This window comes from Vitis riparia, chromosome 1 (genome assembly GCF_004353265.1).
Source record: "Vitis riparia cultivar Riparia Gloire de Montpellier isolate 1030 chromosome 1, EGFV_Vit.rip_1.0, whole genome shotgun sequence".
In the NCBI taxonomy this organism is placed as follows: domain Eukaryota; kingdom Viridiplantae; phylum Streptophyta; class Magnoliopsida; order Vitales; family Vitaceae; genus Vitis; species Vitis riparia.
In genome coordinates this window covers 6,173,340-6,315,742 of record NC_048431.1, presented here as the reverse complement: position 1 = coordinate 6,315,742, position 142,403 = coordinate 6,173,340, and the positions used below count along the sequence as shown (strand labels likewise).

Below are 142,403 nucleotides of genomic sequence, written 5' to 3'. Positions count from 1 at the left end.
TCTCGTCAAGCTCCAACAAAATAAGGATTCTACTAACTTCAAGCTTTAACCAAGTTTTCAATCATTTACACTTGAATTCCCGACTTCAATGGACACTACAAGTTTCCTTCAAGTATACTTTAACTTGAAGATTTAAATATTCAAAGCCTCATTTTAATAAGAAGGAAAAACACTCTCATTCTGACTCAGTAAATGTATAAGTACAACAAGAAAAGGCTATATATAATAAATAACATGGGTGGATTAAGGTGATTTACAAATAGCAGTTTAATGCACCAAAAGGGAAATATGAGAGCTTTTAATGAGAAACAAGTAGGTAGGACGATGATTGCAAGTGTTCTATATGCAATAAATGATATCGAGCTCTCAATTTATAAGTTTCTAGCCTCAAACATGAAAAGCAATAAAAACTAACTTCATCTTATTGAGTTTCGATTCGACCAATTGACTAGTCATTGGGCATTAAATGATAGGTAACCGTTTAATTTAATAGATCAAGTTTAAAACATTTTGTCTAAAGTTCAAGTAAAAATATTCAGGTTTTAATAAAATATTGACTTTAATACAAAAAATGAGTATTAAATTATATATGATTTAACATGAAAATCCTAAGTGCACCCATATATTTATCTTACAAATGATTCTTTGGCTTGAAAGGTCTTCAGGCACACTTAGACTTGTACTCTTTTGATCTTTTGATGATTATCCTGAATTTCTATTTAAATTTCTCAAACAAAACCTGAAACTCATATTGATTTTAAGACATTGGTAAACTAATCATAATTTATTATCATCAAAATGTAATTAGGAGAACTTTTGAGTTAACAATATTATTAAAAAATAGTTGTTTAAAAAATAAATACATAAGTATGACATTTTTTATCACTTGTCTTATTTTTCATTGAATTTATCTTTTTAAAAGATGAATTCACTTTTTAAATTAAACTTGTAATTTGAAAAAATGAATTCACTTTTTATTTTTTGATTTTGATTTTTATTTTTATTGAACTTGTCCTTTTAAATGATGAATTTATTTATTTATTTTATTTTGAACTCATCTCATGAAGAGACTAGTTCACTTTTACAATGATATAGTTTTTTAAAGTACAATATTAGTTTTAAAATTATTTTTTATGATATGATTTCTTAAAAAATACTCTACTCTTGTAGAAAGCCCGAAATCTTTTTAAGTGAAATTAACTATCATCATGCCAAACCTTGAAAATGAGGAAAAACAAAGCACCATGAAAAGCAGTAAGTTATAGTGACACAAAGATGAGATGAAAAGGTAAAATAGCTTGAATAATGAAGTTGGTATAAAAAGACATGATTCACGGAAAAACTAAAGAAGTTACAACTTACAACATCTATGATAAAGGGGTTGAAATTAATAATAGTAATTATTAAAAGAAAATTGTATATAATAATGGAAACTTAATTGTTAGGTAGATAAAAGTAAAAGTAAAAGTAAAAATATAAACATGTGCTAGTAATATTAAAAAATTTAAGCCTTCATGTGACACTTACCGAATTTCAAATCTCCATGACGAACTCTCTAGGTGATTTAAACACCCTAGCATTGTAACTCTACCCTTGTCTCCACACTACTGCATTCAAATTCGACGGCGCATTGTAACTCATTATGCTGAACTTAGCTTTGTGAATTTTTAGCTTAAGATTTTATACTAAAAAAAGCTGAAGTCTTCCACAAAAAACCAAAGAAACGTCACATCCCTTCGCATTGGGCTAATTTTTACATTCTACAAGTGAACCGATCATGCCAAAATAACATAAATTAGCCTCATTACCCAAAATAATGATCGAATTCCACTTTACACTAAATTGTGAGACAAATACAATGACTCGTGGATTGCCAGGAAATAGCTAATATAAATTTTTAAGAAGAAATATTACAAGCGATTGAAGGGTTTGCATTACAAAACCCTCATCATATATATAATCACCAAATCCAATAAAAATTACTTCTTGATAAGTAAAGGTTGGGAAAGGGAAATGGGAGTAGGGGGCGCAAAACAAAGATGTCACAGGGGAAGGGTCTCAGACCCAAGTAGCCACAATATATATACTGGGGTGTCCAAGTCCACCTTCAAAATGCACACATACAAGTACGTACCAGAACACCGGCTGGTAGCTGGTGCCACCCTCTCAATAGTTACGATAATTTAGGACTAAAGCTATGCTTTATGAAATTCACGTATTAAAATATGCTTACTAATATACATATATGTCAACATTTATAAAGAATAAGATCCATGATCCATGATCCATCCAATCCAAATGAATCACCTAAAAGTTGAGGTTTTGTGTGTATGTTGGGAGAGTTGTTGGTATGGTATGATGAGCAGGTGCTTCACAAAGCTGGTGGGTTCTGAAGAATGGTTTTTCTTTTTGTTTTGTTCTGCTTTGTTCATGGAGACTGGGCAATTCATAATTGCAAAAGAGGGAGGAATACAGAAAGGAAGAGATGGATACAAAGGTTTTGGATAGTCAAGTGGTCAAGTCAAAAGGAAGAGTGTGGGAGTGCCTCAATAATTTCATAATGTGATAGAAAGAGAGAGGGGGAGTAAGAGGCACTGTTAATGGACTGATACCTGAAGCCCTTGTCTGGTGTAATTTTGTTGGCATTCCGAAGGACTGAAGCCAAAGTTGGGAATCTATACAGTCATTGCAACCAAAAAAATACAACGAGAAACAGTAGAATCCCAGAGGTGAGATATGCTATATATCCATCTCCGCTTCCCACACGACCCCATCGCTTTCCTTTAAACTCCCCCCATCTTATTGAAGGTGGTGGCCTGGTGGGATTTGTTTGTTTTGGATTGTTTTTCTCTTAATTGGAATTTTCGTTTTTTGCTTTCTTGGGAATTTTGAGAGGGACTGACATGTCGTTCTGATGGGTACCATCCGTGTCTCTGTAAACCCAACGTGACTTGCGTAGCTCGTATCCAAAAATAAAATAAAAAATGCAATTCCGCTTCCTCTCAATTCCAAGAAGGATTCAGGATGTCTGAGAGAGCACGTCATTTCCAATCCTAGAATTAAGCATTTCGCTTTATACTGCCTTTCTTTTTATTTATTTATTATTATTATTATTTTCTGCCGAATTGATTTATACATTTAGGTTTTGAAGTTTGCTAGGATTATAGGGAAAATTGGTGGCTGTGGTAGTGCCATATCTCGAAGCTGTCTCAACTCAAGGACAGGCCCCAGACACAGCCCAGGATCTTCGGCTACGAAATCTCAGTTAAGATCAAGTGGGTCACAACATCTCACGTGGTGATATAGTTTTGAGTGTGACCTTTGTCCATGAGAATTATTTTAGCCATTCCATTATTACTAGTCTTTCTTTGGATAAGGATGAATTTTGATTTATCAACGGCTATCAACATAGTTGAAAGCCGATTCCAAATTTTCTTTCTCCCTCTCTTCATATTTTGTCAACACCATGATCCCCATTTTCACAAAATCTGCCTTTCAATTCATTAGTGTCCTGGTTTTGGCTGAACGCTACTACCACCGTAACCAGCTCAGCTCAATACAAAAACCAGCCAGCGGCCGACTACTTTGAGGACCTGGAAATAGGAGACAGTCTTATCAAGTAATTATTAGTGCGTGTTTTCAAATTTAAGTCGGCAAGTTTTGGTTCGTAGATTTATTTGTTTGTTTCCCATTGGCATTGGTTTTTGGTATTATTCCAAGTAATTTTTAAGTGGCGGTCGTATTTTGTAATTTTTCCTAGTACTAATTTTTTTAAGGATTGTCTGTTTCCATTGTGAAATTCCACTTACAGAAAGGGTGTCATGGTACTAATAAACAAATTCTGGCCAAGTTTTTACTTCATCAATAAGAAAATTTCTATTTCCTAGTGAAATTATGGAGCTCCTCCACCAGATTCTAGGATTTGGGACATTGGTTTCAGTGCAAAAAGATGATGGTATATGAAAGTGTTGTGACAAAATTCTCCTCTCATGGCTAAGCTGAGAGTATTACAAAGGATTTGTAACATTTGTAACATTTGTAACATTTGCCCGCTGAGTCTTGCTACCATCGCTCCGGAATTCTAACAATCTTGTAAAGTGACCAAAGACCGACCATATGTGGCGAGGTGATCACACCAAAGATGTCTCATTTCACAAATCAGGCCAGGGTTGCATTGGATGCTGGAACAATATCCTTTGCATTCACCTTCTGTTGTGCTTCACATCAACTTCCACGGGATGTGTTATGCCAACAGGAAGCTTCAATACTAACATATTAGTTTAAGAATACAAAGGTAAATGATTCATACAAAGATATATGAAGTTTTAACGTGGTTCAACCAATCATGTCTATATCCATGAATAAAAGAGAATTATTTCAATATACCATAAAAAATATTACAAATATTAGAACTAGATACAACTATTGTGTTTCTATTCAAGTTCATCCCCATTTCATAACTTTTTCCCCTTATAACCTATAATATTTAGAAAGATATTCTTATCAACTTTCTTTATTCTATAAAGAAATCTAATATTACAATAATATATCAACTTAGAAAATATTTTATATAATAATATTTATAAAAAAGAATTTGTATTAATTAAGAATTTGAAACATTTTCCAACAAGATGAACCCATTGATTAGTTGCATTAATTCTAAAAAGATCTTATAGTTGGATAAGACAATTTCTTTGCCCCATCGCTAATTTGCACTAATTCTTAGATCTCTATATGTATAAGCTGACATAGCAAGGACGATATTAGGTGGATGTCTTTTCTATGATTTCCTTCCCAATAATTGATGAATCACCATAATGTATTGATTAGACTCCTTGTTATAATAACGGCTCAATTCTTTTCAAGGATTGTATACTATTCAAAGGTGATTCATTAATTTCAAGAAAGGAAATAGGAATCCATAGATAAGGATCTCTCCATTGATGACATGTGATTGACCTATCGTCCTACTCCTGAAGATAGAAGAAAGTTTTGCATTTGACAACGAAATGATATAATTTGAGAGGTTGACTAAGGTGTTTTGTGTGTCCTTAATTCTTGTCTTCCTTATTTATAATAACCTAACTATCCTTATCCTATCAACTATTTAGCTCTTAAGTTGATCTTCTAGGTCAAATTATGGCTCTCATTCATTTGTCCATACTGTTCATTGCATTTCATTCCTTTAAATTATGAGTTTCACCGTAACAAATATCAATTTTTGCTACAAAAGTATTCATTATATATAAACTATAATTGGTCACTATTAGTTTGTTGTGATGAAAATTTTTTGCCACAAAATTCGTAGACAAAAGTTTGTTATTAAAAGTCATGATTTGTGAAGTTTTTGTTTTGCTACGAAAAATTAAATATTAGTGAGGAAATTAAAATTGTCATTGAATAATCACTTTTTTATGATGTAAAAATAGTCATTGAAAATAACAAAATTTTGTTACTAGATCTTACCATTTCATCACTAAAAGTGACAAAATTGTATAGTTTAATTCTTTTTTTACTTGGGTGCAATGGCTACATAATTCTAGTTTCATTCCTTGTTAGTTTCACCATGGCAAGTCATGTAATAGTCCTTATTTTTTTTTAATTAAAGTATTAAAATGTGTAGAATTATTAAACACACTATATTAGTATACTAAATTATAAGAGTTGGAAGTAGAGATTTTTGTATACAAGGTTTAGCTAAATTTGAGAATTTATGACTTGATCAATAATCTAATCAATAAAATGATTAGCCAATAATAGGAAAATGATAATTAATGCTTTATCATTAATGGTGATCTATGAGGATAGTTGTGGAGGTTTGAAGTTAGTTGAATTTGATGGAGAATTGTTGAGTTTCTTAGAGAAGAATTAATGTTCTTGGAAATTGAAAAAAAAATTAGTAGTTGAAATTCTTGGATGAATGAGGATATAATTAGTCATGAATTTAGTTCAATAAACCAACTCTAAAGTAGCTAAAAAATGAACCAAGTGTAGTGGAATTTTTTCTACAAAATAATTGCTAACATCAACAGCTAGGTAAACAAATTACAACTTAGTCAATTGGTTCTTAAATTGTGTGGCTAAAAACTTATCAACTTATGGCTATCATGTGTGGTTGGAGAAGTGGCCATGTGTATACGTAAAATTGACTTGAAAATGGACTAAAATATTTGGATGAGATAACACTAAACTTTGGCATTCCAAAGGGCCAGAACCAATTTTGCAAAAGAGTATGGCCAAATTACTAAGAGAATATAAAGATGATTTGACTTGGTCTTATAAAGACATGTTTCGATAAAAAAAAATATCCCAAGCCTTTCTAACATGTTTACTTTTTGTTGTCCTATAAAACTCATCAAGACTAATAATATAAAAGATCCTATGAAAGGCCTTAGCATTGCCTCATTTCCTTTCTTATTGAGTTTATCCTATTCATATTTGGGCTTCAAGTTCTCCAGTAGATTTGCCAATTTCATCCAACTTTAATAGAGGTCCCCAACCATATTCAACAAAATTCTAAACTAGTTCAACTTGCATTTTCAAGAAAAATTTCATATGGACTTTCCAATGGAATAGTTACTTATATAAAAGTATGGTGAATTGTTTATAGATGATTCCACTTGTTGCAATTCCATAAATCAAGATTAAGAAGGATTCGAAAAAAAAATGATATTTAATTTGCTTTATTTCCGATGGAACGTTCTTATCTTAATTCCTAAAACTATCTACAGAGGGGTGAATAGATAGCCTTGATTTTTAAATCATTTTTTTTTTTTTTGCTCAATTAAAATTTTCTTTAATTAACACACAATGAACACATGGTATATGTAGGGAGGCAAAGGTTGCATGCTAGTTTTATGGACAGCTATGAGATTAATTTTCACTTTCATTGTCAGTCACAACAACCTTCTTTATTTCATATAGGAGTAGGACACGTAGGTCAACTACTATTATATCAATAGAGCATTAATATTTCAACACTTTTCCATATCAACTACTATCATATCAATAGAGTATTAATATCCCAACATTTTCCCATATTTTTTGGGTTTAAATCAATGAATTGGGAGAAGGAATAAAATCCAATTTTGATCAATTTTTAGGGAAAAAATATGAACAATATTTAGTCATTTGTTCAATAGCTTCACCCTAGGGAGAAGAGGTCGGTGCAAGTTTGGTGGTTTAGAAGTCCTGAGTCCAGACACAAAAAATAACCTAGTGCTCACAACGGGCCCAACATACATGCATAGTCACCCAAAGAAGGAATATATTGAAAGAATTTTCTTAGGCACACCACACCCTACCTAGAGGAATTACAATATGTCAAGGATGGTGACTAGTGAAATAGGTCTAGGCCAACATTATTGAACATTAAATTGCTTTGACATGCTCATAAATCAAATCAAAATATTTAGTTAGACCCAATGTTTCTCCTTATCGAAAGATAAGATATTTTTCTACAACATAATTTAAAATATTTTATTGATTTTTTTTAATATATAAGTTTAAGTGGATATATAGTTTATGCATTTAGTCTCTTTACTTAATGTTGTCTTATTAAGTATTGTAACTATTAGGATATAACCCTAGAAAGTATAACATAATGTAATAGATTTTAGTTTTATTAATAAATTTATTTATTACAATATTTCTAGTTCCTTTTATCATTCTTGTTTGCATTAATGATGTGTTGAGCATTCACACTCTTATCACTTGCATTTGTATATAAATTTAGATGTATTAGGAGTTGTATATAAGATTTAAGTCATGAGTTTTTTGAAAGATGATAAGTTGTTTACAATTAGTTCATGGATTTGAGAAATTTATCAAATGTTGTAGTATACTAAATCTTAATTAGATGTATAACTTTTTATTAATTGTAACTCTTACCAAGGTTCTTTTTATGTGGTTGAAATTACAATAGTTTTACAAATATTTTCTTCATTACTACATTTTCAAATTATTTTTTTAATTGATCGTACAATGATAAAAAAAAAAACTAGGATAAGATGGGGATTGTATGAGAAATTTTCATATACCTCTCATCCAATCGTATTTTTTTTTCTTTGGAGACTGGAATAAGAATATATTTAAATAATCTAGGTGGGTCGAGATTAGGGTGACTCATCTTGAACTTGCCCTCATTGTCTTTTCTAGTTTAAAATGTATAGTGAAATTTGTCTTTGAATAAAAGTACTAATATACAAAACCAAGGTACAAATATATGAGATTAAGTATGAACAAATAGCACTAGAACATAAAAAGAATAAGACCAGGTACAATGCAATGAGATGAAATGTAAGTAACAATAAAATCAAATTCTACATGTAGTACATTATGATTAGCCTCACTTTTTGATACATATGCATCAAAGTACAAAATAATAATACCAAGTACAAAATAATGGAATGAAAGGTATGTATGGCATTGCTTTTTGATAGGTACCAATTTGGGACAGTTATTTTTTTTCTTATTTTAAAAAAAAAGATCATTTCACATGCCTTTAATTTCTAGAATGATAAAAGTAAAATTAAAAAGCATATTTAAAAAAGGGAAAATTACCTAATAAGGTGAGTTGGGAGTAGTAATGACCTATAAAGGTTACCCATTCTAATAATTCCTAAGAATGACCAATTTTTCCTTTGACTAACATTATAAAATTAAAATATTACTTGTTAGAAAAGAAAGAAGGAAAAAAAAAAAAAATCTTTGTTCTACAATTCCAAAACAACTTCTGTTTCACTATCATTATAGTGCACTCTTTACTTAAGCATTCCCTTTGTCATCATTGTCGTGGTATCCTTAGCGTCGTTGTCGACCTCATCATTCTAATCATATGTCAAAAAATATAAAGGCACCATAATATCTCATAGGATTGAGACAATATGTCCTCCTAGATGATCCTAAGGATGTGTGTTTAAGTAAACTATGATCAAAGTAGTTTCTTAAGTTGAACTTGACATTAGCTTTTGGTGAGTTATGATATGTTAATTTATTACACTGTAAGAAGATTTGAAACTCAAAAATGGTAATATTAAGAGATTGATAGTTTTCACCTTATTAGATTATAAACATTGGTTCATGGGGAGATTATTATTTACATAAGACATTAGAGTGTAGTTGACTCTCTATAGTAGGATATTAAGTCAACTTCAAAATTGGATTATGAGGAAGCTAGTATTGTCTTATGGGTTCTAGTGGTCCCTACTTGAGCTCATATACCTTGATGACACGGTTTATGAGGGTTAAATTAGCTTTTAGATCACTTATATGCATAAGGGTATTTTAGTAATTTTTCAAGGTTGCACAAGGATTAATGAATGATATCTTTGTATTGGGCTAACTGATTAATTAGATAGTCATTTTGGATTAATTAATCAATTAGGACCCTTTTTGGACTATTTTAAGTGATTCAAGCCCAAGGTGGGCTCAAATCCCTTAAGCCTAGTAGGAACCTTATAAATACCTCTTTAGGAGTTAGGGTTTCAAGTTCTTTCACTCAATTTTCTACGTTTCAAAAAGAGCCCTAGCTTTTACCCTCCAAACTTCCACCATTTAAATACCTAGTATATGGAGAGTCATCATGCAAGAGGTCGTGAGCTTACGAGATCTTCAACAACTTCAACATTGTTTTTCATCACAAGGAAATGATTTGGGAACATCCAAATCATTAATAAGCACTCTAATATCGTTTTCTAGATCCTAGATTTATTTTTTTTTGAATACATATTTCCATGGTGCATAGGATCTAAATAAGCTTAGAGAGAATTACCTACACCTATCCTAATTCTAAGATATGGAACAGAGTAATCTAGAGCTCCCTACAATCTCACATATCAATGAACATAGTCATGTCCTTATGATAAGGTCTCAAACCATTATCCTTGACTTTACATGGTAATTTACCTTATTTTCTAAATGAACCGAAATCTCAATTCAAAGATAATGGGAAAAAAATATTATTATTATTATTATTATTATTATGAAACACTTCCTTTTTTGAATAGAGAGGTTGATGTTTTAAAAGTGTTTTGAACCTAAGCTTCCAATCTCAATGCAATAAAAAAGTTTGATTCATTTGTGATGTTAGGTTTTTGTTGGAATCCACTTGTTAGAATTGTGTATCACAATCCAACTCATAGGTTCGTTGATATCAATATGAAGGTCATTAGGAAGGAATAAAGAATAAAGCAACCTTGGCTATGCTATGGTCATTTTCTTACTTTCATGATTTCCCAAGGTATTAGAGAGAATAAAATTTCCTCACACAAGAATTATGAGATTTGGAATCATGAACATTGAACCTCAAAAAAGCTAAATAGGAAAACTTTGTTGCTTAGCCTTCAATAAGAAAAAGGGTTAGAGGATTAAAAATCATGAATACGCCCATTGCAGCTTTGATTTCATCTTCACCAAACTTTAGAATGTTGAAGAAAACTCCATACAAAGTTTTCCTCGGTAAGCAAGTAAAAAAAAGGGTTAGGGATCAAGAAGCAAAATGAATGAAAACAAACACAAAAATTTCAACTTCTTGAGTTGGTATCAGTAACTCCTACAACTAAACCCGTCAAAAGTCAAACCTCAATTCCCTCTTTGTTATTTTCAAAAATGGAAAGGAAAAATAAAATATTTTAGATTGAAAACTTATTTGAAAATTAAAGGAATTGTAGGGAATCTGAGCTTGATTGTGGGGAAAATTGAGATAAGTAGGTTGGGCTAGAAATGGAAGGATAATCGTGACTTAACACTGATTATGTGTTTTTTCCTTATTTATTTCTATATGAATAAAAAATATCCAAACCTCTTGACATTTTCACAAGAACCCCTAAGCATTACATCCTACTAAAGCCCCTGCTAATTTAAAAAAGAAGCTAATTGAATCTCCAAATTTTTTTATTTCCAAACAATTAATGCATATAAATGCATCACACAAAGAACCAATGCCTATATATTTTTTTTCAAGGTGGATTTAATAATTTTAAAATTAAATGACATTAAAACACCTTAAATCTACCCTGAAAAAAAATATTTATTTATTTTAAAAATCAATATAAGAAGGCAAACCCTAGAAATCCTATATTAAAATATGAAAGATCATAAGCATTTTGTTTTTTACCACCACGGAAATAGTGTATGTTTAAATATTTATTTTATTTTCAATATAGTTTATGGTTACTTTGTGTTCAAACAAAATAAGTTTTTGCTAGTCCTAACTTAGTGTTTTGTTTGCAATTGTTTTTTACTAGTACATATTAATTCATAAACTCACTGAAAGTTAACATTAGTGTTGTATAGTAATTTACAAAAACACTAGTTGGGCATGTTTATAAGAATGCCAATGAATATAGATAGACACCACTAAGAGTATCTATTTTCTCATAAATAGTAGGTACAATACAAATGTGTTACACTTGCAACACAATTACACTAATGGTACAACAAAATACAATAACACCTAATGCATTTCTAATTTTAAAAATTTGAGTGAAATTAGATGTCTTTAGTTATCCATCAATGGTTCTAGCATGGTCTTTGTTGTAAATAGAATTCAAAGGTTAAATTTAGTTCCAACTTAATTTAAATTTCATTGTGAGATTTTGTAAAAATAATTTCTTAAATGAAGTATAATCATGAGGTGACCTACTTCCACACATTTATGATGTGGTGATTGCGAATTGGATTTTCATATGCATCTCCAACATTATTATCATTTTCATTAACCTCATTCAAATAGTTCACTATTTTAACCAATTCTTTTATATGCTAATATAGGATAAACACCTTAAACTTGTTCTCTAATAATATATTGGGATACTTATAAGGATCAATAAGAGTATCTATAAAAAATAAATAAAGGATATGACATAAATGCACTACACTTCCAAGACAATTACATTTACAGTATAACATATTATAACACATAATGTATTCCAATTTCGAAATTTTGAATGAAATTAAATGTTCTAAGTTTTCTGTCCAATGTCTTAACATGATTTATGTCATAAATCGACCATAGAGGCCAAATTAAGTTCCAACTTAATTTAAATGTCATTGTGGGTTTTTATAAAAGTAATTTCTTAAATGAAGTACAATCATAAGGTGACTTCCTTCCACACATTTATGATGTGTTGACCGCAAATTAGATTTTCAAATGCATCTTCAACATTATTAATCATTTCAGTTAACCTTATTTAATTAGGTCACCACATTTTTAACAAATTCTTTTGTATGTTAATACAAGATAAACAACCTAAACTCGTTCTCCAATAATACACTTGTTTAGTGTGTTTATAGCAATGTCAATGAGATATTTATAAGGTTCAATAAGGGTAGTTATAAAAAATAAATAAAGGATATGACACAAATGTACTACACTTACAACACAATTATACATATGCGTTACACTTACAAAACAATTATATTGACAACACAATAAATTATAACAATACCTAATGTGTTCTAATTTTGAAATCTTGAATGAAATAAGATATTCTTAACTTTTCATCTTGCGTTCTAACATGGTCTATGTCATAAATTAACCTTAGAGGCTAAATTAAGTTCCATCTTAATTTAAATTCATGCTTAGTTGTTTTTATAAATTATATATGATTTGACAAGAATTCTGATGATAAGAATCAACAATTCTTATTTCATTGTATAATACAATTTGTTTAGTTGCATCAACTATGGATCATAGGAAGAAAACATAGATAAACCATAAGGTTTGAACTTTCTCTCAATTACTATACTTTTGTTCTGATTGTATTAATGTTCCACATTAATGTTTAATCTTATTAATTGATTTTTTTTTTATTAATTTCATCTATATGTTAGTCGGTCAAGGCATATAATTTTGTTTATTTACTAGTATAGGATGTGGAGATTAACGGTAAATGCTAAAGAAAGAAATTCTTATAACTAGTTGAAGAAGCCAATGAACAAAAAAAAGGTTGTGGAAGAAATAGAGTTTGGTGGATTGCTTCAACTATCATGTATCGAGCTAAGGCATAATCTATAAGCTAGACCTATGCTGCGAGTTGTTTCATACCATAAATAAACTCAAACACTCAAGAAACTAGTTGGACAAATAGATTCACATCTCTTACAACCAACATAGTTTTTTGTCCTTGAAGCAAAAACAACTTGATACATTGAAATTACCAGCTAATATATGAGTATTCTATGAATACAACATTATAACCCACAAATGTCACTTTCATTCAAATTTTTGGTGAATTAGGCATATCATAATGTATCATAATATTAATGTATTTATACTGTAACTATAGTACATTTGTATCACTTGTATTTTACAAAAAAAATAATGGTTGTACGAAAATCTTTTTAAAACTAATTGGCATTCAACACATCATACCGATAAAATACGTATATAAAAATGTAACAAATTCATTAATAAAAGAAATTATAATTTAATTGTTAATTGACATCCAACACATCTAGTGCATTAAGAAATTAATTTATAAAACATGAACAAAGCTGAAAAAAAAAAATCATAAATGAAAAAATTATTATATAATTCAATCATTTGTAACCACCAATTGTAACCACACCATTACAATATTACATCTTTTTATTTATAATGCCAAGCATGCAAAATATCATAGCAACAAAAAAAAAAAAAAACATATAAACAAATTGGGGGGTCAATGTGGATTTCACTTTTCAATAAGACTATAAATTGATTTTAAAAAATACACAAATAAAGTGATTTCAAACAAACACAAAATAAATGTTTCTTTTTTTTTTTTTGGGTGTGACATTTCAAGTGGTTTCAACACAAAGCTAAAGCAAAAAACCTTTTTAATGAAATCTTGATCAACTTCCACCATTGCATCCAAAACAACAAAAATCATATCAAACAATCAAACCACAAAAAAAAAAAAAAAAAAAAAAAACCGCCTTGACAACATGCTACATCAAGAATATGAATATTATTCTCAAAACCTCCTTCAATCTATTATATTTAATCCGTCGAATTCATACTATTAAAGTCAATATGTCGAATTCATACTATTAAAGTCATAAGAAATGTAGTCCTAATACAAGTTCTAAACTTTTCTTATTTTGAAAAAAAATTCTTTTACAATAATAAATATCTTCTATCAATGCTTTAAAGAAAAAAATATTTCTCTTCTACAAATTTCTTGTTGGATTTTTTCAAGAATACACACAAGAACAATAAGCTTTTTGGATGTTAATCTTATTCACTTCATGAACTAAACTGTGGTGCTTTTTTCTTTTTCTTTTTTCTTTTTTTTTTTCTCCTTTTTGGGTAGTTGAAGAAAAAGGGAAATTGTTAAGAAGATCCTTGGAGTAATTTTGTCTCCTTTTTTCTAACCCTTTATTGTAATTTTCAAAAAAGAAGAGATCCTTTTAAGTGATTATTAGTCTCAGCCCATGGTAATTTTCCCCTTTTAGGAAATATAACGACTAATGTTAAATCAGAGCGTCCGAAGCGGCGCTTTCCCGCGGAGAAAACTTCAAAAGTTCGCTCTCTCTCTACACTCTTCTCTCCTTCTCCCTTATCAGTCCGAATCAAAGAACTCGATGGCATTTCTCTAAGGGTCAATCCATTTTTCCTTGGAACATCTGCATTTGAAACTTTCTTCAGGTAAAGCATCTCCCTGTTTTAGGGTTCAGTTTTCACTAACTCCAAGAAAAGAAGTGGGATGCGATTTTGCTTCTTGGCTGTGTGTTTTGATTAGGATGTTATTAATACAGAAATGGTTTTAACGGGTTGTTGGGGTTTGGGGATTTTGGATTTGGCTTTTAAGGTTATGAATTGATTTTGTTTAGCGATTTTATGTCTGATTGTTTTGTGTGGGTAAATTGGTTCAGGTTAGTTGTGGGAATAGAAATATGAAGAGAGTGGGGCTGCTTTGTTTGGTGCAGTTTCAACATAAAGAAAATGAATTTCGAATGTTAATTGAGTAGTCTTCCAGAAAAAATAAGATATGCCTTTTTAAACTTCTGTTTCAGTTAGCGACTTTTTGGTGTTGGGGCAGGAGGGATTAATTGTTAATGACGGCTTGAAATTGTGTTCATTTCCAACACTCATCAAATACCTCCTTATTTGTGTAATCAGGATTTTGTTTTTTAGGAGGAATAATCTTATGAAGATATCAATGTAAGGAAGAAGACCGCTTACAGTGATTGACAATTTTTCACGACATTTGGCTTTGACTTCTCACAATACAGGTAAAACTAAAACCAAAAGTGCCTATGCTCTTTGTTTATGCCAGTTTCAAATTACTGATAGCATTTGAGTTGCTTATTGGAGGGGGGGCATAGTCAATTTTATTGGACTGATGAGGAAGCTTGGTCAATATATTTAATTTTCAGAGGGTTTTTTTTTGGGCAATCTCTACTTTGATCAAAAGCACTCTTTCTTGCCTTCCAATTGACCGTCCGGCAGTTTTTCCTATCCCTAGGGGGTAAGGTTGAGGCTGGTTGAAGTCGCTGCACATTACTGAAGAAGACCCAACTTGTGAGGTAGCCATTTGTTTGTTTGGATAAAAGAAAGGGAGGTTTAGTTAATTATCATAAGATTATTTGAGCTTAATTAGGCTTTACTTGGGAGATCAGAGATGATTTTGGAGATTTGCAGAGGAGTGAGGCCTTTTGTGGAGGGGAGTTATTCAAGGCAAATTTGGGAAAGAGGAAGGCAGTTGGATCTCAAAGGAAGGAAGAGAGGGGTTAGGTATGAGCCTTTGGAAGGCATCAGAAGAGGATAGGATGCTTTCAAATCTTGTACGAACATTGCTATTGGTGATGGTGCTAGGACAAAATTCTGGTTTGATACTTGGTGTGGAGTTTACCATTTGAAGGACTCTTTCCCATTTTTTGTTTGGCATTTCCCCTCATAGAGAGGTGGAGGTCACTGATTTTTGGGAAGGAGGATATAGTCATTGTTGGTTAGTTCTTTGCTATTGGAGAAATTTCTTTGACCAGGAAATGAAGTAAGTTCAGGATTTTCTTCAGCTTATCCATTCTGTTGTTTTAAGGAGTGTTTGCTTGGATTAGTTAGGAGGAAGTTAGCAAACAACAAAAAATGCTCAGTTAAATCTTTATATAGTTTATTGACTTTGAGAGAGCAGTCCTGTGAAGGAGATTTGGGTAACACTGTCATCTACCAAATCCAGTTTTTTGGCTAGGGAATTGGCTTGGGAGAAGATTTTCACTTCAGCTTAAGAAATGATGATGGCCTTTAGCTAGTTGCTGTTTTCCATGGAAGCAGGACGAGACATTGGCTAATCATATTTTCGTTCACTATGGTATAATTAGCAATTTATGGTGTCTGGTATTTCTCTGTTCGGCATTTTATGGATGCTTCCTTTGACAGTTAAGGAGTTGTTATTAGGATGGCTTGGGAGATTTGTTGGGAAGCAAAGGAAAAAATTTTGGTGGCTGGCTCCTTTATGCTTGATATTGTTTTTATGGAAAGAGTATAATAGAAAATGTTTTAAGAAAATGGAGAACATAGAGTTGATGCTGAAAACTCTTTGTCAATTATTTGTAGTCTTGGTTACTGTGATCCCTGATCATAACTCAACAACATTATTGATTTTGTTGATTTTATTAGGAGTTAATGTCTTGTTATTTTCTTGCCTTTGGCACTCTTTGTCTACATCCCATAAACTTAGGTTACGCCTGCTTTTGTTAGGTGCCTTTATTTCAACATTTCTTTGCTTTGACAAAAAAGATGATTGGAGCTTCTGTAGTGGTTGAGCTTGAAACTTTGACGCTCCGACTGCACCCTGTTCCTTGATGCTGCTCTGTTCCCCTTACTCAAGGAGCAGATGAAGCAGATATATAAAAAATTTAGTAAAAGGATCTTAGCAGCTTAATTCAAAATGCATCTTGAGGCCACTTATTTTTCTGTGTGTTTTAACCATTGCACTCATCAGTTGTCAATTAAATCCAAGGTAGAGCCTTGTGGAGGTACTGACACTAGAATTTGGATTATCCAACTCCATTATTTTTTGCTCTCTGGTACTTTGAAACAGGCATTATACAAAATATATTACATGTGATCTCTCTTGTCTCTCCACTGTCTCTTTACCTTTGAAAGAGGATCTGGGTAAAACATTAAAAGCCTGCCCCAATTGTGGGAATGGGGTGCTTTTTAGTGAGTCCTAAGATGCAACCTTTTATTCTTATGAGTTTAGAATCAATCCATGGTAGTTGGAGAATCAGACTCCTGTAGCTCAAGCAACACTCAAGACTGGGCATGAACAGGTTTGTGTTGCACAATCCAAACTGGATCCCAATGTTAATTAATATTAACTCTCCCAGCATTGTCAATGATCAAACAATCCTGCATTTTGGAATGGTATTTTGGCAGGAAAAGGAAAATGAGATGAAGAGAACTACCAGTTTTTAAGAGGCTGAATGAAAGAAAGCTTGGATTGGCTCATAGCATTGCTATGAAGAATAAAAATAAAAAGATAAAAGGTAAAAGATCAAGCATGATGCCTAAAAACTAAGAATAACAGCTTTTTCACTACTGTTTTATGGGAGGTTTCCAACACTTGACTTCCTATTGGTTCATTGTTTGAGTTAGTATCAAATATTGCAGGTAAAGCAAGGAATTGGTATATTACTATGGTAGAGAAGGAAATAGTATGATTTCTTGCTCACACTGATTGCAGAGAAATATATGTGGAATTTCTTCATTATTTGGAATCTGAGCACACCGTGTATGCTGCCAAACTTCACAAATATCACATGATATCATTCGTTCACCATCATCATCTTTAGCTCCACAAGGACAATCCACAGTGCAGTTATTATGACCACTCTCATATATCCCCTCATTGTTGATTCCAACCTTGCTGTCATTACCTTCAAAGAGAAGTTCACTGCCTGCTTCAACTAGCCCAAAAACCAAATCTGATCCCTTGGCATTCAAATTCACTATTGACTCCACACAGAAGCTTCTCAATCCCCAATAAATCTCTCTAAAGTTCCTTTCAACTTCTAGCTTGAGCTCATGGACGGTAGAATTATCTTTGAAGATGATACACTCAAATGGAAGTGCCTTTTCTGTTCCATCATCATCCTCATCATTGTTTCGTGATACAACTGTACAATAGAGCTTCAAGCCCACTTTGACTTCTGAAGGTTGCCCCCCACAATATTCTTTGATTAGATATTTGGTGTCAAGAATTACCCGTGCAGCTACAGGTATTGTACTAAATATCCCTGTGGCAACCGTCTGCTTTTGCTCTTTTAGGATGTTTTTGTACAAGTAGAACATGTCTTTCATTAGTTGAATCCTCGTGATCTTGTAGCGAGCCTTCAGTTTCGAATCATTCATGACCAAACCTTCATCACTGGGAAATACAGTGGAGATGTCTTCTAAGCAATACTCCAGAACTTTTGTCACTGGGTTTAAGCTGCGTCGAACCAAGTAATTCCCAACTATGTGGTTTCCCAGGGATTTCAGCACAAAATCCAGCAAGCCAGTGTCACCAATGTAGGCCCGAGCAGCATCACGAACCTCTTGCCTTGAGACCCACCTAAATTCAGCCCTCCTTAATGCTTCAACAATCACCCTTGCTGCCATTTCAACTCGCTTTGGAGACCATCTACAAGTAGTTTCCACTGAGATTCCTGGATTATATGAATCAAGACAAGTTTCCTTTGGAAGGCGGGATTTAAGCTCTAACATGAAATGAAAGAGATTGCCAACTGTCACCAGTGAATGATCCGATAATGTTTGATACCTTGAGAAGATGAGTGGAATGTCATGGTTAGAACTGCCAAGATGATGGATGAGTAAGCACAATGGCATGCCTTGTATAGCATCTATGGCCTTCTGGTACATTGGTTGAGTAACACCAAAGCTTCCACGCCCAAAGCCATATCCCCAGCGACCAAACCAGGGCTTACTGTAAGCTACTCCATGGAGTAGCCTCAAATCCATGCCTTTCTTCTGTGAAATGTCATATATACTCACTTTCCTACCAAATGAAACAAAATTCAATATCAAAGCTTTATTTAAATAGATCGTTTTGTTTAATCATCCTTGCTTTACATTTTCTTTTGGGACTTTTTCTTCTCTTCTCCTGCTATGTCAATGGAATCCTCTGTAAATTTGATCTTACAAGAGCACCTTTTATAGGTTGAAGATGGACTTCGGAACTTGGATGGGGCTTACAGAGAGCCTCTGCATACAAGAGATTGGATCTGAACGCCACAAAAGCCTCAGAAGCCCAATTCTTGAAATTTTTCTTAGGAAAATAGTGTTTCCAAAGAAGTGTAATTCAAAGCCCGCATTTGATTATAATTCCTCCATAGAGTTCCGATCTTTGTATACCACAGAAGCGGATTCTCCGGGCAGAATCCGCAGTTTAATGGATTAAGTTTTTTTTTTTTTTTTTTAAATAATAATAAGTTTCAAAATGGCGGCATGCATGCAAATAAAACAAAGGGACAGAATTGTGATTTCGGGTATACTTTTAAAGGACACAATTAAGGAACCTCCAGTATATAACGCATGGGAATACATGTGTACGAAGTTTAGAAGTAAGGCTGACCTTGCCCTCAGACTGGTGCACAAACGGTCCCAAAAATCCATGATGTGTCGCCCAGCCAAGTCTGAGCCCATTTCTAGCCCATTCACACACAGCAAATGGCCGAAGCCATTGGAGTGAATGACTCCATGCATCGCATGCCCCTCAACTCCCACTATGCTCCTCTCACCCTTCCTCGAATCAGGCCCTTCATAGTTGCTGTCATGGCCAAACACTGCCTCTGTTTCCCTGGAAGGCACCACAAAGTGATACTTCCTATTGCATATCATATGGTGCCCCCAGCCTGAGCTTCAATGACATGGATAAAAATGTTTTAATATTGAAGACTTGAGTTATGGTTATGGTGATGGAAGAAACTAAAACATGGGGCATTAGAAACTTTACCGACATATTTGCAGTGGTTGCAGTGACGGTGGGTGGATGCTTCAATGGGCTCTTCAACCACAAACAGCAAGATATGGGCAGGAGGGTGGCGATGAAGCTCGAGCTGAAACGACCAGCATAGCATTCCACAACTCATGTTACTCTCTAAATGCCCAAATTCAAGGAGGGCCACCACATTTTCACGGAAGGAGCCTTTGAACTCAGCGGGGTAGCCTTTTTCTCCAAAGGTCTTGAATCTAAAAACCCTGTCTCCTCTCTTCCTTTTCTTGCAGCCAGTTAGGTCCAACTGCGACATGTCTGATTCCCAAAATCAAACAACACCCAAGACCGACAAGTGAAAAAGGTGTAGTACATACATATACTTCTTGGATCACACGCTTAGTGCCTATAAAAAAAATTGGAGACGAACCCCTAAAGAGCACATCAGCTTTATCAAAATGGGAATAGAGATGGCTCACTATCTGCATGATTTCTTTCAAAAATAGACTCCCTTGCAAATCTCTCGCTGTGTCATATGCAATGACTGGCATTTTGAAGTAAATTAATGGCCTCATGCTTTGGTCATGCAGCCATTCAACCATTAAAATCCCTTCTGGTTCCGGCAAATTCTGTGGTCTGCTGGTAGAGGTTGAGCTTATCTTAAAGGAAACAGACATAAACGCAACGTTTCTTGGCCAACTACCTTTAAGAGGATCCTTTATACACCAATTCAAACCTTCCCCTCATTGATTTTTTTTTTTCTATTTTTTTTTCCTTGGCTTTTGTTTTTGTTGCAAGTGTAGAGGAAAAGTGAAAAATTACAGTAGACGTTTGAAATATTGATGAAATACTAGGCAATAAGACAAGCACATGCCCCGCAGTTAGTTGTACGGTTTTGTTTCTCTCACCAAGAATATCATAACGTCGGGAAACCAATTGTCGTAGATTGTTTTCCTTTCTTTCTCTTTTTGTCTATTGTAAATACTTTCTGTGTTTTATTGTTTGCTTACCTTCTATACAAAGAAACGTTGTCATGATTGATTCTTTCCCTTCGTCCATTGTGAGCGACCCTCAATCCATTCAGATTATTAGCCCCTTTTACTGTCAGTGACCATTTGACTTGATAATATCAATTTTCCCCTTTGGAGCCATCAAGTTCTTGCAACAATATGAGGCTATGGTTTGGAAGTGTTTCTCTGTGGAACGAACACCATCCATCCAAGGTGCTTTCATAACAGTTGATGAACAAAAAGGTAGGACCAATTCTACTTTCGTGACTCTTAGCCTCTATGAGTGAAGGAATCCTAGTTCAAATGGTCGGGTGTAATTGGACTACTATTAAGAAGATTTTCACATCACAAAGTAAAGCTAAGGTGATGCAAACAAGCTCTAGATCAAAGCCTCAAGAATAGTGGTCTTGCTATAAAAGAGCATCTTATGAAAATGAAGACCTATGTAGACATACCAACATCAGTTCGCTGTTGCATCTTAGAGGAAGGGTAAATCCTATACATTGTAGCAGGATTAAGCATTGAATATGATTGGGTTTTGGTGTCTGTAACATCAAGGGTCTAGCCATAAAAGCTTTAGAATGTCATTGCTCTTTTGCTAGCCTATGAGAGTAGGCTTGAACAACACAATGTAAACGTACATGGCTGCTTACTAGCTGCAAATATTGCTATGCAGTAGCAGCAACAAAGGAAATAGGTTATTCAAAAACAAACCCAAGCCCTGGCAATCAATTTCAAAACTTCCAGAATAATCACGGAAGAGGCCGAGGTCACGATGGAGGTCCCAAAGACTAAGAAAGGCTAGATCCCAATGGCAACTTTATGGTAGTTTTGTCCACATTGTATAGAAGTTCTATTATCGATTTAGTTCAAATTTCGTTGGACTGTCCAATGCTAATGGAGTTCAAAGTTCTAGATGATCAAACAATTCACGTATGACAATCATAATAGCTAACCATAACTTGGCAACTGAGAGTAGCTGGTTCTTAGACTCCGAAGCACCAATGAGGTTACAAATGAACTTGCTAACCTGAATACATTGGAGCAACTAAATAAATTGGGAACAACAAGCTACATGTAGGAAATGGTGCATGTTTGAAAAATTGTCATATTGGAAATTCATCTTTAGCATCGAAGCACTCCTATACATATTATCTTCTTCAAAATTCACTCATTTTCCAAATATTTCTAGTAATCTCATTCATGTCTCACAATTTGCTAAAGATAATAAAGTTTATTTTGAATCTTTGTTTTGTGAGCGATCTTACAATGGGGGAACTATTGCTCCAAAGGACACGAAAGGGAGGACTCTTATCAATTTCCATCACCACTGTCTTAGCCCATTCTCATTCAAATTCCACTATTCCATCTCAACCAAGTTCATCTCAATTAACCTTTGCAGATCCTAGTAGTCATGTTTTCCTTTCAATCAAGTGTCAAGAGTCCTATAAACCTTTGCATGTCCTAGTCGTCGTGTTTTCCTTTCAATTAAGTGTCAGAAGTCAAATAAGCATTAGCAGCCTTCAATATTGATGTCAAGTCTAGTCTTAGGTCTAGGTCTAGGTATGCTTTAATTTTTTGTCTAGTGCCTTCGTTTGAACTTTGGAATAGAAGGTTCAGACATCCACATCAACGATTTTAAATACATATCATATCTAATTATAATACCATAGTTTCATCAAAAGAAGTTGTTAATTTTATATTAAATATCATTTTGGAAAAAAAAAATCATAGCTTACTATTTTTTAATTTCTATTTCATAAATTATTATTCCACCCATTATTATATACATAACTTTTGCCCAAATTTTACGATAAGATTTTATAATAAATTGAACTTCCTTTTTAGCATCTTTTAAAATATTAATTTACAATTGATGGTAAATTAGACCCTTATATTAAGGGCTAATTGCAGTTACAACATCTAACAGTAGTTTAGAGTAGAAGAAATTCATACCATTAGCAAGAATGCATACATTATAAAAGAATCTTCTAGTAGTCACATCTGCTTTTCAAATAGGTTTTTTACTAGTTAATACACTCTTATAGAAAGCTTAACTTCTGAAGCACTTTTTGGTGCAAAATATTTATCCATTGTTGATTTTTTTTTTTCCATTACTTGTTGTCATAAGATTTTGTATTTCTTAAACCTCTTCTTCATATTCTTGCATATCCCCTTTGAAACTCTAATATATTTGGGTCATACAATTGTTCATACTTATAAGCTTCTTAAGTTGTCTTTTTAAATTTCACAAACTCCTATAAAGAATTTTTCATTCAAAATCTAACATAAAAAAGAACCAATTTACATAGTTCAATATCATATTTTACTTTATGTTATTTTATTATATGAATTCTCTTACTTTGCACAACTTTTTGTGATACAAAAAAACAAAAAAAAAAACCTTTCTTCTTTTTGCATATCTTTGTTAAAAAAACGTGTCATGCAAGGTCGTTCTTGATTCTAACTAATTGTAAATTTGTGGTTTAATCTTAAGCAAATGATGGTCAAAATAAGTCATCAACAATTGCATTGATGCTTATTATAAATTAAAAAAACAACAATTTAAATTTTTTAATTTTAATTCAAAAAATATCAAAGCTTACTTCCAACTTTCTGTGTCAAGAAATTATGTAATATCATGAATCAACTAAACAATAAACATCAAGCATTTTAAAGCTCGTCTCCCAACATAGAATTTGTAGCTCCATCAAAGATAATAGGATTCACTTTATGATTAATATTGTTGAGAATCCATCAAATCCATCACATTTAGGGTGAGAAAAAAATAAAAATAGAAAGAAAATTCAACCCATAAAATCATGGAAGATATTGTTTTTGTGCCATAATAAGACATATATCCTTGTTTTAAAAAAGAAAAAAAATAGCAATTACTATGGATGTATATCATCATGCCTACCTAGTAACCCATTTAAAGAGTTTGATTTAAGTAAGCATCATAAATGAAAAAAGATACAATAGAGAAACTTACCTTCCAGTCTTTCTTCACCTTACAATCTATTTAAAAAAATATAAAATATATTAAAATTTAAAATAAATTTGGAAAAGAGGAAGAAGAATTGAAAAAGAATTAAAGGTTACGAGGCTAGAAGTTGGTGTTAGCATCGACATCAACGTTGAAGTGAAGAAGAATCTAACAAGGCATCGTTTTTTAAAGTTTCCAGATTTGAGAAATAGTGGATTGTGGAGCTATAAGAAGCTAAATCAAGGGGATAAAAAAGTGAAATTTTTTATTGGAATGAAACAATATTGTTTTGTTCTAAATAGCATCAAAACAATGTTGTTTTGATTAAAAAAAAACATTGAACCATCCAGTTCTTGAAATATTATTCAATTCAAATGTTTCACTAGTTTAATCGTTGGTTTAAGTGGTTCAAGGTCGATTCAATATAAAAATGGTTCAAATGAGTAGATCGATCAGAAAGGTCATTGGTCAATGTTAAACTTATTACATTAGTCGGTTCTTAAAACATTACTCTAAGGTCCCTCTCCTATTATGTCTATAAATGGTTTCGAATATTATGTAGCTTTTATTGATAACTATACAAGATATACCTAATCTATTTCCTTAAAACTATGTCCAAAGTACTTTGTCAAGCATTTATCCATTTCAAAGACCTTGTTAAACTTCATCTCAATAAGAAGTTAATGTCTTTCCAAGTTGACTTGGGAGGTAAGTATAAATTACTCAGGTATTATGCATAAAGTCTTTGAAGCTAAACAATGTGATACAAAAACAAAGACATATTGTTGAATCTGCTCTTACTTCCCTAGCTTAATCATTTGTGCCCTCAACATATTAAAATGATGCTTTGCAACAATGATTTTATCTGATAAACCAAAATTGCCTAAAATAGTGTTGAATCAAAGGTGTTTCTTAGACTAACTTTTCAATCATATCGATCTAATCTTGTTTAGATCTTCACCATGCACACTCCTAGGATCTAGCAATAAGCATATGTTTAGCATCTAATGGAAGAATCTTTATACATAGGCATATAATGTTTAATGAAAATAACTTTCCTTCTGCTAAATAAAATTCACATAATCCAATGAACTCAAATATTTATGTTCATTTTCCTTCTACTTATTTTAGAAATCATATTCCAATGCTCATTCAAGGCCAAAGTTCAACATCATATCATATATTTGATGTCATTCAAAACTCTAGTAATCATGATGCAACCTTTGGCACTCATGTTACTTTAGATTTCATGTCAACTCTAGCCTTACCATTTGTATCTAAACATGTTTAGGGTGAATTTCTAGTATTGTAAGGTTTATAAGTATAGAATCCTACTGGTAAACGTTTTGTAGAACTTACTAACAAGCAACCAATGATAACTAGATCTAAGGATGGAATTTTTAAGCTTAAAGTTTTGGTTGCATCATCCTTGGACTCTAGACAACCAATCTTAGTTCAAGAAGCATTACAACATGAGAAATGGAAGAAGGCTATGGCAAAAGAATATCAAGCTTTATTGAGAAATAAACTTGGACTTTGGTGTCATTAACACCTGATAAAAAAATTATGAGATGCAAATGGGTATTTAAGATTAAAAGAAACTAGGATGAATCAATTTCATGCTACAAAACCAAATTAATAGAAAAAAGATATCATTAAGTAGCACGTTATGAAACTCTTTAGTCTAGTTGTCAATCCACAACCATTAGAGTTATATTTATAATGTTTCAACTAAAAGTTGAGTGATAAAACAACTTGATGTAAATAATGTATTCTTGAATGGGGTTTTAGAAAAAAGATGTTTATATGAGCCAACCAAACTTTGAGAGACCAATAATAAGAAATTAATTTGTCAACTTCATAAGGCTATATATGGATTGAAGTAGGACCCAAAAACCTAGTTTAACAAACTTAAGACTTCATTATAGCACCTTGGTTTTCAATCCTTCTTAGGCTGATAAGTATTTGTTCATGAAGATTACAACTAATTATTTATTCATCCTAGTTTATGTGGATAGGATCATAGGTGTACGAAGTAATAAAGAAGAGTGGATCCATTCATTGATCATCTTAACAAAGCTTTCTCACTCAAAGATCTTGGTTTATTTCTTTATTTCTTTTTTTTTTGGGGGGGTATTAAAGTGACACCTAATCACAAAGAAGGCTTGTTTTTGTCATGGTGAAAGTATATCTCAAACCTATTAGAATAGTCTTAAATGATAAATACCAAAGAATCTCTACTTCATGGTTAGCAGCTTAACATTTTTAGCATCCAATGGAAATTTGATGGAAAAATCTCATTAATATAAGAGCATTGTTAGTGTTTTACAATATGCAATAATCACAAGATTTTATATAACATTTAGTGTGAATAACATGAGTCAATCCATGCATAACCCTCTTGTAACACATTGGAAAATTATTAAGAGAATCCTAAGATGTTTGAAAGGAATATTACATTATGGATACTCTTGAGAAAACGGAAAGACTTGAATTTAATTGGTTAGTCTAATGTCAATTAGGCTTCAAATGTTGATGATAGAAGATCAATCACATGTTTTTTGCATTTACTTGAGGACTAATATAATCACTTGGTGCTCGAAAAAGCAACAAATAGTGTTTTAATCAAGCACAGAAGTTAAAAATCATAGTTTAGTCACTGCTGCAACAAAGGTGATTTGGCTACAATCATTACTTAAGGAACTTAAAATTTGATATGGCTAAGGTTCCAACCATTTGATGTAACAATTTAAGTATAGTCTCCTTGTTTGCAAATCCATTCCTTTACTCTCACACAAAGCATATAGCCTTAGCCTTCTATCTTGTTCAAGAAAAGTCACTCAAAGGATCCTTACAATTCAACACGTACTAACAATAGATCAAACAACATATATTGTTACAAAGGCAACCTCAATAACTTATATTCATAGTTCCCTAGCAAACTAAATGTTGTCGACTTTACCTACACTCAATTTGCAAGGGCATATTAAGACAACTAATGATTTGATTAACAGATTCATAATGCAAAAGGCAACAAACAAACACATATCTATGTTTAGCTAGATAGTTGTGTTTCTTTCACTTAGAATGTCATAATGTCAAGAAACCAATAATCGTGGACCATTTTCATTTGTTTCTTCATGTTTAAGTTGTAAATATCTTTCATATTTTATCGGTTACTTACTTTTTATATAAGAAACCATTGTAATCCCATCAATGAAGATATATGGAAAAAAAAAAAAAAACAAAAACAAATCCCAATTACCATGGTTTCTCTATATTATCAAATTATTTAATTTTTTTTATATAAAAAAAAGTAAGTAAAATGAATTTTTAAAAGCGTATAAAAAATATTTTATTAACTTTAAATCTATTTTTATTTTGTTCTTTCCTTATTTTATTTTATTTTATTTTGTATATTTTTCCCAAAAAAAAAATCCATAATCAATCATAAAAGTAAGGATTATTGTTATAACTAGAAATATCATCCACTAAAAGAACCAAAATAAAGAAAGAGGTTAAAAAGGAAAGCGTAAAAAGCGTATTAGAGGAGTATAATATCATATCCATATTGAGTGTGATGTTAACATCAAAGTTATGGGCCCAAGGTTTCAAATTTGGGTCGAGGACAAGTGTAGAGTGTGAGAGAAACAGGTTGAGAGAGAGAGAGAGAGAGAGAGAGAGATACAAAAATGGGGAAAAGTTTGTGTTTTGAAAATTTTATTTTATTTTCCTTTTTTTCTTCATTAACCAAAAGAGTGAAGGAGAATTCCCTAGGAATTTAATTTTTCCCTTAATTCTTTTTATGGACAATCAAATAAGAAAAAATAATAATTTTCTTTCCCTAAAATATTATTATAACCAAATATATTTTTAAACTCCAATTTAATCAAATTATGGTATGGGGTATTCATCCATCCTCTCTTTCCAAACTTAGGTTAAAGTGGGTTAATGAAGTTAAATTTGGATTTTTCAAATTAATTAGGTCATGGGCTAAATTTGGGTAAGTATCAAATATTTAATCATATTTCATTATAATAGATTCAATGATCCAAAAACAAAATCATAATTCCTCAACAAAATTAATACCCCATAAAAAAAAATACAAAATGTCTTGGAAATACTAGGTTTACAACTTTAATTAGTTGATGAATCAAATTAAAATCAATACAATTGAACTTCTAGTTCTAGTCCTGGTTACTCAACATGAATGCAATTCAATCCTTTTTTTTTTAAAAAAAAAAAAAAACTTGGATTCATATTAGTTAGATTAATCGGGTTGAGTGATTCAAAATCCATCCATAAATTTTTTTTAAATATATTTATATCAAAATTTAAGAAAAGTATATGATTTAATTATAGTTTAATATTTTTAAAATAAAAATAAAATAAATATTATTATATAAAATAAAATTATAAATATTATAATAATATTAACCATAGTCCAACTTAAATTAAGTTGGATTAAAAAAATTAAGACAAACCTAATCAAATATAAAAAACAATGATCCAAATTGGCCCCAATATCTAGGCCCAAATTCCGGCCCTAGAAAATACCAAGTTGAGTTATGGTATTACTAACGGTTAAGAGATACGAACATATATATAAAAATAAAAATGGAAATGTTGTGAAAGTGGTAACAACCAGGGCCGTCTATTTGCTGATGGGATAGTAAATGTCATTACATGTATAAAGTCAAATTGAAGAATGATGTGACCATGAATATGATCAACTTTCAGTCGATGGAGAACGATCCACCTACAACCCCCTTCCCTGCTTGTGACTCGGCTTTTGGCACTTACGGCCTTTAATTCCATGACCCTCTATTTTATTCTATTTTTTCTCTACCAAACTTTCTTAATTTTTAATTAATTTTTATTAAAAAATTATAATTTTATTATAAAAAAAAAAACATGGATGTCCCCCCTATTGGGGTCAAAATTTGAGGAGAGAAGGGTTAGTTGTAAATTAAGATTGTAAGTATTAAGGTATAAGGAAATGGTGTGATACATTGGAAAGCAAGGAAAAGTGTCGCCTTCGTTATATGATTGACAATGACAATGACAATGGTATGGTGTGGAAATTGGGATGGTTGTGACCAAAGAAAAAGGTGATAACGCCATGAGCACCGAAAAGAAAAAGGGGAAATATGGGGGAAGAAAAAACAAAACAAAAAGAATACAAGAGTCATAATAAATAAAATAAAAAAATAAAAAAAAATGAAAGGGATAAGGGGTAAGGGCTTTGACGTTCATGTCACCTGGCATGTGCGAGACAACATAGATATCGCTTAGATTTTGTCTATTAAAAGTGAAAATGTTGATAAATTCGCAGTTTTAGGTCTCTCTCCTCTCTCTCATCCGTCTTCTCTCTCCTAGGGCTTTCTCTCTCCTCTCTCCAGAAGGGCAAAAACCCTAAAGAGCTGTTTTAGTTGTACAACTCCCCAAGTAAGTAAGTTCTCTCTCTCCTCTCTTCTCTCTCCTCTCTCTTCAAATAAAAAACAGGGGGAGAGAGAAAAAGAAAAATAAAGGGAAAATTTTGAAGTGTCCTACTGTTTGCATGCGATTTGTATTTTTTCTGATGTGTATCTTTTGAAAGTTTGAGTTGTAATGTCGATCTGTTGTTTGATCTCATTGTTTTGGACGTCTGCCTTCATTAATCAAAACCCTAGATCTTGTCAGATTTAGATCCCTAAATTTGCTTTTTATTTTTTATTATTATTTTGAATTGGTGATCTAGGGTTTTCTTTTCGGGTCCCTTGGGTTGCTGAGGAAATGTCGGGATTATCGAAAGCTTGGATCTTGAAACCCTGAATGTTTTATGCCCAACGCAATGAGAAAAAGAAAATGGAAAAGGTTAATCGTCTGCTATTTAGCAATTTAGCTTGGTTATATTGGGATTTTCGTATTCTGGATAGCACGATGATTAAAAATAAAATAAACGCATCATACAATAATTTTGGATTTTTTTTCAATCCTTCATTTGCTCAGTAAGCAAACGCATAAAAATGGAAACGGACGTGTGGTGTTGTTTTTTTTGTTTTTTTTTTGCCCTCAGGCATCTCTGGTTCTTTGTTCAACTTAGTTGTTTTCTTGAACTTTGCTTGAGAAACCTTCGTTTCAGTGTTTTGCCTTCCCTTCTATGCCTTGTGTTTGATTTCTGTAACTTTGAAGCTTAGGCCTTGTTCACCTGTTTTTACCTTTATGCTCTATTTGATAGAGGACTAAAAAGGGGAAAAGGTTTTGGAATTTTTGTTTCATGATTTTCATTAATAAAACGGAAATTGATATTATGTTTTGATTCCCAAAAAAAAAAAAAAAAAAGGAAAAACTAAAACTTGTATTAGGCTATGCTGGGTGGTGAGAGGTTTTTTCTTTTTATCATTTTTTGGCCTTAGTTGCCAAATAATGAAAAGAGTTTCTGGAATCAAAACTTTTATTTGATTTCCCTTTCTTTCCCTTCCCAGTTGTTTTAATCACGTCTTGAGGGTTTTGTGCATGATGGTTATTACCGGACTACAATGCCACTAATTGTTACTTGGAATAATTGTTACCTGCAAACCTGATAAAGATTGCATCTTTTTATTGTTACTTCCTCAACCTGTAGTTCTCTAATGGATGATGATGGGGGATTGAACATGCGCAATTGGGGATATTACGAACCGGCCTTTAAAGGGCATCTCAATCTGCAGCTCATGTCATCCGTGGCAGAGCGCGACACTAAACCCTTTTTACCTGGCCGGGATTCTCCCTTGATGGTTAGTGCCAATGGAGCCTTTCACCCAAGGGATTGCATGGTTTCTGAAGCACCAGTACACATGGACTATGTGAGAGACAGTTGGATAAACCAAAGGGATAAGTTCCTAAATATATTACCTGGAAACTCAAATTTTCAGGTTCTTCCAGAAGCTCCCCTTGGAAAAGAGAAGTTTTACCATTCGACTGAAGCTCATCCCATGCAGATTATACAGCAGCCTGAACCATCAAAAGATGAGAGGGCTGGCAGGATGGAAGATTCAGACCTTAAAAAGGAAGGCGGCCCTTTGAAGAAAAGGACAGGTGGTGGAGCCCCTAAAACCCCAAAAATTAGGAAGACTAAGAAGGGGCCTTCTGTGCCAAAGGATGGTACTAACTCTTCTGTTCAACGTGTGAAACCAGCGAAGAAAAATATGGATGTTGTCATAAATGGGATTGATATGGACATTTCTGGAATTCCTATACCTGTTTGCTCATGCACAGGAAACCCACAGCAATGTTATCGTTGGGGATGTGGTGGTTGGCAATCAGCTTGTTGTACCACAAGTATATCAATGTATCCGTTGCCTATGAGCACCAAACGGCGTGGCGCAAGGATAGCTGGACGGAAAATGAGTCAAGGTGCGTTCAAGAAGGTGTTGGAGAAGCTTGCAGCTGAAGGTTACAATTTTGCCAACCCAATAGATTTGAGGCGTCACTGGGCAAAACATGGTACCAACAAGTTCGTAACAATCAGGTAGATTTGCATGGTGGGTAAAGTTACCGGGAGGCAGGTTGCATTTGGTCTGTTTCACCTGTATATATCTATGGCCTTTTGCAGTGGTTTATCAGATACTTTTCCAGTCCATGAATTTTCACAGTCATGATACATGTTTTTGAAATTCAGACATCTGTGGTTCTTGAGAACTGTTGTTAGTTTTCCTTTTCTGCTTGTGTTTCAAGGGCTACCAATATTTTCTGCCCTCCAGGATTTAGGATTATGGACAAATTATTATTTACTGGATCCTTTTGGAGTAATCTCCTTTAATCGTTAAATCTAACATTTGGGAGAAGCAATTGAATGCTCATTTCTCCTATTTTGTTTCACTGACATGCCGTGATACTTTGCTGTATTTAGTTTAATAGCAGAAGTGTTTTAACTGCTGTGGAGAATGTGGTAACTTGATTTAACATTCTGTTTTTGTTGTTGGGATGTAAAAGCATGAAGATCTGATTAGTGCTGTTGTTACCAATTTGATTGCCTCCTGTATGGATTGTGTTTATTTCTAGTAGGACAGCTATTAGATTCTAAATTTGACTATTGTGCTCACCTACGATTAGGAAGGTGCATTCTTTTGTCTTATTTAGCTAAACACACTTTTGTAAACGTGATATCATAATACGTGATTACTAGTGTGTTATACAAATTTTGCTTCTAATGTCTAAGGTGTTTCAAGAAGCCCAAAGCGGCAACAGATCCTGAGATCCATCCCCCCACCCCACCTCTGTTCGTCTCCTTCTCTCTGTCTGCCTCACTTCAATACAGTGAATAATTTCTTAATTACTTACCAAAATTCAGGCTTTTTTGAATTACTGTTATATGCTTTTTATCGATACTGTTTTTAACTTTGGATGGTATAGTTTACTGTTTCAGTTAATTTTCCATGTTTCGGTGATTGGTTCAATGAGTGATTTATATCTCACTCAATAACCGTGTTTCCTGGACCCCTAATGTCATTTAATGTTGATACTTAAGAAATGGTGAAGGTGTTTTGGGGGTGGGGGTTGTTCTTTTATGGAGCATTATTCAAACATAACTAGGATTTAGAATGAGCGTAGTAAAATGATAATCAGGATATTTTCAAGAGTTGATGCTTTTTTTTTTATCTTTAACTCGAGATCGAAATTGGAGAGGACAACCCTTAGACTATACTGGGATGGCTGAAGTGAAGATACCTGGTTTGTTGTGTGATCTTCAAATATTGATTGAAGGGAAAACCTTGTAGCCAGGATATGATGCTGATGGTACTTTACAGTCCAGAATGTTGGGTAGAAATAATGTGTAGATAAATGAACATAGCTAAAGTAAGAACTATAATTGGAAGTCCAGAAGGTGTTAAAACAGGGGAAAATAGACTGAAAATCAATGCATTCATGAAAAGGAAGTTGCAGTAATTGAGTGCAAAATGAGATAAAAGTTGTATAAGATGGTGTTGTCTTGTGTAATGAAAAGGCCAGTGTGCACTAGTAAGGCCCAATTTGGTTCAAGTGATAAGTTACCAATGGACAATAAGATCAAAAAGGCATTTGCATTGAGGAGCTGAGCAAGGATGACCTTTTACTTGATAGAAGAAAGGGCCCTCCTTATAAAATATTTATGAGGTAAATGATTTAAAAACCTTCCTCAAAGGATAGTTTGCAATGTTAATACACAACATAGCAGAATTTCTAAATGTTATATGAACTTCTGAAGGTTGATACAAAGTTTCTCATGGAATTTGAATTACTAAATCATGCCTCTTTTTCTGAATTTTACTACTGCCAAGCTTTTGGTTAGATTAATTGCTATTGGGATTCGTAGGGTGCTAGCTAGTCAAGGAAGGTGTGCATCTGGTAATTTGCTTTCAAGTCCTGATGTAGACGCACCTCTTTGATGTAAATTTTGACATTGTTCTGGTGTTGGAATTATGGGACAATTTATGAATTTTGACGTTATGTTTGATCAATGCATGCATTGCATAGTTTTTAAGGCATAATGTTCATCCTTGATAGCAACTAGAAGAAAATATGAAATATTTCCTTCCGAAGAAAATATGAATCGAGAAGGACCATTGTGAAATATGTTCTAGCATGGTTTGTGTTTCCCTGATGGATATAGGTGTTGAGATGAGAGCAAGAGAAAAGGGTGGACTAGGGAGAGCGAAACCGAAAAACATTCCAAGAGGAAGAGATGTCAGATACTTGCTTGAGGAACCTCTTTTTTCAGTCTCTTCTTGAGTGGTTTCAACAGTTTTGGGACTTGGACTCTCTTTTTTCTGAATTTTTTGGGTGATTGGCTTGTTGGTTAGCTTTTTCTTTTTTAGGTTTTTTCTTTCTTTTGTTGCCTTGTTTTGACTTTCTTTGTATACTGCCTGTGTACGTAGGGAGCGTCCCCTGTTTTGGCGTGTTTTAATTTATCTTTCTCTTTGTCTATAAAAAAAAGAAAAAAGAAGAGATAAGGGTGGACTGAATGAAAAGGATGTTTGTGTTTGTTGGAAGATAGGACTAGCATTATTTGCGGATGGGATGAGAGGAATTGTAAATTGACTTGAGGAGACCGATGTTAACTGCATGAGGAGCATGGTTAATGGTGAAGGCATCAGGTTAAAAATGTCTATTTCTAAGATAGTCTTGGCAATAATTAATCTACAGCATTATTACAGTCACAGGGATCTGTTTTTGTGCAAGGAGTGGCTCTTTTACAACCACCATTGTAATCTTTTCTGAGGCAATGTTGGTTGAGCTCTCCAACTTTTTCTCGATATTCCCTACAGATCATTGGCATCACATCGGAGAAGGTATCATTTGTTTCTGGTTGATGATACTTTCTGCTGCATTATTACCAAACCATTTTCTGAAGCTCCACCAAGTCATCTGGTTTATGAATGATTCAATATAGCATCAGTGTTTCTGTTCACTTTTTGGCCATTTGATATTCGTTATGCAATGTGCTATGCCCTCTTCCTGTTTTACTGGATCGATTCATGTGCTAGCCTTTTCCCTGAAATTAGGCTGAGGGCCCAGCAATGCTGGATGATTTTCATTACCTCGAAATAGTGGTCTTTTGGACTCTGTTATAGAGCATGTTGGATATGACATTAACATGTTGCTCCATTACAAATTCTATGTAATTATTTAATCGTGTAAGCCTTCCATCCATTTTATTCACGACCTGCTTGTTTAGAATATATCTACAATCTATTAAATAGGCTATATTTGGTCAAGAAAATATAAAAGAAGAAAATAAGAAAGGAAAATAAAAAAATGAATCTAATAACTTAAAGTGACATGTCATGTTATTATGCTTTATATGTAATGTTCTATACCCAAATATATGTATGCCCATCCATTAATACTAGAAAATATGTAGTGTGGGTTGGGTTCTTGGAGCTCAGCCTGGAATTTTCATTGGTTGTCCCCCCATATGAGCTGAACCAAACTTCTAACTCTATTCCTAGTCCAAAGACACACTGTATTTTGAAGTTTACCCGATAACACAAAAGGAAAACACTAAAACCGTAAAAGGTTAACGCCCTTTCTGCATTTAGGGAAAGAGGGAAGAAAGATTCCGAAGATTTTTAAAGAAGGGAGATGGAACTTATAATCAATTTGCTGCTCTTCCTCGCCGTCAAAATGCATGGCAATCTCAAGATACAAATCTAAAAGGGCAAAAAAGGGAAAGGGTGAAAATCATTGTACATTCTCTAAAATTTGAGCAGGTGGAAAAAGCCCAGTAATCAAATCAGGAAGAGGTTGATCATGAGGCCTAGAATTACATGTGGCTGTGGAAGGGTTTTGTGCAACAATCATTTTCCCTCCATCGGGAGCCCCAATTCCTTCTTTATTGCCTCTTAGTTGTTCATCAAACCGCTCCCACTTTTTACTGATGACCGTCTTCGGAGACCCCTCGGTGCCCTTACCCTCTTCAATGCTTCCCTTTTGTCTCACCACTATGGCTTTATCTTCCAACACTCCATTAATGATTTGCTCTAGTTCCCGTATATCTTCTTGTGGGATCTTCTCCACTTTTGAAAATTTTGATGCATTACGAACACCGAGATTCTGGCAAAGTTCAAAATATAGGGAAAGCCGGTCGCCTTGGGCGGTGGCTTTTCTGAGAACCTTAAGTGCCATGTTTGCTTCTACCTTCCCAGCTGCATGTATCTTTACGAGGATTCTTGCTACCCCATTGCAGATTCTGCTGTAAATGTCGAAAATCTCAATGATGATACAATCCATTGCTTCAAGAATCAGACCCACATTCATTTGGGCAGCCTCTGGTTTGATCTGTAGTAGCATGTCGAGCAAAGTCTGCCATTGTTGGAGCTTTATGAGTTCCTGCAGCATGGACTCGTTGGTTTTTTGGGTTTGTTCTTCGTCTTCCTTTGTATCCATGTCTAACCAGAAGGCTCTTTGGTCTAGGAACGCAAAGTAAGAACGAATGAAGCTGTTGAAACCCCATGTTTTGCATAAGTGGGAGTGGCCATCGCTGAAGTTTGAAAGATCAAAAGGCAAGCGGCCGATCTTTTCCATGATGGGAATTTTGCAGCAGAAAACTCCATGCATGAGCATCAGACCTTTGAGGGCCACCACCCAGCTGCGGGTCTTCTCCATCCGCTTTGAGAGTGCCCATATAAGAGGCTTCAAGTAGGCGGGCGAGGTTTTCACCCATGCAAACACTCTCTGGGCGTTCCTGTAATCCACGTATGTCTCATCGTGGCTGGTGGCTCTAATGATGGCCGCCTCCAGATCAGGGTTCCGATTGGGGCTCCTCCTTGACATACTTGCCATCCATATGCTGTTCCTGTCTTTCAGATTTCCAGAAGCCCTATTCCACAGCTTCATCTCTTTCTCTTCTTCTTAACAATTTGTGCTTGAGAAGCAGCGTCTCCTTTTTCAGATTGCTCTTGCCCTTTATTTTCTTTTCCAATTTCTTTTGTTCATTACCAATAACAGTAATTGGACATTGAAGGCTAGAAATAGAAATACTTGCATCTACCACTATTTTGATACGTTGCGCAGCAAATGCCTACCGCAAGTTTGACATTTGGTTTCAAAGAGGCTGATTCTGTCAAAGTCCTTACTTGGTTGAGCTTGTCTTTTGTGGGCCTGGACGGTGTTGGGTCAAAGCCCCCTACTTGACGGACGTGTTTGGCGGTGCTTATATTTGATCTCCGAAGGTGAAGTCTCTGCTTTCGACACAAAATTCAGGGCCGTCGCTTCTTTGCTTAGCCAAAGTAGAGAGTATATGACCTCTAGATCCTCAATTCCCTTGAGGAAATTGAATTGATCTTCCTCTTTGGGTATGGAGTACTGCTAATTTGCTACTGCGGATGCAGACAATTACCGTAAGATTAAGGTTAATCTGTCATTACAATTTTACATGGTGCAATTGCTTAAAATGATAAGCCTATGTCATGTTTAAATTTACTTAATATAGATGCAGGGCAGGTGAAGAGGAAATCAAAGAGCCAGGTTTTAAAAAATATCAATATTTTATTACATCTAAAGCATTGCGAGAGGGGCATCATGGTCATTTTCACAATGTGATGCTGCCCGCTTGTTGCAGTTACATTCATTTAGCGACTGCAACATTGCCACGTTTGCAAACTGGCAAGCTGGTAGCCGTTTCGGTAGTCAAGGCCCTCCGAGCGTAGAAAAGTCAATGCATCCGAGTGCAGAAGAGTGAAACTCTATTACTCTTGTTTCCACGCTCTTTTTGGGCGCGTGAAGACCGTCACTGGACATCTCTATGTAATTGATCTCTCAGTGCAATGACGCTCAAAACAAGACAGAGAAGGCTAGAAGGGAGAGAGATGGAGAGAGTGGTTTACGGTGAGTGCCGGAGAAACCATGCAGCGCAATTGGGATCTCACTCCACTGATGGCTGTGGTGAGTTCTACCCCAGTAATCCTCCGGAGGCTCCCACACGCTGCGCTGCCTGCGGCTGCCACCGCAACTTCCACCGCCGTCACACCATCATTCACCTAGATGATGAACCCGGAAAGGGCGCCCACAGCGCCGGAAATGGAGGTTGCTGTGTGAAAAAAAGTCATGGAGTAAAGAGCCATAGAAGGCGGATGAAGGAATTCATAGATTTGGAAGAGAGTAAGGAGGAGGCGCAGGTGAAACCCAGGGGCAGAGGTAAGAAGCCTCGGACAATGTTCACGGCCAAACAGAAGGAGATGATGAGAGCATTTGCGGAGAGTTTGGGGTGGACCATGACCAACAAAGAAACCGAGGCGGAGGTGAAAAAGTTCTGCGAAGAAGTGGGAGTGACTAGGTATATCTTCAGGACTTGGCTGAACAACAACAAGAAAATATATGGCGCTGCTGGATCGACATCTAGTCGCCATTAGTTTGCTGTACTGAAAAATAAAGCTGATGTTTGTGCAGGGTGTACATGTCAATGTTGTATATATTTCTTGGTGTGAGATTCTATCTATATATGTTTATCATTGGTGCATGCTAGTGTTGATCCTCATGGGTGTTTCTTTTTGCTATGGTTAGTGTGGGTACTGATGAATAAGATAATCTGGATACCTTGTGACAAACAAAGATGGTAGCCTAATGCTTCAGGTGGTTTCCATGCCATTTGAAAGGCCTGCCCCAAAACTGCCCAGATGTCTTTTCTCTCTTCTTCCATTTTACTCATTGTCTTTCTCAAATGGGGAAAGAAAGCCTATACTGAATTGCAGAGTTGTCGCTTCATCAGTAGAGCTCTTCGAGAAATTTTCTCTGATGCCGTCAGAAGATTCGTCTACTTGTCTTGAAAGCATAAAAGCGGCTTTGATGGTGATCATAAGTTTCCAACCTCTCAAATAAAATGCATAAAATGACAGAAAGTTTGAAGTTTTGCCTCAGAGTACATGTGAAGAGGTTCTAAAGGAAAGAGAAGGAACAACGTCCAAATGTATGACACTTAAAGAATGGCAGCTACGTGTAAGATGGACGCTTTCTCTCTGCCTCTATTCTAATGTGGTTTTTTGAAAATTTGACGTGGTTTAGATCTGGGTCCTCCCAAAGCCCATGTGAAGAGGTTTTAAAGGAAGGAGAAAACAACGTCCAAATGTATAACACTCTTACAGAATGGCAGCTACGTGTAAGATGCATGGTTTCTCTCTGCCTCCACTTTAGATCTGAGTCTTCCGAGACACAGATGACATAAGAGGGAACATCGTTGATCAAAGAAAGTTAAAACCATTGTCAGCACAGTTGAAGGAGGGGGTGGGGGGCCAAAGAGAGAGAGAGAGAGAGAGTGAAAGTTCAAAAAAAAAAAAAAAGTAAAAAACCACTGCTGGCAAACGGGGGCCGAGAAAGACCGGGAAATAGCTCAAATAGGGAAGAATAAGTTAAAAGATGAATTGAATAAAGAAAATAATGAAATCTTAGATAGTTTTTAAAAATTCATAACATTATTTGATTATTGTTTTTAATTTCTAATTTTTAAAAATAAAGTAAAATAGATAACAATTTTATAGAATAGATAAAAGTTGTTTTCACTTATTTTTTGAAACAATAGAAAAACACACTTTATTATTTCTCTTTTGCATATAATCATTTTTTTTTTTTTGCTAGGCAAATTAAATAAAACTTAATGCATTAGATTTGTTAATAAGTCCATTAATTTTTAAAAATAATTTTAAACTTAAATAATAAATTCATTAATACAAAAAATTTATGAATAAAAATTGGTTTAAAACAACTCTATTATTTCTCTTCTATATAAAATTATTATTTCCTATTTTTTTTTTCATTAAGCAAATAAATTCCAAATTAAATAAGACTTGAATTCTTTAACAAGTCTAATAATCTTAAAAAATAATTTAAAATATAATAAACTTATTAATACCATAAATTTATGGATAAAAATTAATTTATAATAACTTTATTATTTCTTTTTTGCACATAATTATGCTTTTATAAATTTTTTTCACTAGAAAGATGAACTTCAAATAAAGTGACATTTTTTATTGAATTTATTAATGAATTTAATAATTTTTAAAAATAATTTGAAACTAAAAAATAAATCTAATCATTGAAAAAAAATAATAGAGGAAAACGAATATATCATGAATAATGACTTTACTATTTATCCTATACACACAACTTTTTTCACTACTTAAATAAATTATAAATTAAGTAAAATATAATTAATAATTTAAATTCTTTAATAAATCCTTTAATTTTTAAAAATAATTTTCAATAAAAAAAACAATCCAATTAATAGTAGATCAAATAAAAACATTTTAGAATATTATTAAGTACTAAATGTATACATATGTAATAAAAAACTTACTCATTTATATATTAAAAAAGTAAAATTCTATTTATTATTTATTTTAAATAAAATACTATTGATAATTAGTATTATTCATTTTTAACAAAAAAAAATGCAAAGATATTAATATCCTTATATTTCAAACATATAATAAAATAATATATTTTCTACAAAAAAAATATATATATAATTTATGTTTTATTATAATGTTACTATTTATGTTTTACTAAAAACTATTTATTTTTTAATTTCTTTGTAATTAAAAATTTATTTTTATTTTCAATAGGAGTTCAATTAAATTTAATTAAATAATATTATATAAATTAAATTTAAAATATTTTATACAATAAAAAAATAAAAAATAAAAACAACTTATCCAAACAACTCTTTTTGCTTTGTTTTGTTTTTAAAATCCTTTTATAAAAATAACTTGTCAAATATCTTTATTTTTATAAAATATTTAAAAACAATTTTTTGGTTCTTTTAACTTAAAAACAATTTCTAAAAACAAGTATAAGAAATCAAGAAATTAAAATAAAATTAATTAAAGTACTCATTTGACTTGTATTAAAAATGAATCCTAAAATTATTTTTATCTTATTGTAATTTTTGTTTCAGTAGAATAAAAAAATTATTTCATAATTAAAAATAAATTATTTACCTTCAACTCATATATAATTGTAGATTTAAGTTTTATTTTTAATAAGACTTAACTTGAATATATTATTATAAATTAAATTTACAAATTTTTTATAAAATAAAAATAAGACATTATTTTTAAAAATAATAAAAATTCTTTTCATCCAAACATGTTTTTTGTTTTTTGTTTGAAAAAAAATATTTTTTAAAACATCTTACCAAACACTCTTATTTAAAAAAAAAAAATTAACTGTTTTTTATTCTTTGTTTTGAAAATAGTTTTTAAAAATAAATTTTAAAAAACACCACCAAACGGGCCCTTGATATTCATCAAATGCTTAATATTATATTTTTGTAATATCATATAGTTTCATTATAGTAGATGTTGGAAAGTAGTTAAAGATAAATTGAGTTTAATTTAAAATTATTTATTAGGATTCATAATTTGAAATTTTAATATATCTAGATTTAAAGCTAAATAAAATATCAATTTAAGTGGGATTTTAAAATCATCGATCTTACTTGATGAAAAGTAAATCTTGATGACCTTTTTACCTTATAAATTGATTTTTAGTGAATTTGGAATTGAGAATTTTTTCATTAATAGAATCTTTTATAATTTTGGTCAATTTGATCCTTTTACTTGTAATCAATTTTTCTCAAGTTTTCATTTATAATTCTTCACTATCTCATTTTTTATTTTTAACATCATCATCTTATTTCTCATCGTTACTACCAAACATATTTATCATCATAGTGAATGACACTTAAACTATTATACTATTATAACTTTTGTTAAAAACTCATTTTTGGTGAAACAAAAATTATCTTAACATAATCCAAGTAGGTTATAAATTTTACTTTGATACTATAAACGATAAAAATCCATCTATCAACTTGTTCAAGTTAAAACCAAAACTTATTGTTGAATAAATGATATTATTAATTTATCGAGCGTTCATTTACGAAAGCTTTACTACAACCTAGTTTTTATAGGAGTCGTTGTTTTCCTAGCCAGACTGAAAAAGTAGTTTTATTATATTTTTTTTCGTATTCCATAATGTATGGGAGATTTCACACACACTTCCTATTCTACTACCTTGTGGCTCAAGTCTTCCTTAAGGAATAAAAAAAAAAATCTTATTATTTTTACCCTTTCTTGGATTTGGTCAATAAACATAGTTTGAAGTTCTTCAATAAAACCAAATTTTACATTATGCCGTTGGACTGTTGATTGAATTCCAATCTTATCCAGCTTCTCTATTGGAGGTAACATATTAAAAAATGGCATGATAAGAATTACAAAGTAAGGTGTTCTACTATTATGAATCATAATTAGAAGCATAGACCTTGATTACATACTTTCCTGTCTAACAATTTGTAATTTATCGTCATTTTCTCTTCATTTGTTGCATTGAGAACTTTGTTGTGAGAAAAGCTAGAGAAAAATGTATTTCTTAATAATTTAATTCTCTTCTCTCAAATCACCACATCCGTTAACAATTGAAGAACATTGTAATCTCCATAGATTATGAAATTAAAAATAGCTTCTACACTTTGACTTCCAACTTCCAACTTCCAACTTCCAACTTCCAAGGCCTCTTGTCAAGGAACCTTCCAGGTTGCTGGAGAGAGGGCAGGGCCCAGGCCAGGAATCAAACCAAAATGGAGCCCAATGTATCTGAAATTTTGTGGCCCATTAATCAATTAGCTTAAACTTTTTAAAATGGCATGTGGGTTGGGCACATCTATGAGCTGCTGATTTTTATAAGACTGATCATTAACAAAATCATCACCTGTAACACTTTTAAAACATGGGCAATTCATAATAATTATGAATTTCTTAACTATAAATTATAATATTTATGTCAATACTGAGAGAGGTTAAATTTATTTAATTTCATTATCATAATTGCCTTTAATATGATGTGGAAATGGTTATTTTCTGAATAGCTTCTATTTTTGAGTTACTAATTTGCAATGGTTGGATCATGCAAACATATAAAGTTTAAAGCTAGAGATTTCATCATGAATGGTAGGCATTAATATGGAATATAGATGGGCAAAGATTCGGCTACTGAGTAGAGCATTGGGCAGTTAAAAAATGGACGCCTGTGGGAGCGCCATACAATTAAACAAAGGATTTGTAATTAGAAAATTGCTATTGAAAGGGGATATGGCTGTTGAAGTCAAAAGCATGAATAACAATGGCCTGCAAATACTTGTCATATTAAGAAGATAATTATTTTATGAATAGTAATGAGGAAAGCAGCCGGACAAAGGTGTGGGCAGCTGCAGTGCGCAGCTTCTACAGCACTGGTGTTGGAATTATATATAAGAAGGAAATGCTTTATTGATGGGTCATGGGTCTACCACTTTAAATTGGTTCAGAAATTGAAGTGTGCGTGACGCAAACATTGAGCCAGACCCTGTTGAAAAGAGGAGGCCTCAGATGTCCTGCAGCTATGCACACGTTGGAAACCAAATAACTGAAGATGATATGATAGTATTCTGGATTGGCTTTGAAAGGAAAACAAGCTAGAATTAAAGAGAGTAATAATGGGGAAGATGGCAGAGCGCTGAATGCTCATGCATGCATTGCCTCCTTTATTTCAGTATCATTGAAAGTGACAGTGCAACTTAAAATGTTCATCGACTATTCTAGGGCCAAACAGATACTGTGTCTCACAAATCTAGGGAGCAGGGGAGATTTATAACCCGGATCCTATCATCCTCGTCCTGCAAAGGAAAAGGGAGGGGGGTGATGGGGGTCCATGAAGCCCAACAACTCTGCAGCCTTGGGTACCATATATTATCTGGAATTCAGCTACTATAGTCCTGGATGTGCCTCGAAAGCCAGGCATGGGCGTAGATGGGGTATGAGGGGCAATGAAAAAGGGTGGAAATTTGGAGGAGGAATGGGGATTGTAAATTTGGAAATGTGGGGGAGGTGGAGAATGGAGAATGGAGAGGGAAGAAAGTGGTGGGTTGGTTATGTTTGTAAAGTGAAAATGGAATTGTAACTTTACATGCTACATCGAGATGAACAACGGCTAGTGAAAGGGTCTAAAGGAGCAGGCCGCTGTCTCGTGCTTTCCGCGCTCTTTCTTTCACATACATGCACACAACCATGGGAATAATGGCACAGCAGCAAGCAACAGCTCATATATAACTCATCATCTTCTACAAAACCAAGAAAAGCATAAAAGTGGGTGATTGTTAGATTTTCAAACAAACCAGTACTGTTGTTAAAGCATGAAAGTGAAAAAGCTCAGTATTCACACACACACATAGAGATAGGGACCCAATAAAGAAAGAAAAAGGTTTAGCAAAATCAAAAAAAGACGAAAATGGTGGGAATCTTTACTCCTCCTCCACTGTATAAACGATCCCACAGCGCCACCTCTGCTTCCCTGGTAATCCTCCTTTTCATGCTCTTTCTCTTTTCCTCTTCTTTTATCCCCACTCTCTCTTTTTCTCCCTGTTTGTTTGGCTCCGTTTCTGGCATAATCTTGTGAACGTTTCTCTTATGGGGTTTTCATGTGGGGATGGGGATGATTTTGTAACTCTCTTACCTTCTCTCTCTTCTTCCTTTTTTTTGTTTGTTTTTGTTCTTCATGTGTTTAGGGTATCTTGATTTTGATTCTATTTTCTTATTCTTATTCCTAATCATTGCATTCGGTTCATTTTTATTTTATTTTTTGCTTCCTTGCTAGGATAAGAAGGAAAGACAGTTTCTACTGATAGATGAGACTCTAGATACGCCAGACAGGGATGGTATGGATGTGAGAAGCCATGGAGTCGAAGGTGAGGTGGAGTTCTGGCCAATTGAACACCCAATGGAGCCTTCTGATGAAGACCGCCCTGTGAAATGTCCAATGCCAGACTCTTCTGTCATTAATGTAAGGATGCTTCCCCTTCCATATATGCTGTCTGAATTTGCATGTTTCATTTTCTTTTGTTTATGGTATAATTAGTTTGCCATGTCCTACATGGCCTAACCCACATGTTTCTTTGGCTCAACCTTTAAAATTTGTCCTACCACCACTGAAACTACTTCTCATCTACTAATTTTACATTCCTCAAGATTCAAGTTTGACCGTCTGGGACTAAGATGTTTTCGACTGGTTTTGGATTGAGTGCATTTCTTGAGGCTTTGGATTACAGCCCCCTGTAGATGAATAAGGAAAAAGAAAATCATGGTTGTCTCTCCAGATTACTGTAGTTTTATCAAGAACAAAATTGCAAAAAGGAAGGGTGGGTGGAATATTAATGCATCTATAGACAGCATGGGAGTTGTTGGAGACCTTTGGGTAATGTAGACTTGTATGAGCTTTTGGGCAATTGATAGCTAAATTATAGCAAGGAAACTTCTGATGACCACTGGAATGATTTCAGAGGGCCTACTTAGGGATTGTCCTCTGTTTAGTGACTAGTGAAAAACTAGTTGCGGCACACAACTTAACTTAGAAATTGTTTGTTGTCACCCATATGACACTAGACGATTTTTTACAGAGTACATTGTTCTACTGAATTTGCATGTGCAATATAAAGTATTTTATAAACTAGTTTCAGTATTCATGGGATCTAAACAAAAACCGCTAAGTTGAAAGTATAGTGCTGGAGGAAGTAACTCCCAGGAAATGCTTATTTTGCACGTCACTTGCCCTTTATTATTTTGTTTGCGACTGATTGATGCTTAGAATAAGTAACTGATTTTGCATTTCATCAATATGAAGAAAAGTCATGGCATCTGTAAATTTCCAAGTGACCTCTTTATGCGTAGTCCAGAGTTGAGCCCCCCATGTTCAGCACAAACTATTTCTACTTAAGTAGATCAGTTCCTTGGCAACATTCTACTTGGATAGTTGGGAAGCCATATCCTATATATTGATCTCTAGTTTGGCTAATGATAATTGGTATCATTTCTGCATCTGAATATCTCAAAATTTTGTGTACTTTTGAGGAAACACTACCTCCTGCAAGCCAGCAATCAGAAGCAGCAAACTTGATATTGCTTTATAACTGGCTCTCAGCCTGACAGCAGTGCTGTATGAATAGATACCAAGTTCCTCAGAGGCTTGTTTGTAGCCGAAGAGGGGCCTGCCATGAACTTTGACCAAGGCCAGTTAGCAGGGAGGGAAACCCACCCTTATTGGTCAAGCAGTTTAAAATTTTAAATTCATGCGTCTGATAAGTAATCGCCCATGGTTCCCTAAGTGGAGAGGGGAAAACACCCATTTCATCATAGGGAATTGCTTTCACTAACATCACAAACAGGAAGCAAGAAAACTAAACAGAGATTGAGGAAATCCTAGCCCAGATACAAACACCACTTGTTAACATAGCCCAAACACAACACCAAACAACTAAACATCTATTCTCACGTGAGATGACATTTAATTTACCATCACTGCCCTTGCTCAGCTCAATGCCAGGCAATGCCTGTACAAAGTTTACCTGGTTCAAGCAATGGATGAAATTTGGCTAGTCTATCTTCACTTATTTGCTCTGTGAAATTAGTCTTTGACAGCATGTCTCCTTTTTGGAATAGTTTGTTCCTCTTAACCCCATTCTGGGTAATTCATATAATTGATTCATTTGACCTGAAATGCCTGAAACCCCATTCTGCTATAGCTGTTGATCTTTATACGTGGATTTATAGGTGTAGTGATCATTTAATAATGAACATGACCACCTTCTATAGACACACTTTTTCAATTCTGATATTTGTAGAAATGCTTCTCTATTCCATGCAAAATTATTAGAAGGATGGAGGAGTGCACGAGGACCGATATTCTGAGAGCTTGCGGAAGAGAGTAGAAGTAGCAGCAATGGTGAATAAAGAAGGAAAGGAGGAAGAGGCTGCAGAGGAGCCTCCTATTCGGGCAGTGCGGAAGAGGCATCACACTCTTACTCAAGGGGACCAGACAACAACCCCTTTATTGAGAATGCCCCCACTCCCTCGTTTCCCAACCCAGAATGTTTCAATGTTTCAAATGCTTGGGCAATTTGACAAGTTTGAATCTTGACAAGATACATCAAATAAAATGTTTCCATTTTCTCATGTACGCCTGGTCTACTCCTAACCACTGTGGAGGGACTAGAAATCATCTTTGAGTGTATAATGATGTAGCTGCTATAGAGTCAATCCATCCTAAAAAAGTAGGAAAAGGACTTATCTATAAATGTATTTGCAATTTCATTTTCATATTCTGTATATTATCATCAAACTTTGTTGTAGACTTGTAGCTCGCTCACTTTACTTACAGCAAATTTGCCCGACAGTTGAATGCCCTTATTTCAGTGGTATGAATAATGTGTCACTTCACTTGTAATCAAAGCTCAAATCACTGTCACAGAAGTGACAATGCTATTAAGCTCAGACTTCACTGATTATATTTGGCAGTTGATCATTAAGCTTTGAAGGATAGCTTGTTGGATCTTATCTTAATTATAATTGCTTAAAGAATAAGTATAATCTATCCTATCCCTAATGTCTTGTTAGATTTGTTCCAATGAATAACGGAACCTGTTTAAAAATAGCAGGGAAACTTCTTTGCAATGTTGTGATCTGCATTTTTTTTTTATTTTTTGGAAAAAGGGTTTCTAATGCTCATACAACATTTGGGTAATGATCATTTTTCAGGTTTTCCATTCATGCGGACCGTCTTCATATTTATTGTCATTAGGTTTCTGGTTCATCCTCACATGGTTTCATCTTATCAGACATCTCTGCCCTTGCTCTGCACACTCCCTGCCTCTATTTCCCACAATATTTTCTGCTCCGGCCTCGTCCTAGCGGTTGAGGCAAACCCTCCCACGTCTCAACAAGGAGTGCCGCCACGTCTAAAGCCAACCTGTTGGTGTACTAATCACCGTCCCCAAATATTTCAATTCTTCTAGGCAAAGAGTGTTGTGTCTGGGATAATGCTTCCCGCATCTTTCTTCCTCGGGTGATTGTGTGTGCATGTTGGCCCTTTGCGTGAATTAGGTTTTTTTCCTTGTCTAAGTCAGGACTTCTAACCCATTGAATCTATATCAGTACCAAAATTAACTAGGAATAACCGTCCATAAGAAAAACAATTGGTTAGGAGAATAAACCATTCACCAAGGATTCTCTTGGGTCTAGTTTATTGTATATTAGACATATAAAGACTACAATTTAGCAACAAGCTTTCTTTATTAAACTAATTCAAAACAAATACATTAAAATCATTACATGATGTCAAGCCACACCATTATCTGTTGGCACCACCCAACAAAGGCAACTTGCTACATTGAGTGTCCCTATCATACAATTTCATGGCAGTAGAATCAACTTTTATGGCATGTGTGGCATTAAAGCGGTGAAAAAACCTATCTCCAGTAGGTTAGTATCCAAAGGGTTTAATGGATGATCTTTCAAATATTTTAATATAAGGATTGAGATTTTTTTTACCCAAATTAAAACTGTGAGAGGGAATTAAACTTTTTTTTTTAAATATATATATATATATATATATATATATATATATATATATATATATATATATATATATATATAATAGATAATATTTTTTATATGGAAAACCTCCGCACAAAGTGCGAAAATAAAAAAAAAAAACCACGAGCTCAAAAACTTTGAATCAATCCACTATATGAGAGAAATAGTACATATAATTACTTGTCAAATACAACCCTTAGACTCACTCTTCATAAATACTAAACTTCACGTTTGCAATGCAGCACTTCACCTCACAACAAAAGTATAAGAATCTTCTCGGAGAGTGTTTGAAATGGGAAGGCAAACTAGGTAATGTTTGCATTCAATCAGAAAATGAATTTAAAAAGTATATATAGGATACAAATTCCTAGTAGACTCAAATTAAGATTTTTCAAAATATATCCATTACAATTGTAAAATACTAAAATTAATCCAATTAAAATATTTTACAATTATAAAAATAATCTACCCTTTTTTAAAAACATTTTAAAAATATTTTTACTCAATTTAAAAATCCTTGAATCCAAAAGCCTTACATAAATTATATTAACCTTTCCTCAACTTTTCAATACTTACCTAAGTCATTTCAATTCATCACAGCAACTTTAATAGAGATTAAAAGCCGAATACAAAAAGAAGAAAAATTGTCAGCAAACAATAACTATGCATAATGCCTAACAAGTCACTCTTCACTGGTGTATACACATTGGATGTTATCTTGGTATTACTCTTAAATCTCTGTGCTCTACTTAACCATCTGTCTCTCATATCTTCTTGGCAGTCTATATAATATACCCACAATAATTTTTACAAGGGTGTGACCTAAAATATTTATAAAAGTAAAACAACTTAATTTTTTAATGGAAAAAGTAACAAATTGGGATTTCTGTTCTTACCGTACTTCTGTGGCGGCATAGCCTGTTTGCGGTACCTTGCTTCAGACCGGGGAAGTTGCATCAAAATTCAAAGTTGGATGAGGGATAAGAGCGTGAAAACTGAAGAGTAGATGATTTGATTTTTTATGAAGATTGATCGCCATTTCCAAACTACTGTTGAAATCATGGGGTACAAGTTGGAAGCTTTTTGACCATCCAACATCTAGCTATCAAGAGCATAGGACATGAAAGGTATAGCCACTACAATAAGGGGAGGAAGAAAATGTAGACAGCGACTGGTTCTCTTGTGACAAACTGCTCAACCAATAATTCAAAATCAAGGAGTACATATTTTAACAATTTCTATCTTTGCAAAAACACAAAAGGAGGATTCCGCCAGACGTGAGCATTACATACCATTTATTTTTTAAAATTTATAGGTGCAAATGAGAGGTAAGGAGCTCGCAAATTCTCAATGGGCGTAGATGGTCCCAAAAACCTCAAATCCTAGCCCTCCTTTATAGGATCAATCCAATGTTCACCCAAAAACCCTATGCTGAAGGGAAGATGATGGCTAGGGTCCGCTCTACTTCGCATGGCTACACAAAAGCCAACTACGGAATGGAAATGCACATAACTGGAAAGTTTATGAGACAGAAAGTTAACATAGTCACATCACATTTAACATCAACATAGTTACAGAATCGAAATGCACTTTCATTCTACAAGGGAAATACAAAGGGCAACAGCCATGCCCAATATCAGCGAGGTTAATTGGATAAATGTGCCCTTCAATGTTGAGTTTCCATTGTTCATTTCTGGTAGCACTCCAGCAACTGCAATGTAGATAAATCCACCAGCTGTAAATCCCTGCATGGAAAGGGGAAGAAAAAAATTCAAAATAAAACACATGCTCATATCAAGACTGCCCAAAATGCACTCTAGCAGCCCATTCTTTGAACATTATCAAATTTTCACCTCAATCAATGATGACTGTCCCGGATCTTGTCCAAGGAGCAAAGCCTATGAGATCAGCAGCAAAATATATTTAATTTTTTTTCCATCATTTAAGATAAAAATATAATAGGGTTAAAACTGCCATGTGGAAGAAATGCTAACCAAAGCAGTTCCAACAAGTGCAACTAGAGCTGAGAGGAAGTTGAAGAAGAGGGCCTTTGAGACACTGAAGCCAGATCTTACCAGAATTCCAAAGTCACCAACCTGCACGGAAATGCATCCACAAGAATATCTCAAGTCATCTATTATGCATATTTCAAGTCACAAGAATATCTCTGATATAACACTAGGAATCCCAGGTAAAAACACTTCAGCTAAATCCATTTTTGAATTATCACCATGTTGCAGAAATATGGAATGAGTAAATTTAAGTTCCAATTCAAAGAGAAGCCATGAGAAACCATTTTGCTTTAATGGCCTTTGTTGAGATTGTTGATTCCATGGTGCTACCCAAAAAATCTAGAAAATGAGGCACAATGCTTATAGCAACATGCTAAGAATGATGAATAAGAAATCCCTAATCATGAAGAGAGATCCAAATCCAAGATTTTTTAATTGGCCAAAATTTTAGTACTAATTATTTAGTATCAACATGGATCAGAATCTCGATTAACTGAGCCCATTTATTCTTAAAATTTTCAAATACAATCTCTTACTCTTTTTTGTTATTTTTAATCTTAAGTCACTATCTCAACTACATATTAAGTATATTACTTCTGTATTGATAATATTTAAATTTTTATAAATGCAGTCCATGGAGAAGCAGGTTACTTCTAGATTAGGCTCTCAGCAATTATTATGAAATTTTACATTTTTTTTTTATTAGTTTTAATGTTTTTCAATTTTCAAAAGAGGAGGTAGCTAAAGAAGAAACTTAGGGCCTGTTCAGAAAGAAAACAATACTTCATTGTTTTCAGAAACAAAATTTTGTTTGGGAATATAATTCTAAAAAATTGTTTCCTTTTCATGAAGGCACTCTGCATTCATGCACAATACAATGTTCCCGATCAATTTTTCCTACTTCCAATTGTTACTCATGACAGTCAATAAAAAACACCTGAAAAATACATCAAATTTGTTCTCAAAAATTACTTTGTTTTCAACAAATTCTCAAAAATTCCAGTCCAAAATTTACCAAACATGCTTTTGACATTGGAAAACTGTTTTTTGTTTTAAAGAGAAAAATGTTTATAGAAACAATTGTCAAACAAGCTCTTGATATTCCTGTCACCTGACAGAAAAAGGACAAAGAGATCTACTTGCCATTGCAACACAATTTTATTTATTTATTTTTTTTTTTTTGGTTGCAAGCAACAATATTGGCAATGCTAATAAAGAAGCTCAACAAAGTATATAGGACATATACAAAGGGCACCAAAAGGTAAAGGGAAGAGTGGGGCAACAGAAAACAATATTCCTCTTCTTCGCACAGAAAGCACCCATGCACCAAGAATCATCGTCTCCTTTGTAGCAGATCAAAGTCAATATTTTTCCACAAGTTGCTTTCCAAGATAAAGACCCCATTTACTCCCACAGGGAACGGACTCAGTCCTTTTCGGCATGAAAAAGAATAAAAGGATTTAATTGAAAATTTATCATTCCTCAAATTCATCCACACCATCCTGACCTCTTCAACATTATTCACTGACTTTTCTTGCAAACTTAAGAGAAATGTCTCAATTCTTTCCATCTCCCAATCATACAACTACCTTTAAAAAGCAGAGATTTCAATGGCCTCCGTTGCCAAACTGCTCTCAAACATCTGCCACCCAAGAATCCTTAGACAAAGCCATGACATACAATGAGGGTAAAAAGATGCTCAAAGAAGAATCAATGCACTATTTTTTTCCCCCCGAAACTACACCCTCTTTCCATCTCCCATAACAGACAGCGGGTTCTACTTTTGATAATATCTCTCTCCTAATGGTCGTCCACAACCCTGCCCCAAAGCCAACCTTCAATTCCCTAGAACACCAACCCCCTCTTTTTCCTTGAATTCCCAACAATAACCCGCTTCTAAGCATATCTCCAACAACACTTGCTAGGAAGTGCCTTATTGAGGATAAAAAGATCTTTGATCCCAAGCATCCTTTTCGCCTTTCCATGCAAGCAATCAACCATTTAATCACATATGGTTTTTTCTCTAGGGAGAAGCCTCCCCAAAGGAATTCTCTTTGAATCTTCTCGAGCCTCAAACTCATCTTCCTTGATATGACAAATAGGAACATAAAATAAACGGCCAAGCTAGAAAAATTACTTTTGATCAGAGTAATGCAGAGGCCAATTTGCATAATCAGATGTTTATTCCATGGGTGACCCTAGAATTTCCCAAATATCATGCCAAAGAAGATGATCAACAGTAATTTTCTTTTCCCTTTTTTTTTTTACCTTTTCTTTTTATTTAATATTATTGGAAACTTCTTTATCTCAACCAAACCTAAGCCTCCTCCTCAATCCCCACCCAACCCCTTGCCACCTAAGCCAAGCCCCAAAGGGTGCCTATAGAAATTCTTTAAAACCATGTTCCCCCAAACAAATGTGGGGAAAAACCATGATCTCCAATTCATCATGCAACCAGACATTTTATAAAGATTCTTTTGGGTAAAACCTTTAAAATCCAATGTTAAACTTGATAAGCCTACAGAGTTGTTAGGTTTGACTAAAGTTCCACACATCCTATCAAGTGCATCAGAAACATTTTGGGCGCTGCCATCTGATAGATCATACCAAAATTTCGTTTTCTCCCCTAACCTTTTGTGGATGTTTTTTACTGTACAGGGTTTACCAAGCAGTAGAGGTAAATAACCACCTAGAATAGAGGGGGTATCATTACATTTGGTTGAAAAACAAAGAACTTTTTTCCTCAAGACTTCCCAAAGCAAAATCTCAAGAGAAAAAACTTCAACATTGAAAAAGGAATTCACAAAGTAAAGGCACACATGGAATGTGGACACATACTGCTACAAAATAAAGACATCATACCAGCCCACTAAATTTACAATACTAAAGGTTTGTAAACGTACAATCATAAAAATTATTCTTAGTAAGTCAAAATTTGAAGTTAATATTATGATTCTGAAATGTAGATGATTGATTCTTGCACATGCAGCCAAAAAAAATCATGGCCAATCAAGGTACAAGAGATAGAATTGGGACCTCTTGAGGGAGCTCATGAGCAAGCAAAAATACAGTTCGAGACCACCCACCAACAGAACCATATAGCAAGAAAGCACTTCCCAAAGCCATCCCATCAGTAAAATTGTGCTGCAATATTCAGACAATTAAGTTTGACTACATTAAGAATTTCATTTTAGTAAAATATATCAAGTAAAATATTAAAGCTTGAGGAATAAATTATCAAATAGCTTTACTACAAATATAAGGAACAAATACTTACAACACCATCAGAAAAGAGATTAAGATAGCCAAACACAAGATTTGATGGTGATTGAGCAGGTTCTTTTTCCTTTAAGGACTTAATATCATTGGTGGAGCCATTTCCAGCATCTGAATCTGATTTATCTTCTCTCAAACCAGAAATACTATTTCTCTGCAGAAGGCAAGCATGTTACAAGAAGTTCAATATGCAATTCCAAGGATACTATTCAAATTGGGTGTCATTTCTTGAATTAGCTATCCTCCAACTTCTGCATGCAACTTGCTGGAAATTTACTTTCTAACATTGGTATTATACAACAAGCATGTCTCTCCAACTTTAATATTGCTGTTTAACAGAAAAGTAATATACTTTTTATACATGACATGTACACATGGGACTTTTTCAAGGCCATAATTCAGAGCAGATCTAAGCTCCCACATAGTTGCAAAATTTACCCTATCCCTTCAGCTTACCTTCCGAAGAAGAGATTCATGTTCAGTTTGTTTTTCTCCAGTTAAACAGTCAACAGATTCTGGAGTCAATGTACTCTGATTCTTTTCACTGAGAGACTCAGACTGCTGATTGTCACAAGCATCATTATCATCCTTCATCTTTTTACCATTCTTACGATGATGGTGGTGATGACCATGACTCCATGCACTATTAGCTCCACCAGATATACCTTCAACATACCTCACAAGCTTCTCCACAAGAAGAAAAAGTACAATTCCACCTGCAATAACCAACATATAATTAACAAGAATTCAAGGTTTTTTTTTTTCTTCTTTTATTTTTCCAGTAGGAAGATTTAATCCATTGTAATACAATTGAGAAGGCACCTGATAAAATATGATTAAGAAACAAAACAAATAAACCCTTAAGCAACAGAAAAGTGGATGATAAGTTTATACAGCATAGAATTATTTAATATAAAATGACAAACATTTATATATTAGATTCTTAAGAACAGTTATATTACAAAATATGGCACTTGAACAGAACTCCTTTTCTTCCCTTTTTTGGGAATTATTACTATGCAAAATTATACACAAAAATTTAAAGTATCTAACACTGTGTAGGATAGAACAGACAGTACATTTTTTTTTTTTACCTCTTTTTTTTGGATAAGTAGAAGTTATCCATTCCAGCTCAATAAAAAGAAGAAGCATTCATTCTGACTGATTCAGGGAAACCTAGAATTGGTTATTATTAGGCATAGATAAGGTTAAACTTAAGCAACACCTGGTCATCATCATGAGGCAAATTGGTTCACCACCACTTTTAAGGAGAGAGTAATCTATAGGGTTCTTTCAGATAATATGCAAGATCAGTACTTCAATTTCATGCATCATGATGGAATTCTCAAATTTTTAATTTCACATGATAGCCAAAGAAGATCAAACCCTTAGAGATTGAGATCCTGTGAAGGATAATCGTGGGAAAAGGCTCCTATTGTCCTTTATGGAATGCATTCCTTACAACCTCATTGATTCTTGCAGGAAGAGAAAATGAAAAGTCTAGCTCATATTTGAGTAATTACAAGTCTCAAAAGTGCCAGGCAGTATTAAATTGAGTACCAACAGATAACTCCATTCATCACCCAACAAAGCAATAGATAATCTTGTCAATATGGCTAAATCTTATTTAGCGACAAGGCTTACGCTACCACAAACCTCTCTTCAAACACAAACTTCCCTAGGGGATTTCTCTGCACTCAACCCTATCTCAGCAATGCTTTTTAGTTTTAGTAATAAAGAAAGCCTCATAATATTTTCATCAACTGTTAGCAACATATTTGTTGTATTTGTTTGTAGAGTTGTAAAAAATTTTAACCAGTCATTAATCACCACCGTGTCATAAAAAATATACAATATAAAATGAGTATAACAAAATAAAATTGTCACTTGAAAATAATTTTATCAAATCAAATTATGACATGTGGGCCTCATGCAAAAGGAAGACAAGTGGTCTTCAAATTAAACAAAAAAAATAAGAATTTTGGTAATTAAAATATAACTATCAAAATAAATAAATAAATAAATGAACTTTATAAGTGAGAAAGTATCGAGTCTCATTAAAAAATAAATTAGAAAGTATCCTAATATGCCTTGTCAAGTTTCACAAATATTAATTTTTAATTAAAGAATAATACTTCAAGGATTAAGACTATCCAAATGTCTCAAAATCTACCTAAATATTAACTTTAATTAACGAATAATATTTGCAAGGAATAAGAAAAACTATCCAAATATCTCTCTCTTTACCCTTGTGAATAAAGGGATCTCCTTAGTTTTCAAAATCACATTGAAAGATGTAGGAAGACTTTTGCACTTGAGAAGAGTTGGAGAAATTCCACCTTAAGGATTCAAGAAGTTCTTCAAAGCCTTAAAGATTCGAAGATCAAGCTTTCGAAGATTTAAAGATCAAGTCTTCCAAAATTTGAAGACCAAGTTCAAATATTTGAAAGCCAAGTTCGAATATTCGAAGTTCAAGCTCGAGGCATTCGTGCCCTCGGTGAGCATTAGTCACACCAAAGTCCAAGCTCGACCCAAGATAAGCCAAGGTCCAAGCCCAAGTTGAAGACACACTAAAGTCCAAGCCCAAGCTAAGGCACACTAAGGTTCAAACAGAATCAAGGCCCAAGTCAAGGTTACTGTGAAGAGAGAGAGAGAGAAAAGGGAGAATCCCTAATTATTGTTATTGAAAAACTGTTAAGAATACACATTGGACTTGGGCATATGTATACATGTTAGTGGGACCCACAATACAATAAGGAAAGAAAAGGAAAAGGAAAAGTAAATAACCTAAATAACTATACACTATCTAACACTCCCCCTCAAGCTGGAGCATATATGTTATATGCACCAAGCTTGTTACAAATGTATTTAATTCTAGGACCTTTGAGAGATTTAGTAAAAATATCTGCTAGTTGATCATTTGAATTGACAAAACTAGTCGCCACACATCCTGATGCGATCTTCTCTCTAATGAAGTGACAGTCAACTTCAATGTGTTTGGTCCTTTCATGGAAGACTGGATTGGATGCAATATGCAAAGCGGCTTGGTTGTCACAGATGAACTTCATCTGTTCATCCTTTCCAAATCTCAACTCCCGAAGAAGATGTTTCAGCCATATCAATTCACATGTTGCCAGAGCCATAGCTCGATACTCGGCTTCAGCACTAGATCTGGCCACTACATCTTGTTTCTTACTCTTCCAAGATATTAGGTTACCTCCAATAAAAACACAATACCCGGAAGTGGAACGTCTATTTGTGGGTAAGCCAGCCCAATCTGCATCTGTGTAACCAACAACTTGGGTATGACCTCTGTTCTCGTACAACACACCTTGGCCTGGTGTGCTTTTGATATATCGAAGAATGCGGATTACAGCATCCCAATGGCTATCACATGGTAACTGTAGGAATTGACTAACCACACTTACAAGAAAATAAATATCTGGACGAGTAATGGTGAGGTAGTTCAGTTTACCTACAAGTCGCCGATATCTCCCAGGATCTCCTAAAGGCTCCCCCTGTCCTGGTATAACTTTGACATTTGGATCCATAGGAGTGTCTACTGGTTTACAGTCTAACATACCGGTTTCTTCCAAGATGTCTAAAGCATACTTCCTTTGGGAAAGAACCACACCGGAACTAGATTGAGCTATCTCAATCCCTAAGAAATACTTGAGTTTCCCCAAGTCTTTAGTCTGAAAGTGGGTGAAAAGGTGTTGCTTTAGTTTCTGAATACCATTCTGATCACTGCCTGTAATGACGATGTCGTCCAAATAAACTACCAGATAAATACACTGCCCCGATGAGTTATGATGATAGAAAACGGAATGGTCTGTTGTACTGCGGAACATGCCAAACTCCTGAACAACAGAACTACAACGGTTAAACCATGCTCAAGGAGATTGTTTCAAGTCATATAGAGAACGGCGTAACCTGCACACTAAACCAGACTCCCCCTGAGCAACAAAACCAGGTGGTTGCTCCATATAAACTTCCTCAGCAAGATCCCCATGAAGGAAAGCATTTTTAATATCTAACTGATAAAGAGGCCAAGAACGCATAGCATCCATGGAGAGCAATAGACGAAAGAAGCTATCTTGGCAACAGGAGAGAAAATGTCACCATAATCAGAACCATAAACCTGAGTATAGCCTTTAGCAACCAAGCGGGCCTTAATCAACCTGACCATCAGGGCCAACCTTAACTGTGTAGACCCAATGACAACCAACTGTAGATTTACCAGAGGGTAAAACAACAAGATCCCAAGTGTCATTGGAGTGTAAAGCAACCATTTCATCTACCATTGTCTGTCGCCAGCCTGGATGGGAAAGAGCCTCAGGGGTGCTCTTGGGAAGAAAAACAGAAGATATAGCAGAAATAAATGCAGAATAAGGTGAAGATAATCAATGGTAACTCAAAAAATTGTAAATGGGATGAGGATTACGAGTAGATCGATTACCTTTCTGAAGAGCAATGGGTAAGTCAGCAGAAGGAGGCAGAGTCGGGGCAGGAGAAGCCGAAGGCATAGGAAGTGAGTTAGCAGGTACCTCGGCCAAAGAAGGAGGAACAGCCACACGATGACGGCGATGATAAACCTGAAGTGGGCGAGAAGGCACTACATCAGGTGGGGAGATAATGGGAAGGGGTAAGACTTTAAAAACAGGAAGAGACTCAGAGGTGGAGAAGAATGGTGAGTCCTCAAAGAAAGTGACATCAGCGGAGAGAAAGTAGCGATGAGTCTCAGAGGAATAACAACGATAACCCTTTTGAAGTCTGGAATATCCCAAGAAGATGCATTTTGTGGCTCTGACAGAAAGTTTGTCCTGTCCAGGAGTGAGAATATGAACAAAGCAAGTACAACCAAAAACATGAGGAGGAAGGAAATAAAGTGGTTGGTCAGGGAAAAGAAGGGAATGAGGAATCTGATCGTGTAATACAGATGATGGCATACGATTAATCAAATAACATGCTGTAAGAACAGTGTTTTCCCAAAAACGAAAAGGAACATGACTATGGAGAAGGAGAGTATGAGCTATCTCAACAAGATGTCGATTTTTACGTTCAGCTACCCCATTTTGTTGAGGAGTATGAGCACAGGAAGACTGATGAATGATCCCATGCTGGGACATAATTGAAGTAAATGGTGTAGAAAAATATTCCCTAGCATTGTCACTGCGCAACACACGAATAGAAATATTGAACTGGGTTTGGATTTCAGCATAAAATTTCTGAAAAATAGAGAATAACTCAGCTCGATTTTTCATTAAAAATAACCAAGTACATCGAGAATAGTCATCAATGAAAGTGACAAAATACTGAAATCTTAAAGTAGACGCGGTCCGACAAGGACCCCAAACATCAGTGTGGACAAGTTCAAAAGGAGACTTTGCCCAATTATTCAAACGCTTTGGGAACGAGACACGAGTATGTTCCCCAAGCTGACATGACTCACATGCAAGCGACAACAAAGATGAAAAACTAGGGACCATTTTCTGGAACTTGGATAGACTAGGGTGGCCCAGGCGACTGTGGATGAGAAGGGAAGCATCAGTGGAAATGCAAACTGCAGGAGTTGAAGGCGCGGTGAGATGATAGAGGCCTTGAGACTCACGTCCTATGCCAATCGTCTTCCCCATACTCCAGTCCTGTAAGGTCACAAATTTATCAGAGAAAGTGATAGAATAGTTAAGAGTACGAGTTATTTTGCTAATGGAAATAAGATTAAAAGGACACTCAGGGGCATAAAGGATAGAATGGAGGTAAGGAAGGGAGAGGATGAGCGAAACCAAAACCTTTAGCCATAGTTTGGGAACCATTAGCTAAAGTAACAGTAGGTAAGGTAGAGGTAGTAACCTTTAGCCATAGTTAGAGAAAATATCCTTATTACCAGATATGTGATCAGAAGCGCCAGAATCCAGAATCCAAGGTCTAAGAGAAGATGTGTAGGTAAGACAAGCAGAAACATTACCAGTCTGGGCAACAGAAGCAATAGAAGCTGACTTGGTGGCCTGATAGCGGAGACAGTCATCATACTCACTGTCAGTGAGGGAAATACCCTGAGATGTGGAGGAACTGGGAGGCTGAGGCGACCGAGGATCAGATGACTGGGCCACGTGGGCAGTGCGGGGAGGCCGCCCATGTAACTGATAACACCGATCACGAGTGTGGCCAAGCTTATTGCAATAGGTGCAATGAGGACATTGGCCTCTACCTCGGTTACCACTGCATCCTCCTCGAGAGCTAGTTTGAGAAACTAACACAAAAGAATCTGAAGTGTTATCAGATGGCAAAGTCTGAGTGGAGAAGATACGGAGGAGGCGAGCAAATACATCATCCAAGGATGGAACGGAGGAACTGCCAAGAATCTGATTGCGGACGGTCTCGAGATCTGGACGGAGGCTAATAAGCATAAGAACCATGAAGAACTTGTCAATCTGTGTTCGTTGATCCCCAATATCAGTAGTAAGAGGCATCACGGTCAAGAATTCCTCCTTAAGAGAGGCAATCTGGCCAATATAAGTAGATAAATCCATGTCTTGTTGTCTGACATTGACAATAGAAGAAGCTACCTTATAAAGACGTTGGATATCATTCATGTATAGCCCTTTCGCCTGATTCCAAAATTTAAAGCATGTTTTGTAGGCCCGAAGATGAAGCAGAATCTTAGGATCAACTGATTGCCATAACACACTACATAACTGTGCATCTATCTTCCTCCATTGTACTCTATCAACCTCAGGGATATCTGCCTCCTGCATAACAAGGTGATCCTCATAACCTTGACCCATAAACCACAGCTCCACAGAGGCAGATCAGGACAAATAATTTTCACTCCCAATCAATTTCTCCGAAGTAATCATAAGAGATCCAGATATGACAGAGGAAAAAGTGAAACTTTTAGTAGTCATATCTACTTATCTGGTGAACGAAACACGTTTGGATCGAAGAGAGTCCTAATACGGCTTATCGCGGACTTCCTAAGACATGTGCAGGGCTCGGGGTGGAGAGGAAGTCACCGGAGGTCGCCAGAAAGGCGGTTTAGAGGGCCGGCGGAGACAAAAAAAAACCCCAAAAAATGCACTTTTAGGGCTCAGATGACACAAGCGCAGATGGAGGGTGGCTAGACAGCGTCAGGCGAGGCTGGAGGTGGAAGCGCGTGGCCGGAAAGTGCCCCACACGCCCTCACGCGCCGGCGCGTGAGATGCAGGCTGCCGGAGAAGAGACGAGCGTGGCCAGCGCATGGCTGGGATTCTTCCTCCAATGTTTTGAGAAAAGTTGAAGATCTCCTCCTTGCGTACCTGATGGTATGGTCGGTGTCGGAAAAGGACTTCGCCGGAAAGTCGCCTGAAAAGTCGCCGGCGGTGAGGGTTTTCTGATGGCAGTGAGGGTTTTCTGATGGCGATACGGTTGATCGGAAGCTTTAGGAGATGGGAAGGGTGACCGGAATGAAACACGATCACTGAAAGATTTCCCAGAATGGATTCACGGATAAAGCGGAAATAATTAGGGTTTTTTTCTCCCTAGGCTCTGATACCATGTGAAGAGAAAAAGAAAAAAGGGAGAATCCCTAATTATTGTTATTGAAAAACTGTTAAGAATACACATTGGACTTGGGTATATATATACATGTTAGTGGAACCCACAATACAATAAGGAAAGAAAAGGAAAATGAAAAGTAAATAACCTAAATAACTATACACTATCTAACAGTTATTATCAAAAGAATCAGAGGACCAACTAGAAATTGTAACTCATTCTCAAAATTAATTAAATTTCAATTTGGCCACATAGTTTGCTTCAAGGGAAATTTGTGTGTAAATTGTTATTCATTCATGATACATATTTAAGACTACTTTTCAATGTAATTAGCCATCTCTTCTCTACAGTATTAAAGGTATAATAACTAAATACAGAAAATAGAGGCCGCTTTATACACATGCAAGTATGGAAAAACAAGGAAGGATATAGTTGCACTGATCAATGGAACATGCATAACATGTGTCTTTCACTTACCAAGAACAGATAATCCAACAGAAAGATCTTTCAGAGAATGTGAATGTGAATGCTCATGTCCATGATGATGAGCATGCTCATCATGTGAATGGGAATGTTCGCCACCTGCAACAAATAACATTATTTATTTATATCTCAACAGAAAACAACAAATAACCACCGAAAAAATGAAAAGTTATGCTCATTATATATATATATATATCTTCTGAAAGGCTTTTTATACGGGATAACTTTAAAAGGTTCAGATATAAAGTTTTTAGAAGCACCTACCAAATAAAAATCAAACATGACTACACAAAGGACAAGGTAGGAGTATGATGTTCAACAATGAAGTTGGAAATGCATTTTAAAAAGACAGTAAATCCTACAAATTCAATTCAACCATCACAAGTCACTATCAAATTCTTTATTCTCATACTTGCCCCTGCTAGAAGCAATGGCTCTATTAAATTTTTGACCTGTTGTTTGCAGAACCATCAGGGATGTCCAGGCAGCATGATATGCAAATCTACATTTTATCACTTCAGTAAAAATAGAGAACGCATCACCTTTTTAGCTGCAATTGGATGGTGTACATTCCACAATGGTCTACAAAAATCATATGGGCCAGTATAGCTCTATTCTTTGAGAACAGATTTTTGTTCTCTGAGAAAAGATAAAGGTAGGAACACTAATAAAAAGGAAAAGAAACAAAACCACTGTTTGGATAAGCATTTTTAGTGATTATCACTTCAGTAAAAATAGAGAACGCATCACCTTTTTAGCTGCAATTGGATGGTGTACATTCCACAATGGTCTACAAAAATCATATGGGCCAGTATAGCTCTATTCTTTGAGAACAGATTTTTGTTCTCTGAGAAAAGATAAAGGTAGGAACACTAATAAAAAGGAAAAGAAACAAAACCACTGTTTGGATAAGCATTTTTAGTGAATACAAAAACATATTCTCTGAAAATTATTCTGGGTTCGTTTCTTTTTTCCCACTTCTTTTTAAACATGTTCCTTTTTTCCCCTTTCTTTTAACCTGTTCTCAAAAACTGTTTCAGAGATAGGAACCAAACATGTTCAATATTTTTCCCTACTGCCAGTGTGGTTATTTATAAATTCTAGCTTAATTGATTATGTCAACAACTAAAAGTCTAAAATTCAATTAAAATTTGCCAAAATTTTGGAATAAGATACTCTAACTCTCAATTAGTATGATTGCCCTCCCCACTAAAACTAAAATCAAGTGACCACTTTAAGCCCCCACCCAAAAAAATCCCTTCTCCTCCACATCATTGGTGGGAAACACATCCTTAGAGTAATTTGACAAAAATCTTCCACCCAAAGAATAAAAAGAACAGTCTTCAACTAGAAAATATGGTCCCATCCTCAATAGAATTAATTCATTTTCCATACTTTTTAAGTATAGTGTACAACGTGTGTGCTTTTGTTCACCCTTTTATTAGGCGCTATTAATATATTTTATCTTTGCCTATCAAAAAAAAAGTATACTAAGAAATCAAGAGTTTGAGGTTAAAAAACAAAGTAAGAAGTATAAGTACCAAAATAAAATATCAGATCCAAATCATACCAAAAGCATGTGGCAACTGGTGAAGAAAAGCATCCCCTAACATGGCTCCTGCCTGCAAATAGCAAAGACATTGAAGGTCACAAAAAGGAACCCTAGAGAAATGTATGCATTCCATTCAGAAAAAGCACATTCTACTTAAGTTCATAGTCCTTGATCTCCTTATTAAGATTACCAAATTGCATCGATTATGACCTAGCACACACTTTTTCTTTTTGATAGATAAACCTACAGAAGCTTTATTAGAAAAAGGGAGTTTAAAAGGCAACCCGAAGCATACAGGAAATATACACGAGATACCAAAAGACAAAAAAACAAAAAGGCAAACACTCACCAGCCCTCAACAAGAACCCAACCGATCAACAAAGTTAATTAAAGAATGGGGTCCTCCATCTAAACAAGACTTAGCCCAAGAGAAGAGATAACAAACAAAAAAAAATTTCATTCTTTGAATCGACAAAACCTCATTATAAAAAACTATCCTATTTCTTTCCTTCCAAACCGTCCAAAATAAACAGAGAGGAGTTGCCCACCAAGTCTTTCCACGCTTCTTGTCCACAAAGGAAGCGGACCATCCTGAGAGAGTGTCTCTAGCCGTAAACAGGAGGACCCAATTAACACCAAACAAAGAGAACACAAGACCCCACAAAACCCTCGAATTGGGGCAGTGAACAAGGATGCGATTTATCGTCTCCTCTTCAGCATAACACAAGAAGCACATGTTTGCTAAAATCCAGCCCCTCCTCTTGAGTTGATCTTGGGTTAGAACCTTCCCCCAAAAAGCTTCCCAAGCAAAAAAAAAACCCACCTTTGTAAGCACACAAGGGCTCCAAATGATGCTCTAAGGGAACGGGACTACACAACTAGATTCAAGAGTATTGTAAAGGGATTTTACAGAAAAAATCCCATTCTTCGATGCTTTCCACAACACTCTATCCTCCAAAGCAGCAACTAGCCTCTTTCCTTGAAGGGTCGAAAGGAGCCTCTCCACTGCCTCCACCTCCCAATCATTTAAAGATCTAGAGAAACAAGGAATCCAAACCCCCACATCCCCCACAAAATCCCAACAATCCACTACCCACGCATCTTGAGAGACCGCTAAGGCAAACAAAGATGGAAAAGCCTCACAAAGGGGAATATTCCTACACCAAATGTCCTTCCAAAATCTCACCCTTCTATCATCCCCCACAGAGAAGGAAACATTTTTAAGCAACAGAGAACCTTCTTTCTAATTTCCTTCCAAAACCCCACTCCATAGCCCTCCCTAACCTCACGGGAATTCCATCATCCACCTTCTTCCGCAAACTTCCTACTAATAATAAGCTTCCAAAAGGACTTCCTTTCAACCGCAAAGCGCCAACTCCATTTGCACAAAAGGGCCCTATTGAGAATAGAAAGATTTCTAATCCCCAAACCGCCCTTCTTTTTATGAGAACAAACAACAGCCCACTTTACAAGATGGGGCCTCTTCTCCAACGCTCCCCCACCCCAAAGGAAAACCCTTTGGATTTTCTCAAGCCTCAATCTAACAACTCTTGGCATACGCAACAAGGACATGAGATAGATAGGCATGCTAACCAAAGTGCTCCGAATGAGTGATTCTCCCTCCCTTGGAAATGAACTGCCTCTTCCACAAGGCAAATCTCTTCCGCATCCTCTCTTCCACGCCATCCCGCACTACCACCGACTTATGAGGAGCACCCAAAGGGAGCCCCAAATAAGTGGAAGGAAGAGATCCCACTTTGCAGCCCAGTTCAGAAGCCAAAACCTCAATGTTCTCTACTCTTCCCATCGGCACAATTTCACTCTTATTCAAATTGATGCTCAGACCAGAGATGGCTTCAAACCACATTAACAACCAACTTAGAAAAGTCATTTGCTCTTGGGAATCCTCACAAAAGACCAACGTGTCATCAGCAAACAACGGATAAGACACTTGGATCCCACTGCCACCCCTTCCCCTTATCCTGCAACCGGTAAGGAAACCCCCCTAACTGCTCTGTTAATGAGGCAACTTAAGGCCTCCATCCCTAAAACAAATAAGTAAGGGGATAGGGGATCCCCTTGCCTTAACCCCCTAGTGCTCTGGAAAAACCCCGAAGGCGATCCGTTAATCAAAACTAAAAAAGAAGCAGTGGAGATGCACCACCTAATCCAGCCAGCCCATTTATCCCCAAAACCCATTTTTTGCATCACTGTCAGCAGAAAATCCCAATTAATATGATCATAAGCCTTCTCTAAGTCCAATTTACACAACACACCAGATCCATCCCTTTTCAGCAACGAGTCTATGACCTAGCACACACTTGTGGTTTCTATTTGCAGATACTGACAATAAAACACTCTGAACCCTTCTGCCACACTTGGCATCTCCTATTTTTCTTTTCATTTTTACATTTCTATATTTCAACTGTTAGATGAGCATTTTCTGACCTAAATCCACAAGTCTGAAAAATTAAAACAAGATTTTGAGAGTCAATCTAGAATGAAATCTCTTAGGCCTACAACAAAGGATTTTCCTGTAGTAACATACACTTTAGAGATTCTTTTTTCTTACAATGATGTTATTTTGTGCATAAAAGGTAAAAATAGAAAACCCCATATAGTGATTATGGAGACATTTTACACATGTTATGTAGAGTAGGTTTCTAGTTACTAAAATGTTAATTATACATATCTTGTTATGTTTCTTTTTCAAAAGAAAAATAACTAACCTATATATTTAAGACCATGGAGGTTGCACCTCCTGTTTTGCTAGGTGCTCTTAATCCTAGCTTCTATTGCCTGTCAAAAAAAATTATTTATGACCCTGATACATAATGCTGGTAGAAAGCAGGAAGCTAGCTAAATGTTAATGATGCCTCATTACATCAAAATTTCAAAGAGTGATTCAGAACTTTATAAACACTTGAAGCATAATATCAGAATCGAAGAAGCAAAGTTGTAAAATTTTTATCAAGCATGACTCTCTATTCATAAGAAACCTAGATACTTCAATTTTGCATACAAAAGATAGTTTTTCAATCATATCTTTAAGGGATGGATAAAAAGGGAGAAAAAAAAAACCCTATTCATATCCATTGTCGGCATTCTACTCTTGTAGAACAACTCAGAGGATCAAGCCTTCCACATTTTTTTTGATAGGTGGATTTAAAAAGAGAAGAATCAAGCCTTCCACATTACAACCACTTCAAAAAAAATTAAAAAAAGACTATGAATTAATAATATAATAGATTTAGTGTTTTGACTATTAGGGGAACTTCTACATAAACGATAAGTGGATAATTCAGAGAATATGATTTTAGAGGCACATGGGTCGCTTCACCATTTAACCTCTCCCAGGTCTTGAACCCCAGTTTGGCCTCAAGCAGATGAAAACACAATTCCATAAATGAGGAATCATTGAGTGTGTTTCTGCAGCTCACTAAACAAAGCCTCTTCATTAGATAAACAACAACCTGCCAAAGCTTCGTTTTTAATGAAAAAATAACATATACAGTTCAATTGTAACAAGCTTTTTTACTGAGAGACTGATAAATTTCATGAATCATTTCCATTAACATCCTACCCATGTTTAGTTCAATCTATGAGCTGAAATTTTTCAAGATGGTCTCCCAAGTGTAATGCTATGCTTTATCCTTTTTCCTTTTTTTTTCTTTTGCTTTTCTGTTTTTTTTTTTTTTTTTGGTGGTAGCATGTAGAAGACCAACCAATATCCTAATCATTTTAACTCTACATTCTATCCATGTTTGGCTCAATGTAACTGAAATTTTTCAAGATGGTCTCCAAGTGTGAAATCATGCTATACCATTTTTCCCCTTCCTTTTTTGCTGGTAAGCATAGACTTGTTGGGAAATTGGGAGGAGATGGAACCAAACCAGAAACTTCAAGTTTGCAAATTAAAATATTTTACTCAATTAGGCTTCTGCCTATTAATGGTCCTTCTTTCTTATAATAAAATTACAACGGAAGGAAGTATGGAAGTCTTCACTTCCTGTTCTCACTTTTCTCTTTCACCATTCAAAATTCCACCTTTTTGACAAGGATGATTTGGTTTACCACCGGTGTATTCAAAATACACTGTTTGAGCTCCTATATGGTGTAATTCCAGTACACCAAATCTCAGAGTGCTTTCACATTTCACCAACTGCATAAGTTGGGCAAACTGTAACCTGTTTGGTTATGTAGACACTTGGCACCCACATCATAGACAAGGTGACAATTCGGCACAATTTCAACTTTTACATACTATTACATTGCTAAGAATTCCCAATGATGGTAGCTCAATTAAACATCACATTAGAGAAAGGAAAAAGATAAAATAAAGCATTAACTTCAATGAATTTGAAAAGATAGATATCATAACTCCTCTTCATAGAAGAAAAGTATGGAGTAGTACCATAAGTAGTTGCAAAACCAAAATCAATCAATTTCATATATAAAAAAGTAACATAAATAGATTTATTCACATATTTCTAGATTAACATTAAGCAATAGTTATGATGAAAGCAAAGGATAAGTCCAGTTCATGCACTGAATTGACATAAACAGTCCACAACCAAAAACTGGCAGAAGCAATTTCCAAATACACAAACCAAATAAACAAGCTTGAAGAATCTTACCCCAAATACAGCCAATGAATCAACAACTGCCTTGGATGGTTTTCCTTGTACTGCAATAACTCAACAAGTTCAGTCCTTGTTCGTCGGGATAGGCATCTTAAAACAAAAGGCATAACTGAATTCAGCAAAAGTATTGCTAAGGTCATGAACAAGTCCAGTGAGCATATTAAGACATCCAAGCTACTTACTGAATATTACTGGCAAAATAATGAGGCAAATAAGGGAAGCCATGCTCACCAACAGTGAGCAGCCCATTGCATGAACCCACAAACCTATCAGGGAGAAAAAACAAAGGCTGAGTTAGAGGCAATAAGATATAATATTCAAAACTGATATTGGAATCACAATAACAGTAAACACATTTCTGATGATTTCCTTCAGTAATACAAAGATTGTGGAGGACATGTTAAATCCTATTGGTGCAGCAAATTATATGACAATAAAATATGAAATAAATTAACACCTAGAAAACTCAAATAGATCAAAGCAAATAAACAGGTCAACAACACCACATGGAACATACATATCCAGTAGCTCTATTGAGCCCTATGCTATTTGAACTGATGTTACAAGGAACAGAAATATCCAATTGCTCCATCAAAACCTATACTGAAACTCATGACACAAACAAAAATATGCAAACCAAAAAAAACACTTGATAAGAAAATAGAAAATATATTAATAGCACCAAACAAAGGTATACAAAGACGCCAAAAGGCCCAAAGAAAGAGAAACAAAAACAACTCCCTCTTCCTATTTAAAGCTCAACCAGTCCACAAAGTCTACCATGGACATTGAGAAATCTCCTATATATACACTATAACCCACTCCAAATATATGCAAAATCAAACACCTAGATATCACTCACAAAGAAGTTACCTTAATTTATATACATTTCCCTCATAAATTCATAAAATTAAAATATCCAAAATCAAACACCTAAACATCACTCACTAAGGATTTACCTTAAATATATAGTATTTCCTGCCAATGGATCCATAAAGGATTTGACCACAAATTATCATATGAACAAGGATGAAATAATTGACATGTAGTACCACAAGCACTTAGTAACAATTATGGTCCTTGCTTGCCCACAGAAAAGGAACCATGACAAAAACCAATAATATTAAAATAGACCCAAAAAGGAAAACACTGAGAAAATTGTGTATTTCAGTGACTCCAGTAGCCTATAGCCTGTTACCAGTGGCTTGCAAGATTAAATTGAATACTAAAACTCACACGTGTTTGATTCTAGAAACTAATACCATGTTTTTAACTTTCTGTGACCGGCATATATATGTATATATATCATGCTCAAGTTTATGTTTCACAGGTTCAGGCTCAGCATGCTATAGTGAGTAATGTTCACTGACATGGGAATGGAGAGGACATGTTGTAGTAGAATAAAGCCTTTAATGATTTACTAAAACAGTTCTGAGGTTCTGTTTCACAGTCATCATTACGATTAAAAGAGAAAAACTAACTAGATGTTTAATTCCTTGACACCAACTTCAATATTTTGAAGCAGGAAACATTATATCTACATCCATACTTATATATATAGTATATTTGCCACATACTTCAGATGTTGGAGTTAAGGATTCATACTCTAAAAAAGGAAATACTGAATTTTGATGGTAAATTATGAGATTTTGCTATTTTTTAACCTTGTAGGGAAGATTTTGTGCAAAACCAACTACTGTAGAGTATGATTTTGGAATAGGTACAGATCATGTTTCCTGCTTCAAACCACTGAAATTGGTATCAAGGAATATCATAATGATTACAGAGAAAAAAACCTGAAACTGTATTACTAAATCACTAAGGCTTCATTCTACTATAATACATCTGTCTCCCCCATTCCCAGGTGAGCGAACATAATACACTAGAGCACTCCAAGCCTGAACAACCATTAGAACCAAATATGTGGATAACATGATCTTTCTGTGCCCCTTGAACTAAATATCAGCCATAAAGAAACTCAAGCAAGCCCAAAATTGTCAATTCTGGCATGTCTCAATCTTTTTTCGTTTTTCTTTTTCTTTCCTTTTTTTTTTTAATTTCTGGGATGAAGTGGTCAATTTTAACAGACTTCTTGACAGAAAATCTGCTTAGTGAAGTGGACAATACAAAGGAAACATGGTGATGCTTTGAAGGTCAGCGAAGATGATTAAGGATTACATTAATTCATGGTGCAGTCATTTGATGTGAATTAACCACAAACTTCCAATTACTGTACAATAATTCATACACAGTTTACAATAGTAAAGTGTTGAGTTAAATGTAGCATTTCAAAGCAATTAGACAAGGGCTACAATAATGTGGGCTATGAAGAGAAAAATGTTGTACAGCCTATTCACAGAGCAGGAGGATGGGATAAGAACCCAGGTTTTCAATTCTTAGACATGATAGGATAACAATCACATTTCTAGGTTAATATTTAAGCAACAAAATATTATGAGGGCACTTATTGAAAACAGACTGCACACTGAACAGACCCTAAGCAACTGTAGACTACTAAAACGATTCTCTCTTTTTTCCCACTAAAATGATTCTCTAAACAAAAAATAAATAAATGAATAAATTAAGGTGTAGTTTTCTACCATTGAATCACTCAGTTCACCAAGCCAGAACATATATATGCAAGAAATTTGCATGTCAATACCATGAGCAAACCATTTGGTCAAATAAAAATTGTATAGAAGCTTGCCTAACTTTTACCCCCAAAATGGAATGCATTATCCTTAATGGGTTGATACATTAATCCTAGATATATAGGAGCCATTTGTAACTTGGAGGAGAATATATGCAAAATCAAACACCTAGATATCACTCACAGAGAAGTTACCTTAATTTATATACTTTTCCCTCATAAATTCATAAAATTAAAATATCCAAAATCAAACACCTAAACATCACTCACTAAGGATTTACCTTAAATATATAGTATTTCCTGCCAATGGATCCATAAAGGATTTGACCACAAATTATCATATGAACAAGGATGAAATAATTGACATGTAGTACCACAAGCACTTAGTAACAATTATGGTCCTTGCTTGCCCACAGAAAAGGAACCATAACAAAAACCAATAATATTAAAACAGACCCAAAAAGGAAAACACTGAGAAAATTGTGTATTTCAGTGACTCCAGTAGCCTATAGCCTGTTACCAGTGGCTTGCAAGATTAAATTGAATACTAAAACTCACACTGAACAGACCCTAAGCAACTGTAGACTACTAAAACGATTCTCTCTTTTTTCCCACTAAAATGATTCTCTAAACAATAAATAAATAAATAAATAAATTAAGGTGTAGCTTTCTACCATTGAATCACTCAGTTCACCAAGCCAGAACATATATATGCAAGAAATTTGCATGTCAATACCATGAGCAAACCATTTGGTCAAATAAAAATTGTATAGAAGCTTGCCTAACTTTTACCCCCAAAATGGAATGCTTTATCCTTAATGGGTTGATACATTAATCCTAGATATATAGGAGCCATTTGTAACTTGGAGGAGAAGTAAAGTTCAACAGAACAAATCATGTATTTCATTGGCACAGGCTTTCCAAGATTAAAGGGCTTAGCGGAACTTAACAAACACTCCCTAATGGACGACCATTGCAACTTTAAATATCCACAGCATTCCCATATTTAGCTTGTTGTTCCCAACATTCTCATACATCAAACAATTCTAAAGAAAAGACAGCTCCCAAGATAATAGATTCAGTACTTAGGTTGTAAAATCCAATCAAGCAACATCAAAAGTACGAGAGCAAGCATAAAAATTAACAGGAAATGACACTACAGAAAAAATGGGAAACACGAATTAACTAGCATAATTTGAAAAAGTTACCAACACCAGAGAGCCCATGGTCGTGAGCATCACGATCATGATCATGGCTGTCATGGTGGTTGTAGTGGGACCCGAGCCCGTACAACTTCAGATCCTCCTCCTCAGCCAATTCCTCCGGGAGCTTGGACATAGTAAGCTTCTCCTCACTTGGACTATGATGATGATGATGATGATGATGATGGGAATGGCTTCCGTGATCGCAGTGGTGGTGAGCATGAGACTCATGGACCGCAGATGCACAGGATCCAGAATGGTGACCCTCGTGCCCAAAGCACAGATTCAACCCAAATCCGACAACCAACACTACCGAGATCTGCCACTTCAAAAACCCCATTTCCAATTTTTCGTAGCAGAAACCCTAATTTCCTTGCGGAAAAATAAAAAATAGAATAAAAAAGAAAGGACAGAAAAAAGAGTTAAAAGGAGCTTCAGCAAGGGCGTGTTTGGATGTAAAGGTTTAGGAAGGACGGCGCTTGCAGGTGCCCTCGATGGTGATGAAGCAAACGGCGCAAAAAAAAAGCAAGATTATGGCGATTATAACACCAAATGTGATCACATCCATTTCCTTTTGATTAAGCCTTCCAACCTTTTCAAGGCGTGTTTTTTTCTAAACAGCATTGCTTTCCATCACTGCCACCACTCTGCTCACCCATGGCATCAGGATGAGGATATATACTATATATAAATCCCTTTTTTTATAATTAAAAAAACAAAAAGAAATGATTATTTGGTGGAAAAGTCTTTGGTTTGAATCATTGCATATATGAAAGGTTTGGAAGACACAAATAGGATGTTTCAGTATTCACTTCCCCAATAGGTAAATTTTGTAATTACTGATTTCAAGCTTAATACCTGAAGCTTATTTGCACGTATTAATTGAGACTAATACAGTTTTATTACAAAAACCCTGCCATGTTGGGCCTGCACTTAAAACTCATAATCAGCCTTAAGATGCTAAGCACGTTGCCTTTTCACTTATCATTTACCAAATGATTCCTTGGTTGTTACAAAGTATACTGATGCTCATTTGTGTAATTTCTTGAATTCTAGGTCTAATTGGTCATTCTAACCATCAATAAAATGTACATTTTTGTCCTTTTTGAAACATTTTTTAAGTTGGTGTACATCTAAAAGCTATTACATGTTTTTTTCAAATACAGTTTCAAACCAATTTTTTAAAAAAATTAAAAAAAATTAAATATAAATCAATATATACTTACATGACCAGAATATATACACATCCTTTATTAGAATTGTTTTTAAAAATGGCCCAAAATTTATATTTTGTTGGCCCACGTTATCTTACCCCAAATTTATATTTTGTTGGCCCACGGTATCTTACGGGTGTCCATTTCAAGACCCGGCCTAACTTATTAATTATTATTCTATTAGAATATCAGGATCACAGAGTATTGCAGTCCGCATGCAGGCTCACAGCGTACGTTACCCCAATCCATGAATCCGTGTCTGGGATTTTACGGAAACTTCTCTTTTAACAGTTTATTCCAGTCCCTTAATCAAGGTTTCTTGTTTGTTATGACTGATGAGCAATGGGCCTGGGTCGGTTGTATTCGTTGAGGTCACGATTAAACTCCTCCCCTGCAAATACCTGCTTTTAACCCAAGCATTAGAAGTTGTATAAATTAAAAATATAGGTGGGTGGTTGGATATGCCAGGTTCACTCCCATCCATAGAAGAATACGATCAACAAGAAGCGATCCATCCATCTGCAATGGAAGAAACTAAAAGGCAAAAACAGAGACCCCCCAGCACAAAAACAATCCTATGCAATTTCCCAAAGAAAATAAGGTATCCTACAATAAATGGTTGCCATCACACTGGAACTGGAATATATGTACATACACCTACTAAATGCACATGTGAAACCGCAAGCAACATCCACGAAATACATGGTCAGTCGTATCACAGCACTCTCAATATTAGATACCCCTATTTTAAACCAGAAGGGAAAAAAAAAAAAACAAAACAAAAAAGGGCTCTCCAGTTAACAAGTAGTTCCAAACTATATTTCTATATCAGCGCCACTGCTGCTTCTTGCACCTCGATTCTCCAAAGCAGACAACACCCAGATTCACATCCTCATATGTCAGTTACCGTTTTCCAGCTTCTAATAATTCACAATCATACAGTAGTGTACATTCCCTTTCATATTCACAAGGCTTCCACTGCTTTAATACCTGACTGTAAAGGTACCCTGTTCCTGCACAATGATATCACCCCATTGCAAGCTTCAATACAATAAGCAAAAAAATTTATGCTCTCAAACATGCTGATTCAACATACTAGTATGCATGCATGAATTCCAATGTGTTTAGGCTTTAGGCTAGCCTATAGTTAATTATGTTAAAAGAAATAAAAAGAAAGAAAGATGTGTGTACAGTGTGAGCCACACCTGGTATGTGAGTCACTAAAATTAGGTTGCACTTGCACCAAGAAGAATTTTCCTTGATTCTCACATTGAGGCAAATCCTAAAAGAGTGAACCTAAAAAGACTTTCCATATAAACTTCATATTACTTATTATGGATCCTGGTAAACATCCCCCTAACCTCCAAACCTCATTACCCACAACAAAACTGGTAGACAGGCATCCACGGAAATTAGCATGTCCAGCAAATATTATTTTGGATGAGCAGATGTTCAATAACATCCAATTTAGAACATCCTGGGAGTACTAAACACATTTTTAAGCATATATATGATAGGTACCATTTGAAAAGACTCAATTTTGTTGCAAGTAAAGGATCAATATTAAGTTGAGCTATGACATTAATTTTTACAATCAGAGGGGCTGATGAAACTTTTGAATTTCATCTGCTCTTTGGCACTTAATGACCCAAAGTAAAGGATGGAAAGCACAGAAATGGGACTTCAATTTTCATCCTTTTCTTTGGTACTTAATGACCCAATCCAAAAGACAGGATGCACAAAAATAAAACATGAACTATTGAAAAAATTAAAAGAAGGAAAATTCATACCAAATTCCACTTTCAAACTTATCTCCGAGGAGGTGAGCCTAGCTCAGAACCACAAATAGATGCATATGACATTGTATCTTCTTTTGATATGGCCACAAAGTTCAGTGGTGCAGTAGACAACCTTCTCATTTCCTTGAAATATCCATTTTGGCGCCCAGAGTACGAACGGGGTGTGAGGAGCTCAGGAGTTGCACCACCAACAGAGTTCCGACGAGGTGTAGGTGTCATGGATCCATTCCCATTTGCACGATAACCATTTGGCTTCCTAAAGCTATTGGTTCTTTTCGGGCTAGGTTTAGACCCATACATGGCTTCCTTCTCAGTGAGGAGCAGATCTTGGAGCTTCTTCTGGTCCTGCAGGAAGTAAAATTTATCAAAGACATGTGAGATTATACTTAATATGGGACCATTTGTAAACATAAAATGCAAAAGCCATGACATTACAAAGCTCAAAGCATTTGAATCAGATGCCACAGAAATCAAAATTAAAACATTTAATTTCTAGATGGTTCCAGAACGCCACATGCATAACTACATAGTTTTTGTTTACCCGGTATCTTTTCTTCTCTTCTTCTTTCTGTCGTCTGGCTTCTTTGTAATCCTCCAGTATTCTCACCAAACTAACCTGCAAATCATTTAAATAAACAGTTTTAAAAGAACAGAACCACCAGAAAAATAATATCTTGAAAAATCTTATGCCAAAAAAGAACATCTCACCCCATCATAAAGAAATGACATCCTTTTCTCCTTTTCCCAGGCAAGTGTTCTGCTTATCAGATTGTCAACGATTGCTGGAAAGAAAACTTTGTTAGCTCCAACGATTAGTTTGCTTCCCACAAAGCATAGCATCATGAAAGGAAAACATACCTGGAATCTTGCTTATGGTTACTCGAGCTCGCTCTGCGCGTTTAAGGTTTATGTGAGCACCTCTACCAGCGCTGTACCGATTCTCATCCTGAAATTTAACAAAAACTCTTCAGGACATGACAAGATACAGAAGCAATCTCAGTAAACCATGGCAAGGATCAGATCTTCAAAGCTTATTCTGAACCACAAAATCCAGAGACACCAGAACCACCCTGCACTCATGCCCCTCCAGACAGGCACAAAATGGTGATCTTAGTACTTTGCCCTATTTCTACATTTTAATACCACAAAATGCTCAACTTACTCGATTATAATCTTCAAGCCAATTCTCCTCTTCACATGCTGAAAGCCATCGGTCTATCCTGTCCATAATTTCTTTTCGATTCAAAGCTTCTTCTTTTACTTTTGTTATCTGTGCTTCAATGTTTGCTAGAAGTTCAGAAGGATCCACAAGACCTGAACAATAATAGCAAGATTCACCAATGTGTTACTTTTTTCTCTAGGCATACTAATAAAACTACACCTGAACAGCTAGTTTCATTGCATGAAAAGGAACTTCATACCTGAATCAATCAATGCATTAGATTTCTCAGCAGCTGTGTTTGTATCCGGTTCAATATGAGCAATTCTGCATATCTCCTCCAATTCTGCCCTCTTTTTCATGACAAGTTCTTTCATTCTGCTAGCTTTTAGCTTACCGAGCCTCTCCACTTCTGCTGAGGCCTGTCAAAGAGACAAAAAAATTTTGAATTGACTTTTCAACTATTAACTTAAGTCGAATAAGAAGCACAAACAAACCTGCTCAATCATCTCCGTCGAGAGGACATCTGGTTCTGTAACTTCTAATTCTGATGTTCCAAGGAAAGAAGTAATTCTTAGAAAATCACTCTTATCTTCTTTCGGTGTGTCCATCAACTTCCAAAGTTCCAATAGGGATGCTCCAATACTTTTTAGCTGCAGTTTGAAAAGCAACTTTACTTTAATAAGAAAAAATACCAGTGCGTAATTCTTTGATGGGTGGAGGAAAGAATTGTATTACCTTCAAAATTCGAGCTTTTCTTTCTGTTTTCAACTTAAGGATGGCATGTTCTAGACCTTCCAATGTGCTATTGCTGATGTTTGTGGATTGCTCCAGGATTGTTCCATGCAAGCTTGGATGCACATCACTCACAGTCTGGCCAAAATCTAGCCCAAGCACACCACATAGAGTATGCACTTCATTCACATATTCCAGAACTTTATTAAGGCGTTCAGACTGCAAAACCCACGAATTATCCTCATGAAATGAATATATAATAACAAAACACAGAAATTCATCCACATCATTCAGAAGTAGTACACATGTCAATGAATTTCTATGTTCTTAGACACAAACATATGGAAGCATCCTTTTTTTTTTATGTTTTTTTATAGGCAAACCAGGAGTATATATTGACAATCATATGAAACACATTCTTCAGGAATAACAAACCACAAACCACTAGAAGTGAGTGGAAAAAAGGAAATTTAGGGGCATGTTTAAGACAGAAAAATGCAGGAACTACCTCATGAAATGAGTATACAACAATTAAACACAAAATAATACACATCATTCAGTAGTACCCCTATATGTCTACATTCTTGGACACACACACACGACAGCTTCTATTACATGCATTACACATGGGTCAGGAATAACAGGTCACAACCACTACAAGTTAGTGGAACAAGAGTGTAACAACCTTATACTATGTTCCACAGAGATACAAAAATGAAAATGCAATTCAAGGGATCGCATTGCCACACAATGAAAAAGAGTTATGAAATAGGCAACATGAGCTTCGACTTCTGCTCTGTATCTGCTATGCCTTTAAGGCAACAGGAACAAGTGGCCTTTTCCAAGGTATTTGATTTGCAATTATGGAGTCAGCATAACTTCTCAAGTAGCTCATGATCATGCAGAAAACTTTAGTTCACAGTTCTGCCTATAATATAATTTCTCTAATTCAACAAATGGACAAGTCGATTTTGGTCAACCTTGAATTTAAAAAATTATTTTGCATTAACTCAAAAGTTGGTGATTCATATCAGAATGCAAGTGATCACAAGTAAACAATGCGGTGATTAATATCATAATGCACCCATACCTTCTCCTTTTGAAGAGTCCGAAGATGTGTCTGACATTCATTAAGATTTCTTAATGACAAATCTTGTTCCTCCAGAGTCAAGCAACCAATCATGGTATTAGTGTGATGATTGTATCCTGAAATCTCACCGCTGATCTTTTCAATTTGTGCCCTAATATCAGCAAACTGCTTCAACCGTTCCTCTTTCTTCGATCTTAGATCTTCTACCAGTGGTGTGACTGATGCAAGTTGCTCTTTCAATGAAGTTGACCTTTTCTCCATATGAGTCTGCAATTTTGACCATAGTTGTTGCATAAGCAATTTACTATAATATGAATACAAGTGACTGACCCTCAACAACTGAATAGGTACTAATAATCTTATGGATTGCTCCCTTTATTCTTTTTTATGGGCAGCAGTCAATTGCTAGATTTGTAAATAGTTAAAGAGTGAGGATGATAGTAATCCTCACTGGAAGACTTGAACCTAGGTCAGAGGTAAGACCTACAATACTGGAAACAAATAATAACTGCACGAAAACCATATGGATCCAAGATATAAAGCTTGCATTTGACAAAGGAGTTGGCATATATTTCATTCAACAACATCTTTTTAGAAATCTAATTAAAAGATATACAACACATTTAAGATTTATTTTCCTGCAGTCACTGCAACATGTAATAGTACTTTCAACCAACAATCCCACACAACAGGAAATGCATGAAGAGGCAGAACCGATACAACTTACATTGGCAAATGGAAATAGCAATTTATCAACTGACACACCCATTGCCTATGTGTGATGAGTTTAGCTTTCAATTTCATATCATAGTAAAGAGCACACCACTTCCCCCCCCCCCAAAACAACCCAAGGTGTAAAGAAATTTTTTTCTTTTTGCATTTGTGACACTAGAAACATGCCACTTGAATGGTTTATATGGACTTGCATAAACATGATTCATTCATCAACAATCTTCAACATAGGATAGAAAATATTGCAACTGCAACACATCCCTGTCAAGGATGGTGGAACATAATCAACCTAAAGGATTATCAATACACAAGCTAATCACAGCATAGAAACATCATTGCCATAGCAGTGATTTTGACATTTCAACAGTATCGGTAAGGACAAGACACCATAAGCATATTCAGATAGACCAACAGCACATAACATCTTGGCATGGAAAAAGATAGGTAAAGGACAGAATGGAACAGAAAAAAGAAAGAGGTGAACATAAATTTGGTGTTAAGACAAAAAACTGTGAGGACCAAACAAGCCAACAAAGGAGGAAAGGCAATTAATATGATGACTTAGTCCTAAGAGATGAGTTCCACCTGTGAATGAAAACCAAGTTCTCCAAGAGCAGCCATTAGTGCTGCAAGCTCCGCTTCCTTTGCCATAACAGACTGATGAAGTCGTGCCTTGGTATTGCCAGCCTCACTCACCTTTCTCCGATAGACTTCTAAGCACTCCCTCTCTAGCTCCAGCAACATCCGGTCTTTTTCTGCTTCGCTCTCCCCAATGTCATTCCATATTTGCTGCTCTCATATCAATATCACAGTCAATTTAAGTACATAAAAACATATTTACTACTCTCGTACCAATAACAGAAGCAGTTTACATGGTCAAATTAGGAACCTAATTTATTGATTTTTGAGATTGAGAAACAATAAATTTGTCCAAAAACAAGGAACTAAACTAAAAGAACCCACTTGAATGCATCCTCAAATTTCAATGCCCACCGGTCCACCATGCAATATTCCTCAATAAAACCAACAAGAAAAGACGAGAAAACGTAAATAGAACACTGCTTACAGAGAGCCCATCAAAATTTAATAGAGAAACAAAAAAAAAATCACATAACACTGACCAGTTCGCACACGCTTTCTTTGTTCTTTTTATTATTTTTAACCAAGCAAACAGAGATGACAGAGAACGTTATCTTCAGTAGTTCTTAAAAGAAAACAAATTGTAGATATGCGCCAAAATATAACAAGTCACGAAACCAAAACAGAAGAGACGTCTAAAAATAAGGGAAAGAAACATATGACGATACCATGTGAGCTGTAAATTGGACGAACCCACTCAAGTTCAAGTCAATATCGACCATCAAAAATATGAACAAAACACTGTTTGTGGAAAGTCATAAAGATTGAAATGGAAAACCAAAAGAACATAAGAACCCACTTGAATTGAATTCCTGATTAGGCATCCAATTATCCATAGTAGGAGACCATGATAATTTTTCACATATTGACAAAAAAAAAAGGGTAATTGTTCAATCTTCGAAAGGAAAAAATTTAGTTCTATGTGACTCTGTAGCTCAAAAGACAAATATATGCACATATGACAGACAGATTTAAAGAAATAATGAGTGCATTCTTTTCAAAAGAGCACTAGAACATAAAGTTTCTGAAAAAACCCATCATTGAAAAGCATAAGGAGAAGCCAAATAGTTTCTCCCTTCCGAAACACCAGCCTTTTGGAAACAACAAGAAACCCAAGTTGAAAGAGAAAAACAACGAAGAGACCTCAAGTTCTCTGAGCAAAGCACCACATGTAGTGCTCGTACGAACACTGGTAGGACTCCCGAGCGCCAGCATTTATACGGATCTCTGTCCACACAACTATCTCTAAAACTCCAAGAAAATCAAGCCAAAAATCCCCGGCCAAGTTCCAAACTTCCGACCACAGCTTCTCACGAGCAGAGCAAAGAAAAAAAAAAAAAGCCACGAAGCCAAAGGAGAAAAATGAGGGAAATAAGAAGAGGCTACAGGGACAGTGATGTCTCAACCAATGCTTGGTCAGATCTGAAGCACCTGAGCTCAAAAACACCGTAATTGAGGATTACGTAAAGAAAGAAAGCGGAGAAAAACGGAACGAAGCAAAGGTGAAGGAGAGAATTAGGGTAAAGTTTCTCGGGAACCAAACACAATTTTCTTTTTCTAAGGCTCGCTAATAAACAGTGAAGGACGACGAAACCGACAAGTGAGTGGAGAGAAAGAGAGATTCTACTTTTGAGGGTGAAGCTAAAATACGCCAATGTAGCAGGTGAGAGTAACTCAAGTCTAGGATATGCGCACATTAGCGAAATTTTCTAGGGTTTATATTTTGCCTCTCCATCTTTTTTTATCCTTCTCAGCAACTCAAGTCTGAAGTGACGCCCGAACCGCACTGTGTTGGACAAAAAATAAAATCATTATTATAATTATTATTATCAGAATATTAACATCAGACTTTGATATTTCCACTCTTCCCCTTTCTCAGTAAGCATGGACCCATAAGATGTCCATACATAGTGTTAGTTATAGTTACTACTTCTTGCATTTAATTACTAATAAATTAAATATAAAAAAAAAGGTATTAACATGATGAAGTGCATAAATGTAGATATAAAACCCATTCTGTCCTTTTTCAGTTCAGTCCCTGCTCTTTTATCTTTTATTTTTATGCCAATTAATATAAAAAATTTAATTAAGGGGATGTCCTTGATACTTAGGCATTTATGATATTAGTCCTTGCATGTAGTTGCTAAGGTACCACTTTACATCCGTAGGGGTTGTTACAACTTACACCCCAGCTGATACCATCCCTTTGTTTAATTGAAGTTCCTTGAATGCATCTATTTGTACTTTGCAATATATCCAACTGTTATTTTATTTTTTAAATAAAATTAAAATATTTATTTATCAAAATATCCTCTTTTTCTTTCTTGTTCTTACATACATCCATGTCACATACGTGATAATTATTTTTAAATTTTTCCTTTAAGAAAAAGATATAAGAAAATATGTTTGATAATGACAATTTTTTATTTTTCAAAACCATTTTTCAAAACCGTTTTTCAAACAAAACATCATAACCTATTGGATAATTGTTTTTAACAACAATTCTAAAAAATAATTTTTAAAAATTATTCTTTCACATTTATGAATAAAAGTCTATTTAAAACTTAAAATATTTTTACACTATTTTTAATATTTTAAATACTTTTTTAAAATAATTTTTATATTTAATACTTGATTTTTAATTATTTTACATGTTTTTGTGCTTGTTTTTCAAAACAGTTTTCATAAAACAAATTAAAGTAATATCAAATAATTCAAAAATATAATTTAAAACAACTTTATTTTTTATTTCGAAAAACAAAAATTTGTTTTCAAGCATTCTCTTACTCTTTATTTTTCTTTTATTTCTTTTTCTTATGTGTTTTTATTCAATATTTTTATACATTAAGAAATAAAAAAATTGTAGGCATCAAGGCTTTTGAATAAAATAGTATTTTAATAATTTCTCAGAGTTTTATTTTCAATAAATAAAAAGAAAATTAAGTGAACGTAGAAACTCATTAAGATAAAAATTCTCCCTCTAAATTAATATATTTTTATTCATTTTATTACTTCTACCATAAAAAAAACATATCAAATTTATATAAAATAAATAAATAAAAATAGCAGGTGTACTTATTCAACGTTTGAGTTGAAGTTTTGAAGAATAGTGAAATTTCACTCTCAATAGGAAAAATAGTCAACACAAAGAGATTGTTGAACTACCACATAAATTGGGTATTCTCTTTATTTGCAAAATAACCAAAATATCCTCTTTTTCCATCCCTCAACATCTACCCATTCAAGGCCCCAATTCTTTTTCTTTTGTGTAATTTTCTTTTTTGTTCTTATATATATCGATTTATCACCAACGTGATAATTACTTTCAAAAACAATTTTTTTTCCTTTTAAAAAAACATGTTTAGTAACAATTACATGACAATTTTTTATTTTTTAAATTAAAAAAATATTATATTTTAAGATGTTTTGTTCTACCAAATATCATAAAATATTTTTAAAACCCATTTTTCAAACATAACATTGTAACCTATTTGATAATTATTTTTAACAACAATTTTAAAAATTATTCTTTCACAATTATAAAATAAAAGTAAATTTAAAATGCTTTTAAACAGTTTTTAATATTTTAAATACGTTTTTAAAATAATTTTATATTTTATATTTTATTTTTAATTATTTTATATATTTTTGTCTTTTTTTAAAACAATTTTCAAAAATCAAATTAAAATAATATAAAATAATTAAAAAATATTATTTGAAAACACTCTATTTTTTATTTTTAAAAATAAAAAATAAAAAAATAATTTTTAATTATTAAACATTATTTTTGTATGTTTTTATTTAACAAAACAAAAATTTATTTTCAAAAACAGTTTTTAACCAGACTCTTATTTTTTATTTTTCTTTCATTTCTTCCTCCTTTATGTTTTTACTCAACATTTTTATACATTCAAACAAAAAATAAAAAATTATAGGCATCAGGGCTTTAAATACAGGGAGATCGAATAAAATGGTATTTTAATAATTTCTCACACAGTTTTATTTTCAATAAATAAAAAGAAAATTAAGTGAACGTAGAAACTCATTAAGATAAAAATTCTCCCTCTAAATTAAGATATTTTTATTCATTTTATTACTTCTACCATAAAAAACATATCAAATTTATATAATAAAAAAGAAAAAGAAAAATAGCAGGTGTACTTATTCAACGTTTGAGTTGAAGATTTGAAGAATAGTTAAATTGTCACTCTCAGTAGGAAAAAGAGTCAACATAAATTGGGTATTCTCTTTATTTGTTAAATAACCAAAGAAAAATCAACGGTGGTGTCTGTTACAAGTTACAACTTGGACAAAGACAAAATGATTATTTTTGGAAACAAGTTTTGATTTGATGCAGATTGAAAAATGCTTTTAAAAACAATTCACCAAATAATCTTATTTTCGAAAACAGGCCCTACTCCTAGGCTCCTAGCTCCCCTAGAATGACCCAATCGAAAAGTTCAAAGCAAAAAATTCAACCATGAGCTATGCTATTTATTTTAAGTAAGGTTGCTTCACATGCAAGTCAAAAACAGTCACCCCATTGTTCACACGTGACTCGTGAGGTAATTACTGAGTGGAAACAGTGGAATTGCTGGTTTGCTTTTTTTGACCGGATTGACTCAGACGAAATTTTCCAAAAACGATCGAACGACCCAAAAGGCATGGAATGCACGAATGGAGCACCCGATGCTTAAATGTAAAAGCTTTTTCTTTTCTTTTTTTTTAATAAAAAAAGTTAAGGTAAAAGTTTTTCACATGAGCGTATCGAAGAAAAAGAGCTTAGCCCTTTTATGAAGACTCGTAATCAATGCCTTCTATTGCATTAAAAAATGAAAAAAGAAAATAAATAAATAAAAATAAAACACTTTATCCGCACGAAAATTAAGATTTTTCTGAGCTGGACGGGTCCTACCTGGGAAAAGGTCAGGGTGAGGGGGCATGGAGATTGGTGCGCCGTGGTTGTACCAGATCACACTCAGATTGTCCATCTGGAATTGTACTCTGCTGCGAATTTGATATTTGTAGACGACCCTGGCTGCCTGGCATCATAATGCATGCAGTAAAAGAGGGGGAGAGGGGCCCTCTCCATTGCCACGTAGGATAAAATTAAAAGATAACTTTATAAATACAATTTCTTTGCAAAAATTTTATACGATGACCGAGTAACTCAAATAACACGTCCTTTTTTTTTATATCATCCCATGATAAGAAATAGACAAAAACCTATGAGTGGGTAGGATTTCATTCAAGGTGATGCCATGTCATAGCCATTATCATTATAACGAAAAAAAAAGATTGGTTATTATTATCAAGTATATTGAAATTAAATCGGAGACATAGGAAGATTAGTTAGGGGCCATGCTGACTAGATGGGTTTATATATATATATATATATATATATGTAGAAAGAGAGAGAGAGATAAGGAAAATGAGGATGATAGGATTTTGTTGTAAGGGACCTACAGTATTTGTTATTTGTTGGTACTTGTTACCGCGATGTGACATTCCATCCGTCCATTTGTCATATAATTCTATCGTTCAGAGTATGGGCTTGGCTGGCTTCTCTCTTTTAATTTTTAAATGTGGGATATTTCGTTCTTGCATTAGGTCAGGGCATGGGACAGCTAGAGGCCATTCACCCAGATGGGCCATATCTTCAAATTTGCATACTAGGAAAATTAGCCATTTTTTATGAATTTTTTTTTTTTTTTGGAATAAAATTAATTAGAAGATAGATTTCGAAAACTATTCTAAAATATTTTTAACTTATTTTTATATTTTTAATATAAACCTAAGTATTTTTTAAGGTTTTAAAAGTCAATTTTTATGCTTTTTTTTTCCCTGTGGAGGAACTTGACGTGGGAGAGGGAGGCAGACAAGGTAATCTTATCCTTGGATGAAGGGTCCAAGGGGAAGAGAAAAACATGAGAAGCCTTTATTGCTTTGAGGGACATCATGGAAATTTTTGTGTCAAGGAAAAAGGAAACTGAAAAGGGCCACCTTTCCAAGAACCTCCACAATTATACTTCTACGCCACCCCAAAACTTGGGGTAAAAGTAGGCTTCCCGAATGGGTTTTACAGTTGACAAAACCTATTCATTGTGAAAGCCTCAACATCAGATACGTAATTTGGCTTCACATGGCACTACATAGTCTACATTAAACTAATACAAAAATAAACAATTCTGCAGTTAAACCCCTCCCCACAACATCAAAACCTAAAATTTAACAAAATGCAAAGCATCAATCAGATTATTAAAGAGGGAAGAAAACCATTATCAAATATCAATTTAATCTAGATGACATACAACCTACCAACATAAAAACCATCTTATCTCACCATACAATCATTAGAAGTATGGTAGTCGGTTTGGCGGATTAGGTTGAATTATTGTTTTCCAAAACAATTATCAATAGTGATAAGCTATTAATTTGGTATTACCAGAATATATGGGTATTTAATGCAATAATGCAGGGGGATTGCTAGCAACCACCCTGGGGGTGAGAAAGGGGCAAGAACCTGTAGTGCAAGACAGACAAAGGAACTATAGCTGGCCCTTGAAAAATGTAGATGAATGGACCCTTTACTATTTTCGGTATCAATCATTACAATCATAGAAAGAAAATGCCAATTTCATTAGTCAGTGGGAAATTTCTTATGGGCCCTTCTTTGCAGCACATCCCCAACCATCACAGTTTTGAATTTTACCATTACTGTTACTGTTTCTAATTAGTTATGAAATTCTATCTCTGTGAACAACAATGTTTTGGCATCAAAGAAAACCTAAATGAAAAGAACAAAATAGAAAGCAGTTGAGCAGACAAGAATCCAATGTTCCAGACATGATGATCCTCCATCAATATATGTAAGAGTGATAATTATTTCTGTGCTTTATTTTACTAGTTTTTAGACTGATTTTATATTTTTTGACAAAAATTTAGGCTATACATGGTTGTCCTGTTTGGTTGTTCCTTAACAATCTTTTCCACCCTCTTTTATGTTTGTTTAGAAATGAGAGAACAGAGAATTGTTTGATTTTGCCCTCCTTTCCAATAATTGGTTACCAGTTTTTGACATTTGAGAGTTTTAGTTATAAATGGCTCTCTCTCTCTCTCTCTCTCTCTCTCTATCTATCTATCTATATATATATCCTTATTTCTATTTCTTTTTTTTTTAAGAAATAGAAGACTTGGGTACAAAAGTGGTACACAACAGCTAACTGAATCACACATTTAATGAGCCATTCTCCAACAGCAAAAGAATTGAACATTTTCCATAAAGCTTTCCCACTTATCAGGACTTGAAACAGCACCAGGAACCATATTCAGAATTGGATAATTGAAAAGCAGAGAGGGAGAGGTAAATGTAAAAATCACTGATGACTTTAAGGAAAAAATAGAAGAGCACATATACCTACCTTTATCGTTAAAGAAAAGAGAACACCAAATCAATGACACATTGACACATAGAATTTTAGAAAAAACTCATACCTACCTTTACCATTAAAGAAAAAGAAGAATGGGTGGTTGGGTGGGGGAGATAGAGTAGTACTATTTCTCACCAAGTGGATTGTGGGGTTGGTTATTTAGAATTATTAGCCGACACAATGGGACTAAATCTGGCCTCAAACGAACCCAAAGGTTTTCTTAATGACTAGTTAAGCTTTTAATGATGATTAGCAAATCCTAAAGACAAGCAAACTCTTAAAGCATACCTCCAAAAACAGTGTAATCTTGCTGATTTACTCCATCGCTGTGTCACTCCAAATCATATCTTTGTACTGAATGACTCTTTCTCCTTCCAGCAAGACTTGTGTATTACTTCGCACTTCTTTAACTGATAAAAACCTCTGGGACAGCAAGAAGAGGTCATATGAAACAATCTGAAAATGATTTTTCATGAGAAACAACAATGGAAGGAAATAAAAACAAGAAGTTTTAAAATGACTATCATGTATGAAAGCCAAGAGGGATCTTTTGATAATTAAAGTTTCTTCTCTAGGACACCCCTAGATTTTGGGTTTTTCATCCTAGTGGACAACCTACATACTCGTATATAATATGTAGGTGATTAATTCAATTGCACATTGTCCTACCTACCTTAAGTTTATCTATAGTAATTGTACAGTGTAAATAAACGGTTTTAACATTTTATATCATGCGTTCCGTTGACAAAACAACCAACCCTTGCATGAATTCTATATCCCCATCACAAATAGACCATGCATAATGTAATTAACTAAAAGCTTATTATAGAAGTTTGAATTTTACCAAGTTTGATTCATGGATTTGATAGTTATTTGTCCAATTAGCAGTTTCTGTGATTTGTTTACATTTTCAAGTTGTTTGGTCTCTGAATAGACATCCAACTCTGACAACTATTCAAATAATGTTTGAAAAGATACTAGAAAAAAAATTAGTGCTACTCTTATCTTTGAACAGACACATTACACACCTAAGACAAAGTTTTTCAGATAATGTTTGAATATCTTATCGAAGACTAAATTGTATTCTAGTCATATAATCATGATTACAGCCTACGATACACCACACATCATCAAAATGAGCTGCCAAAATAATGTATTCAAGAATTCTCTATGACAACATCTTGATGTGCAATTCTAGAAAGATACGCTCAACAAGGATGACAAATGTTTCAAGAATTTAACATAAATGCATGGTGATAGACATACAAATAATTTTCTTCAAGAGCAGGAAGAGCAAGAGGATTGTAGAATAGATTTTTTTAATGATACCAACACTATAATTTCATAATGCATTTTGACTGTCCCTCTGCACCACTATGTAAACAAGTCAACTCCTTGATGATGTGTGGTATCCAAGCAACTCCCCATCATGAGATCAGATGGCTTGGTGTTCATCCGTTTGACAACATGCTTAAGTGATCATGGGCTAGCATTCTGAAAGTTCTTGCATTGCTTCTTAAAGATAAAAACACTACAATTTTAACTAATAAAAAAAACAGACATACTTAAAAAATGCTAACCAAGGAATGCCTAGTACTGTAATGAAGGAATGGGCAGCATCACCATTTACAATAGTAGCAAGAAGGAGAGTTGCCTATATACCAATTACCTATTGACAAATTTGGGTGTGATGCATGCTCTACTATACGTGGTGTGGGCTAGCCTTAAGGTTGAGTGCAAAAGTTTAGGTAAAAAACAAGAGAGAAACAGGTAAAAAACAAGAGAGAAACTGATAAAATTCTACTCATGTTGAAGGAAAGTGCTTAGTCCAAAGTTTTTAATTCAACTATAAGAAATTCATGAACAAACTCATGCTTAGTAACAAATGCAAACCATAGTCACAATTATGGCATCCCATTCTTGACTCTTGTTCCCAGAGGGCCCCCAAAACAAAAGGTAGAAATTTATATAATTTTTCAATGGAATGGATGGGCCAATGTGGTGGAGACCACATATCATTAAGTGTTGGAAAGAATCTCTCAGAGTTGGATTGATGGATCCAAGCATTTTATTAAGTGCATAACAGCAATCACAGACTATCCTTTTTACAAACACTTTATAAACTGAAACCTCCATCTAATCTAAATCAAGTGGCTTAGATGGAGCCCCACCCCCATGAGTCGTATCTTCATATACACATAGATTTGAAGTTGTATTGAGGAACCACCCACCCATTATTCCTTGCCAGTGAAGTTGGAATACATCCAGACTGACTTTGGCCTCTCCAAATATGAAAACCTCATACCTCAGACGCAAAGTGAAGGCCCAAATATGTGCTTGAGAATGCCCCCAACAATTTCTATAATATCCTCTTCATTGCATGAGGTAGCAAACTTCACTGCACCACCAAAGACACCTCATTAGTATATAATATCTATGTCAGAAGTTCCATATTTTACTAATTGTCTATGTCAGGAATTCCAGTTTTAGTCTTCATCTGTCAGAAATTCTATATTTGTAAAAAATCATCTGGGGATTTTTAGGTAGATATCGCAAAGTCAAAGTCACTTATACTTGCAAACTCAAATTCGTCACATGAGTGGGGCCTGCAGACTAACACGGAAAACAGTAATGAATGGGAAGGTTTGAACCCAAGAGTTTCAGAAACCAAACTTGGTTGGCTCGGTGCCCGTGCAGCACTCCAAGTTGTTAGCTTGTTATTTTCTACATTATTGGTTCTTACTTCTTAGGGCATCTGAAATGAAATCAACCAAGAACAGACTATGACTGATAGGTAATATTCATACGGGTTTCAAATCTGTTTAAAACATTGTCTAATTGCGGAAGACCACAGAGATGTTGTATGGTAAAAAAATGACAAGCATCCAGTAGGAGTTTGGTGAAGAAGTGATGGCACACAAAGGGAAAAATAAAAACATGTGTTAGAAAATACAGAGGAAGGACCTAACAACAATTGGGTAGCCCGGGATATAACAGCATCACTTCCCTTGAAAGAAAGACAATAGAAACTAAATATATGGAAGTGGGTGCGGTTGTATAGCTTGTAATATGACCCTCATGGTTCCTGTGACGTGGCCTTTGGATAAGGACGAATAAGCAGCTAGACAGGCTGTTCAAAACCTCCTCCCACCCACCATGGCACCCAGTAAATAGATCACATTCACACGTGTGGTCTGAGTCCCCCTTTAGTAGCCGCTAGTATCTTATTAATTGGCCAACTATTGAAATGAAAATGCGTAAGGGGACCATCTCGAAGGGAAGCATCCAAACCCCATACCTACCCATCAGATCACAAACTTGATTAAGTGCAGAGAAGCTGACTACTCATACACATGTGGGACTTGCTTAGGATGGCAAGTCATTGAACTTCTGGAAATCCCCATAATTTTGAGGTGATCTGAACAGGTTCTTTGACTTGGAATCTAATTTTGCTTTTATTGAAATTTAAAAGGCTGGGCAAGTATTAAAGCAAATAACCAATCTATACCATCAAAAAGGTTTTTGTGGACACAAATTAGAGCCCAACAGAAAGGGAACCAAAAATAATTTAGCTTTCACTTAAACCGGTGGTATCTACAGGAATTTAATACATTTCATGGCACTAATTGCAGGATGGACCACAGTGATGTTCTAATATACAGCACGTGGTCAGAAGTCAACGTTACTGGCCTGTATGGAAAAAGAAAGAAGTTGTTGTCTGTCAAAACCTACACGTTTCATGAAATGAGAGTTACAACCACCAGACTTCCGGTGATTGGAAATTTAAATCATTGTGACACTCAGAGAGTGATTCATTGGCTGAATAAAAGTAACCATTACCCAACCCTATAATGATAATTTTCCCACCATACAACCACGTTTGTTATATTGGTCTTGTTCTGGGGTTGATTCGACCAACTGAATCGCAGATTTTGGCGGTGGGTATTTATAAGATTTCAGGGTATTTGATTAAAGGGAAAATAACCCTTACTTTCTTTTGTTTTGGATAGAAATATTTTTGATGAATTTTTTCACTCATCTCAAATTAAAGTACTTCTTGAAAGGAAATACAACTTAATAAATAAATGGAGATTTTTTATTTTTTATTTTTAAATGTGGGCACTATTTTATGCTTTTTGCCCAAATATTCTGAAAATTTTAATTGCATATGACACCACGTCTTTATCTAAGAAAACCAGATATTTGATGTTTAAGCATAATAATTTGAATTTAAAAAAAAAAATTGACATTGAACCCTTTTTTATTCTGATTATACGTATTAAGCTATCATTAAATTTAGTTCTTCATTGTAAAATATCAGGCTTTTAGTATCTAACATATTATTTAAACTGAATCATTTTAAAATTTAAAAAAAATTATATCTATGATTTTGTTGAAGGCAGAGGAAAAGATATAAATGAAATGCTTGAAGATCTAGTGATCCATTAATCCACATCCAGGCCCAAAGCCACCTGAGCCCATATAGGCCCTTTTCAGCCGATAAAAGGACTCAAGCCCACATCCAGCAGGGTGCTTGAGTGGATCTTTTATTGTTCCAACTTCCCACCTCAACCCAGATTGATTAGCAGTCCTAGAAGTTTCAAATGGTCTTGAGCATTTGAATAAACTAAAATAATGAATATGATTCAGGGTCTTTTAGCAGACTCAAATGACATAATTAGTCTTTTTTTCTTTTTTTGGTAAAATTAAAGACATTTATTTTATAAAATAATTAGTTAGAACTCATTCTATAAAGGTAGCAATAATCAAAAAGTCATTAACTGAAGGTGGAATCATACCCCAGGGCAGAACAGGAAACTCCCACTTCTGTCGAGGGACAGTGATGACATAAGAAGCAACCTGCAAAAGGATGACAACTCTTAACAAAAAAATAAATAGCAGAGCACAGAACTTAATAAATTGGTAGGTAGAACCGTAGAAGAACATGCCAAGATAGATGCAGCAAGTGAACAAGGAGAGCTATAAAGAACTGATGTCTCCTCCTTTTCATAGAGAAGATCCATGATATCCAGGCAGGCTTCAAAGTTTACTAGTTCCCCAACTTTTGCTATTCCCCTGGAACCCAAAAACACAAGGTGTATACCTAAATGAACTTGATCATCTACAGAAGGAAACTACAATTTTATTGTTGACCAAGAAACTCACTTGAACTGAATAAGAAGCTCTTCAAGGAACACAAAAGCAATATTTGACGCTCCAATCTCAAAATTCAGTACCTTAAAACAAATATTAAAAATCTAAGTTGGAAACCTGAACAGTAGTATATAAAAACTTTTTATTCTGAAATTTTACCTGCATTAAGACCACTTCCTACAGTGTATTTTGTCAATCACCATGGAAGTGACAGTAGAGTAACCCATTTTTGAAACCAATATAGAGAATTTACTAGCTTACTGCTTCCAAAAAATCTCGAGTTGTAAAATGTTGCTCATTGATAATACCATCTCCCAAGGATTTCAAACTTTTCATGGAAAGTGGCCGAGAATCATGTATCTGCAAAACATTGGTATGATAAGCAATAAACAAAATAATGGGTTCAATGAAGAAAGTCTATGATACTAAAGCATGAACCCACTTTGCTGGAGATCCATATAGAAATGAGGGCAAACAGCTGCAAATGGCTCTCTCTCATGGGTTGCAATAGCCAACTTCCTGTGTGCTTCACCTGCATTAACCTTTGCAAATTCAATGCAATAATTAGAAAATTAGAAGAAGAAAACAATTGAATATATACAAATTTTCAGTTAACAAAAGCTTAAAGAAAATGAAACAATTCCATTGTCCACTCATCCTCTAATTAAGTTTTACAATTGCAACTATTGTCATTTTCTTTCCTTTTCACTAGCAAATGATGGTACTCAAGGCAATTAGCAACAACCACTGCAGATGTAAACTGTATAGTGTTTGAGGTTGGGCAATAAATAATGCAGAATTCAGAGCACAAGCTACAACTGAAATATGTGCATCAATAAATGATATATTGAAAGAAGTTGCACTATCAACCATGTGTTTTAGCTTGCTCATTTGCATATCAGTGAGTCTAATTTTGAAACTTATTCATATCAAGCATGATAAGGAATCGAAATTCATCAACTTCAGCAGTGTATTTTAATTTTGGACAAGTCTAGGTAAAGTGATCTTAAGTTCATTACAGTAGGAATTAAGTTACTTGAACACCACAGATCATGTGAAGTACTCAGGTCAAAACATGCCATGATACAGACGCATGTATAGGATCTGTACTCATTCAAATGTTTTAAAAATAAAACACATTCAAACCAATAACAAGAAGAATACAGTCACACAAGGGATGAACTGATGGTGTCCTTAATTTAAAAGCATCAGAACTTCAAAAATCAATGAACAACTGCAGCTCATGATTTAATTTATATAGAGTTTGAGTCCACCATAAATCCCTCACTTTAGATAGAATGTTGGGATGTCTTTTATTGATGAATACTGAAGTCTCAACAATATGGATGAATCCATCACCTATATGCATTACCCACACCCAAAACCTTGCAAAATAGATTGTAGCATATTTAAAACAATGTTCGGATGCCAAGTAGAGATTCAATTGCTTCACTGAGTGCATATAATTTTATGAATAAACTCATCACTGCACATAGAGCTATTCAGAAAATGCAAATAATCACAAAACTGTAAAGATCTTAAAACTCCAGCATTCATTGAACTTCTCGAACCAATCCCATTACCCCAAAACAACCATAAATATGAGGAAGAAACTCTCCCATGTGGCCAAATGGAATAGTCTTGCTTACTTTGACACTCTGGAGTGTAGTTTCATAGGGCATATAAATTACAAATTTCCTGTTTTGTATCCACCATTTTGTTGATAGAATAATGCAGATAAAAAACTGCTATATTCTCAGGCTAAAACCTTGGACAGTATTTTCATTGAACATGACATCCTCACCCCTGCATTATGGTAATAACGGGTTTTGATAGAAAAATCTATCTCCTCTCTCCAATTTTTAGCTTCACCCACCCTTACCCTAAGAATCTAGTCTCTAGTTGTAAAGCCACATCAATCTTCAAATGATCCAACATGCTATCTTGAATATTCCTGTGGAAGAGGGGTTTTATTCCACTTTGTCATCGGAAATGGTCCAATGCTAACACACCTTTGCATTTACATCTCATGCTATACTGTTACATTGTATCCTCCAAAGAGGTACAATGCTTTCTTAGGCCATCTTCCCACTGTCATGTCCTACTTCAAGCTTGATTCATTTGTTGAAAGTTATTACCTTGTTGAAACCACCTTTCCACAGACAACTATTATGTGCATTTTGATGGCCATCAGGAAGCCTAATAACACATGTTACAGCCAACACCTTCAACGACAATGAATCACTCTCCTCCAGATGCCACCATAAAAGTGAAGTTTCTTTTCATTTTCCAAGAAAAGTGAAGTTCAGAAGCAGCCTCTTTCTTAATGAATACCTTGCCTCAACTCAGTCCATGCCCCTGCCCATTTTCTGAATCTCTTGAAAACAGAAAATCAAGTGCTATGAAAATAGCTGCATTCAATCGATGATGCCATGGCTTCAATGTGATACAAACAACGACAATATGGCAAAGTCTTTAAAACCCAGGACAGGAACACAATCAGGGCATTGTCAAGGACAAGTGCATATGTAACCTAGTATGAAAGAATAAGTTTGAAAATAAGCTCCTGAATCCTGATCCCAGTTAGGATAAGCTGACTGCCCCTTAAGGCTTGGTAGAAGTAGTAGGATGTCCAATTTGCTAACATTCTTTCACACCTTTTTCATAAAGGCTCTGAACGAGATTTGGATTTGAAGGTGGCGCCAAGCAAAAGCAATTAAGTCTGGATATGAGAGGTTAGACCTTCAATATGTATTAACTGATAAAAAAATCATTCAAATTTAATCCTCACCTATATCACATTACACAAGTTGTTTAAGCTAGAATTTGTGGAAAAGTATCAAAAATTGACTCCTATGGTACCATTTGCTCCCATTAAACAAGTAAACACTATCTCCCTTCCAACCAAAGCCAAAAAAAATAACACTGAGGCTCTTGATATGTAGATCGACCATCTATAAAAAATAAATAAATAAATAATAATAATAAATAAATAATTTTTATTTTAAAAAAAAAAACCCAATGTTTTTCCAAGGCTTTTGAGGCTAAGGACATTAACATGCCCTGTGGCTTGATTACTAGACAGTCAACTTATGGCTTGAGATTGAGGGACACTTGTGGCCTTCACCAGAGTCCATGAGGTATCTGTATCAGCACTTAATGACTTAAGCCTTGGTTACCAAACACCCACTCAAAAATTCCCCAAGTATTGATGCAAAACATGTTTCCTGACAGGGTAAATGATGACCACACCATGGCTGGACACTGATTAACTTTGTTAGGTAGATGACAGTTCCTGGATCTTTTAATTAAAACTTTATTAATTTTTCATTAGCCACTAGGTCAAAAAACAACAGCATGCTCACAAATTTCAAAATCAAAGAATATGCCCCAACCTTTGACATTTGGTTTCAGTCATCTCAAAACTTTTAGGTTTTGGCATTACCGTTTTCTTCAGTGTAAATAATAAGAAATGCACAACCAAAACGATTACATTCCATTATCAAAATTTGAGAACCCCAATGCAGATGATTAATTAATCTAACAAATTAAAAAACGCAAATAGAAAACAAAATCAATGGGATCACATATCTATATAAAGTAATTGTAAGGTCACCTGGGAAGACGGGGGTAGAATCGGTCAGCGAAGAGCGATAACGAAGTGTATTTAACAATCGGAGTAACTTCAAGTCGCTTTTCTTTCACGAGAAAATGAAAGAAAACATCAAATTCAAATAAAGAATGCAATTGAAGTAAGAAAAAATAAATACATAAAGAATTGAATAAAAAAGAAATACAAACATGAGCGGATTGGATGAGAAACGCCAACACTCGATGTCTCACACTCCCCGAAAACCACTCGCCTCTCATCTCTCTCTGTGGGTGATACCAAGTGTGAATGCAATTTTTGGTCTTCGGCGGCTAATCTTGAACGGCGAATTTTGCCGGGAGTCCTGAAAATAAATATTTGGTCAAAAGGACGAAATAATCTTGAAATGGTAAATTTAATCCTTTTCATTTTTTTCTCTGAAAAGTAATTATTTTTTTATATAGATGCTTTTTTATTTTAAATATTTGCATATAAATTTTTTTTTAAAATGATTATTTTATAATAAAATAATAAAGATATTTTTATGTTAAAAATAATAAAATTTTAAATTTTAAAAATTATGTTTTCAAATACTCTTTTAATCACGTAACCTTTTGAAAACTGGGACTAAACGTATGGATCACGATAACCATTAAAATATAAATAAATAAAAAAATTAAAAACTGGTATTTTAATCTAATTATTTCATCAATTATATTTTTAAATGGTTTTAAAAAAACGTACAATCAAAGTCAATATGACGTAGGTATATGATTAGAATGGTACGCTATAAATTCAAAACATTTGACTTTGATGTGGTGAAATTTGACAAACTTGAATTGGACCAACAAGGTTAGGATTTTTCTTTTCTAAATATTTATTTTTTAAGAAATTTATTAAAATATAGTTATTTAAAAAATAAATATAAAAATACGATACTTTTTATCATTTTTTCTTTTATTTTTATACTCAACTTGTTTTTCAAAAAGATGAATTCACTTTTTATATTATACGAGTTTTTTAAAAAGACAAAGAATTCATTCTTTAAAAACAAAATAAACTTTTACATTCTATTTGAGTGTTACTAAATATTCAAATATGTCATGATTTTAAAATTAATTTTTTATGTTTTAATTTTTTTTAAATTATATACTACTCCGTTAGAAAACCCACTAGGTTAACCAACACAAATTTGAATCATGATTCTTTTTGTTTCTATTTTTCGGACTATAACTTTCTTTAATACTTAAGTTTAGAAACTATTTAAAAAAAATTATTATCTTAAAATTGTTTTCAAAAATTGTTCTTTTATATTTTGTAAAACAAATATCTATTTAAAAACTAAAGTATTTTAAAGATGTTTTCTTTGTTTTTAAATATATTTTAAAAATAATTTTTATATATAATCCTTTATTTTTAATTAGTATCTATATTTGTGTAATCATTTTTTAAAACAATCATCAGAAAATAAGCAAAAACATAAAATAAAAAAGTTATAAGATGTTTTGTGAAAACGCCTTATTTTCTATTTTTATCAATAGAAAATTGTTTTTTTTATTTTTTCTTATCAAATATCTTTTCCTATTTTTTTAGAACAAAAAAATGTTTTTGAAAATAGTTACAAAATAAGTTTTAATTATTTTGTAAAATTTGGAAACACTTTTAAATTTTTGAAAAACTATTTATAATATTGAAAAATCACTTATAATATCTTCTGAAGAAACTTATGATAAACGATTTTCTTGAAAACACTTTCACTAAAAGCACTTTAAATAAAAATATTGTTAAACACACTCCAAATGTTTTTTAATTTTCGTATTAAAATACATTTGTCTGCAAACTTAAAAAATTCAACTTGTATCATGCTAAACTAAAATCATGTTGAAGGTGTATTTAGTTTGAATTATATTGACTCGTTTGAGAATAATGGAAGATGCACAACCACTAATAACTTATAAAACTTCTTCTTCTACATGGAACTCCAAAAGAAAAAAGTAATAACCTAATATTTATTTAAACTTGTAGACTACAAGCTGCTTTTTGGCATGCCTCATAGTAAAATGAAAAATAAAACCAGAAAATATTTTCAAAAACTGTTTTAGAAAACTGTTTATAAGAACTGTTTTTAAAAACCTTTACCCAATATTTTGTATAATGAAAGTTTGTTTTTTAAAATGTTTTTAGAAACTATTTTTCAATACTTTATACAATAAACGTTTGTTTTAAAATTTGAAACGTTTTTAACTTATTTTGTACGTTTTAAATTTGTTTTTAAAAAATAATTTTTATCTATCAAATGTTATTTTTAATCATTTTTATATTTGCATACTTATTTTTTAAAATAGCAAAAATAAATGAAAAAAATAAAAATAACAAAAAACAATGTTATGAGTAGATATTATGTTTTTATTTTCTAATTATAAAGCTTGTTTTTTTTCTAGAAATAAAAATTTGTTTTTAAGAACATTCAACAAACATATTAGAGAATTCGTTACAATAGATTTTCTTTATATTTTTAAATTCTTCTAATCAGTTGTAATTTCCTATTTTTGTGTTTTGGGTAGATTGTTTCCTATTTTTGTGTTTTAGATTTGTGTATATATATTCATTCGTAATCAATGAAAAAATCAAGTCATTGTTTCTCAATAATCCCCTCTTTACTCCAACATGATATCAGAGCCTAATCTTCTTGGGTGTATTTTTTTTTTCCCCGAAAAACCAAAAGAACTCTACAACCACTCTCCTCAATGGCTTTACTCTCAAGATCCTCACCATCCCCTCCTTACAATCAATCTTTTCGATATTACCAAATTGTCATCCATCAATTATCTCACATGGAGCCTTCAAATCCAATCTCTTCTTGAAGGCTATGATCTTCATCACCTTATTGATGACACTCATACTCCACCACCACCCACCGCTACTATCATTGGTGTTGCATCCCTAAATCAGACATATACAACCTGGAAGCATTAGGTGTTGCATCCCTAAATCCGACATATACAACCTGGAAGCATCAGGATTGTCTCATCTTTAGCGTTCTCCTTGGTGCTATCTCCGTTTCACTACAATCGCTTATTGCCCGCACCACTACTTCCCTTGATGCATGATAAACCTTAACCAGTATCTATGCCAAACCATCTTGTGGTCATATTAGACAATTGAAGGAACAATTATAGCGATGTATCAAGGGCTCTCTAACTTATTGGACTTACGCCTTTGCCACTATTGTATATCTCATCAACCGTATGTCCATACCCACACTACATCTCTCATCTCCTTTTGACAAACTCTTTGAGTCTCCACCCAACTACACTAAACTTTAGGTGTTCGATTGCTTATGTTATCCGTGGTTTCGTCCTTATTCTCAACATAAACTTGACTCTTGTTTCACTCCTTGTATTTTTCTTGGTTACTCTTCAACACAAAGTGTCTATATTGTCTATCTTGATTGTCATCCAATTTCCTCAACGGATCAACTCGTCGACTCTCTTACTAAACTGCTTCCACGAAGCCACTTTCAAGAATTACAGGTCAAGATTGGCTTCATCTCTATGGGGCATATTAGAGAATTTTTTACAATAGATTTTCGTTCTATTTTTAAATTCTTCAAATTAGTTGTAATTTCCTATTTTTATGTTTTGGGCTAATTATAGGATTGTTTCCTGTTTTTGTGTTTTGGGTAGATTATTTCCTATTTTTGTGTTTTGGGTAGATTGTTTCCTATTTTTGTGTTTTAGGTTTGTGTCCATTCTTAATCAATGAAAAAGTCAAATCATTGTTTCTCAATAATCCTTTCTCTACTTCAACAAAACAAACCCTAAGCATGTATGCATAGTCTTCTGAAAGTTTGTCCCAAGGGGATGATGATAGGATGGTGCTAAATCATTAACTGTAATTAACTCAAAGGTTTTTTCATTTTGTAAACGCCATATGGAGATCATCATAACACATACCTACCATATGGTCACCATTCACCAACCCCACAATTAGAGAATCGGTCCCGGCCAAAACATGCCCATAATTTCTTCAAACCACTTCTCCTTATTAAATCATATCTGGATTGCATGCATTACACTAAATTACTCTACGGACGGGGAGATGATCCCTCCACTTAAAAAGCACTGAACTCTGAGATGGCAATTTGGCATAACACTTTTATTTATTCCAAAAATACCCCATTTCAGTCATTGACCTTTGTCCATGGATCACATGGTCGAGATCCTGCAATCTATTAATTTGATTTTTCGCCCTGGGTGTGCCCAATCATTGGAAATTCAATTAATTTCTAATAAAGATGTGGGGCCACATGCGTGCACGGAGACTGGGGAGTAGCATATATGCAGCCCTTCTTGGGGGCATCGTGTGCAATTAAAATTTTGGATCATAATCGAGGGACCCCAGGGCCCAAACAAAACCTTGCAAATTAAATTTTATAATGATATGATCCATTGAATAAGAAAGCGTGACACAGACAGCCTTTATGGCGGAAAACAACGAGAAAATGAAAATCAACATCACTGTACACTCATCAGCAACTTCAAGCAAGACAAACAGAAGCTTCTCGTGCTGCCTTTCTTTTTTTCTTTTTAATTCTTAAATAAATTTAGTCTCAAATATGGAAGCTTGATCTGCCACTGCATAGAAACTCATCAGTGGAGATCGGATCAAACCGGCTAGCAATTTGTTCAAACCTGTCTGACGTCAGGAAGAAGGTCTGGAATTCTTTCAGTGTTAGTAATACCCCAACTTCGGCTGTAAAAATTGCCTTCACTGGTCGGTGATCCGATATCTTCACCTCTCCTCTCGTGTAAAGTTGTTGCTTTAGCCCCTTCCCGTACCAAATTATTCTATCGCACCTAATTGAAATAGACCAATTTTTATTAATTAATTTCTCATCCAAGGACGCTCCCGAATGAATTTACTTCTGAGTATTGAAGAAGCTGCAATGAAATTAACGATAATCAAGTTAATTAATTACCAGGCAGGAGCGCGTCTCTTCTCGCCTTTTTGGCCTTGACCGCCTCCATAGTATACGTCGGAATTCGGATAATATTTGTAAGTAGGAGCAAATTCGATGGGTCCTTCGTGCCAACCTCCAAGCACTTGCCCATCCATCACCTCCATCATTAGCTTCAATATTCCATGCAAAATTCACGTCAAGCACCTTAGACCAATAAATAATAAATCATTCCTGAGGAACAATCCACAGTTTGATGGTCTGGTTAATTTGGTTTGGTTGCCTACCTGATCATTCTCAAGCAGGGTACTCCACTCTCTTTTATCCACAAGTAACCTCGTCGTTTCCTCCGGAAGGGAGACCCTATAATTCAAGTCTCCAAGCAGAATCACTCGACTGCAATGAACCAGATCCATGATTAGATGATAATTCAAATATTATATTAATCGGCTTAGTGAGCTTAATGGGCTTAAAGCAACAATTTTTAACTTCCTTCTTTAGAAAAAAGGCAACTTAGAAGAAAAATATTTAATTAATAGATGGCTTAGCACCTAGTAAGGAATCCATTTCAGGTGGATTAGCTACCCATTTAGCCCATTAAGCTCAGGCATTTAAAATCTCTCATAAACGGCCCAGATTTGAAATATGTAAAAGGCTGACTAATTGACTAATTGTATAATCACTGGAAAAATTAATTTAATATGATCTTTTGGCCTGAAATTCAATGGCGACAACTTCGATAGCTCCGGGAAACAAGCATTAAGTCTAATTAATGTTGTGTAGGTTTTCAAATCATCGTTCTTATGTCGGTGTCTTATTTGAGTGATTTGCAATATAGGATTAAATAACCACAACTTAATTAAAAGATTAATGAAGAATTAACGAATCAGTTTGGGCCGTTGCAATGCATGTAATTAATATACATACTCATGGTCTAGAATCTTTTGCGGCATATCAAGTGAAGGGCCTCTAGGAAAGCTTGTTCGAGATAGTATATCTGCCGCATTAGAATTCCTATGCCTCTCATGCCCCACTCTTCCCCCTGAAGCTAGATGACAGCAAACAAAGCAGAAGCTTGTTCCATGTAACTGGAATCTAACAGACACTGAACCCTGCAAACCAAGGTCATACAAGATGGCTTTATTTTCCAATTAAAATTATGGAGTGGATGATCATGATCATGATCACCTCCAAAAGAAAAGTGTTGCAAGGTGATGGTTTTGTGAATGGGGATTTAACTAGTATTGTGATCTATTGAGAGCTTTGCATGGGATTGTGAAATCGTGTACATGTATACCTTGTTCCCTAGGCAGCCCATGATGCCGCAGCCTACACAGGAGACACTTGGGTGCTGTATGTATGGAAGAAGACTACCTCGAACCCAAACTGAGATCAGTATCCCCACCATTTGCTTGCTTATGATGCACCTGAAGTCTTGAGGAACTCTGCTTTCAATTACCAATTTTCCATCTTTTACAGGAAATCCATTTTGCATTTCTCCAGCTTGTTTATCTATTTCATTCTTGTCTCGACTTCTTACCCTCTTGTTCAGAGCTTCTCTGATCAAAGAATTCCATTTCATGGCAATCTTACTATTCTCAGATCCTAGAATATTCGCTGCATTAAGAGGCACCACTTCTTGAAACCTGGATATATTAGCTAACGTCATATAAATTGACAAATGCATCTCAAATCATCATAACTTTCTAGAGATTCAACCCTCACTATTCCATTTCTTGTGGTCTCAGATTTTTTCATATTTTCCTTTTCTTTTTTTTTTTAGCCGGAGTTTTGGAAAATTACCCTAAAACATAGATGTCACAGGAGGTCTTGCATGTGTCCAGCCAATCCTCGATATTCAAACCTTCAGGTGGCGCAACCCCACCGACGTTCCAAGTACTAACAAAAATCCTTTGATTACCACCAGGAAAAGAAATCAGACATATACTACATGGATTCTAATGAATAGTCAATATATACGGGCAGATAAGCCAATTCAAGGAATAGGAAAAAAGGACAAGTACTGTGGAACTGTTTGCTTACTTGTACTTGGGTATCTCCTTCTGATCGATGATGGGCGTAGAGACGAGAGACTCTTCGTCAAGGGTCGGAATCTGCAGCAACGCTCCGGAGTTGCTTGGAAAATCTGCAACGAAGTTGTTGCTGCAAATCCTCTTCCTGAGAAACTTATTGGCGACTAATCTAGGCCACATGACCTTGAAACAACAGATGTTAAATGAAATATAATCAAGGTCAATCACGGAAAACAATGGATGAATAATTCAAGAGACGAATGATAAAAGTGGTGACGCACGGGGTGCGTATGTGTTTGAGAGGGAGAGACTCACTTCTCCTTGCTTTGTAGGCGTGGTGAATTGGTGATAGTGGAGTAGCAGTAGTAGTGTTGGTGGTGAAGAGAATCAAAGAAGGGATAGAGAATGCCAAAACAGATAAAAAGAGATGGGAGATATGATGCCGTGAAATACACACACTCTCTCCCGCAACTTGGAAGGGAAGAAGCTCTAGAGTGACGTCTGTGATGATGCCGCTCCTCTAATATTTCTTTGAATAATCTTCATTAACCAGAGCAATATTTTTGAGACGAGCTAGAGAGAGAGGAGAGCTGAGCACAAGACAACACGAAACTCCGCGCCCTTAATTTTTCTTATGAGGATACATTGTGACTTGTGTTTTTATATATTTGTTGAAGGATCTGCAAGTGGGCTTTTCCTTGAGTATAATATTAGTATGGGCAAAAATAATTGACCTGTCATTGCGCTGAAAGCCTGAAACCATGTTCTTGCTGACATGGCCACAGATGATTGGCCGACTCACCAGACCGAGGGAGAAATTCGTCGCTAAAAAAATCTTTCCTGCTATTCTTTTGGGACCAATTTTTACCCAATTCTTTAATTCCTGCCACATCAGCAAACAGGCCACTTGCATCGACGTGGATTTTTAAATGGGCAAGTTGTCTAATAAAAATGGAAAAAGTGGAGATTATGATAAACTGGAAAACCCATTTTCTTTATTGCTGCTTTAGGTGTGTTATAATCAGCCAACATGGCTAGCTGGGATTTATACCCAAAATGTTTTCCACTGTGTCATGGCATTTTTTTTTTCAATTTTTGATAAAATAGAAGATATTTCATATTTCATAAATTATATCTGTGAGGAGAAATAAATCCAAGGCATAAACCCTGCCATAAATTCCTAGGAGGACTTGGGCAATGGTCAACATGCGCACACAATTGATCTTGACCAAATGTACATGCAATGGAAATGTTGAAGGCCTCTCACTTCATCCGCCCTTGACGGGCCAGTGGCGGTCAACTCCAAATACCAACCTCTCATTCCCCACCCTGTGGGTCAATTTGAGAGTGGCATTGAACGAGAGCCACCAATTACCACCCTGTGTTCCTTTGACACTTGCAGCGTGTTTCTCAAAGACACGAGTTGTCCTTCTCTGAATATATGGCCCTTTACTTCCATTTTCAACCTTTAATTCATTACACTTTCATTCCTTTTGGAACTGTTTTTGACACCTATCTCATTTCATTAATCGAAGCCTTCCACGTTTCGTCGACTCAGCCATACTTTAAGATTTTCGTGAAGGTCGGATACAAAATGATAGAACTCATAATGACAATTTGACATAAAATGACATGACATACACATGATTGCAGGACACACGCAGGTGGTTAAGAAAGAATTTCAATTAATATTTTTATAAATATTAATAATTCAATATTAATAATATTTGATACCCTCATTCTACTAAATAATATTTATTCTTCCTTTTATTTTTATAATTCACAGTGCATTCTTATATAAAATTTTAGAAAATAAAAAAGGACCTCGATATAGGAGCCTTCTAGATTTCCATTAATGTTTGTCATTACATCAAATATACTTTTTACACAAATTTTATACTGTAGTGAAATCAAATTATCTTCTTATTTTGTGGCATTCATGTCTTACAATATCTCAGAAAAACTTTTTAAAAAAATTAAAAATGATAAGAGAAATAAAAGTCTCATTCTATAATATCAATTATGACTTACAATGATAGATTTGTTATTTCACGAATTCTTGAAATCATAAAATTATGAATTTTTTTCACTTACTATGTTTTTCTAGTCAATTTCTGATAATTTTAAAAAACATAAGTAATTATACACTGGCAAAAAAGATGAGAGAAAATGTTTTTAGAGTATGCAAAGTTTTTATTTTGACAACATAATCATAGTGAGAATGGTTGAGAAGACAAATTTCAATTTGAGGGGAACCCTTTTTATGTATTACAATTAATAATAATAATAATAATAATAATAACAATAATTTTATGTTTTTATTAGATCTTTTATCAAAGGATGTCTTCATCATATTTGAGACAAATTGAACGTCCATATTCATTTCCACTCCTGTTGGATGGATCGTATTTAAAAAAATAAATATTGAACGACAACATGACACACACAAAATGTTAAAAATCCATTTAAGTCAAAGTCAATGTTTTCATAAATTTAGAGCAATCAAATGAATAATATTTGATTATATTAATTTAGTAAATAATATTTATTTTAAATAAATCAAGAGCAATGTTTGATTATCTTAATTCAAGAAACCATATTTATTTTGATACCTATTATATTTATTTTTTCTTTTTTTATATAATTCACAATACATTCTTTTGTAAATTCTTACAGAGAAATAATAGAGCCAACTAAATCCATCGCCAAATCATTAAATTATTCATATATGGCCCTTAATCCTCATTTTCAACCTTCTAATTCATTGCTTCTCGAATTGCTTTTACACTTATCTCACTTCATTAATGGAAGCCTTCCACGTTTCACCCGACTCAATTACACTTACAAGATTTTCTTGTAGCCAGTTGAATCCAATGTGAATTTTCCTCTACCCACATTCTGCTAAGAAAAAATGATAAACATATGTATATTAACCGAATGACACCAGCGTCAACTTTTTATGTAAACTATTCGTATATATAAATAGATGGATGGTATCAGAAGTTAGTCTGTGGGGCTAGCAATGGTGGCGCAACTTATCGGGTAGACTCGGTTTCAAGGTCAAGGAGATGTAATTTTGTCTAGTTTCTGACTATGATTGGTGAAATGGCCCGACCTTTGGAATGGTATCTGACCTAACCTCAAAAAATGATGAGATTTTTATATTATCCTATACGTTAATGTAGATAGTAAACGACTGATCCACCTCTGCTTTTCACCCGATGAGGTTATTATTTAGAACAACCTAGTCTTTATCCTGTCGTTAATCCTTTTATTTTAAGGTATGAATGAGGTGGAGGTTGGAGTTGGAGGGGAATAGACAAATGCATGAATGGTAGCCATAAAAAATGGATTGGATTGGGGAGTGAATGAGAGCCACAAAAACAGAATCAGGAACCACCAACGGGGCGTCGTGTATGGATTTTCAATCCTGCCTCGTCGATGGGCCCGTCATCTCCATCTGTCATACGTGTCATTTTATGATTTTTTTTTATTTTCTAAGTTGTACAACTGATATTTTCCTTGGCTGCCTAGTGGGCTTTAGAAATTCAGGACATTCTTAATGATTGGATTTGAATACCAAACGTCTCAGTCGGAGGAGGAGCCTCTTGCTAGCATTATATTAAGGTTGAATGGTAGGAGAAGGAAACGAACGAGGCCAATGAGTCAAGTATTCGGTACATATTCAAATTCAACTTGATTGAACCGATGGAGGTCTCGCTGTGGCTAGGCTGCTGGTTCGGAACTTGAGATTGGTTCCTATGACTATAAAATCCGTGGTTTTTGTATTAACATTTTGAAAGGCGTAGGGGTTGTTTGGTGGTGGCAGTTGAGATTGGTTCAGACCAATCAAATATAAAAAGTTAAAAACTACAGATATGTTATCTTAAAGGTCTGACTTGTTCTCATAATGTGAGGATAAAAGGCATACATGCAAACTACTGGATGTGGGCTAGGGCCTACGGGGCTACCTGTCCTATTGTAGAGTAGGTGTAGATATTCTGCAATGCCAAGATTCATGCTTGCAAGTTGAGTGGAAGTTTCATAGCGGGAAGGAATGGAATGTGGTGGGAAAATGTACAATTTTGATAGTGCTCTGCACCTACTAGATAATGCCTCGTCCAACCATTTCTTTCACTACACAATTGCTCGTCAAGGAGTTATTCTCGTGCAACATTTAAGCTTCACAAACTAATCAAATAAGAGGATTTGAAATTTTTTTATATTTTGTGTATAAGAATGACAACAATGCCGTTTGACACAAGTTATCTTTATTTTATTTAAAATAATTTTCATCTTTACCCATTAAAAAAATTAAATGACGGGTAGTAAATATCACATACATGCTCTCTTGTTTAAACTTTTTTTAAAAAAATTGTAACATTTTTCTTTAAATTATTTTAATTACATTAAAATATATATGTTTTATAAATAACTAAATACTGTAATGTTTTATAACTTATTTTATTGAAAAGTAATTTTTTATTATATATATATCAAAAATAAGAAAATAAAAATTAAATTAAATTAATTTTTAAGACAAAGTGGAGTAAGATAAGACAATACCCAAAACCCGCTCCAAGTTAAAAAAAAAAATAAATCTAAAAACCTATCTCTAATCTATTGATTCAAATTTCAAACTCATCTCATTATGCACATGACGAATACATAAAAAAACTTGATCATTGTTATCCTTAATTGTGTAGGTGTAAGAATATTGTTTTTAATTATGAGAATTGAGTCACTCTAATGATAACTATGAGAACAAACTTGAAAAAAAATAATATTGAATGTTATAAAATATTTAATCTTATTGTTATTAAATGTTAATTAATTTTTAAATAAGATAATTACAGTTCAAGTTAAAGCTCATGGGTTTGAGTTACCGAAAGTTTGATTTTATTCTTATTAAACAATAATTGGTTTTCAAATGAGATAATTGAAATCCAAGTTAAGGGTCATTGACTCATGTCACAAATAATATCATATCGAAAAGGGTTTCTCTTCATTAGATAGAAATTGATTTTGTTATAGTTTAACTATTTTTTTTTTTTAAATACCGTTTCAAGAAGGAAGAGACGTTACACATTTGTTTTAGAATATCTTATGATTTGATCTCAAGTCATGTTTGAATACTTTTTTCTTTTTGAGAAAATATCACATGTTTTACCAAATATTTAATGACATAATTATATCTTCAACAAAATAAACTCAAATTCACCGACGTTCCATTTTTATTAAAAGGTTATTTTGAAAGCCTAGTTTTATCCTTTTCTCATAGAGACAAGAGGCGATCCAAACAAAGCATTGAGCAAGAGAGTGTAGAGAAGCTAGGACCACAAGAGCAACACATCACGACCCAAAGATAGAAGCGCAGAGAATCTAGCCAAACCACCATAACCAAAAAGTAACAAGACATCAATAAGCCCTTCAACATTTGATTGGATTTGTAGCTCAAAATATAAATTGCCTTTCTGAAATAATAAAACAAGTTGGAGAGTGGTGGTGCGGTTGCTCCAAACCAATCACAATCCTGTCTCCATACTTTGGATCTTCTAATGAATCACGTCACTCTGCACCCTCCCTTGTAAATGGTGTATCTGAGTTCCATGACTACATTTCACCACTCCAACCAAGATGGAAAATTTAAAAAAAATAAAAGGCTGAGCCGCTGAGGTGAGTTGTTTTGTCCTGCCATTCTCTGATTTGCAAGGGAATGACAAGGTCCGAATTGTTTCGTTTGTCCAAATGACTCAAATATTAAGTTGTGCGTCAACATCAAAATTTATTAAGTAGCTAATATCATTGGTGAGAGCTCGTCTGTGGTTATGGTTCCACAGTGGTGCCTTGTTTAATATATTTCATTGGAATGGACAAGTATATCAGTTTTGTTTTATGTTTTATAGTCATGTAACCAAGTATTTATGGGCCCCGGGCCATATTCGAAGATGGATTAACTCGATTCCGAGCCCAGAATCATCCGAAAGTTGCAGCGGATAAAGCCCATCCTTCCCAAGATTGAGTTGACAGCCAAGCCTCCAACCTGGCTGAACTAATTCGTTTTATTTCATTAAGGCCCACACGAGCCAAAATTTAATTTAACCAAAAAAAAAAAGATATGTCACGTTGAAATTGATGAATCCAAGTACGAAAATGCAAGAAAATTAATTGGAAGATGATATGTAATCCCGGCTCCTATATTAATGGGTGAGTCATGGAAGTTAGGGATAATGGGGTATTTTCAAACTTTCAAGGTAGGGAAATAAGGAAGTTTCATTTGATATCAATAAAATAAGAAAATAACTTAGAAGAAAATGATTTACTCAAATACACAATAGAATAAAGCTTTTATTTTCGTTACTAATCATGACAATCTTCTATCTTTCAAGCGGGAGTAAGATAAAGTAGATCAGTTATGGTTATATTAATGTAAGTCTCTCGACATTTGTTTAAGTTTATTGAGTTTAAATCAATAGATTGAGTAGATGAGGAATTTGATCAATACTCATTCTTAAAGCATTGTTAGGAAATGAATTTGATCAATGTTCAATTGATGGCTTAGTATCATCACCTAGAAAATTATGGCTTAGTATCAATGTTCAATTCTGTTTTTTTTCTTTCTTTTTGCATTTTCGTTGATTCCATTTTTTAAGTGAAAATATAATGTGTAAATCAATTAATGACATAATGATTAATTCCAAAGATTATTGTGAAGTTTCATAACGACGGGATTGGATATCACCTTGTATGTTGCACTAAAGATATTATACACGTTCTAGCCATGATTGCAAATTGATTGTGAAGTTTCATAATGGGGAGATTGGAGAGCACCTAGTATGTTGCACCAAAGTGAACATCCTCGAGAAGACATCTTAGATAAGACACTCTAATATTGTTATTTGGTATTCTTATTATAATATTAATTAATTATATTACATTGATAATTTTGTTTCACGTCGGTTGCTTCTCTCCCTTAAATGTCAAAATTGTTATTATAATAGCTTGGGCCTAGCCCAATGTGCAACATCTCAGTCCACACTTGCTCGGTCCATGTTTACTTGTAATGTTTTTTATTTTGAGTTTTTGATGTGAGATTTCATTTCTTAAAGTAAAAAATAAAAATACACCTAATCATAGAAGAGTGACTTTCTGTTGATATTTTTTGATATATCCATAAAATCTAGCTATTGATATATTTGTGAAAACTGATATTTTCATCATATAGTTTTGGATTTGGTTAAGCAGATAAAATTAATAATTATATTTAATGCAAAATAAAGTTTAAAAAATTAAGGAAGTTTAAAGTTTAAACAAATGGGTAAAAAAATTGGGGAAGTTTAAAGTTTAAACTACCATTTCGTTGGTGGTTTCAAATTTTCAATTTTATTAAGCTTTTTTTTTATTCTTATTACAATGTTTTTGCTCACAAAAAAGAAAATTATTTTTCGTAATCGTATTAATATGCAAACCACACACACAAGCAGAAATAAAGAAAATGTAAGAGATTTTTAATGTGATCCCTATTTTCACAAAGTGCATTGACATTGGAGAATGACTAATTAAATGAAAAGAAAAGGGTATAATGGTGAAGACTTTCACTCTCCTCTCAATTACAATCACACTCTAATTTTTTTCTAAAATGAAATTCTAAATCAAAAAAGGGCTAAAAATAAAATAGGGGCAATCCTATCATTCAATCAATAAAAAAAAATTAAGGGGATGTTGCCACCTTAAACCTTTATGAGTTGATCGAGTGACTCGCCTTTCAATATTCCCTATAAAGTGTAACAAAACTAACTCAAGCTTCACAATTCAACGCCTATCAAAGGTGACACAATATATATATATATATATATATATATATATATATATATATATATTGACATTATTACACCATTGATCTTAAATTATCAAAATAAAGTCTTTAATAAAAAATTCATGAAAAGTCCTTTCAAGAGAAAAAAGTTGGGATCAAGAATTAGAGTAGTTTGTTATCCAAATATATGAATAAAAAGTGTTACTACTGATCACTATAAGACATATTGACAGAACAATTCTAACTAAGTAATTAAAACATGTACACTTCTTGAAAAGTTAGTGAATTTTTTGTTATGATTTTTGTATTTATAGACAATTTTTCTAATTAATTTTCTTTTATAGCCAATGTTTTGTGTATTAATTGAAATTTTTTTAGTTATAATGATAGTTGCTTATTCTCATAAGGTCAACAAAAGAGGAGTAATAATTAATTTACTTTAATCAATATAAAATATACCTAATTTAAGATATATTTTTTTGTGAATAATTTTAGGGACTACTTATTCACCCACACATCCCCATCATCTATACCCTTATTGATTCTATGAATCCCCTCCTAATTTTATAAATCAAGAACACAACCTTAGAAGTGAAACCCAAGCAATAAAAAAATTAAAATTAAAAGTTTCTTATTTTGGATATCATGGAATTTAAAGATATCAAATATTTCACAAATTTCATCTTTTTATATGATAGATTCTTAGGGATGCAACCTTTTCGGAGTTGCGATAGTCGTATTATGTTGTAATATGATATAAATATCATTATGCAAGCGAATTGGGAGATTGTTGGCATTTTCTATAACTTATGGCATTGTATTACTATATTTAACTTTATTATAAATTTATTCCTTAGGAAAAAATTTTAAAATTCCTTGATTTCCATAATTTGAAGAGACATTTTTTTATCCTAAATTTGACAATTCCAGGTGGTGACCACTCAAACTCTATAAGTGCATTCAAGCTTGTGAGTCTCAGGTTGAAGACCGAACGCCAGCTCTCAACAAGAATAGACAATGCTCTCCCTTTCTTCGTCTTTGTTCCAATTTTTGGAAGACATACCTCGTTTTTGAAGGTCTTTTTCTATAATTTGTTTCCTACAATATCCTGATTGGTTGAAGGATGGATCAACTTTTTCCTTAGAAAGGGACAAATCGGTGGGTCAGACTTTGGAAACCTCGTTATTGGTTGATCAAGCTTTGTCGATAGGATGAGTTCCAGCCTTTGGTATTTGTGTATCACGAGTCCGATGTTAATCAAAGGGTTGGAGGGTGTCTTGCATGGGTGGATTTGTCGGACTGCTCTTGGTGATCTATTCGACTTTAGATTCCTCAATCTAATTGAGAATTATCACCCGACTATACATAGAAACATTTCGGCCAAATGCGCACAGCAGACACGTGGTTTCAATGCTCGTGACATTGTTTGGGCTTGAGTGCCTCCAATGGGTCCGGATGTGTACATCAAGCGTTCAATCTTGATGCACACACTTTCCGAGGATTTTTTTTTTTTTTTATAAAAATAAGGTAGATGTAAAATTAAAATTTTAAACTGTAGCATAATGAAAAATATTTCTAAATCATACTTTTTGTCATCAAGGCATTTTTTAAAGACACGGCTTCTACGAGTTCAAATTTTTTTATTAAATATAAAAATTGTAGAAGGTTCCTTTTGAAAAAAAAATTAATATAAATTTATAAAATCTATAAAATATTTATTGAAAGACACATTTAATATAAATTCAATTTTTTTAATTATAAAAAGTATTTAAAAAGATACTTTAGAATTTGTTTGGTGATAATTTTGAAAAATGTTTTTATTTTTTTAATATTTAAATAATAAAATTTTTTAAATATTAAAAAATATTATAACTCCCTAAAATTACTGTAAAACGAATTTTTAGTTTAAATTTATTTTTATATAATACGTTTGATTGATATAAAAATTTGTGAAAAATATTTTTTGAATAAATATTTTTAATTTAAATTAATTTTTTTAACATGTAATATTGATATAAAAATTATGAAGGTGTTTGACATAACAAAAAGTATCACAAATTTGTAAATATTTTTTAGACTACCATTAAATTTTAGTTTTTGAAGTTCCGTGTAAAAGTTAAAAAAAACCCACTATTGAATTAGAGACCAACGGACATGAATCTTTAATAAGGTGCAATGATTGAAAACGTAACTTACATGACTCAAAAAGAATCTTTTCGAGGAATGGCACAAGTCATTTGTACAATTTTGGCTGAGCTTCCAAAGAAAAAAAAAATAAAAAATTCAAGATTATAGTACTTCGAAGACGATCGCATACCACACGGTTTCTCCTCATTAAGAGTAGTGACTTGATTGATGAAGTGACTTAATTTCATATTTCGTACTGTAGATCAAAGTAAAAATAATATTATTATAATTAATTTTTTGTTATCTCCGTTACATTTCTAAGCATCCAAAGCTTAAATAAAGTGAGAATTATTGTACAGGTGGACTAAATATGATAATTATTAGAAAGGATGGTTTCTTTTGATAACTGATAAAGAGGACAATAATATACTTAAATACCAAAAATGTCCTTCAACAAAAAACTTTCAAAATTCAAAATATTTAAAACACTTCGCTTTTTGTCAAGATATTTATGATGCGTGGACCCCATATTTATTGAAATGATTGATATTCAAATTTTAAATCAAATTTTTGGGTTTAATCCTTATCGTTATTATATATAATGATAGTATAATTTGTTATTTAAATTTACTATTTAAAACAAAAATACTTCTAAAAAAATATTTTGATGTTGTTTAAATTTGCTATTTTAATCTCACAGCTTTATTAGCCTAATGTACAAATATTCAATCGAATAAAACACAATTATTCAATATTCAATGGAATAACATGTAACTATTCATTGGATAATATAACACATTAAAAAATTAAACAAAAATAAATTAAATTATATTGTAAGATATTGGAATGTTAGTATATTTGTGTTGTAAGTATAAAAGTAATAATTTTAAAAATATTTATTTATACCTTATTGGTATTAACACATAAAAAATACTACATAAAGGGAAAAAAATATATAAAAAAACATATAAATTTTTTAAAATTATTTTATTATAAAAAATAAAAAATAATTAAACATTTTCTATCATTTTCTTATTTTTTTTAGATAATTCAAATAAAAAATTAAATAGTCTATCTTCCTCGAATTTAATAAAAAAACATAATGTATCAATTTAAAATTAAAAAAATATACATGAAAAAATCATCATTTTTATTATATAATTATGAAACTTGCTTTTTTTTTTAATAAAATAAAAAATTAGAATAAAAATAAAAAATGCAAAAAAACATTAAACGTTATTTAAAAAATATTTTTTAAAAGTATTTTTGTTTTAAATAGTAAATTTAAATAACAAATTATAATATCATTATATATAGTAATTGAATGATTAAACCCAAAATTTTGATTTAAAATTTGAATATCAATCATTGCAACAAATATATGGACCCATGCACCATGACATCATGCTTTGAATTTTAAAAGCTTTTAATTGAAGAACATTTTTTGATATTTAAACATATCATTAAAAAAACCACCCTTGTCACTGATTATCTTATTTAACCCACCCGGTAATTCTCCCTTAAATCTTATTATATCGCATTATGTAGGGTAACAATGTGAACTCAGCCGCTCAGAGCGACAGCACATGGAGAGAAATAAATGTCAGACACGATCAATAATAAAAAGGAACCAACCCAACCTTTTTTGACGTGGACTGGACTCTGTCATTGGCTTGCCCATTCAATGATGTTTTAGAAACGCAACACACGCTACGGGTTCCGTCTTCCACGTTCTACACTAGAAAATTTATAAAATATCATCAATCTGATTGGGTAAGATAAGGAGCGTACGTACCATTATGGAAGAAACTTACCATAGAAAATTCAGATTAGGTGAGTTGACGAAGAAAAACAAAGAGAAGAAATGAATGAAATGAAGGTGTCAATGGTGATGGGCTTTTGTACAAATTTGAAATTTAGGATTGGGAGGGAAGGTTGAAGGAAGGGTCAAATAGTGTGGGAATGTGGGTTTTGAGTGTTTGACGGTGAACGGTATAGAAATTTAGGCAAGCTTTCGACCCGTTTTGTTGTCCTTTTGTCAAATAGGATAAGTGTAGGAGCAGCAAGCCCTTTTGTCCAAATCCAAGTCTGTGAAGGATACAAGGAGAGAACTCAGAGAAGAGACCGATGTCTTCAGTGACAGTGCCACCCGTCTTGACCTCGCCTCGCGATGACGCTATTCAGCTCTACCGGGCTTTCAAGGGTATTCTTTCTTTCCTCCCTTCTTTTTCTATTTCTTGCTAGGTTTTTTCCTTTACAAAATAACTGTTGTATGTCCCAATTAGGTTCCCTTCTTCCTTTTTTGGTTTGGTTTGGTTGAAGGATCATTATATTTTTTATGTTTAAAAAACATATTTACCCTTTTTTTCATTTGTGACTGGAGTTCATGGATGGATGAAAAAGAGGGAAGCGAAACTGGTTGCTGAAATTCAACCCAATTCCTTAGAAAGCAAAATTTTAAGAGGAAACCCTATGAATTTTACGCGGAGGGTAGGAATTCAGGGCTACGCTAGAGATTTGTGGGATTCGCCTGTTAGGGGATTTAGGGTTTTACAAATAGTGCAGAAAAATTGTCGCAAATTTAAAACCCTGAAGAAAGTTTCTGGTAGAGAAGAACAACAGCAAGCCAACTTAGAGTTAAGACTTAAGTTGATAACCTAAGGAGCCCAACTTCAACTTTATGCAAAATAAAAATGTTTGCTGTAAGCTGATCGGAAAAACGGGCTCTATTTGTATCATGGGAAGTTTAATGGAAAAATTGAGGGAAAAAAAAAGTGAAAAAGGAACACAGAGTAAGTTTCAGCTCATTAAACCTTTTCTTTTAATGTTGTATTAAGAATGAAGAAGATTCCTTTTTTTTTTTTTTTCTTTCTCTAGGACCTTCCAAGATCCAACTAAAGTCTTATACAAAAGAAATATTTGGTTAAAAATGATGAAATGATCCCCAAATTGGAAAATCTAACCCATCCCATGTTTTTTCTAGAAAAGTAACCCATTTTTGACGTAAATGTCATTTTCTATTTCAAGTATTTACATGTAAGTTTTAAAAGAAATGGTTATTTTTACAAAAATATAATGAGGGCATTTTTGTCCAAATGATGCCAAAAAATGATGGGAGGTTAAATTTTAAAATTTGGGTTTTGAGAGGCTCTTTTAATCAAATAAAGATTCTAAATACAAAAGAAATATTTGGTCAAAAAGGATTAAAAAAATCCTCAAATCAGAAATCTAACCCATCCCATGTTTTTTTTTGGAAAAGTTATTCAGTTTTGACATAAATGTCATTTTCTATTTCAAGTATTTACATGTAGGTTTTAAAAGAAATGGTTATTTTTACAAAAATATAATGAGAGCATTTTTGTCCAAATGATGCCAAAAAAGGGTGGGAGGTTAAATTTCAAAAATTGGGTTTTGAGAGGCCCTTTTAATCAAATAACCCAATACAAAATGAGATATCCTGAAAAATCATCTTCGTTGACCGTTGACAAACATGTGTAAGCCAACTTTCTCTACAGAATTGGTGAAAATGTTGCTATTACAAACATGTCTCTCAAATTGAGCTGAATATGCAAATCGGAGTTTCAGCTGAGCAAGTTTCCTTTTTGTTTTATAAGATAACTACATGAGTTTAGAATTCATACGTCTCAGTTGTTAGACAGTGCCATGGAAACTGTACTAGATCTTCCTTTATTTGTATCAATAGCATAACTTGTATAACACTTGCATTGGTTTTAATCCTTATCATATGTAGTATAGCATAATTACTAGTGCCAAATTCAGTAGCAAAACACACACACTGGACCTCCAAGATTGCAAGGTGTAATTGTGAAGCATCACGCTATGATGGTTAACATCTAGGCTCTGGTCCTCCGGATTTGGGGAACCAATCGACTTACTCAGTTTGCTTCCCCAGCTGATATGGCGCTTTCAGATTTAATGATGCGATTTATAAAGAGATCATTTGTTAGTATACAACAGAGCAATATTCTCTGATGTCCATGGTCTAGTTTGTCAGTAGTCCATTGCAGAAACATAACTTTGTATAAGGTTGATTGCTAAATTAGCGCATGCCTTTTGATTTTGTGGGTTCAAGGGGTTAGGATGTGACACTGCAGCTGTTGTCCATATTCTTGCACACCGGGATGTTACACAACGCGGTCTCATCCAACAAGAATATAGAGCCATGTATTCTGATGACCTGGTTAAACGTTTGTCTTCAGAGCTTAGTGGGAATGTCAAGGTAATAACTGAAGAATCTATCATGGTTCTTCCCATATTTCGGTGCAACATGTATTTATGCTTTATTGATGATCCCACTTCTCTCTTTTGCAACCTTGATACTGATGCTATATTATTTCCTTTGATTTTGTTTTTTTTCCTTTCCTTTTCTGATGTGAAATGGATTCAGAGAGCAGTGTTACTCTGGGTACAAGATCCTGCAGGACGGGATGCTTCCATAGTGAGGCAAGCATTAAGTGGAAATGTGGTTGATCTCAAAGCTGCTACTGAAGTAATATGTTCCCGCACACCATCCCAGATACAACATTTTAAACAACTGTATTTTGCAATGTTTGGTGTTTACCTTGAGCAAGATATCGAATATCAAGCATCTGGCGATCATAAAAAGGTTCTCTCTCTCACTTTTCATGATTTTGATAGCTCACTTCTTCCTTCTATTGTAAATTAGCTTGTTTTAAATTGTTTAATTCTCCCTTCCACTGTAAATAAGCATAATTAGAAAAGCATTTATTTGAAACGTCAAATTTAATTGCCCAATTCTCCCTTCCATTGTGAATTATTTAAGATAGAAAAACATTTATTAGAACCTGACCTAATTTTTTGAACATGATTTGTTTGATTTATGTAATTGTAAGATGCATATCCTTCGCATCCTCTTTAGGTTACCTTCACTTTTCTGTCTTTGCACTTGAACCCACTATTTGTGTTAACCCAATGCCATCACCTTGCTTTGAATTAAGTCAAATTTCATTTCCACTAGACTCTTTTTCTTTCCCCACTGTCTTTTCCAGCCCAGCTCAACAGCCAAGCCTGAAGTCTAGGTCAGACCTAGAGCCAGGCCTCGGCCTCTAATATTCCTCTGAAGCTCGGCAAAACACAGCCCAACCTCATTGCCATCCCCAATCAGATTAATTTCTGAAGTTAATTTGTTAGCTAGTCATGGCTGATGTAGATCAGATTTTCTATGAACATTTTCTTTAAGGCCTGCGCAGCTGTTTGGGCAACTCTAGCTTATTTTTATTTTTCTGAATTATGATCCTTTCCATTTCGAGGTCAAACTGGTCTAACTAGCCAGGCTGAAGCATTGCTTTGCAAATGGAACATTAATGTCTTCTTTTTTGACAGTGAAACTTTTGCTATATGTTTTGCCATGTTTTATGATGTTAGTCCATAGCATCAGTCAGGTTAATTATCATCACTTGATTCCTTGGTCCTTGCAAATTGATGGTTATACACACAAACCACATGCTAGGAAGGAAAACTTTAATAATGTATTGATGCTTCCTTGTATTGTAGATGTGCACATCATATCAACACAATGTATGCAAGAATGTCTAACCAGTTCTCTTTTTGCTTTTCTATGTTACTTCTTTTTTCATTCCTTCGCAACAAATATATGGTATGATCATACCTGCTGGCTGGTCGCCACCAAGAAAATAATGCTAATCAACATACAGCCTGTGAAAATGAACTAGCTTGATATTATTATACTTTAGCCTAAGATGGCTTGATACACATGGCTGGTCCTTTGCATAACAATTAAAGCTTTTGAGGTTAAAACAGTCGTTTAACATGATATCAAGGCTTTTTTTTTGGAAGTCACGATTTTGAACCTTGTCACTTGTTTATTTCCCCATTTTTGAAGCCCATGTGTAAGTTAGAGGGAGGTTGCACATGAAGTGGGGTGCTAAGGTTTTAACCCAAGTCAACATGATAGACATTGTTGACCCATGACCTCATAACTTAAATTTTTGGTTTGAAATGGTAGTTTTAACAATAAAGCTCTAAGAAATGGATAAGATTTTCAACCAAAAATCCCAACCTTTTAGCAAGGATGTGGTACACTTCTTAATTGTTAACCTATCTTGTTCCATAAATAATCCTTATCAATTTGTTGTTTGGATGTCAATCTGCATTGCTTGTCATATCGTGATGTGCTAAATATTCATCCCATCGACTCATTCCTTTAATCTAGTTATATTTGCAAGCCTGGGAGGGATGTAAATCTTAGCTATGAAATCCATGTTTATGGAGATGCAATGCCTCTCATAGTTCTAGCTTTGTAACCATGTAGAAAGGTAAATGCTAGAAACTAGAAAGAGGTTAAGAAAATAACATAATTAGATTCATGTAGAGGACTTGGTTTTGGCAAAACTTTGTAACTGGAAGCGACTCTCAGAACTGATTGAAATAAAAATTGTTAGATAAACTTTTTGAGGTTAGGGAGTTCATGGGTAATGATGGTGTGGTCTATCCAATTAACTAATTAAGGCCATCACATCAATACCTGATGGATGGGAAAAAAGTATTCCTGTTCTTAAACATAATCATAAAGGCAATGTTCAGAGCTGTGCCAACTATTATGGTGCAAAACTTAGGGATTTATTATAAAGTTCTAATATGGTAAAGCTTTAGATTGAGGAAAAGTCAAGACTACAAAGTTATTTTCTTAGGCCATTAGGGTTCTTTGTTGTAATTTGGGATGGAAGGGGGTATCAATGACTCGTATCGAGGTGATCAAAGACATGCATGTAAGAGCACCGACCATCATGAGAAAATTGGACGAGTGACAGTCAATTTCCAATCACGATAACCTTATTATAAAATGGGTTGGCTTTGAGTTCTTATTTTTTAGCATCAGTTATGAATGCATTTACTGAACACATCCAAGAAAAGGTAACATGGTTCATATCGTTTGATGAAGTTATAGTTCTGATTGATGAAACTTGGGTATGAACTATGGTTAGTTCTAAGTTAAAATTATGTATAGGTACTTTAGAAGCTCAAATTTTAGGGTGATTAGGACTAAGAACACATAGAATGTAAGTCTAGTAAACCTAGAAGCAAAAATGAGTGACAAGGGGAAATTAATGCCCAAGAAATACTCAAAAATCACCATTTTTATTATTGTGAATCACTCATCGATTAGGGGGGATTGAAGGGTGTACTCATTGTACTAGAGTACGATGAATGGAGATGGAGTAAAGTAGAGCTTCTGGAGTGCATAGCGATTGTAAATATTAGAAGTAAAAGTTTAAAGATGGCTATAAGGCCAATGATTCCATTTGGCATAGATTGTTGGATAGTTCAGTGATGAGTTTAGTTGAAATAAGAATGTATAGTTGGATGAGGGCTGTCAAGAAAATCATAGATGGATGCATTTCTAGGAATGTTAGAAGTGAGTGAGATGAGGAAAATTGTGTAAGATGGTTTTATCATATGCAATGAAAACAAATTAATAGATCAGTAAGGAAGAGTGGTTTTATTTAACTTGAGGTTCCACACAGAAGAAAAAGATTGTTGAATATGGGATTGGGTGAAAAACGATTTAGCAGGTGATAAAACCCTAGATGCTGTGTGAATTTAATTGATGAAAAATGACTCATAGTTGAGATTTAAGGCTTTGTTGAATTCATTTAATTTCACTTGAAACTTTGGCATTGGATTCCAACTGAAGATTTTAAGATTCTAGATTCAAATTTTCAGAAGGCTTCATTCCAATTCAAATCCTAAATTTTAAGATTTTAACTACTATGGCCATATCAGCATATACTGCAAGACCGTGTTTTAAGTTGTGACAGATTGTGAAGGGTGACCGGAACAAGAGCCTAGTTTACTTTTTACCCCTGGTGTCATGATCAAATTGTGTCCTTTTTGTTCTCCATGATGTGGGTGAAACCATTCGGTAACAAGTTTGTCTATCTTTTGTTTCTTCTCCTCCTTTTCTTCCTTCTTTTTCTTGTCTTTGAAAAAAAAAAAAAAAAAAAAAAATCTTCTGGACTACTCCTCTCATCTACTGTTATAACCTTTTATGGGTTCCCTATGCTGATGGTTAAGGATGCTCAAATATTCCAACTGAAATCAGTATCTCTAATTTCATACATTTAGAGAAGAAAATGGTTCATCAATATTCAAAGCCCAGCATATTGATTTAAATTATTTCTATGTAGTTGCTACTTGCATATGTAAGAGTGCCACGCTATGAAGGCCCAGAAGTTGATAGAGCAATGGTCGAGAAGGATGCCAAAGCTCTCTATAAAGCTGGGGAGAAGAAATTGGGAACTGATGAGAATACTTTCATACGTATTTTTTCTGAAAAAAGCAGGGCTCATTTAGCTGCTGTTAGTAGTGCTTACCACAGTGTGTATGGTAACTCATTGCAAAAGGTATGCCTCCATAATGCAGCCCTGAGCTACTCATTCTTTGATCCTGGATGTGATACTCAAACCTACGCAAACTAATTGCAAAAGGCAGTAAAAGGTGAAACATCTGGGCATTTTGAGTTTGCCCTTTTGACTATCTTACAGTCTGCTGAGAATTCTGGGAAGTACTTTGCAAAGGTATTACTTCACTCTTATTAACATTTTCTTGTAAATATCAGAAATTTCCCATGATATTGGGTCATAATGCTCAATCTCGATAGAAAAGGAGTAATTTACATTTTCCTTTCTTTTGCTTCCCTGTTCCTTGAAGATTTCTCTGGTCTCTAACTTGTTTATGTGCATATATATAGATATGTTTGCTTAGCATGCAGCTATTAATTTTTGCAAAATTAGAAAAAGAAAAGAAAAGAAAAACTATATATCCATATCCTTTTTCTCTTATTGTTTTTTTCCATGTTATTTCAAAGCGAACATAAGTGATGTTGTCAAGTTTAGTCCTATAGTTTGCAAATCATTTAAGAAAATACCCCCAACTTTGCAGATGATTTCAATTTGTTCATGTGCAGGATTTCTCAATCATTCCAAATATAGCCAAACCTTGGTTTCACATCAAATATTTCCCGAAAACAAATTTTCATCTTGTAACATGTTTTGCTTTGCCCTGCTCAAATTTACTATTTGTAAATTTCCAACTTCTTGATGATATGCTCCAATTTGAACTCCTGAGTCGCAAATTAATTATAGGCCTCTTACTGCATGTAACTCTTAGTCTCCTTGTTTTGTATCTGTGTTGGCACATTGCTTGAGTAGACTTAAACACACATGAGAACCTTTGCAAAGGTACTGCACAAGGCGATGAAGGGCCTGGGAACAGATGACACTACACTAACCAGGATAATTGTGACAAGAGCCGAGATTGATCTACAGTACATAAAGCAAGAGTACAGAAAGAAATATGGGAAGACATTAAATGATGCTGTTCATTCAGAGACTTCAGGGCATTACAAGGCGTTTCTTCTTGCTCTCTTGGGCCCCAACCATTAGGCAAGATATCATCTGGGAATCGTGTAAGATAGGGTATGTATTTCATATCTTTCATGTGTCCTCCACTTTGTCTGCCATAGACGTCTGTTTAACTGTCAAAACGTTTTTCTTCCCCCATTGTGTAAGATAGGAGTGCTAGTGGCAAGAAAGGTGAATCAACTCTCAACCCTGTCCCACGGCAAGAAAGTTCTCCGGGTTCATGCCTGGTTGTCCATGCTTGCTGATTCTACAAGCAATTTCTCAAGTTTGTTGGATAATGATTTCTTGTATAATAAGCTATATTTGTTTGGTTTTCTTTCTTGCTTTGTATTCTTGTTTCCTTTCTTTTTAGAAATGTGTCATGTATGGTGTGAATGGCTTGTTCATGTAATGAAATTGTTGACTTAAAGAAAGCGTGCTCCTACTGGGACCAAAAAACAAGGAAATGGATGGGTTGCTTCTTGCCTCTGAAAACATCTTTCCTCATGGGCTCTATATATGGTCAACTGGTCATAAATAAAATAAAGCAAAATAATATTAGGAAAGCCCAGTTATCGTAGTATGATGTATGTTGGGGATACATGTCAGAATTTATGCTCTTATAATGGTATGAACAAAGGTTATGAAAGCATTAAAAGCTATTGCTTATTAGTGGTTTTTTTCTTTTATTTTAATATTTATTTTCTTAATACTATAAGAAAACAAAGCTTAAGTTAAGGCTTTATTTATGAGGTTTTCGAAAATAATTTTAAAAACTAGTTTTTAAAAATTGTTCTATAATTTCTACTTGTAGATTTAAAATGTTTTTAACTCGTTTTTTTTTTTATATATTTTTAAAAATAACTTTTAAGTATAAAGTTTTATTTTTTAAATTTGTATAACTATTTTTTTAAAAAAGTTATCATAAAATAAGTGAAAATAATTAAAAAGTATTTTTTAAAATATTATATTTTTTACTTGTGAAAATAAAAAATTATTTTTTTAATTTTTTATTCTCATGCATGTTTCCCTAATTTTATTTTTTTTATTTTTTTACAATTACAAACCAGTAACCACTAACCATGGCCTAAAAATTTTTCCTTCAATTTTCTTCCATAAAGGTAACACCCAGCTGTTAAGAAAATATATATATATATATATATATATATATATATATATATATATATATATATATATAAAAGGAAAAATATATATCAGTTTCTCTAATGTTAACTATAATAAAAGAGAATAAAATATAATGGAGCTTATTAATATTTTGTATATTTCAATATTTTTCTTGCCTCCATTCGTCCTCGTTCTGGCTGTGTTTTCCTGGGAAAACTAAAAGCACATGCAGTAGTACTTTGTGGAGCGAGTGTTGGGGATTATTTAGAGGAAACGGGGGACGTTGGGCAGCGCCCACTGAGCTCGAGAGGCCAAACCATGGGCATGGGCAACTTGTAAGTTATAACAGACTGCGCCACCTGTATACCAAGAATTAATGGTTTTCATCGTTCTATTTCTATACATATTACACAACTAAATTGTTAAGAAAGATACTGTTTCAAATAAATGAAAGACACTGATTGATGTTGTCGTACTTGTACAGGCTAGAGATTGGCAGCGAATATTTGGTAGGATATTCCAAAACATTCCGAATGGTGGTACCCACAGACGGCCCCAGAAAGACATAAAGATAAGTGGGGTAGTGGCTGTTTGAAGCTTGGCCTGTCATCTTCCAACTTCCACGCATGCATGCATCATGCATGCTGCGTCTTCCATCACCCATTCCCATTCCCCCCCTTATGAATATCCAAGATTCCAAATACATGTGCTTGGATGAGGTCAACAACTTTCACACCCTTTTTCCCCACTTCACCCCTCCTTTTCCCCTTATCTCCTCCCATGCCACCCACATGGCTCTCCAAAAAATTGCTTTAGTTGATTCATTCTTGATTAACTCAAGTGTTTAAAAGAACTATTTATTGTCTATTAATTAATATATTCATTCCATATTACTAATTTACATAAAAATTTTACAATGTACCCTAGAAAAAAAGATGTAAACAATCTACTTAATTTTTAAAACGTGAAAATTAATCATATCGATTTAATTATTTTATTCATTTACATAGACTTCCATTCTCATGTTTCATGTGTTTGATTACCAACTCAGTGTTATTAGCCCCTACGTTTCCCTTCTTTGTTTTTTTCTGATACAATTATTTGCTTGAAAATTTCCTTGAATTTATCTTTTATGTTAATTTTTTTTTTCTTTATGTGCTATAAATGCAACTCTATCTAATGATTCCCTTAATTTGTTTTCAATCATTGGCGTATGACTCATTCTCATCCAATTATTTCGAAGCTCAATTCCCCATTTCCCTTTTTTTTTTTTTGGTATTTATTTAAAAAAAAAAACGTTTTTTTCAACTATTTCTGAAAATATTCGCAGAGCGCCATAAATTTTCCACTCAAGGGGCATATTCGAGTTGGTATATAGAATTATACCTTTTGGACCATTAAAATACAAGGCGTGGTAAGCGACATGATGCAAGCTCCGGTGGTCCATGGGTTTCTAAGTGGATGGTAGATTCGGATGCTGAAGGGTTTGGGCACTTGTCCATTTGTGGGTAATCACCCATTAATGCCACCTTCATACTGTTTCCTTAGGACACATTTCAATTTGTCATCGCTAACCCATTGATACCGAACTCGCTTTACTCATTACACCCTTCATTCTTCATCTATAAAAAAGGCTCACAACCTCTTCACGCACGGTAATCAGAGAGCCTTTTCCTTTCTCCCATTTCCCCTCTCCCCCTCTCTCTCACCCTATCCATCCAACCATAGCTCTTCTCTTGAGCAAAGCCATGGCTTTCTATCTTGTGTTCACAGCCCTTGTTGGGCTCTGCTCGGTTTCTTCAGTAGCAGAGCTTCTGCGGTTGGAACAGCAGGCTAAAGCTGACGGGTCCCTCAGCTTTCTGGTGGTGGGTGACTGGGGAAGAAGAGGATCTTTCAACCAATCTCTGGTTGCACTTCAGGTTCACTCCTTGTTCTCCTTTTATTATTTTTGGATTGACGTTAATAATACTAATAATATTAAGAGGAGAAGGATTATAATCGCTAAACATCAAAGACAAGTTACTCTATAAAAAAAATTTGAACCAATAGAAACACGACAACACTTTAAATCAGTGCTGGAATCGTTGGATGTTTTGCATCTTTTTCTCTTATTTTCTTTGCCTTATAGCCTTTATTGCACTGGAATCATATAGAGAGTATAATTCCGAATAGATTCCATATGCTATTCTGCAGAAGACACTGTCTACCAAACCATGCAACAAGTCCACATCGATCATACGATAATGGCCAATATGGTGGACCAAGAGGAAGCCATGAGGAACTTTCCCTCCCCTTTGTCAGCCTTCATACTAATCATCTTGCGACACCTGTGAAGCAGTGTATGGGCTTTAGCCCATCCTATCACCACTCCTTGGACCACCCTTTTAAATATTTTTAGTGGGGGACTCCCAACATTTTTGCCTTTCTTTTAAACCCTACCTATCTTAAATTGTTAAGGAAAGTTGCCACATGGGGTGCTTTTTTCTTCACTTTAATCATGAAAAGTTTGTTTTTCTTTTCCATGTCATGAAATAATAGTAATATGTCATGGACATTTATTTATAAAAGTCCAAAAATAAAAAATAAAAAGTCCCTTTTTGAGTTATTACAGATGGCTTTGTATGGTAACCCAAATATGTAAAATATATTTGTAGATGGGAAGGGTAGGAGAGGAGTTGGACATAGATTTTGTAGTATCGACTGGAGATAATTTCTACGACAATGGATTGTCGGGCATCCACGACACAGCATTCGAGAAGTCGTTCGGCAAAGTCTACACTGCCCCAAGCTTGCAAAAGCAATGGTACAATGGTAAATCCAAACCTCCAAGATTATTATTATTTTTTTATTACACAGTCGACGATTCAGACTTCTTTATTATTCCCCATTCCCCAAGCCCCAACACCTGTGAGCGCAGCGCGCAGATGAGCATAAATGATAAAAATAAAGGAATAATTGAGGGAGTTGTTATCACATTTATAAATAAAAAATGTGACCCAAAAGAGGCTGATGGAAAAGCAAAGAAAAGTGATTGGAGGTTTGGGATTTGTTTGTTTATTTTGTTGCAGTTTTGGGTAACCATGACTACAGAGGAAAAGTTGAGGCTCAACTGAGTCCCATTCTTACCAAGATGGACAGCAGATGGCTTTGCTTGAGGTCTTTTATTCTGAATTCAGGTAAAGGCTAACGAAAGTCTCCTTTAGTGCTTTCTGTGGCAAAACCCACTTTCTTGTTGGGGTATTATTATTAATATCTTTCACTTTCTTGTTGCGCAGAAATTGTAGAGTTTTTCTTTGTAGATACGACACCATTTGTGGACAAATACTTCACAGATCCTGAGGACCATGACTATGACTGGAAGGGCGTCCTTCCCCGTCAGGCTTATCTCTCAAACCTCCTCCAGGTAACTCCATCATTGGATTATTTAATAACAATACTTATCAATCCAACGCCCCATGTTGATCAATATTCTTGACTACCAAACACGTTTGTGTGATAGGATGTGGACACGGCATTAAGAGATTCCACAGCCAAATGGAAGATTGTGGTTGGCCACCATACAATCAGAAGTGCGGGACATCACGGGGACACAGTGGAGCTTGTAGATCAGCTTCTCCCAATCCTTCAGGTAATAATATCAATATAATATAAAACAACCAAAACAATTTTATATAAATTATTTTAATATTGAATTAATCTCACATTTTCTCATCATAAATCTCCAGGCAAACAGTGTGGATCTTTACATAAACGGACATGACCATTGCTTGGAACACATCAGTTCCCCCGACAGGTATAAAATGGGTGTAAGTTTGAGAAAAATAAAGGAAGAAAAAGGTGACCTAACTGGTATGTTGTCTGTGCCCCCGACAGTCCAATTCAATTTCTGACGAGTGGTGGCGGGTCAAAGGCATGGAGGGGCGATGTGCAATGGTGGAATCCAGAGGAACTCAAGTTCTACTACGACGGGCAAGGGTTCATGTCAGTGCAGATTACTGCATCTCAAGTTGATGTTGCATTCTATGATGTTTTTGGTGCGGTTTTGCATAAATGGAGTACGTCCAAAGAGCTTAACCTTCCAATGTAGAGAGTGAGAAATATGCAAAGAATGGGCTGCAAGTGAGAACCTATATGTGCATGTAAAATATTAAGCTTAGCTTAGCTATTGTTTGAAACTCTATTCGAGTATTATCCATTGTGGAGAAGCCCAGCTAGTATTGCTAAATATCTTATATTTCTAGAGCCAATAATGAATAGTGCAGTTTTATGCTTCATATTACTTCACGTCTTCCATATTTTCTCATGTGAAGACTGTCTGACAATTAACTGCAAGCCACTGCCATGGGAGCAGACTGAGAGTACCGATTCGCTTACCCCAGTTTTCAGCAGATTTTGATGCAAGACAACATCCGGTTCAAAACAACCGGACAGATTTTGCTATAAATAAAAGGCCAGATTCAGGCTGCTTTGGTTTGAGGAGCTAAAATGAAATATATGCTACTTCGATCTTTCTCAAGACCCATCAAATGGCACAGAGAAAATAGCTTGATGGTTTATCCAATATGGTAAGCTCAGAACTAGCTCTTTTCTTAACTCACGGGTATAAACTTCCCATGCACCAACTGCAGCAGAGAAACTGACCCATTGAAAGGAATGCTGCCTGCTCTCACCACAACTTGTACCCAACACCGTCTCTGCCAGTTGTTGATCATTTAAGAATGTAGTTCTTAAGCTGTTGATTTTCTCTCTTTGTGACTCTGATAATTTCACTACCAAATTTTCAGTTTCCCTTTCAACTTTTGAAGTCTGCAACTTTGAGGCTTTCCAACTGTAAAACTGTACCACCTGTTTAACATAAGTCACATGTAAGAACATAAGTAAATATTTTAACAAAATAAAGTAGAATATCTTAAATCCCCATCAACCAATTCAGAAGTGTGAGAAAAAAATGATTATTTTATCAACGGACCAGGGGGAACCAAAGTTATTGCATTCAAAGTCATTGTGAATCCTAAAAGTGATTTAGCCCCATCAAACATGAATTCAACTGATTCTACTCCTTTTTTAAGTGACAACTAAAATATAGGGGGAGAAGGAAGCCCTTTTTTTTGGTTTAAAGGATGCATATGATTTGTAATAAAATTCTGGCAAGCTATGCTATTCCCAGAATCTACATCTACCAAACACCAAAAAGGACATACAACTAAAAAGGGGCTCATCAGGAAATGAAAAGCTTCGGATCTTTGTTACTAAACCATGCAAATAAAGCATTTTAGGTCTAGAAAAGGACAACAGCTGGGGCATGCAACTAAAAAGGGCCTATCAGGTATGCAAAGCTTTGGATCTTAGTTACTAAACCATGCAAATAAAGAATTTTAGTTCCAGAAAAGACTACAGCTTGTGCAGATGAAACAGCAAATAGGCATGATAGATACATGAGAACTCGTGGAAGCAATTCCCCCTCTATAGTAAGAACATCATGGGAAAATAACATAATAACATGTACCAAAGATGCAAAGATAGAAGACCCTCATCATAGTTATGGTGGTAAAGGCATCCTCTATTCATGGGGTGTGTTGGACTGGGCCCTCGAGTTCACAAAAAGTGACAAATCCTTTCTAACGAGGGTTGCTTTACCATCGGTACCATTAACAACCCCAAATTGCAAAGGAAAAAAAAATTAAAAAGTTGAAGATAATGAGGAATGGAGGGCTGTTAAGTGACAGTAAGAAACTAAATACAGCATCTGTTTTCTGATCTTCCACACCTAGTAATGGGACCTTTTTTCCATTCTAAAAGGATTTTGCAACCAATAGTTTGAATGATACCAACAAAAGATAAATTCTATAAAATATGACATGAGATGCTATGCCCTGTTACTATCTATGAACACAGCCAACCTTCAACCACACAAAACACACACACACACACACAAGATAAAACACATTCTAATACTTTGATTCTCAAAATTGTCAAAAAATACTTTAGGCTGGGAAAATTGATTCTCATTTCCCACTACATGGAAGATAGAGGTTCAACCAGATCCACCATGTAACAAACAGTCACAAGATTGGCCACCTTAATAATTACTATCGACATCATTGCCTCTCTGCATGCATTCTACATTTTTAATCTTAATAGCAGTCAATGAATCTCTACAAAATGAGGAAAAAGGAAACAGAAGTGAGGAAAAAACCAGTGAGGTAGGATAAAAATTGAAAAGAGGGAGGGAGTTTGACGGAATCAGACCAATCTTCAAAGGTGTTTAAAGCATATATACAACCACATTCATTCATTGTTTTCTTGATATCAACATTAAATATTAAGGTGAAGGAGCAATTGAAAGAATACCTGAAGAACATGCAAAATGTTGACAAATTCCTGGTCAAACAACTCATCTCCTCTTGCTAGTTGCAGTTGCTCCATCAGTCGTTCTGAGAAATCACAAGATGAATCTAATGCTGAAAAACAACTCTTATCCTGAGGAGAGAAAAGATTGTATCCTAGAATGTGCATTCTTGCCCAGCATATATTGAATCCTGATTGGTGCTGAGAAATATGGTCTGGCGAAAACCAGTACATACTACTAGATGCTGGCAAAGGAAGGTATGAATCAGGCTCATTATTTGAACTGTGTAATTGGCTTTGAGAGAGAAGGGAAACAAGTTTAGCGTCCTCATCATGGGAACAATCTCGACTGAACCATAGAGTTAGGGTCAGCCTTTCACCATCAGTTATCTGTCAAGGTTCAAACTAATTAACATCAGAAAACGATGGGTTTTAAAATGAAACAATCAGAGGCTGTTTGTCAACATTTTTTAAAACAGTACTCAATAATTTTTAAGAATAAAATTTTGGTTTGGGAAAATATGAAAAACAGTTTTTATGGCATATTCTTCATGAAGTTACTGTTCACTTGTATATAATGCAAAAGTTTTCAAAGCATTCTCCATTTTCCCAATTGTTGTTCAGAATACTCTACAAAAAACAAGTGAAAGCACCTCAAATTTTGATTTAAAGAACAACCTGTTTTCAAAACAAAAAATTCTGAAAAAACTTTTTTCTAAGTTAACCATTTTTTGTTCTAAAGAACAGAATATTGTTTTAAAAAACAGCTGGGACGACTACAACATTGGCTTGGGAAATAATATCGCTTGTTTTATGAATGTAAAACATATTGTCCAAGAAGAATTGGCCTTAGAATGTTCACTAGTTGCATTAAAAGTTTCTTTCATTAGCCATCTTAGAATACTTTGGCAATTCTGAATTACTGTTTTCCCAAGCTAACTCATTACAGAATGGAGAAGGTCAAGAATTTTCCAATCTTCCTCTTCTGCAAATGGAGATCTAAGTGCAGAAAACAACTACACCTGTGCATCTTTACTATTTTGCATTTCATTGCTGTTAAACTCCAAAACAATTCCAGCTCTCTAAATTTTTACATCCAAAACAGCACATTTTAGTGGCTTCTTGTGCGACAAGTCTGGATCTGTCACTGATCCAGGTGAGGTAGAACTTGTACCAAGGCAGATTATAAGGAAATCTGAACAACAGCCAGCCTATGAGATCACAATGTCAGACACCTCATACCCATGACAAACACTGACATCCATGCTAGTGTCCTTTCCAAAGTTTAATGAACTCAAAGAATACATTTTGTATCTATCATCTTTGTGCGTTTTGACCAACACAAGGGAGAAAAACACCAGTTTTGCATGAGATCCTAATGGATTTAATGTGAGAAGCTCTATTTTTCTCACAAACTAGGAAGTTAGAAAGTGTTGAATAGCTGCTTATCTTGATCCCTAGCACAATTAACTCCTGAAAGTTAGTGTATCATTAGCCTCATGAGTTAACAAACAAAGACTTGTCAGTCGACTTCAAAGCTAGGGAACTAATGTCATATGGAATCTTATTAACAAAATGCAGGAACTGGAAGGAGTTATTAGAATTTTGGCTACTAGTAGGCTATTGTATATCATCCACAAAGTTCCACCCAGCACTTTGGAAGAGCCAGTTAATGGATTGCACATGTTAAGAGCAAGATATTATGCAGTAAGAGCACCAAAGGAAGAGAGCAAGAATAAATTTTAATTGCATAGGATGATGAGGGAAGTACTTCACTGTCCAAAAGAGAGAGGGAACAGTACTTTATTCTCCACAAACACAGTCACACACAGAGACTTGAAGGTACCTCATCAACAGAATGAATGTTGCGGCAGTCAGCTGTGTACATCACAACATCCTAATAGTATAAAACAAACTAATGAGTATTGCTCAAGTATTAGATGGAATCAAATAAAGACAATAATCCACCTAATCCATTGCAAGCAGCAAAAATGGTTTACTTTTTGTTCTTTTTTTCTTTGACCTATTAGATATTTTACCTTCATCAACTATGTATGGCAATTATAAGATGTATGTCAGATATTTCACATTCATCACTACATATGATAATTATACATGACCTCTGAAGGAGTCTCAAGTTTTTGTTTCTAACATATCTACTGGATAAGGACAAACTTACTCCAGCCAAAGGCACAATGGTTGTGGGATCCCCATCCTGGAAGTGAAAGAGTCCACCTTTGAAATCCTTTCCATAGCTATTCAAATAACAAACTGCCTTTTACCAAAAGATACCGAAAAACTTTCAGCAAGAAAAACATATTACACACTGATGTCAATATGACAAGATCAATACTGAAATCATTTATAGGCAAATATCATTGCTTGAAAGGTAGAACTGAAAACAAAGAAACCAATTTATCTAGAAGATGAGTTTGAGTCATGGAAATGAATTATTTCATTTAAGGGCATCCAAGATGAAACAGTTGCCATCACTGCATGTCACTGAGAGAGCACATTACTCAACCTACCAATTTGACAATATACTGGCGAATGCTCTTTCAGCCTTATGAATCAAGTAGTCAAGGAAATAAAGAAGATATATGTTGTTCAATTGTAGTCAGTAAAAAAAAGCAACAGACAAGGCGGAAGAGAAAATGCTCATGCAAAAGAGGAAGCAGTTATACTGAATCCCTTTTTGTAAAGCGTTTTAGTGAAGTGCTTCATTATGTCAAACAACACTCAAGCAAAGTGAGAAGGCACTCATGTGGACCAGCATGATGCCTTATTGTGTGTAGCAGAAATAGAAAAAAAAAATTATAGCAAGAAGTACAAGTTCTCATGGTGTCAAATAGTTAGAAGCAGGAAATATCCCCAGGCTGTATCTGCCATACACAGATATCTGTAATTATATAAGTTGAGGCATTGTAATCTTCCTTTTATAATGAATAAGAATCAAATCCTCCCTCTTCTCCTGTGCACATAGTTTACTTCATTGGCAACTGAAGCATGTAAATTTTCTGTGTGCAAATTTATTACTTTTATATTCCACTCTACTTCAAGGACAAATAAACTCACCTTACTCAATTCTACCTTAGCTGGCCAAGTAGGATTTTCCTCGTTTCCATGGAAGTAAAGACCCAACAAATTGGGTTTCAGCATACCCATACGGAGGAGCAGGTATAATCAGCCACTTATCATTAGAAAGTGATGCCCAATTATGGTATCAATTTCTGCAGGAAGAAGTGGGATTCATCATGCAAGATCTTGAAGAGGGTTTGTATATCATCCATGTGTGCATGAGAAGCTCTGTTAGGTGAAGAAAATGAAGGCAGATGGACTGGATGTGATAATGTGGCAGAAAAAGGTGTAGGTTTGGATTTTCCAAAATAACCCCAAGGACAAGGTTAATTTTAGAGAGGAAGATGTTATGAGTTTGTGGATGTTATTATCCATGTGTGCATAAAGTTGGAAGTAAAATTATACAGTTTTATGTGTTTAGTCAAATATTTAGGAATGAATCAACTTTGCAAGACTAGTTTGCTACTTTTTAGGGGGGCAGTTTCCAATCTATTAGGACAGATCATCTCCAAGTTTGTTAGTAGGAGTCTTACAAATAAGTCTTCATGAACAAAATGAAAATCAAAGAAGTCTATTCCTATTTCTTTTAGTGGAGGAAGGTTCCCTCAAATCACTTTCCTTCTCTTTGCTGTAATTTTTTTCTGCTCTTAAATTTAACAAATAGGTCCAAGAAAAGCAGGGGGTAATCATGGTGTCCAATCTTAATCTTTAGGCATAAAGCATAAAGCCCATACAAAAACTTTTCAAATACTGAAAGAAGGGAAGTAACCAAACAAAAATTAAAATGGAGCACCTGAGTTCACAAATTACAACCAAGAAAGAATTGGAAATGAAATGAAAATTGCATACACACCGCAAAGTCCCGCTGTTTGAGATAGGGCCTGTTATCATCACTATGCCATCCAATGCTCGCTCCTCTAGTCCAGCTGATTTAAAAACGCAAAGCATCATCAGGATACCAACTTGAGTGGATAATATGAACCAACGACATGATTATGGTGCAACTTAGAAATGGGCAGGGTATCGAATTCAATTTCTGTCGTCACACCTAATTTGTCAGAGTTGGCATTCCCAATGAACAAAATATTCATATCAATCATCAGCGAATACCAATTTCGATTTAGAAAAACAGAAGAAGTCATATGAGCCGCATGTATATGGATATTAAGCGCAAGGGTAATAGTTTTAGGTGTTTGAAAGGTATACAGAAATCAAAAAGGAAAAAGAATCGATTAGAAACCCAAAGGCAGAATGAAAGAGTAAGGAAAGAGACCTGATCAAACCGGTGAATTCAATGAAGAGTTCATACTCACACCCAAAGCACTCCTCCAATTTCTCTTTGAGCCGCTCTACATATAACATAATTCACAGATGAAAAATGAAAAATTAAAGAAAGAAAGAAAGGGGGAGAAATGAGGGAAGTACCTCTGATTGGAACAAACGGCAGAATCAAGTGGGGAGAGCGAGTGGCGATGAGATGAGAGAGAGTGGTTGAGAACACATTGGGTCTGTACCCCACCGTACAGCAGCTCTTGTGTATGAACTCCAATTCCTGCAATTCATTCATTTGTGTAAACAAACATGATACATCCACTTGTTCATAGATCATACCCATTCAATTCACAAAATCATTCGACCTTGCATTCCTCCACCGACACGAAGTTTTTCAGTATCACACGGGGATGCCTGCAGTCTCCCATTCTATTCTCCTCCATTTCAATATGCCTGCCCTCTAGGCTCTAAGCTCTAAGCTCTAAGCTCTAAGCATACAATATTAAGTTATTACCTAATTCCACTTTGCAAGGTTGGTCCATCGCTTCTAACAACGAAATCGTGACAACGAAATTTGCTTTAAACATCCACAGAGATAGTGTGAATACTGATGCGAACCAAAAAAAAAAAATTAGATAGTTGGTTTAATTTTATAAGATGCTGGCAAAGGATGATGATGAGTTCTCCTACTTTAATTTCCAAGTCAATAGCATTAGCAATTGATCATTGTGAGCTACAAAAGCCCACAATTTTGAATATTACATATATTGCAAAATTCGATTCCAAAAACAGAAATAGAGTATGGGTGCAAGAACTCAATCTACAAATCACTGATTGCAGCCGCAAAAAAACTTTCCACCGGAGACAGGAGCTACAGATTAATTTGAGAGAATGGATTGGGTTCGGTGCCTAGCTTAAATTCATATGATAAAACAACAAAAAAGAATAAAAATGAAAATGGAACAGAGGAGTAGGGAATTTGTGAAGGGAACTCGAATGTTTCCTCTTCCCCTTCCTCCCTCTGGGAGTATATGAATGTCCAAGTCTCAAATTTTGCCGCCCTTTACATTTGCTTCAGACTCATTGCAGTTTGCACTTTGCAGCCTACCCCGTTTCCCTTGAAGGTTAAATTAAAATTAAAAAAGGAAAAAAAAAAAATACAGTCACGCTTCTCTCTCCTCCTCTCTAAACTGCTCCAGCTGGCTTGCTTGCCACTTTGAGTTCATCATTATGCTGCTGCTCTTCCTTTGTCACTGCTCTCTCATCAACACCAGTTTCATCCATGCTTCCATTGCACTCCTGCCTGTGCACCTTTCCATCCAATTTCCCTTTTGGAGAAACAGTGTTGCTGTTACTACTCGATTTTCCTGATCCATTTTCTTTTTCTGTTGGGGCGGCTGTCTCTACAGAGGTAGAGGTTGCTTCAGTTGATATGTGTTGAGGAGATGAAGAATTACCAGAGCCAGGTGGAGGAAGGAAAACTCCAGTGCCTGGGACTGGGAGACGAGGAGGAGGATGCCTTGGAGGAGCTGCTGGCCACCCAGGTGACCCAGTTGGGAGGGGAACTGGTGCAGGGAAAGGCATGGCTGGTGCAACTGCGGTGGTCACGAACAGTGGTTGCATGCCGTTTGGAGGTGGAAGCTGTGGCCGCATGGGTGGTGCTGGTGCCGGTAATACCCCAGTTGTTGGGACTGCTCCATAATGTTTTGGGCCCATAGGATGGCGCATATGGTTGGGTGATCTACTAGGAGGCGGAACCCAGTGAGATGATTGTGCTGCAGGTGGAAGAAGTCGCTGACCATCACTTGCCGTGGTTTTTTTTGGTTGAGATTTTGTGAAGGTAACAAGAATACGTTGCTTGCGTAGGGAGGGAATAGCGTGTTTGGCAAAATCTGCTGATTTTCCTTGCATCACAAGCAGGGATCTGTGTTGCAGAGTGGGAAATATTAGATACGCAGCATTTGAATTAAGTAAAGAAGGTGCAGAGAGAAAAAAAATATATATTGACAGAGAGCTTCAATATCGATTGCTTAGGTACAAAAGACAAGCTTAAGAGAACCTCTGTAGTCCCAGGGTGCAGGGAGAAAGAGAATTATTTAACAGAGAGAGAGATTTGAAAATGATTACCCAGGTACAAGAGAAAGCTTAAGAGAGCCTCTGTAGTCCCCAGGGTGGTCTGCTCCAATTACTCTCCCAAAAGTCATATCGCATTCAGTCAAAAATAGGATACAAACAGGCCTACCAAACCAAGTTGGCCAGATGTGAGGCTGCGAATGATCACCCTACAAATAAAGGCAACAAAAGTAAGAATGCTTAGCATAATGCAAATTTTTTGCAGTACCATAGAAAATTACTATAATTAGCAACCTCATTGTAAAAATCAATTATGCAAGCATCCGGCTTCACAGTCAAGACTTGTGAGCCAACCAATTGCCCGATAGCATCCTGCAGCAAGGAAGGTATAGATTCTGTTCTTCGATCTGCAAATTCCATATAAAGTTAAATAGATTATAATTAAGGGAAATTCAGATTTAAAATTTCTGCTTAATTCCAAAAGAGATCGAAGGAAGCATTTTCTTTTATTTATTGTTGCAGAAGAATCACAAAAAAATCTTCCATAATTTTCAGAGAGAGCTAAATACTGTGGAACATGCCTTTTGAAGTCCCAACCACACTTTCATCTTCAAGAGGTGCATCTGCAATGGGGACGCCCAATTGAATCATCTCTCTTCCATGCCCCTTCATGGGCCTCTTCGAAACCACAAATGTCTGTCCTGCTTCTTGTAAAACAATAGTTTAGAAAAACTTGACATTTAATGAAGAGGGAATCCTTTGTTATTAAGCCACAAGAACACTAAAATTGATATCATGTTATGTACTAGATTAGGAAGCTATTCCAATCATGATAAAAGCATCAATATAGAGATATGTTCAACAACTTTTCCATGCATTCCAAAACACATACACATAAGAACACATGTGCCCATAAGTTTCATCTACCACCTTAATTTTATTATTTTATTATAGTTAGGACATCTCAAATCTCTTCTGCAGCCTTGCACTTCATGAAATATTATTTGGATAATAATATTGTACAACCATTCAAGATGTATTGTTTACAGCATCCATAGCATAATGATCCCCTATACAATCTAAAATCAGCTAACTTTCCAAAGGGAAAATTTTTTCCCCAGAATCAAAAGATACACAAAAACTGCACCTTCTCTTTAAAAACCACGAGGAAGCTATCTGTCCCTCTACACAAAATCTACGAGAAAATACTACAGATTCTCCCACAAAAGTCTTCAACCAACAAAAAAATTGCATCTTAAAAAAAACCTATTCCTCATGTGTAAAGTTCCGTTTTCCACCAATTCTCAAGTAAAAAACAACCAGCTACACCTGCTACTGTCTCTAGGATTAGGGTAGTGTGGATGTGGAAAGAATAGGAAGGCAAAATAGCCAAAACGTTACATGAAGGAATTGGGTGTATGGGGATATTTGTTAAGAACGGTTTGGCCTTAGCGGACAGTCACAAGGAAGATAGAGATTAAAATGGAAAAGGAGAATGGAGGAGAAAGTCTTATATAGGCATTATGGTGGTGCTTGCCAATAGAGATGGTGTGCCTAACAGAGGAGAGCACTGGCCTGTATGCTTTTAGCAGAGCAATACCAGTCAATGTTTTGACAGGAAGGAGGCCAATAGAGCTACCATCCACTAGTCCACGCTATATGTACAACAATGGCATAAAGGTCATATAAGAAATAAAACATTGATATTGACAATAATATCATGGAAAAAAAGATATAGATATATCAGTAGGGATATCAATGTATATATTGACCTCAAGAGGTATGTTGAAAGACTCTAAATAATTTATAGATACTAGACGCAACACGCATGCTGTATGTACAATTAATTTCATTTTTAACATAAAATTATATAAAAAAAAAAAAAATATTATGATGTGGTGTAAACCATCCTTTACATGGAGGCTAAATAAAGATGTGACTGAAAAATAATATGAAAACCAACAAATTCATGTTGGTAATGGTTTAATTTTTTTTTATTTAATTGTGATGGGGCCCACAAAATAAATTACTACTTTATTTTTGTCATCAAATTAATGATCTTGATAAAATAAGGTGAGATAAATAATTTAATAGCTTAATAACTGTTTGGAGAGATGAAAGAGAGAGATCTCTCCATCCACTTTCTTAATAGTATAGATGACAGGTGTATCAGTATCAAACTGTTTACTAAAAGTTCAAGATACCAGAAATATTCATGAAGGTATCAAACAGATTTACTGCCATGCAGGTACAGGCCCCATCAGAGGTTCTATGAATAAAGGTTGGATCTTCCCGTGAGTTTATTGTAACATTAGCACGGACACACAACTACTCATTCATATATAAATATATGTATACACACAAACATAAATATACAAGCATCTATGTGTGTGTGTTATGCCAATTGATTAAAACCTAGCGAACCATTCAGGATGTCTCAAGGTTTTGAAAGAAAAAAAACAAGCGGTGAGATTTTGAAATAATTTGGGTAAAACTTAAGAACAATCTAAAACAAGGCATATGACAGTGAACTCAGATATCAATTATTTAATTATTTACCTTGACTCTTGATTTCCATACAATTTACCAACTTTTAAAATAAGTACCATGTTTTCAAGCTCCTTAGCATTGCTAAAACACATAAAACCATCCACATTGTGGCAAATGCGTCCAGGCACCAATCTCCTGAAACTTCAAACCATGAGGATCGAAGATGCTTCTAGTCACAATTTTATAATTATTAACATATTATGGAGAGAAATAAATATCAAATATCGCCTATAATCTATGGATCCAAATGCAGATAGCAGAAAAGAAAACAAAAGAAATATTAAAAGTGATTTTTCTTTACAGGTAAACGGAAATATGGAAGTAACACTTCTTCCTGGTGGTTGAAAGAAAAAGCCATTGGTGAACTTACCTTGCAACTGTCCTCTTTTTCCGGCAGCTCTCAAATCATTTACTAGTGAAACAAATTTTGAAACTTCTGAATCATCAAAAAGTTCTTCATACAATTTTAGCCCATCAACCACGTTAACCTATAACGAAAATTGGTCCATATGAGGAATAAAAGGAGCAAGAGAAAATGAGGAAAACAAAAACAAAACAACCACCACTTTAAGAGAAGCTATTGTTTCAAACTGGAACTACTATAAAAACAAAGATACAAGTAGAAGGGCAAAGTAACACTACCGCCTTGCCATCAAATATCTCGGTACCAACAAATGTTTTTGGACTAGTAGTGGGATTCGGCTTCTCATTCTGATTCTGGACAGGATGTGCATTGTTCTCCATAATCATGTTACAAGATCCTAATTTAAAGGGAAAAATAAAAAAACTATATTCAGAAATTTCAGCTGATAGCTAATGTCAATCATGTGGCAGAGAGATTTTTAAAATAAATGCAATACAAGTGTGTTGAAAGGACAATCTTTTTACTTAGGATCGCAACACAGTCATAACTGTATTTTAACTAAAACAGCCACCCAATGCTTCATGTAAGAAGAGGCAATCATAATCAGCCTTCAGGATATTTCCTATTCAGCATAACCTTCTTCCTATTTCAGAAACCTCCTTATGGCAACCTCACCCTAGAGGAGCCCCTTGGATATCTTGAAGGTGAAACAGCTCCTCTCTTGGTGAATGGGTCAAATGGGTATCATAGTCTTTTGCAAAGCTCTATCTAGAGCAAATAGAGTCGGTAATTCTACTCAAAACTAAGCTCCTGATGATTCTAATGCAGAAACACATACACAGACACACAAATGGAAAATAAAAAATAAAAAAAAAAATTGCCTTTAGGGTTTAACGTGCCTCCATCATCCATGTCATTGGCCTCAGTCTCTGAAATGACACATCGGGATCCTTCTGAGTTCTCTGAACTCTTCGAACAGCTATTTGCATTGGGTTTTGCAACAGCATCTGTTCCAGCTGTCCAAAAATAACAAAATTCATAACTTCTGCAAATACTTTCTTAAACACAAAACATTATTTCCATTAATAGCTATGTTTCATAATCTTTGCATTTTGAGCCATTTGATTTAAATAGAACTAATAAAAAAAATTTCAGTATCAGACAAGAACCATTACTTAGATGTCACAATTGTTCTTCTTTTAAGTGTTAAAAACAACCTGACATTCCATAGCTTTAAGCTCTCTAGGAAATAGCACAGAATGAATGGAAATGACGCACATTATGCACAGCAACCTTGGAGGAAGAATTAGCCACAAACGCATACATAAAAATAAAGTAAAACAATCAAACAGGACATTGCTGAGCAACCCAAATCTAAGCTTTTTTTTGTTCTTTCTTTTCTTTTTGAAAACGGATTCTTTGAGCTGTAAGCCCTCATTTTATTTTTGCAATTTTTTTGTTTTGAACTTCTCTTATGATTGTATGTAGCTTCAATTGAATCGTTATGAAAAGCCCTCAGAAAATGAATAGATCATGCTATATATCCATTCTAGTATGAGTCTCAGCCAGAAGGAAATTTTTTAAGTTAAAAATTGCACACAGCCTTTTAAAGGTTGCAAGTGGCTTCAATTCCCTTATAATTTTGAGTATATCAAATTTCATTGAACGACAAATGGAATGGCCATATTTTAAGAAGTGCAAATAGAATGCCTTAATTAACCAAAACTATGTATCCTGTACAATCCATGCAAAGTGACAGTTCAGAATAAAACATCTTTCAAAACAAGGAGTTACTTAAGGCCTAAAGAAAATTTTCCTCATTCTTTTTTTCTTGAGAGCTTGGGCTCTCTCTGTTGCTATGTTCTTAGATTATTGTTTCTAGAGCTGAGCCCAGAGAAGCCTAGTGTATATGGTTGCGATTTTAATGTAACAATTCGATCTTTTTGGGGGCATTTGAATGTAAAGCATAAATGCAGCATAACAAAAGCCAAATTATTAGCATGCTTTTCATTGCACAAGAATTTTGTAAAGCATGCAGTTTAGCATTTTGAGGGAAAAAAAATAGAAAAACAAAAAATAATGATTTGGCGAAGATGAAGTTGTCCTACAAAACGTGTCACCAATTTTCTAACCTCCCATCAAAGGCAGGAACCCGGGTGAAAAGCATATTTTTCCACTATTCCGCATTGACTAAAACGGAGTCCACATTAAATTACAGGAGATATGATGCCATCATGAATGGATTGAAGGGGCAAGTGTGATTTGGAAAGAATAATTTCCTTTCATCAAATACAAACAAATTTGCATAAAATGTCTGTGTGCGCTCTTATAGAAGAAAGGGCAATATGATGTAATGACCGAGTTGGAAGCTATCTCCAGGTCATACAAACTTTTCCTTATCAGTCTGCAAGGTTAATCATATTACAGTTACCAAAAACCTAAACTTTTTCAAAATATACATATATTAGCTTCACAGCTGAGGAGTTAGTCTCTTTGTCAATAGCATTTAAACAACAAACGAGTTGAAATTACTAATGACAAAGGCACAATGGATTAGGGACAATCAAAATGACTCTCAACTATTACCTTTCTTCTCCGCTGCAGCGGCCAAATCCTTATCTTCCAATTTTCCAACAACGTCTCCTTTGTCTCCTCCTTTCACATCATCGTATATTTCACTCACTCGCTCTCCTTTCTCGAGGGTACCAGACGAATTAGCATCATGACTATGATTCTCAAAATTAGAGTTATGACTATCCTTGGCAGTCTCACCCCTCTGCCCCTGCCTATATGCAACACCATATCTCTTGTACTCCTTCCCCGTACCCTTCACCGGATCCAAATGCCTCTGCTGTCTCCTCCACCCAACCTGCTGCAACGCATAAATAACCTCCGCCACAGAAAAATACTGCTGCATATGCAGCACCGAACTCCAATTGTACCGCCTCTGTTGAATACAGCCAATCACAGCATCATACTCCCCAGGCTCGCCGATCAAGCGTAAATGATTACAGAGCGAGTCAATAATAGCATTGGCTGCCGCGAATTCCCCGCGCAGCCAGGAGATAAAGCCGTCGCGCTCGTCGGGAAACCACTGCCGGTGGTGGTGGATCTCAGCGGCGCCGCCGCCGCCACCCCCGCCTCCACCTCCCGGAAACTGCATTTTATCCGATATCACCACATTTCCCGATGGCATTGCCATGAGAATAAAGCGTCTCAATCCCAAACTAGCAGACAGACAGCATGCTCAGTCTCAGATCTATAAAAAATAAAAATGGTATACTCTGGGCGGATCAGCCACAAATCTATAACAATTTCATAGTCCAAATTACCAAAATCACAGTAGATAAATACCAAAAATAAAAGAAATGAAGAGTGGAAATATGGATCAGATGAAATTGGAGTAGCGGAAAGCTCAGATCTGAATGGAGACGGGAGAGGGATAGAGCAATAGAGGGTGACGTGAAGTGAGGGTTTAGACGGAGATCTAGGGTTAGTGAAGATGGAGAGAGAAAGAGAATGAGGGATAATGGCTTATTGAGCACGCGTATGTTGTATAGTGGTCTTAAATGGTGGCTCTCTTCTTTCTTTCTGGTTTCAGGACCTGATGGGTGCGGGGAGTGTAGATAGGACCAGAATGGAATATTCTTGATTTAAGGACCGTTTCCGTAATTTCCCACTAACGCGGTGCTTCCCCCTGCTCTGTTTTCCTTCTTTTCTTTTCCTTTCTTTTTCTTTCTTTTTCCTTGATTTGTCTCCTCTTTGTTACCCATCGCATACTTACAAACCTTGCATCTCATTCGCGGCAGCCCCTCCCCAACTTGCTCTTCCCCTTTAATAATTCTCTGTAATCTTCCAAATTTTGCATGTGCACTCACAAACCCACGCCATTTTTAACTCTGCTCGTGATCAATTTTTTTTTTAAAAAAAAAAAAGTTGAAAAATCGTACCTCATATTTTTATCTCATTGTATTATCAAATGGAATTATTGATTTCAATTTTATAATTGAGTGGAAAAAAAAAAAGTGTGTAGCGGTACCCTGTAGGCCAGGTTCCTTAGCTTCCTGCGGAGGTGCCTTTTCTTGGGTACATACGCCAAGGTATCTTATTTCACTCGGATTATTATTACATTAAACGTGGGTCTCATGGGATATATAACCCACATGGATTACGTAATTAATCCTATATTATAATTTTTCATTTTTAAAATCTGACCATAAATTGATTCAATATTTAGCATTAACAAAAGTTGAATTGAAAACCACTAAGTTGCAGCCACTCGGCCTATAGTTAATCTGCCGTGGGATATGCTCATTAATTATGCGCCCGTGGTAACGTGCAACATATTTGGATGAAGATTGGTTATTATGCACCGGAGAATATATTGAATCTGGTTAGATCACCGATATGCTGATACCAATATGTCACAACAACTCCATCACTGAGTAATAACTCCTAAAGACCAAATCCTGACGGGGACTGGAGGCACAACATTAGGGTCAGTTCCTTATGTCATTTTCATACATGCGTGACATCATTG

At 34.6% G+C, this 142,403-nt stretch overlaps 13 protein-coding genes and 1 long non-coding RNA gene across 26 annotated transcripts; 6 read left to right on the top strand and 8 right to left on the bottom strand.

Moving 5' to 3' along the window:
* Positions 1-14,500: 14,500 nt before the first annotated feature.
* On the top strand, positions 14,501-17,054 carry LOC117912820. The gene is made up of 2 exons (XR_004651044.1): positions 14,501-14,632; positions 15,107-17,054. It is a non-coding gene; the product is annotated as an uncharacterized LOC117912820 (long non-coding RNA).
* Positions 17,055-17,136: 82 nt separating this feature from the next.
* Positions 17,137-20,238, bottom strand: LOC117912805 (PHD finger protein MALE STERILITY 1). 3 transcript variants are annotated; one of them, XM_034827538.1, is made up of 4 exons: positions 19,944-20,179; positions 19,563-19,842; positions 18,750-18,986; positions 17,137-18,611 (listed from the first exon to the last, which is right to left on the bottom strand). In XM_034827538.1, the coding sequence occupies exons 1-4, from the start codon at positions 20,077-20,079 to the stop codon at positions 17,624-17,626; spliced, it is 1,641 nt and encodes a 546-aa protein (XP_034683429.1). In that variant the 5' UTR covers positions 20,080-20,179; the 3' UTR covers positions 17,137-17,623. The 3 variants fall into 3 exon arrangements, with proteins under 3 accessions (XP_034683429.1, XP_034683419.1, XP_034683437.1); XM_034827528.1 differs by having other exon boundaries at positions 17,137-18,986; positions 19,944-20,238; XM_034827546.1 differs by having other exon boundaries at positions 17,137-18,986; positions 19,563-19,847; positions 19,944-20,032.
* A 9,012-nt stretch (positions 20,239-29,250) lies between these two features.
* On the top strand, positions 29,251-31,764 carry LOC117918918 (protein BASIC PENTACYSTEINE2-like). Of its 2 annotated transcripts, none has more exons than XM_034835895.1 (2): positions 29,251-29,366; positions 30,526-31,764. In XM_034835895.1, the coding sequence occupies exon 2, from the start codon at positions 30,533-30,535 to the stop codon at positions 31,412-31,414; it is 882 nt and encodes a 293-aa protein (XP_034691786.1). In that variant the 5' UTR covers positions 29,251-29,366; positions 30,526-30,532; the 3' UTR covers positions 31,415-31,764. The 2 variants fall into 2 exon arrangements, with proteins under 2 accessions (XP_034691786.1, XP_034691794.1); XM_034835903.1 differs by having other exon boundaries at positions 29,251-29,370.
* A 2,946-nt stretch (positions 31,765-34,710) lies between these two features.
* On the bottom strand, positions 34,711-36,398 carry LOC117918909 (putative clathrin assembly protein At1g25240). The gene has a single exon (XM_034835885.1). The coding sequence runs from the start codon at positions 36,255-36,257 to the stop codon at positions 35,103-35,105; it is 1,155 nt and encodes a 384-aa protein (XP_034691776.1). The 5' UTR covers positions 36,258-36,398; the 3' UTR covers positions 34,711-35,102.
* Positions 36,399-37,186: 788 nt separating this feature from the next.
* Positions 37,187-37,771, top strand: LOC117914979 (zinc-finger homeodomain protein 9-like). Its single transcript, XM_034830520.1, has one exon. The coding sequence runs from the start codon at positions 37,187-37,189 to the stop codon at positions 37,769-37,771; it is 585 nt and encodes a 194-aa protein (XP_034686411.1).
* A 5,560-nt stretch (positions 37,772-43,331) lies between these two features.
* LOC117913537 lies at positions 43,332-46,717 on the top strand. 2 transcript variants are annotated; one of them, XM_034828533.1, is made up of 3 exons: positions 43,332-43,748; positions 44,049-44,234; positions 46,101-46,717. In XM_034828533.1, exons 1-3 carry the CDS (start codon positions 43,683-43,685, stop codon positions 46,362-46,364), a joined length of 516 nt encoding a protein of 171 aa, XP_034684424.1. In that variant the 5' UTR covers positions 43,332-43,682; the 3' UTR covers positions 46,365-46,717. The 2 variants fall into 2 exon arrangements, with proteins under 2 accessions (XP_034684424.1, XP_034684432.1); XM_034828541.1 differs by lacking the exon at positions 43,332-43,748 and adding an exon at positions 43,764-43,894 and having other exon boundaries at positions 46,101-46,644.
* A 2,591-nt stretch (positions 46,718-49,308) lies between these two features.
* On the bottom strand, positions 49,309-71,832 carry LOC117913526 (IAA-alanine resistance protein 1). The gene is made up of 11 exons (XM_034828522.1): positions 71,179-71,832; positions 67,503-67,586; positions 67,315-67,364; positions 62,696-62,747; positions 61,120-61,224; positions 53,563-53,822; positions 53,108-53,260; positions 52,867-52,974; positions 49,813-49,914; positions 49,672-49,716; positions 49,309-49,563 (listed from the first exon to the last, which is right to left on the bottom strand). Exons 1-11 carry the CDS (start codon positions 71,510-71,512, stop codon positions 49,411-49,413), a joined length of 1,446 nt encoding a protein of 481 aa, XP_034684413.1. The 5' UTR covers positions 71,513-71,832; the 3' UTR covers positions 49,309-49,410.
* A 1,115-nt stretch (positions 71,833-72,947) lies between these two features.
* Positions 72,948-80,219, bottom strand: LOC117914363 (65-kDa microtubule-associated protein 6-like). Of its 2 annotated transcripts, none has more exons than XM_034829673.1 (12): positions 79,684-80,219; positions 78,487-78,690; positions 77,170-77,436; positions 76,083-76,298; positions 75,842-75,997; positions 75,607-75,766; positions 75,348-75,499; positions 75,044-75,131; positions 74,894-74,967; positions 74,727-74,801; positions 74,177-74,530; positions 72,948-73,399 (listed from the first exon to the last, which is right to left on the bottom strand). In XM_034829673.1, exons 1-11 carry the CDS (start codon positions 79,753-79,755, stop codon positions 74,195-74,197), a joined length of 1,800 nt encoding a protein of 599 aa, XP_034685564.1. In that variant the 5' UTR covers positions 79,756-80,219; the 3' UTR covers positions 72,948-73,399; positions 74,177-74,194. The 2 variants fall into 2 exon arrangements, with proteins under 2 accessions (XP_034685564.1, XP_034685572.1); XM_034829681.1 differs by lacking the exon at positions 79,684-80,219 and adding an exon at positions 78,865-79,677.
* A 2,752-nt stretch (positions 80,220-82,971) lies between these two features.
* On the bottom strand, positions 82,972-95,082 carry LOC117914376 (cyclin-J18). Of its 4 annotated transcripts, XR_004651269.1 has the most exons (11): positions 94,926-95,082; positions 94,741-94,817; positions 91,567-91,666; positions 91,386-91,484; positions 91,284-91,301; positions 91,137-91,207; positions 90,920-91,046; positions 90,770-90,830; positions 88,202-88,368; positions 86,259-86,393; positions 82,972-83,582 (listed from the first exon to the last, which is right to left on the bottom strand). XR_004651269.1 is itself a non-coding variant. In XM_034829692.1 (9 exons), the coding sequence occupies exons 1-9, from the start codon at positions 94,992-94,994 to the stop codon at positions 88,277-88,279; spliced, it is 714 nt and encodes a 237-aa protein (XP_034685583.1). In that variant the 5' UTR covers positions 94,995-95,082; the 3' UTR covers positions 87,958-88,276. The 4 variants fall into 4 exon arrangements, 2 of the variants coding, with proteins under 2 accessions (XP_034685583.1, XP_034685601.1); XR_004651270.1 differs by lacking the exon at positions 82,972-83,582 and having other exon boundaries at positions 85,733-86,393; XM_034829692.1 differs by lacking the exons at positions 82,972-83,582; positions 86,259-86,393 and having other exon boundaries at positions 87,958-88,368.
* Positions 95,083-99,139: 4,057 nt separating this feature from the next.
* LOC117912283 (type IV inositol polyphosphate 5-phosphatase 9) lies at positions 99,140-102,319 on the bottom strand. 2 transcript variants are annotated; one of them, XM_034826816.1, is made up of 8 exons: positions 102,022-102,319; positions 101,717-101,889; positions 101,477-101,584; positions 100,971-101,319; positions 100,601-100,785; positions 99,961-100,069; positions 99,695-99,846; positions 99,140-99,572 (listed from the first exon to the last, which is right to left on the bottom strand). In XM_034826816.1, the coding sequence occupies exons 2-8, from the start codon at positions 101,884-101,886 to the stop codon at positions 99,326-99,328; spliced, it is 1,320 nt and encodes a 439-aa protein (XP_034682707.1). In that variant the 5' UTR covers positions 101,887-101,889; positions 102,022-102,319; the 3' UTR covers positions 99,140-99,325. The 2 variants fall into 2 exon arrangements, with proteins under 2 accessions (XP_034682707.1, XP_034682716.1); XM_034826825.1 differs by having other exon boundaries at positions 99,481-99,572; positions 99,695-99,880.
* An 11,127-nt stretch (positions 102,320-113,446) lies between these two features.
* LOC117919175 (annexin D5) lies at positions 113,447-121,571 on the top strand. The gene is made up of 7 exons (XM_034836293.1): positions 113,447-113,852; positions 115,744-115,889; positions 116,058-116,276; positions 119,839-120,054; positions 120,139-120,228; positions 120,892-121,123; positions 121,222-121,571. Exons 1-6 carry the CDS (start codon positions 113,777-113,779, stop codon positions 121,093-121,095), a joined length of 951 nt encoding a protein of 316 aa, XP_034692184.1. The 5' UTR covers positions 113,447-113,776; the 3' UTR covers positions 121,096-121,123; positions 121,222-121,571.
* Positions 121,572-123,712: 2,141 nt separating this feature from the next.
* On the top strand, positions 123,713-126,452 carry LOC117918073 (purple acid phosphatase 3-like). The gene is made up of 7 exons (XM_034834604.1): positions 123,713-124,097; positions 124,833-124,989; positions 125,247-125,354; positions 125,454-125,581; positions 125,678-125,806; positions 125,904-125,971; positions 126,052-126,452. Exons 1-7 carry the CDS (start codon positions 123,927-123,929, stop codon positions 126,263-126,265), a joined length of 975 nt encoding a protein of 324 aa, XP_034690495.1. The 5' UTR covers positions 123,713-123,926; the 3' UTR covers positions 126,266-126,452.
* Positions 126,453-126,568: 116 nt separating this feature from the next.
* LOC117918058 lies at positions 126,569-133,493 on the bottom strand. Of its 2 annotated transcripts, XM_034834590.1 has the most exons (8): positions 133,242-133,493; positions 133,030-133,156; positions 132,878-132,953; positions 132,458-132,530; positions 130,706-130,801; positions 130,373-130,423; positions 128,530-128,916; positions 126,569-127,023 (listed from the first exon to the last, which is right to left on the bottom strand). In XM_034834590.1, exons 1-8 carry the CDS (start codon positions 133,317-133,319, stop codon positions 126,691-126,693), a joined length of 1,221 nt encoding a protein of 406 aa, XP_034690481.1. In that variant the 5' UTR covers positions 133,320-133,493; the 3' UTR covers positions 126,569-126,690. The 2 variants fall into 2 exon arrangements, with proteins under 2 accessions (XP_034690481.1, XP_034690486.1); XM_034834595.1 differs by lacking the exon at positions 130,373-130,423.
* Positions 133,494-133,728: 235 nt separating this feature from the next.
* Positions 133,729-141,491, bottom strand: LOC117918038 (RNA demethylase ALKBH10B). 3 transcript variants are annotated; one of them, XM_034834576.1, is made up of 9 exons: positions 141,218-141,491; positions 140,450-141,122; positions 138,745-138,879; positions 138,142-138,260; positions 137,870-137,987; positions 135,531-135,650; positions 135,244-135,356; positions 135,004-135,158; positions 133,729-134,800 (listed from the first exon to the last, which is right to left on the bottom strand). In XM_034834576.1, exons 2-9 carry the CDS (start codon positions 141,063-141,065, stop codon positions 134,062-134,064), a joined length of 2,115 nt encoding a protein of 704 aa, XP_034690467.1. In that variant the 5' UTR covers positions 141,066-141,122; positions 141,218-141,491; the 3' UTR covers positions 133,729-134,061. The 3 variants fall into 3 exon arrangements, with proteins under 3 accessions (XP_034690467.1, XP_034690462.1, XP_034690473.1); XM_034834571.1 differs by having other exon boundaries at positions 140,450-141,491; XM_034834582.1 differs by having other exon boundaries at positions 138,763-138,879; positions 140,450-141,491.
* Positions 141,492-142,403: the final 912 nt, after the last annotated feature.

Bases quoted from the DNA above. Each gene is read 5' to 3' on its own strand.
- LOC117912805 (XM_034827528.1), bottom strand. From the start codon at position 20,238: ATGTCGCAGTTGGACCTAACTGGCTGCAAGAAAAGGAAGAGAGGAGAC. The intron at 19,843-19,943 runs GTAAAGTTTCTA...ATTGAAGCTCAG, and splicing joins CAACCACTGCAAATATGTCG to GCTGGGGGCACCATATGATA. The intron at 18,987-19,562 runs GTCAGCCTTACT...TTCATTTGGTAG, and splicing joins TGCACCAGTCTGAGGGCAAG to GAAAGTGAGTATATATGACA.
- LOC117918918 (XM_034835895.1), top strand. From the start codon at position 30,533: ATGGATGATGATGGGGGATTGAACATGCGCAATTGGGGATATTACGAA.
- LOC117918909 (XM_034835885.1), bottom strand. From the start codon at position 36,257: ATGAAGCTGTGGAATAGGGCTTCTGGAAATCTGAAAGACAGGAACAGC.
- LOC117914979 (XM_034830520.1), top strand. From the start codon at position 37,187: ATGACGCTCAAAACAAGACAGAGAAGGCTAGAAGGGAGAGAGATGGAG.
- LOC117913537 (XM_034828533.1), top strand. From the start codon at position 43,683: ATGGTGGGAATCTTTACTCCTCCTCCACTGTATAAACGATCCCACAGC. The intron at 43,749-44,048 runs GTAATCCTCCTT...CTTCCTTGCTAG, and splicing joins GCGCCACCTCTGCTTCCCTG to GATAAGAAGGAAAGACAGTT. The intron at 44,235-46,100 runs GTAAGGATGCTT...CAAAATTATTAG, and splicing joins CAGACTCTTCTGTCATTAAT to AAGGATGGAGGAGTGCACGA.
- LOC117913526 (XM_034828522.1), bottom strand. From the start codon at position 71,512: ATGGGGTTTTTGAAGTGGCAGATCTCGGTAGTGTTGGTTGTCGGATTT. The intron at 49,717-49,812 runs GTTAGCATTTCT...CTGATCTCATAG, and splicing joins CACTTGTTGGAACTGCTTTG to GCTTTGCTCCTTGGACAAGA. The intron at 49,564-49,671 runs GTGAAAATTTGA...CTTTCCATGCAG, and splicing joins GACAGTCATCATTGATTGAG to GGATTTACAGCTGGTGGATT.
- LOC117914363 (XM_034829673.1), bottom strand. From the start codon at position 79,755: ATGCTGGCGCTCGGGAGTCCTACCAGTGTTCGTACGAGCACTACATGT. The intron at 77,437-78,486 runs GTGGAACTCATC...TCAAAATTGCAG, and splicing joins AACTTGGTTTTCATTCACAG to ACTCATATGGAGAAAAGGTC. The intron at 76,299-77,169 runs GTATGGGTGCAT...TGGGTTTTGCAG, and splicing joins GGACTCTTCAAAAGGAGAAG to TCTGAACGCCTTAATAAAGT.
- LOC117914376 (XM_034829692.1), bottom strand. From the start codon at position 94,994: ATGAGAGGCGAGTGGTTTTCGGGGAGTGTGAGACATCGAGTGTTGGCG. The intron at 91,047-91,136 runs GTGAGTTTCTTG...TTTGGGTTCCAG, and splicing joins GAGCTTCTTATTCAGTTCAA to GGGAATAGCAAAAGTTGGGG. The intron at 88,369-90,769 runs GTATGATTCCAC...TTGGTGGTGCAG, and splicing joins GTTTCCTGTTCTGCCCTGGG to TGAAGTTTGCTACCTCATGC.
- LOC117912283 (XM_034826816.1), bottom strand. From the start codon at position 101,886: ATGTGGCCTAGATTAGTCGCCAATAAGTTTCTCAGGAAGAGGATTTGC. The intron at 100,070-100,600 runs GTATGTATATTA...GGTTCATTGCAG, and splicing joins CAAAAGATTCTAGACCATGA to TCGAGTGATTCTGCTTGGAG. The intron at 99,573-99,694 runs GTAATTAATTAA...TATTTCAATTAG, and splicing joins AAGAGACGCGCTCCTGCCTG to GTGCGATAGAATAATTTGGT.
- LOC117919175 (XM_034836293.1), top strand. From the start codon at position 113,777: ATGTCTTCAGTGACAGTGCCACCCGTCTTGACCTCGCCTCGCGATGAC. The intron at 113,853-115,743 runs GTATTCTTTCTT...GTGGGTTCAAGG, and splicing joins GCTCTACCGGGCTTTCAAGG to GGTTAGGATGTGACACTGCA. The intron at 115,890-116,057 runs GTAATAACTGAA...AAATGGATTCAG, and splicing joins AGCTTAGTGGGAATGTCAAG to AGAGCAGTGTTACTCTGGGT.
- LOC117918073 (XM_034834604.1), top strand. From the start codon at position 123,927: ATGGCTTTCTATCTTGTGTTCACAGCCCTTGTTGGGCTCTGCTCGGTT. The intron at 124,098-124,832 runs GTTCACTCCTTG...ATATATTTGTAG, and splicing joins AATCTCTGGTTGCACTTCAG to ATGGGAAGGGTAGGAGAGGA. The intron at 125,355-125,453 runs GTAAAGGCTAAC...CTTGTTGCGCAG, and splicing joins GTCTTTTATTCTGAATTCAG to AAATTGTAGAGTTTTTCTTT.
- LOC117918058 (XM_034834590.1), bottom strand. From the start codon at position 133,319: ATGGAGGAGAATAGAATGGGAGACTGCAGGCATCCCCGTGTGATACTG. The intron at 132,531-132,877 runs GTCTCTTTCCTT...TTTTTAAATCAG, and splicing joins GAATTCACCGGTTTGATCAG to CTGGACTAGAGGAGCGAGCA. The intron at 127,024-128,529 runs GTATTCTTTCAA...TATGTTAAACAG, and splicing joins ACATTTTGCATGTTCTTCAG to GTGGTACAGTTTTACAGTTG.
- LOC117918038 (XM_034834571.1), bottom strand. From the start codon at position 141,065: ATGGCAATGCCATCGGGAAATGTGGTGATATCGGATAAAATGCAGTTT. The intron at 138,261-138,744 runs GCAATTTTTTTT...CCTTTAAATTAG, and splicing joins AGGCACGTTAAACCCTAAAG to GATCTTGTAACATGATTATG. The intron at 135,159-135,243 runs GTTGCTAATTAT...CTTTATTTGTAG, and splicing joins TAATTGATTTTTACAATGAG to GGTGATCATTCGCAGCCTCA.